The 144179-nt window shown below is 39.6% G+C and overlaps 2 long non-coding RNA genes across 3 annotated transcripts; one reads left to right on the plus strand and one right to left on the minus strand.

Annotated features, from left to right (window-relative positions):
• Positions 1-20456: 20456 nt before the first annotated feature.
• LOC136875586 (uncharacterized) lies at positions 20457-76973 on the plus strand. Of its 2 annotated transcripts, none has more exons than XR_010860480.2 (4): positions 20457-20537; positions 28260-28384; positions 54495-54622; positions 76753-76969. It is a non-coding gene; the product is annotated as an uncharacterized lncRNA (long non-coding RNA). The 2 variants fall into 2 exon arrangements; XR_010860481.2 differs by lacking the exon at positions 20457-20537 and adding an exon at positions 20568-20741 and having other exon boundaries at positions 76753-76973.
• A 177-nt stretch (positions 76974-77150) lies between these two features.
• LOC136875587 (uncharacterized) lies at positions 77151-116307 on the minus strand. The gene is made up of 3 exons (XR_011018411.1): positions 116242-116307; positions 82542-82649; positions 77151-77967 (listed from the first exon to the last, which is right to left on the minus strand). It is a non-coding gene; the product is annotated as an uncharacterized lncRNA (long non-coding RNA).
• Positions 116308-144179: the final 27872 nt, after the last annotated feature.

Below are 144179 nucleotides of genomic sequence, written 5' to 3' on the forward strand. Positions count from 1 at the left end.
ATTGATGAGGAGTTTTGCTATTACTGCCCTTTTGGCAGCAGCAGCTTGTCGTCAGACCTGAAAGAAATCTGGAGGTGTCAAAACATCAAAAACTTACTAAAATGCTCTCAAATACATGTTTTTACAGTTTATTTTACAAAATAAGAACTATCGGCTGAAAAACAGAGCCCACATAATTGTGCGTGTCAGAACTTCATTCACTGCTTGCAAAAAATAAAAAAAATAAAAAATTTCAACTCAGTGCATGTGAATATGCACATGTACATGATCAAATGTTCTATTTTACAGTGTGGAATGATTTTAAACAGTTAAAATCTTATACATTACATTTCTCATGTAGAGTACGAGATTTCTTTCTCGGTCCTTTTTGCAACAGCACCCAGCACTCCTTCATGTAAGGAAACCTAGCCCGCACATATGTGCGTATCAATATTCAAAACCTCATGGTATTACGTACGATGTTGAAAGTACACAATTTACGTTTGCTACACAATCTACACACTTCATAGATTATATTCTGATATTCAGTAACGCTTCTAGATTAATATGAATGCAATAAATAAATACTTACTTTAGGCATTACTGCTTCCTGCCATATTGCTAATGAACTGTATTTTTAAACTCTTCTTCCTTCCCCCTGCTGGTCAAATACTAAACAAAAACAGCTGAAGTACATGGTATGTGTTCCGCACAAGCACTGCAGTCTGGTCTATCACCAAGAAAACGTCAAATAAGCTCAGACATAAATAAAATATGAACCCGCACAATTGTGCATACACGGTCTGAAAGGGATATGGATCCTGAAACTGCTGCACTGTAAGGTTACACCTAGGTATCTGAAACTGTTAACTCTGCAAAGGCAGATGTTATTACACCATATGTGCTCTGTTCCCTTTAGTTTGTCTCCTTTCCTGAATATGACTAATTCAGTCTTCTCCTCATTTATTTTCATTTCATTCCTGTTTGCCCAGTCCACTAGCAAGTTCATCGCACGTTCTAGTTCTGTTATGTCTTCAGCCGCAATTGCCATGTCATCAGCATACAGGTACATTTCTGTGTCTGTCTTTCCCTTTATCTCTGACACTACATCAGAGGTAAAAGCGTTAAATAATATAGAGCTAAGTGGATCACCTTGAAGAACTCCTATAGTCTGTGGCATCCAATTTGATGACCCAATGCCATCGTCCACCTGTATATAATTCTCAGCCAACAGGTTTGATATGAGTGTTGTGACATTAGATGTTCCGATTAACTTCTCCAGCTTATCTATGAGTAACCTTCTGTTTACCCAATCAAATGCCTTGGAGTAGTCAATGAATGCCACAAATAATATGCCTCGTGGCATTTCTAGCGTAAGACTAATGTGGTTCAGTGAATTCTCCAGTGCCATCATTGTAGATCTTTTCCGTCTGAACCCAAATTGCTCCTCTGGTAACAGTGGATCCAGTTTATTCATCACTCTCTTTGTTAAGATCCTCGTCAGAAGTTTCAAACCTGTTTGTTCCATAGTGATCCCTCTGTAGGAATTTGGGTCTTCTGCGTCTCCTTTCCCCTTATATAGCATTTGGATTGTTGCCTTCCTCCAGTCTGTTGGGACCCTTCCAGTTTCGAGGCATTTGTTCAATAAGGCACTCCGTACTGGTAACATTTCCCTTACTGTCTCTTTTAGATGCTCATTTCTGACTCCATCTGATCCTGGTGTTCTATTGCTTCTTCCTTCGTTGATGGCCTGAACGATTTCATCTTCCGTTATGACATCTGATTGTTCGCTGTGTTCTGGACACCTGAGTGTTTGTCTCGTGTCTCTCAAAGCAATTGTTTTGTTGAGGTGTGATTTCCAAGTTTCCATATCGATATTAGAATGTATTTTGCTCGTTTTTGGTCGTAGAGCCTTGTATGGGTCCAATTTAGCTTTTTCTATGATCCTTTTCTGTTGTTCTTCTATGTACTGAATCTTTTTCCTCTTCAGGAGCTCTTTGTACTGAGCTCTCTGTTGCCGGTACTCTTCCAGGTTTTCCATGTTCCTTCTTTCTCTTGCTCTGTTCAATTTTTCTAAGGCTCTTCTCCTTGCCTCATAACATTGTTTGTCGAACCAAGGTTTTGACTTTCTTGTCCCCAGGCTTAGAGGAGCCTCTTCTTCATAGCAACTTGCTATCCACCATGCTGCAGAATCTATTTCACCTTCATCTATCATTTTCTTCACTTGGTCAATCTAGCTTGTCTTTGCTTTCACTTTGTTTATGTCTATATTCTTTCTGATTTTGACTCCTTTTCTTGGGTCAGCCGCCTCTTCTTTCTTCGTGATGATGTCTATGCTCACTGGTAAGTGCTTTCTTACAATGGAGCCTCCTTTGAGGACCAGCTTTGTTGTTCCCGATGTTATGAGACCCCTTGAAAGCATTAAATTTATTGTGCTGCCACCATTTGTTGCTACATATGTCCATTCCTGTTTCTTGTTTAACAGCACGAATCCACTGTGTCTCAGGTAGTCCATAACTTGTTCAGTTTTCCAGCTGTGTTTATGTACTGGACAGTTCAAGTCACCGGCAATTCACACCTTTTCTTCATCATTTATCATATTCAATGCATTTCCAAGCATATCAACTATGTCTGCTGCAGTGCATTCAGGGCTGAAGTATACTGCCATGATCACTAAAATTTTCATTCGTAAAATCAATATGTTTTCATCTCTCAACAGTTGTTTACATGGGGTTAGATGAGGTTTAACGAGTACTGATCCCCCTCCTGATGGCCATCCCCTTTCCTTGAGTTGTTTGGTGTACACATGATAGTTGTAGAAACCTGGTACATTTGTTACTTATGTTAGTACACATATGTCAAATTCCTCTAGTATGTTACTTTGCACCTCTCAGTCCTTCTACATTCCAAGTCATGGCTCTAACCCTGTCATTGCTATGTACTACAAAATTTACAAGGTTTCCGAAAATGCCGGCATACTACACGGGCGGGCCAGAATGAACTATCATGCACTCGTTCTAGGTCTTTGTACGGAATTCCAATTTTAAATGCTGTGCTGGTTGGCCTCTCACTAACTGTATCACAGGACACCTTGCCATCTATACCGTTTTCCTTGAGATATTCGCATATGTCTTCCGTGGTTGTATTTGGTTCCAGTCTTCCTACATATAACCATGCGTTTGACTCTGCTGCCCTTATCTTGGTATCGCCTTCTCTCGCTCCTGTTATTGGTCTGCTTCATTGGGTGGTTGCATCATGAATATTTTCAAGATCGCTCCCAGTTTTCCTCTCTCCTCTTTTATCTCTCCTTTTCCTCTTGTATATATTCCAGTTACTCTCATTTTCTATTCGGTAGTCTCCGGATTCTTGTTCCCTTCCTTCTTTGTTCATGATAAAATATCTTGATTCTTTAACCGCTAATTTCTGGTTGTCATTTGGAAATTCTTCTTTGCCATGCATCGCCTCCTTCAATGGTGTAAGCTCATTGGTTATCATTGTGGGACGTTCCTGGTTGTGTGTTATTCCTCTTCCTTGCTCTGAGGCGGGGGGGCTGAGGAGCTTTCTGTTTGATTGTCATTTGTCTAGATGATGTCCTTTTATTTTCCATATGCCTTTTTATCTCCGTTGGTATCATGGTTTTAATTTCCTCCAATTTATTTTCCATGGTTTTTTCCATGTTATGTAGCATGTCCTGCAACCTTGCAGTTCTCTTTTCTAGTTTGTCTTTGTTGCGTGTTTTTCTCAAGACAGCTGGCTTGCATTCTGTGCACAACCATATTAGTTTGCAGTGTCTTCGTTTGATAATATCCCATTCACCTTTAGATATGCCGCAGCAATCCACGTGTTGCCATTTGTCACAAGTTTCGCATTGCACTGTGTTCTCAATACCTCCAACTTCCTTGCTACAGATGTTGCACTGATAGTGGTCATCATGCTCTCTGTTTCCAGTCATTTTATAGATGCCTAGATGAGTAACTGATGTTTACCCGATATTATTGTAAACTTTCCTATTCACTTACTCTTTACTTTCAGTTACAGCACTATAAATCTGTCTGACAATAGTATCTTAATAGTTACAGATGATACAAACCCAGACCGACTACAATATCTCAGACCTTAATCGGTAAATTGAAATAAGACTACGGGCACTTAGGGCTAGATTGTAAACAAATAAATCAAGTACCTTTCTTTTTAGTATTATCTATGGACAATTATAGTCAAAACAAGATGGTTCCCACTTAGGGCACAAAATTTATAACAAAATATGATCCCAATATTGATTAAGGATCCATAGATTCACCAGACAATACTAACATGCAATTATAATCCAAAACAATGTCAGAATCACTTCCCTGAAAGAATAAATGAAGCATAATTATTCCAAAAAGATATATGTTTTGCGCGCCAAATCAACAGTTTACCAATACCAAGGAACTTAACTATTAGCCAGTAATTATACCAGTGAAATAAAATTAGTATTACCGTACTAGCCTATACCACAACTGACATGTTTGTTGGGTATTCAGCCCGAAGGATGGTTGGATCCTCATCAGGACCACCATTAGCTGTCATAGATGGCCTAGGTGTCACTGAAGAAGCATACTAGGGAAATGAGGAATGCATATCAGTCTGCCAAGCCCACTGAAATGCGTGCACCAACCGACCCTATGAGCGATATTTTCACACCATTCATAACAGGGACTGGCTGCATAAGCAATGGCATTACTAGCATCACTCACACCTCAGCCACTTTCATATTGTCAAAGCCAAGGATAAGACTGAGGCAGGTCAATGAAAGTAACAAATTTATTCTAGCCCATACCAGAAGACATAGTGCACTGTAAACACTACATCTTGCCAGCAAAGGCAAACAACTGACATAGTTGTAATTAATGAATTCATATTCTCTTACAGCCTTGTATTAACAATTCCTCTTTTTAGCTGGAAATAGCATTGTGGTTATATTTTGTCTAAATTTGATTATACAGGGAACCATACTGTACCGATCAGAACCAAATCAATTCTAGTCCTCCCTGCCAATATATACATAAAAACCTCTCATATAGGGAAAATATGTGGGTTTTTTTGGTCTGTATTCGATGTACTGTTGGACACTACTTGGATTCTAAAACTATTGACTCGGTAAAACTCTCGGAAGGTGGGTGCCAATTCAGAGTCGTGATGAATGCTGTCTTTAATACCGATCAAAACCATGACGGTTAATTTATGCGAAATGCTCAATTATTGTCTCCTTTTCAGTATATATTCTGAGTGAAGTGAAGCATAAGATGTTAGAGTACCTTTAGGTGTCTGTTTATAGCACCAGGGTAGACTTCAATCAGATGGTGAATAATTTTTCACCATTCCTTCGTCAAAAGAGGTTAGACATGCCGTTTGAGAGTTTTACTTTTGCCCAGCCATCAAAGCCCGTTAGACTACTATTAGATGTTATTTATTTTGTGTTGCCTCTTACTGGTCTTCAGCAGTTGTTATAGAAGTAGAATAACTAGTAACAAATACAGTAGAGACAATACACGACACTTACGGATTTCGCCGTGCTAAAATGGGAGACAATTCGACGGTGGCGCTCCTAGTGACTTGACCTGAACAAATCGCGCTAAATTCAAATATCAATGGAAATGTATATACGGAAATGGATAAATCAATTACGTCTAGAAAGAAAGTGGTATTGAGATATTAACTTCGAAGTTGCTAAAGCAATTCTGGATAAATGAATGAAGAATTATTTAAAAGGTTATTATTCAAAGACTGAAATTAGACATATAAACAAGGTGTGAAATGGACTGCTGTGAAATGGCTTGATCTTTCATTTATGCATTACTTTTTTAGCTTTAACATACCTGCCTGAAATCTTACGGTTGGATTTGTCTTTTATCCTCATTTAAAAATAATGTATCATCACATTAAGACATTTGTCAATAAAAATATCGGCACATTTCTTACACATATGATGCAATGAATTAACATTTAATAGCTGGACAATTTTCCTCTTAACATGAAGCCTACTAACAGAAAGAAAATCTATAAAATCCCGGCTTTAATCTGAGAAGAGGGATAAAAGAAAGAAAAGTTTGAAAATGTTGTCGATAGTGATGCTTTGAGGAATATTTACGTACAATTAGAGTAAAAATGTAACATACCCTTGGCTGTATAGTCGAGGATTTTTAAAGTCGCTGGCCTGGAAATGATCTGAACAGATCTTATAATTCTTATACAAGCGTAACGTCCCTTCTTTCTTGTACACTTTATCCAAATCGCTTCTGTGACATTTCAAAACCCACAGATCACACCTACAACAACACATCGGTATTGAAGGTTAACTGCTGCACTATACAATAGAATATGCGTATTATATTTTAAGCCCGTTAAAACATGGGTCGAGCAGGTCAGAAGATTATGAAGTAGGCCCTACTATAAAAATCTCTGTCACTGGAAGAATATATATGCAAACACAATATTACTTACGGTACATGTTCTTGTCACGAGGGAACCTGAAGAACGAGCGCGCATTTTTCTCTACTTCGTAATTACTGCAGCCAAACACAGCACATATCTTTCCCCTCATGTTGAGAGGAGATATCAAGGAATGACACACGCTACTATTTAATTATGTCAACTCACTGAAAACGCATAAATAACACCAAAAACTTCACACAAAAATACACGTGCTCTTATGACAGAATCAGTACCGTTCAGGTCTATCCGCTAGAGTGAGCTCCAATAGCTGTCCCTCGATATCTCGCTCAGTGTCGTGTATTGTCTCTACTGTATTTGCTAGTAATTATAATTCATGAATGTAGGTTTCTTGTGGCTCATTGTATCAAAATAAATAAAAATGCTAACTGGGTTAAAGCCACTTAAACAAAGCTGAGCTTTCCGCCAACTTACATTGGCCTTCATCGGAGCATGTGAAGGCCTGCCTCGGACAGTGAGCCAAGAAATTCTTCAAAGGAACATGGAGGTCACAACGATACTATCAAAGGTCCCCCCCACTAGCTGGACTCAGGGATCGTCGCACTGTGCTGTGGTGGTTGGGAGGGAAGTTACTGATTCACTACCCTCTGTCAACTGATGTAGAGATAGAGCTGCACCCAAATAACATCAACTGGGCAGACGGCTTCAAATTTTCAAATACATGGAGACCTGTACTCCAGAAATACATGCATAACACCACCATCGCCTGTTTTTAATAGTATTTTACAGAATCCTTTTTGCTGACCAGTCTGACTGGCAGGTTGTTGTAGTGTGGTACCTTTTTTGGCTAATCTGTCTGCCTCTTTATTACCTGTTATTCCAACATGAGAAGAAATCCACTAAAATGAGATCTGTTTGTGGAGTCTTTGGAGGGTTTTTATCATACATAGAATTTCTTTCAGTTCTTTATTTTGAGACTTATTATTTGATGAGACTGCTTGGATGGCTGCTTTTGAATCTGTAAGGATAACAAATTTTTGGTAAAAAATTTCTGCCTAATAACTGTTGTAGTGCATGGGAAATTACGTTTATCTCGACATCAAAATTTGTTTTATTTGGAGTGAGAAGAGAGATGAAGGTACTCCTGCCCCAGTTCTGTTTTCCTTGTCCTGTGAGCCATATGTATATATTTTTAGCCATTGATTAGACAGATATCTTTCTTCTATTGTACAGAGGGCCAGTTGTTTTAGATCATATGGTGAACAGTCTTTCTTGCAGGCCTCTTCTAGCAAGGAAAGTCACTTGCATATATTCAATGGGGTTGACTGGCATACAGAGTGGTTCAAGTTTTATTTGTAGATTGCTCTTATTAATATATTCTTTGGCAAGACTCAAAGGATCTTTTTGGGGTTTTAAGATTGGGGCTACTAACTGGTTTTTTGGCCCAGGTCATTCGGGGTAGTCTTTGTAAGCTGCGATGTGTGTCGGCTGTTTCTTGTTTCATCTCTTCTTCTGTTGGTAAGTTGTGGATATACAACTATAAGGCGGTTACAGGCGTGGTTTTTATTGCACCTGTTATGATTCATAGGGCATGATTCTGACACCTCTCAAGGCGATCAATGTTTGATTGGGGTGCTGTAGTAAGTACTTCACTGCCATATTTTATAATAGGTTTGATGTAAGTGTTCTAAGTTCTGATGAGTGTTTCTTGAGTGCTCCCCCATGTAGCTCCTGTTAGTCTCTTCAGCAATTTCATCCATTTGTTTACTTTCTCCTCCATATGTTGTATGTGTTTGGTCCAGTTCAGCTTCTTGTCCATGATGATACGTAAGTACTTGGTGTTTTCACTTTTTTAGGTAGTACTTGATCACTGAATTTTAGACTGAAAGTGGGATTATGATTGTCTCAGGGAGAAAAACTGATATACCGTTTTAGTAGTATTGATTTCTATATTGTTATTTTCAGTCTACTGTAGTTTTTAAGTTATATAAGTGCCTGGTTCATGCTGTGTTCAAGAAGCATTTACTGATTTGGGCCGTTACGAGTTGTTGTCCAAATGATAACATCATCTGCAAACATGCTGATATTCAATGTAATTTGGCTTGGCTTTGTTAAATATATATAAGTGGCTTTAATCCAGTTCACATATTTATTTATTTTTATAATTATAATTCTCTACTGTTGCACCATTATTTACCCTTCCTCAATATTTTTCATTTGAAGGGGATGGCAATTCCTTCCACTGCTGGTAGTGATTTAACGTAGTACTAACACATAGCCTATATATTTTTGGTGACATTGAGATGGGGAAATGTTAGGACTTACACAGCTGTAGCCCAGGCATAGAAGGGAAACCATCTGCCAATGGTGTGGTCAAACAATTGAACTAGAGGTTTAATACCAGAATGTAAGTGCGACTAACTGTACAGCATAGAGGCATGACTGACGTACAGTACATGTTCATACGACAAGATACAAGTAATTTAGCTAATTTTAAACAGTTGAGCAAAAGATCTCTTGCAAACTTCACGTGATTTGTGGTGAAATATACATTTCAGAAATTTAATACCAATTTGAAACTGAAAATTGCATAGGGATATTGGACAAAATTAAAATGCAATATTTTTAGGCCTGATTCTTCTTCAACATTTTTTCTTTAGGAGATCAGAGAGTAAATGGGTATACCATCCTAGATAAGCAATAAAATACACGCCATACAAACAACAAGTGTACATGCTTCGAGAAAAACACATATTATGCATAAAAAGTAATAAGTAGGTTAGTGATCTTAGACGGGAAATATCTGGGTATGATGGTCAATTGAAAATACATTGTAATCAGTCTTTGAACTATATTTATTATCAGGTCAAGGGCAGTGTATATATACAATATGTATCAATACACACACAGTACACAACTTCACAATCAAATATACATTTTACAACATTCAACATTCTTCGACTCATAATGGGGTGGGGGTGGTGGGGGAGGGAGGAGGAGAATGGTTCGTAATGTGTAGCACAGCGCAGGAATTTCAGGGTAAAGTTAGGCCCTGCTGATTGACGCAAACAATTCATACTACTGCATTAAATAAGGATACTGGCACCGAGTTACTCATTGAGTTTTAGAACCTCTGGGATACTCTATACATCATGCATGCTGTACAGGTGGTGAACAAAAAAGTGATGCCATTCAGCCCATATTTACACATGGCTAAAACTGATGTGTTTGTTCAGTTTTTCTCGTAACACTAGAAGAGTTTCCATGCGCTATACAAGGATTGCTTTTTGTCATAACTCACTAGCCTAAATGCCATTGGGTGTGAGACATCTAAAGGCAAGTTACCTCCAGTACTGAACATCATTACCACTGACTGGACAATAATTTTGTCCAGATTGCAGGTATTTATCTGCTCACCTAACACAACTCGCCGACGATTCAAAGCGTAACGGATAACGCGTTACATGTACCAGAGCAACTCAGACGGAAAATGAAAGCAACAAAGCGATGGTTGTTGCCGCCATTGTCTTCCTCCCTGCGAATGTAAGTTATTTATTACAACGGAGGATGTTAAGTAGTCATTTTAATAACTCACGTTCACAAAAATGCCTCCTCCTCTTTCTTTCTTTCATATACAAAATAAATTACATTATAATAGTCCTTAATCGCAAGGAATTATGAGTATCTAAGGAAGGGGGCGTATGTTCGACTTATTGTAGGTCCATAAGAATATTACTGTTTTCTTAACATGGAATGATCTATATATAGGTCATTTATGATAGCTATTATGCTATTTAGATGTTTCCCAAGGAATAACTTTCCCCTGTGGTTGGGGCTGGTGGAAAAAAATCCACCGTATCTCCTTTTAGAATAGATGAACAAAAAGGATAACCCCTCAGGGTATTTCTACTTTAAGGCGAGAGTTGGTGACCTCAGGACCCATTGTTTCCATTTATTTGTGATAGCTCCACCCATTTAATTTTTCCTATCCGATCTCTCTTGGCCAACTGTTGCTTTCTTACGACCTAGACGGTGTTAGGCTTGTGGGACTTGCGGAGTGTTTTTATTTCATAACCTTTACTAGTACCTTCATTGGTAGAAGTATAGGACATCTATTTTTTATTAATAAAAATAATAATAATTTTCTTTGTTGTACATCCCACTGAATATTTTTACTGTTTTTGGAGACACTGAGGTACTGTGGTTTTGTCCTACAAGAGTTAGTTTATGTATCAGTAAATCTACGGACACGAGGCTGATGTACGAGGGCTGTATATAAAGTAGTGGCAACGTAGTCGAGACACGTGCAGGAGATTGGACATGCACAAATAGGATATGGGAGCGGTCAGGTGACACTCTTGTCGATGTGTAGTGTGGATTTAAAGAGTAACCAGTTGGCAGTGTCGTTGCTGTGTGGCGTTGAAGTGAAGAGTGTCGATTACACCGCTCTAAAGCGTGTTTTCAAAATGTGATCAGTGTTCGTAGATTAAAATCGAGGTTGTCCGTGGCAAAAATGCATCAGAATGTTATCAAGAATTACGTGAAGCTTGTGGCGAGAGTGCTTTACCGTATAGGATGGTTGCACAATGGGTCAAGAGGTTTCGTGTGGGTCATAATGGGTCTTGGAACACCCTCCGTACTCACCAGACATGAGTCCTTGTGACTTCGATCTGTTTCTGAAGTTGAAGGAACCCCTCCGAGGCCGCCAATTTCCTGACATGGCATCTGTATTGTTTGCAGTAGGGTGCTCCGTCACCGTCATCAACAGAGAACGCCTTGCCAACGGTCCCCAACAACTTCCCGATATTTGGCAACACAGTTGTGCGCATTCGGGCACACACTCATTGCTCATCACTCTTTCTGCAAACACTTCCGAGATTGTAAGAAAGGAATCTTCTGCTGTATGAGCAGGGGCTGAATCTTGTTGAAACCACCCACGTGCTTCTTCCGTTAACTGATAAAAGAACGGCGTAAAAATACCATCTTGGTAACTCTCTGCATTTTCTGTCATCTCGAAAAAGTAGCCCCAATTATTCGCCTTGCACTAACAGCACACCAAATCAGTAGCGCAGGCAGGATTTCAGTTTGGAGTGGGTGTAAGGGGGGGGATGGGGGATCATTAAGATAGTTCTTCATCCAGAATTTTATTTTGATAGGTTTTTCAGACTTCCAAAGTTTAGGTGGTATAGAATACCTAAAAAGGAAATGAGTGTCCTTGGATCCAAGTAAGAGCGGTGGATTCGTGTGGATTCCAGAAGCTAATAATAATATACATTATATATAAATGGCTTAATAAAAGTACGTTAGTTAAAACTCCTGGGATGTCTTGATTCCTTGGACAACAGCCATCCACCCCCCCCACCCCTCTTCCGCCAGCCTCTGTTATTCCAATCCCAACATAACGCAGAATTTTTATTCCGAGTATAGGTGGAATGAATGCAAGAATAAGTAGTTTGAGTAAAGATGCAATATTATGGTTGAGAATAAATATGGTAATAATCATTTCGTGTGGCTGTTTATAGCCGAGTACAACCCTTGTAAGGCATACCCTTCGATGAGGGTGGGCGGCATCGGCCATGTGTAGGTAACTGCGTGTTATTGTGGTGGAGGATAGTGTTATGTGTGGTGTGTGAGTTGTAGGAATATTGGGGACAGCACAAACACCCAGCCCCCGGGCTATTGGTATTAACCAATGAAGGTTAAAATTTCCGACCCGGTCGGGAATCGAACCCGGGACCCTCTGAACCGAAGGCCAGCACGCTGACCATTCAATAAATACGGTCATTTTATTACAATAATGGTCATGTGATAAGCTATAAAGAAGTGACTTTTTATACACTGACTGACAGAGCAAATGCAACACCAAGAAGGAGTGGTCAGAACTTTATGCCAATTGCAGGGTAGACTGACGTCACTGAGGTATGCTCATGATGTGAAATGCGCCGCTGTGCTGCGCACGTAGCGAACGATAAATGGGACACGGCGTTGGCGAATGCCCCACTTCGTACCGTGATTTCTCAGCCGACAGTCATTGTAGAACGTGTTGTCGTGTGCCACAGGACACGTGTATAGCTAAGAATGCCAGGCCGCCGTCAACGGAGGCATTTCCAGCAGACAGACGACTTTACGAGGGGTATGGTGATCGGGCTGAGAAGGGCAGGTTGGTCGCTTCGTCAAATCGCAGCCGATACCCATAGGGATGTGTCCACGGTGCAGCGCCTGTGGCGAAGATGGTTGGCGCAGGGACATGTGGCACGTGCGAGGGTTCCAGGCGCAGCCCGAGTGACGTCAGCACGCGAGGATCGGCGCATCCGCCGCCAAGCGGTGGCAGCCCCGCACGCCACGTCAACCGCCATTCTTCAGCATGTGCAAGACACCCTGGCTGTTCCAATATCGACCAGAACAATTTCCCGTCGATTGGTTGGAGGAGGCCTGCACTCCCGGCGTCCGCTCAGAAGACTACCATTGACTCCACAGCATAGACGTGCACGCCTGGCATGGTGCCGGGCTAGAGCGACTTGGATGAGGGAATGGCGGAACGTCGTGTTCTCCGATGAGTCACGCTTCTGTTCTGTCAGTGATAGTCACCGCAGACGAGTGTGGCGTCGGCGTGGAGAAAGGTCAAATCCGGCAGTAACTGTGGAGCGCCCTACCGCTAGACAACGCGGCATCATGGTTTGGGGCGCTATTGCATATGATTCCACGTCACCTCTAGTGCGTATTCAAGGCACGTTAAATGCCCACCGCTACGTGCAGCATGTGCTGTGGCCGGTGGCACTCCCGTACCTTCAGGGGCTGCCCAATGCTCTGTTTCAGCAGGATAATGCCCGCCCACACACTGCTTGCATCTCCCAACAGGCTCTACGAGGTGTACAGATGCTTCCGTGGCCAGCGTACTCTCCGGATCTCTCACCAATCGAACACGTGTGGGATCTCATTGGACGCCGTTCGCAAACTCTGCCCCAGCCTCGTACGGACGACCAACTGTGGCAAATGGTTGACAGAGAATGGAGAACCATCCCTCAGGACACCATCCGCACTCTTGTTGACTCTGTACCTCGACGTGTTTCTGCGAGCATCGCCGCTCGCGGTGGTCCTACATCCTACTGAGTCGATGCCGTGCGCATTGTGTAACCTGCATATCGGTTTGAAATAATTATCAATTATTCGTCCGTGCCGTCTCTGTTTTTTTCCCCAACTTTCATCTCTTTCGAACCACTCCTTCTTGGTGTTGCATTTGCTCTGTCAGTCAGTGTACAAATAAACACCGTTTTAAGGACCACCGACCCAAGCCTGGATTTGAACCTGAGAACTCGGACTCAGAAGGACAGCGACTCAACCAACTGAACCACATGAAAAGGAGGCGTTTGTGATTATCGTTATAAATAGATGCAGTTAGTATTTTTGCAAAGGTTTTATGAGGAGCATTTATTAAGACGTACGTTTTCCAACTGCCCTAAATGCACGAGACCGGACGGAAGAACTAGGGATGTCGCTTCCTTCTCTGTTTACTTTTATAACCAAACTCCATGTTGTAACAGCCCGAGGGCCTGCAGATTACGAGTTGTCGTGTGGTCAGCGCGACGAATCCTCTCCGCCGTTATTCTTGGCTTTCTAGACCGGGGCCGCCATCTCACCGTCAGATAGCTCCTCAGTTATAAGCACGTGGGCTGGGTGTACTTCGAACCAGCCCTCAGATCCAGGTAAAAATCCCTGACCTGGCCGGGGATCGAACCCGGGGCCTCCGTTAAGAGGCAGGCACGCTACCCCTTCACCGCGGGGCCGGCTGTTTATTTTTAGGTCTCCTTATTTTAGAATTGGACTGAAGGCATCCTGCATTCGATTCCCGACACTAACTTGTGTACGGAATTTTTTATTGCAGAATTTTTCAAGTAGTAGGGATTTTTAAGTCCAAAATTTTAGAACGTAAAAATTACACAATATTTAGTACGATATATCTTCTTATATAAATTATGTACAGAAAAATCGATATGTAGTGCTTTTAAAAGAAGTATTATCTAACTAATTACGAATTTACATTAACATTTTAATTAAATTTCATGAAGAAAATGGAATTAAATATTTCTAAAGAAAAAATATTTTGGAAAAAATTTAATTGTACATGAAAAAACGTTCGTGATAACACCAGTACACATTCAACCAGAATTGTATTTTCTCTTTACTTATGCTATTTTATGCTCAGTTTCTAATAAGATGGGGGTGTTATTGCGTTACTTATAGGTCTAGCTATTGCTATTCTTCTACTTTTATGTAGGTGACAATCCCACAAAGTTTCGTGAAAATCCATGCTTTAGGTAAAAATATATTTTTATCTCCGTAGTGTCGCCTTAAGACCACGACCGCTTCCTTCCTCCTCATAGTCCTTTCCTTTCCCATCGTCAAACCCCTTCCAAAGAAAAATTGTATTATTATTTTGTTGTAATGCCACTGCATCCACTCACCATTTAAGGTACAAGGTAAGCCCGAAGAATGGTCGGATACTCAAAATACATCACCATAAATGATGCGGTTATGGCTCAAAAGTACTAAAGAAAGGTAAGGCACGGGATCTAGTGTTTTAAGTAGAATCCGAATCAATAGAACGTGACTTTCCATTTTAAAAATGTTCCATGCATCGACTGCGATTCAAGCCTGAGCCGTCCTGATGAGAAGATAGTACCATTGGAACAGAGTTTTCACGCCTGCCAAATACAGAATAGTTACCCGCACTTTTGATGGTGTCATTTGAGGTTCCAATTAGTCCCCGGGCATTTGACAAAATATATAGGCCTAGCTATCGCACTTAGGCACGCATCCGCGATTGTCTTGCTACTGTGAGAATAAAAAAAACTTTTTCATAACTTACCGAGGATGTACATAGTTTTGGCTTCTCAGTGACAAAACGGTCCCTCTTCAAAAAAACTTACTTATATGGCACAAAATGAGGAACTAACTTGCAGCTCACAATCCTGTCACAGTCTTCCCAACGCTGCAACTTAAACACAGAACATCTTTTAACCACGGTACAACTCCAGGATTCCTAGGATATTGTTATTTCCTGGAACCTATGTGAAAAAGCTGATACGATGTAGTAAGCTTGCAACTGTTTATGGCCGTGGCCCCCGTTATCTCGGTGGTCACGTTCCGGCCCCCTATTGAGTAATCCCTTGCTAATTGCCCTTTTCCTCATCTCTTGACATTTGTCAACACACGGGTATATTCCCAATACTGAGGCCTCTACAGAGAAATATCTCCGCGCATCACATCCTAAGTGGTTTTCCTTTCATTCAAGCAGTACAAAAATTGAGTATTATGTATGGCCCTACTGAGCCTTGCTAGTAGATTCTTCGTCGCTACGTTAATTTAACATTTCGGCGTAAGTTTTTAAGTTGTTTCTATCGTACGTTAAACAACGGCTGATCCTCGCTCTAGTTTCTGGAAACATTTTGGGGTGGGCCGCCCCCCCTCCCCCAGGGTCTCCTCTTGGCTACGCCATTGCCCACCAGGGTTGGTTTTTCCCTCGGACTCAGCGAGGTATAGTTGGGGACAAATCATGACGACCTCGCCTCACACCACTACTTTCCAGCGGCAGCTCGGTGTCTATTAGCGACTTATAGGATTTACTACCTCTACTGCAGCCAGAGTTGCCAAATCGGCTACTGCACTCTACACGAAGAAAGGGTAAATACTACAGAGAGTGAGGAAGAAAGTGGTTTGACAGCCTCTCCAAAACAAACAAGGTCACTTAAAACTCGTTAACTCAGCAGGGTGCATGGTCTGATTGACTACTGGCTTCCAGCTGGCTTCTAGGAACGGAGGCCGTCATGTTTTGTCCCCAACTATATCCCACCTCTACCGCTTCAAGGGCAGTGTCCTGGAGCGTGAGACTTTGGGTCGGGGTATGAACTGGGGAGGAGGACCAGTACCTCGCTCAGGCGGTCTCACCTGCTATGCGATGGGGGATTGGAAGACTGGAAGAGATAGACAAGGAAGAGAGTGGTGGTGATGATTGTTTTAAGATGAAGTAAAACTAGGTAACCATCCTCTATAACAACAGAGAAGGAAGCGGCCGTGGCCTTAAGTAGGGTTAGAATTAGAAAACCACTGAAAACCACTTCGAGGATGGCTGAGGTGGGAATCGAATCCCCCTCTACTCAGTTGACCTCCCGAGACTGAATGGACCTCGTACTACTTGTCAAATTTCGTGGCAGAGCTGGGAATCGAATCCGGCCCTTCGGGGGTGGCAGCTAATCACAGTAACCCACAGAGGCGGAATAATTAATTTTTGACACATTCATAGTTTCCTATGCTACAAATGTCATTATCTTAGGGATACTTTGCACCATTTTTGGATGTTTTACGCATGTTAGTTCTAGTTAGGCACCACAATGTGGTGTAAACAGAGTATACAATCTGTTTCAGCTTTGTAGAAATGACCCAGAAATATAGTGGAATTGCAGGAAGTTTGGGATGCTGTGATTATAGCCTGGAGTCTTTGGCCTAGCAGCCATTAGGAACAAAGGGATGTCTTAGCGAAAAGCAACAGAAGAATTTAATATTCCTAGGAGGACATTAATTAATTAACAGAAGTCTATATTACCTAATGATATAATTAAAAAAAAAAAAACTATGATGTTACTTAAACCATGTTCCACGCTCCTTAAAAAAAGTATTTTTAAAAGGTACGATATTTTATATCTAAAAACAGAACACAAGCACTAAACATACGTAGCGTGACCGGTTGAAAGGGAAGTTTGTAGTCACCGAAGTTCACGTGTTTCAAGATAATTTTCAACTAGCGAGTGAGTGGCTGTAAGGTTTGGGTAACGTAGTTGTCGGCTTGCATTCGGGAGATGGTGGGTTCGAATCCTACTGTCAGCAGCCCTGAAGACGGCTTTCTGTGGTTTCCCATTTTCACACTAGTAAATGCTGGTGCTGTGCCTTAATTAAGGCCGCGGTCGCTTTCTTATTCCTCCTAGCCCTCTCCTAATACATCATCGCCATCGTTGATCGTTGAATTAAACGTGACCCTTCAGCCCCAGTTACACACATCACTCCATTTCGGACATGATGGTCGCGTAGACTCAAAGATTCTACAATAAGCGTACAGAAAGCACAGTACATGAGGTGGTTGTTCACGAAATCCCAACATACATTCTACCATGCATTAGCACGTTGGAATTGTTGTTGAAATTTCAAATGACGGGTACCGTACCTACCCTGAACTTTATTAATCATAATTGGCCTGTATCCAATACGTTTCTCCCTACGAAGCAATTATGTTCATTCACGCCCGTTTTGTATAAGTCCCTCTGTCTGGATGTAAGAAATTCCTCGAAAATATTTTTGACAGCTGCGTTGTTGTTGTTGTTGTTGAACTGTTACTCCGTCAGCGAAGATCTAAATGTTTTAGAAAGTGGTAGTTTGTTAGACAAGAGGTCTAGTTGGTATGATGGATAAGGAAGAGTCTCATAATGTAAGATTGATGGACATGGTGAATTGGTGATGGTGATTACTGTTTTAAGAGGTCGTAGTGTAAGAAGCTTATTTGCATGGATTCTTGTGACACATGACTTCACGCTTTGTCATGTTTGAAGGACGATTCTACACCGCTTAACTTATATTTTCAACTGCATTTCATGTAAATGGATGGAGTACTTATCATCTTTGATGACTTTACCACATTTCTAGAAGAAATAGAGAATAATACATACTCCACATCACCAGTCACCATCATTTTCCTTAGCTGACGATTCCTTTTCGAGATATATTTTAGAGCCTCAACAATATCTAGCTACTGTGCAGATTGACGACAATTATGAAAAAAATACCCCATTCTCATCACAAGCAACTTTTCTGTTCAGAGACAGTCATGGCAGAGAAGTACAAACTTCCAAACCACATTGCAAACTATAATTGAAGACTTGACACGAAAAAGGGTGCAAGTGCCAAAAATTAAATTTTCAGGAGAAAGGAAAAACGTAGTTGGGATCTCAAAAATGCTTTATTTGTGTATTTTGCATGCGCGAATCAGTGTTGTTTTGTGTTTAGAACTAGTAATAATAATAGTATCAATAATTTGTATTAAACGTAATAAGGATAATTATTATCCTCAACATTACAAAATTAGGAAGAATAGATTTCCTTGTAGAAGACATGATATTGTGCATCCGTGTAATCCGGCATCGCCAATAAGTCTTTTTTCTTGCAGTCGCTTATGAATATTATCTGTGTGTCGTTTCTGAAGGCCTCTATGCTCCTGAATTCTGCCATTTTCCCTTCTTGAAGGTAGCATGATCCTCTCATTCTTCCATTTCACTGAAGGATTTCTTCGTTTTAATTTTTGGTAAATCTCACTGTTGCTTTGATCCACGATTTGTTAGTGATCTGCAGTGTGTTTATAAATTCATCAGCTGCTACGAAGAATTCAGAATGTATTTTCCATTGTCGCCAGCCAAAATGGATGTTGAAGTCGTGTTGTTCTCACTACGTTCTGAATTTCTTCAGGTAATATGCCCTTGCAAACCCATCTTCGTTTCTCAGTAACGTCAAAGTCGCGATCAGAAGGTGTATATGAATGTCCGGAGACCAGAAATTTCAGTTCAATGGAATAGAAGTATCCTCTAACCACCAGATACATTTTTATCAGCAGTACCATTCCGTTATTATTTTATCCAATAAAGTTGTCACACCATATTTCCAGTTGGCGTTTAGGTGTTAATTGAGTGGACAAAACCTTTAACATAGGCCTACATGGCATTTGCATCCTTCTCCATGTCAATGACCGTGGAGTTCCATCCGATGTCCCACCGGCTCCTTCTTATATTGGGTATGATGCGCAAAGGTATCACCGAGATATCACTATAAAATTTGTCACAAATGGAACATAACAATTGCTTTTACACATATCAAGTGAAAAATTCCTGGCACATTAAGAAATACCGTCGTTATTTGAGAAATATGAAAACATACTTAAGGCTTGTAGACAGGACTGGTTTATGTCGTATTCCGCTGCTGATGCCGTCTTTTGTTCTTTTCTTGAGGTCCAGGGCTAGCACCGAGGAATGCGAGTGCTATGTCTGTGGATTCTCATTATCTTTGTCCATTATGAGTAGAGCGGCTAGTTCAAAAAGCAAAATGGAGGTGAACAGTATTCATTTTTCGATGAGGCAAATGAACAGGTTATTGTCAAATTACAAGACCTTAAGCTATTGCCGAAGTAGCATGATCCCTGGACCAATAAATAACTTAATGAATCAGTTAGGGCACAAGTCCACAACTCGTCGTGATCAAAGAACTTCAGCGAACAAAGACATTACACACGAAAATGTTCAACGTGTGAGACAAAAGACATACGTGTGTCACTGTGAGCGTAACACCAAATGTACTTGTAAAGTGGTAAAGTACGCATACATAATATACTCCAAAAATGAAATATTTCCTAATGTGCCAGGAATTTTTCACTTGATATGTGTAAAAGCAATTGCTAGGTTCCATTTGTGACAAATTTTATAGTGATATCTCGGTGATACCTTTGCGCATCGTACCCCTTATATTTATTAAGTGCGCAAACATTTTGCATTACAAACTCGAATTTTCACAGATACTTTTTGATCGTAATTTACAACTTAGAATATGGTAGCGTTCACAGCGTTCATTACAATGTTCACACACACAATCACTGCTAGGGATGTTATACTTTTTATTTATGCACAATTTGGTATGAAACCCGTGCAGCACCGTCCTGGTCACCACACGTCGTAATTTCTGGTTTGCATGTCTCCCCGGCACCTTTTTGCGGTATTGTTTTAGTACGGTACGTACCGGTATATGAGAATAACTGTATCTCGAAATCTGGACTAATCTCACTACTTTAAGTCCTTGAAAAGAATAGTTTCCAATAAACTGGGAAACGGTAAGAAGCCTGTATTTTCACGTTCTACCTAGGGAATTTCGGTCATTTCGGTAGGGATTTAACTTCGAATGTTGGCTTACTGTTGGCTGTACTGAACATTCCTGATGCCGTTATGTTTTCTGTTCCAGTGTAAACAGTGGAGTGTGTCAATGTTTATGTTTATATTATGGGGATGAGATAAATAGTGGAACATACCAAAATATTTCGAGTTAGTAGTTTCTGTCTTTAATTGTTAATGGCTGTGTATAATATAGATATTGTATCTCATTTACAGAAACAAAGCAGAGTTTGTTTATTCAGTTTTCTAATGTTTGCCTGTTTTGGTTAATTTATCTACGAACATTTTAGCAGCTTTGCAAGAGAATGAAGCTTCATAAATTCGGAAATATGATGAGAATCGTAATTCTTTTCTGTGAGTGTTGAAAATAATAAGTTATAAAAACTCTAATTTCATATAGACCTAACTAAAAATGTAATAAGGTTATGTTTAATTAGGGAAATATTTTATTTAGGCCCCTACCATTGAATCATTATGTGTAGTTAGGATGAAACTTGACAGTATTTTCCTTTTAAGCCTTTATCAGAGCGTTCCACTTCTTGATTATTGTTTTTCATGAATTCTATATTTTCATATTTTTCATTTCATAAATAATAACGTTATTGGCTTTATGTCCCACTAACTACTTTTTTATGGTTTTCGGAGACACCGAGGCGCAGGAATTTAGTCCCGCAGGAGTTCTTTTACGTGCCTGTAAATCTACCAACATGAGGCTGACGTATTTGAGCACCTTCAAATACCACCGAACTAAGCCAGGATCGAACTTGCCAAGTTGGGGCCAGAAAGTTAGTGTCTCAACTGTCCAAGCCACTCAGCTTGGCTTTTTTGTTTCATATTAGGCTATAGGTTTAATGGTTCACTTGTCAGAGGAAAATGTTTATGTTATCTAACTTATAAGCTTATAATTCATAATGTAAGCCTAAGTTTAGTGGCTTGAAAATACTATTATAGGATGTCAGAATCCAAGAAGACTATCTTGCAGGAGTACTTGTACATCACATAAATACAGTAGGCAAATTTTAAATTTGAAAATAATTTATGAATCTGTTCTCCCAGTCCATTTTCTGTATTTTTAGGTGCTCTATTTTAATGGTTTGTTAGTTCCCTACTATAACATTATCATTTTTGTACACGTTGACCTACAGTACATTGGATGAACAGTTCAAGAAATTGCCCGTATGTTTTGTTGTAGGTAAGTTTTACTGGTGCAGGATTTGGAACGGTAGAGGAGACTGTTGTACCATAGAACACTTTTATATTTTAAAATTTTATAAGATTGGGTTGTAATTTTTTAAATGAGACATAGGGACTCCATGTCTCATCACCCAATGAGCATTCACTGCAATCAGCCTCCCGCATATTGGCAGGTTAATCATAGATCTAACGGAGATGAGGAAATACTTGTCAGGTACTGACCATCTAGTGAAACACCAAACACTTATGCGATGACCCACGATAGACTGAGCATGCCAGTGGTTAGCATCTTGTATTGCTTTCAGATGCAAAATGAGCTTCTGATCTCAGTTATTACGTAATGTGACACAGCCTTTAAGCAGATCTATCAGGTATGATGGCCAACATGGTTCTGATGATAGATTTGCAAGAAGAGAAAACTACGAATTGGGACCATGAATATATTGTTATGAAAGAAACCCTGTCTGTTCTATTACTCTAATTTATTTCAGGATGACCTAATAAATGCACACACACATACACAGTAAATACACACACATGTCTATGCAGCTATGAATGCCCATGGTTACTAATTAATGTCTATTTACAAGTCTCTCTTCCTGATGGCACAGTAGGTGGTCCAGGTTGTTGCTATTTATGGGACGACTAATCCTTACTTTCACTTCCATGAGTCCAGTCACCTCAAAGAGCAGCTGTGTGTAAACCGCTGGATCTGAACACAGGGCTATGGGCCACTTATCACACAGTGACTGTCCATTGGTTCGACTCCAGAGACAGTCCAGTAATTCACACAGTCACATGCAGTGAACAACCAAACAGGAATAGCTCAACAGCAGGATGATCCTCACAACTGTGAATATTAACACAGGTCCATTTACCCTCACACACACGATAGTGGCATCTCTCGCTGACTCACGGTGATTCTCAGTTCACAGAAATACACAAACACACAGCACTCTCAGGTAGTACACAGTCTTTTGTTCTGCACGTCGTCCTCAGTCCAGCTACTCACTGCACCACTACAACACCCTCCTTGTTCAGACCTTAGTTGGACACTAGCGACAGCCAACACCTCTATCGCCCTCAGCCCAGCCACTGAACCCCAACACACTGAATCTCATACTGACTCCACCACAAAGTCCAACATTCAGTCTGAGTCCGGCACTAACGCTGGCCCCACCACGGAGGCCAACACTGACTGTCCGCGGCTAGCTTCCCTTTTTATAGTTTGGGTGATGCGAACCAGAAAATCCATGAGGTGGCTAGAGGTGGAACATTCCCGTTGAATCTCCAAGAAACTCCCAGGTAAGCCAACCGATGAGAACAATACACGGAAATACCAGCCATGCTCTCCAGGCCGACTGGGAGCTCCCCGGTTGGCTGATTCACTATGTACTGTAGACCCTTCCAGGAAGCCTGACACATAACAATATTGACCCTGTCTGGTAAGACAGAACTCATAGATATGATGAAAAGAAGAAACGGAAGTTATTTATATTGGGTCTGAGCAAAATGGAAATGGAGAAAGACAGGTAGCAAGTTTCTCAGAGGTGGCTACAAATTATATTGGTGTGGACTAGAAAAGAAGCCAGAAATGGTGTAGAAATTTTACTGATAAAAGATATGGATGCTATGTCAGATGTTTCCTACAAGAATGACAGGATCATAAAATTATCTATACCCTACCTACATTTAGAGTCAACAGATTACACGATTGTATTCCCCGCAGACTGGATGAAGTGCTGACAAAAGAACAATTTCTTGAAGGCTTAAATAATGTAATCGATGAAGAAAGTGTTATCATTATTGGAGACCTAAATGCACAAGGTGGAGTAGACAGGCAAGGCTGTGAGGATATTGTTGGGCCATGTGGGTTTGGAAACAGGAATACAGAAGGTGAACAACTGATTCATCTATGCAGAACAAATGGCATGATCATCAAGAACACCTTCTTCAAAAAAGAGGGAGGGAACCATGAAATAACAAGCTATAGCTGGGATTGCAAACATAAAACTTTGATTGATTACGGTATGTTATCACAAACAAAGGTGGTGGGAAATGGTTGACTGATGTCAAGTTCATTTAACAAAAGTATGGACAGTGACCATAGATTGCTGATCATGGATTTGAACCATATGAGAAATGTAAGACAGGAGAAAAGAAGGAAGAAATGAAAAGTAAAGATATGGAAATGAGAAAACACACAGTTTCAGGAAGAATATTGGAGTAGAATACAACAAAACCTACTAATGGGAGAAACAACAACTGTAGAGGAAGAGTGGAAACATTTTAAGGATAGATTTATGGGAGAAGCTAAAAAACTGGGTGAAAGTGGTGGTGATTATTGTTTAAAGAGGAAGTACTATTAGGCAACCATCTATATAACACTAATCAGAGAGAAAAAATTGAAGGGATTCGATACTTCAAAAAAACGAAGGTATCGGTCAGAAAAAGACAAGCTCCATGAAGGGTATGAAAATTAAAGACTCCCTAGGCCTTGAGTGCTGTAATACCATCGGAGTTGGAAAAGAACAAGCGTTGACCAGGGGAGGTTGTATAGGATAGATGAAAGCGGGGAGCCTGACCCAAGTAAGTGGAAACAATGCCAGGACTCAGCTGAGGGCCCTGTGGTCGCCAACCCACACTCCCAAGTTAAGAGCCCTTGGGGTCCCTTTTGGTCACTTCTTACAACAGGCAGGGGATACCATGGGTGTTATTCTACGGACCCCACCCATGGGAGAAACTGGGTGGGATTACAGGATCAACCGTCATCATCATCAGTTAACCGTCTCCAGTTTCCCAGGTGTGGTAAACAGTATCAACCAAAAAGAAAAAATGAAATGGCATATGTCTTTTAGTGTCGGGAGATCCCAGGAGGGGTTCGGCTTGCCAGGGCAGGTCTTTTGATTTGACACCCTTAGGCGACATGTGCATCATGATGAGGATGAAATGATGATGAAGACAACACATACACCCAGTCCCCATGCCAGAGATATTAACTAATGATAGTTAAAATTCCCAACCATGCCAGGAATCGAATCCAGGACCCCTGTGACCAAAGGCCAGCATGCTAACCATTTAGCCATGAAGCCAGACAGGAAAAAAAAAAACCTTATCCAAAACAAAGTAAGCCAAGAACAAACGGTGTGAGCAAGAGGATATATAAGGCAATAGAAAGGGACAATGAAACCTCCATAAAAAATAAAAAAAGTAAATCAGGAGTGAATTTAAGACCATTTTTGATAAGCACCTACATGGAGGAGCAAGCACCACATCAGACAGTGAGCAACCCTATATTTGCAACGAGGAAAGTAGAAGCATAGAACCACTAGTTACATGGCTGGAGATAAGTCTCTGAAAAGAATGAGGAAAGGGAAAGCAGTTAGAGTGGTTGAGTTAAGTGTAGACATGTTGTGAGCAGCAGGAACTCCTGCAGTCCAGTGGTTATATAGACTCTGTAACACAGTATCTCAGGAAAACATTATCCCAGAATACTGGAAAAAGGGTATAATTTTACCTCTTTTCAAGAAGGGGAGTAGATTCAAATGCGTCATCTACCATGGAATTATGCTGCTGTCTCTGTCTAAAACTTGTGGAAAAAATCATGGAGAGTAAATTAAGAGAAACTGTAGAAATTTTTTCGGAAGAGGAACAATATGGTTCTAGGCCCAGAAGAACAACTGCAGACCTTATCTCTGCTGTCAGGATGTTAATGGAAAAGCACTGGGAAAAAGAGAAACCACTTTTTCTACTATTCCTGGACATCGAAAAGGCTTATGATCATAAGTTATGAATTTCCTTATGGTATAGCATACCAAGCGAGGATTTGTGGGAATGCCTAAAAGTGCTGGGGGTTCGTGACAGTCTAATTGCAGAAGTGAAGATGCTGTATGATAAAACGAGAAGTTGTGTGCAAGGGGGTTACAGGCTGTCCAAATGGTTTGAAACAAAGAGACAAATACAGTAAGGCAGTGCTTTGTCACCCTTCCTGTTCATCACCATCAAGGCTGCCATAATAAAGGCACTAAAAAGGAAGGACCAGACATTTAGTGATTTAGGGCAAACCCGAAAAGGATGTGGAGGAAAGGCTACAGAAATGGAGTCAAGAGTTTGAGACGTGATTTAAATATGAGCAAGGCTAAGACGGTGGTGAAAATACAGATTGGAGATGACGAACCACAAATCAGACTAAATGACACCAAACTGGACAGTGTCCCAAAGTTTAATTACTTGGGTAGAATAATATCAAAAGACAACCTTGCAGAATATGAGGTGGACAATCGAATTAGCTAGCCAACTCAATTTTACCTCCAAGTAAGACAACTGTTGTGGGATAAACAAGTACAATTGAAAGCTAAGGTGACATATAAATCCTATTATACACCTATCCTCATGTACAGTCTGGAGACTGGAAACGTTAACGAGACAAGTCAACTCCAAGCTACAGAAATGAAGTCTTATGCAGCATGATACAGATGATCAGGAACAAAAAATTGTCCGAGAGGTGGTGGGAATAGGGGACTCCCTACAACAAAGGATCCAGAAGGCAAGACTGAAGTGGTTTGGCCATATAAAAAAGGATGACTGCAAGTAGGGAATATGAAAGAGAAGTAAAAGGGAAAAGACTGGTGGGCAAACCCAGAAAAAAATGGCCGAATCTAGTAAAGAAAAATGTCAAGGAGAAAGGACAAAACTGGGAGAAGGTTATGAGAGAACAGTGCTTTATGGCTAGACAAAGATGGAGTGGGCTCGTACCTCACAATCTGGCAACTGGAGATGGTCGATGATGATGATGATGATGATGACCTTTCTAAATCCCATAAGTTCTGACAATAAGTCTTCCTCTATAGTTTCCTGATTATATTTTTCTATTTCACTGTTTTTGGGAGGGTTAAAAGAATTGTAGCAAGGTGTGATCATGTACCATGGAACGTACCCTCTTGTGTTTTGGAACACAGGAAATATAGATGGGAAGTAGATATAAATAAATATTTGAAATCAAGTTTATTTTCGGAAATCCTTTTTTTATTTTTATTCCCATAGCCAAAACTTCCCCCACTCTCCCACTCCTGAAATATGTCAGGTTCTTTGAGAATTCGCAAATCTTCTCATTGATGGTAGGAAGACTTCAGAGATGAATAAACAGTCAATTAAGAGGCTGTAGTTTATGAGAGATGGTGGGGGAAATCGACTATTATGATTCCTGAATCAAATGCTATAGCAAGAGCTTGCATACTCAGGTGATTTGTTAAGAAGGAGTTCTAAAGGTTATGTTATACTGAGATGAGTCTCGTAGTCCACCAATAACAGAATAGGTTCTCTTTACAAATTAATAGAATTCCTCAAAAATTTAAATATAAACTTATAATGTATTAGGTCATGTTCAGTACATATATTACTTATCGAAAAGATGTTGAATACTGAACAAAAATGGCCAACTAGACACCAATGGGATCCGAACAACCAAACTTCCAATCCCACTGGTGTCCAATTGGCCAATTTTGTTCTGTACTTGACGTCTTTTCAATATGTACTATATACTGTATACTGAACATTACCTGATATGTTGAAAGTTTATTTTGAATACAATTCGGTTTTGAAAATTAAATGTTCATATTGGAAGGTTTCTTCGTTTGACCACCCAGAGGAACCCCGAATCTGCCTTGTTCTTTTTGGAGCCACTGTCTTTCCTTGTTTTTGAACTTTAGACACTCCAGGCTTGCCACATTTCCATATTATTTTGTTCTGGTGGGATGGTTTCATGGTGACTATGAGTGCTTTGAACATTTGTCAAAGAACAATGCTTTATTTATTTAGTTCAAACTGGTCACCCTGGTTAAACTTGTGAATCTTGAGCTTTTATGGATAGGTCAGGATGGCATTTCATTCCTCTCCAGCTATTTCTTGTTTATTCCCTAACTGAGGGTAATTCTAATTGCTGGCAAGGACAAACTTACGAGCTAGTTCCCTAACACCCCTTCTGGTTAAAACATAATTCATTTTTGCAGTCGTTTCCATGTATTAAAGCGAACAATTTTCTTTGTTGTCAGAAAATATTGTACTTTTCTGCTATCTAATCTTGAGTTAAGTTTTATCAGAAAGTTTCAGTTTTGAAATTTTAGCAAATTTCTTATCAGAGTTTAGCTAACTTCACACTGTATACTTTGCAAGTTCTCTCATACAGATTTTGGTTTCTGGAGGAGCCATAGCTGTTTCAGCAATTTTCTTTATGACATCCAGATCATCCAGTACCCTATGGACGCCCACCTTACTTCTCGGCATACAAGAAACGATAGCATCCTGTGCCATGGAAAAAGTTCTGTGTTACATGATGTTTTTTCTCCAAGATACAATAGGATGCAGATTTCAACAAATTTGATTCTCTAAATTAGAGGTTATAATAAATAATGAAAGTCTTACTTTATTTGAGATGCTAAACAGTTTGTTTTATCTACAACATCCGCAAGTGTAAACATAAAAAATCAGAACTACTGTCTGTGCTACCTACTGGCATTTTTTACAATTTATGGTAGTTGAGTTTTATTTGCTAGATAGATCCAAATGGAACAAACATGGTCCAAGGTATATAATGCTCAAGGCACAACGCTCTCTCGTACCTATAACTTTGCTTGTAGTGAGTGCAGCTAGATGGTAATTCTGGTAATTCTCATTTTTAAGGTGAATAACTGCAAGATTTACAGCCTCTGAGTGCAACAAACCAGAATGGGTGAACCAGTCCTTCGTGATTCGAACAAATTCATTGTGGAGAGAATTCAAACCATACAACTTTCCAAGTCATCTGGGTAAGACATTACATCACTCATTTTCCCAAAATTACTACTTTTTTTTTCTACCTTACAGTGTTTAGAATAAGAGGATATTTCAAAATTAGGGCTGCTCAGCTGTGAGCTTGCATTTGGGCTATGGTGGATTGAAACCAAGGTATATAATGCTCAAGGCACAACCCTTAATATGATTTTCTGTGGTTTCCCATTTTCATGATAGATAAATGCTTAGGTTGTACTTTAATTAAGGCCATGGCTGCTACCTTTCCAATCCTAGACATTTTGGGCCGATTGCAGAAACGATGACTAGTTTTGAGCCTTAGACAATGTCTACCTAAACAATGTCTAAATCGAGCATGATCTTCCATTGTATAAACAATGCTCAGCTAGTGTTTAACTAGATATCGTTTAAAGTATCAATATTTGTTTGAAAATGGAGATAGAAGTATCTTTCATTTAACTGTTTGCTTGTCGCAAAGAATAAAATTTGTCGGTGCACGCGCCGAACACCAGTTAGCCGTTTGTCTTCCTAAACATTACTGAAAAATGGCTAAGCATGAGCATGACTTGTCCACAGATAAGACTATCGCTTTTGGTGGAAATTCAATCTCATAGTATTATAGACACTAAAGCGACACGCCACTGTATGGGGAAGTGTAGCTTTGATTATAGCTTTGTTACGGTGAGTGTAATATACTCATAAATAGCTTCGACGAAGGGAAGGCGAAACAATAGTAATGTGTAACCGAATGTGTTGTACAGGCCATATAGATGTAGCTTGCATTCTGGAGATTGTAGGTTCGAAATGCATCATCAGCAGCCCTGAAGATTGTTTTCCGTAGTTTCCCTATTTTTACACCAGGCAAATACTAGGGCTTTTATTGTGGCCATGGCTCTTCTTCCCCAGTCCTCCTTTTCCTATCTCATAGTTGCCGAAAACTTATCTGAATTAGTGCGACGATTATGTGTATATATATATATATATAAACCATATACAACGTACTTTTTAGTTTTCACTATTATGTGTGCTTACTTGGCAGTAAATATAAGTGAATCCCTCCTGGTTGATCTATGTGACAGTCCTCTGATGATTGGGACAAGTAATTCTGACATGTATTTAGTCGAAGTGACCTATAATTCCATGGAAATTACCCCATGTATAATAAAATATATTGGTTGCCGAGAATTGTATTCAAGTTGACAGTTACTGGACTGTCCCTTTGTCAGTCTCATGAAACAAGTCTCTTGAAAAGTGAAATCTTATTTTAAGCTCTACCTCCCTGTACATTTCAAATGAATTGTCTAAGTGATAAATAACGTCTCTGCAACGCGGCAGCCATATTTAGGCATTGTTTAATAACTGTAGGCATTGTCTAAACACTGTTTGTGCAATCGGCCCTTTGTATCCTTGCATTGCGGAACACTTTTTGATGTGTTAATGTGATGTTAAACTATTAGCAGAAAAACAAGTACATTTGTAGACAAACAGTATTGGGCCCGTATCTAAAACACTAGGTACTGTGTATATTAATACTGCTTTGTTATGTTGCACTGGTAGATAACTGCAAGTTCCTTTCAGATCGAAATTGAAAAAGGATGGTAATTATGATCTTGTTCTTTATGATGAACTAGGTTTAAGGATTCTCTTATTTTAAAAAAATGCCAGATGGTGCCAGTGTACTGTATATTGGTAGGTGTGTGTAGAATCGTTAAGAGATTGTAATGTGGTCTATAAGTTTGCACTTCTCTATCCTCCCGAAACAGAAACATTCCATCTATGGCTCTGTCTTTGAACAGAGAAGTGGCATTTGATGAAGGCTCTTTGATTTGTATATTTCTGCTGACCATAGTGACATAAACTGGTTTAATTGCTGGTATTCCCCCTCATACAGTTGAGGTTTGGATTCTGATGAATCCTAGGATGGAATTTACACCTGAAAAGTCACATAATGGCAAGAAGGGTAGCTGGCCTTATGGTCTAAAACCAAATAGAATGAGGGTGGCTTCTTCAACTCATAAATAACTGAGGTAAGATGAACACCGACATAACCAGTGTCCTTCTACCTAAACAGCCGAGGTTCGAATCCCAGTGGCTCACGAGTTGAAATCTTCACTTGTCGCATGGTATCAAAAAGGTCTTCTGGTCAGAATGCAAAATAAGCGAGGGTGACTTCATTGAGCCCAGAAATACCTGAGATAAGCTGAAACAAGTTTATAAGGGTAGAAGCAGAACCTGACTCCTTGTTTTTATTTCCCTTGCACGGTTATGAACAGGTACGTTACAACATAATAATCCCTTCCAAACATGAGTCAAATATCAGAATTAATGTGGATAGACAAAGAGGGGAGGGAGTTCACGTTAGAAAGCAATGTTAGACAGGGTAATCCATATAACTGAAACTCATTGTCATTTCCCTTGAAAAATTTAGAAAAATAAACTGTACGCTAACTATGACTTTAACTTAAATGAAAAGAAGCTATACAGGGTTATTCGCCTAAGATGTTGCCCAGAAATAACGTCTAAACCATTAAAGATATCGGTATTCTGTTTTTATATTCATAAATTGTACCCAGGAGCTTGTAAAATAATGTGCTACGTATTCTCATGGGGTGATTAATAACCGAGATATTGATACTAACTCCATATTTTAAAATGGAACCGCACAAATTCATACAGCTAGTGTAAAACTTCAACTGTGTACAAGTTCAAGTATATAAGTATTTTCAAAATCGGACAGTTACTTTTGAGATACCAATAAGAACAGCATGCTGCATCAGACAGTGTGCAGTCGGGCAATGACTTATTGACGTGCAAGCAGTTTTTTGGGTGTGATTCCAGCCACAGAATGGATACCAGGCATGTAAGCATATCGTACACACGTGATGGGTTTGCAAAGTGTGTATGACAGGCGAACTCATACCAGGACAGGGAGGATTGATATTTTTAAAAGGAATAAAATAATTACTTTGACTTCAAAGGAACATAATGAAAGCTATAATTGTCATTGGTTTGAGTGTACAGTACATACTACTGTATGAATTGAGAAATAAACATAACGCAGGCCACCTGAAGAGCTCCTTTTAGAAAAGCAAATGAATAATGTCCGAGGTAGACTTCATTGGAAATGATCCTAAGGGTGTGGGCATGGGAACAAAACATCTCCAATGCTGGATTATTTGGATTGGGATAGGTTAGACATTAGGAGATAGGCCACGGCTTCCAAATCCTTCCCATCCGTTGGGAAAGACGCCAAAATGAGCGCAACCTATTACAAATGGATTTCAAAATGAAACAAAAAAAATCCTTTAATCTCCCTTCCCCGTTGTGTGTTCGCCAGTCATACAATAACGTTGCACGTCCAGGGTATGTTATGGTACATCACATTATGTATATGATAGTTTACAGTATGTGCCTGGTATCTGTTCTGTGGCTGGAATCAATGCCAGGAAACAGCTTGCGTGCCAATACGTCCTTGGCTGACTGAACGCTGTCTGATGCGGCACGCAAAAGTCCAAATGCGGTTTTTATTGATATCTCAAAAAGTAACTGTTCGATTTTGAAAATACATATTTGAACTTGTACGCAGTTGAACTTTTGGGCCAGCTGTATGTATTCGTGCCATTCCATTTAAAAATATGAAGTTAGTATCAATATCTCAGTTATTAATCACCCCATTAGAATAAGTAGCACATTATTTTACTACCCCCTGAGTATTATTTACGAATATGAAAATGGAATACCGATATCTTTAATGATTTAGACATTATTTCCGTGTAACGTCTTAGGTGAATAACTCTGTATAATCTATTTATGGACAGCCTTGTTCTCTTAGCAAAATTATGAATGTAGATGGAAAGCAGCTATATATAATAGTTTGTTGGCAGCATTGTCCTCTTTGCTAAACCTGAGGATGAATTAACGCCACTGATGGTAGAAATTAAGGAATTAAGTTCATAGACTGGTTCGATGTAGCTCTCTCCATGCCACTCTATGTGGCCTATCCTTCTGTCTCTTGTGGTCAAATTTTGTCAAATCATTCTCCTCTCTAATTCGATTCAGTATCACTTCATTCGTAATTCAATCTACCCATATCACCCTCAGCATTTTTCTGTAAACACTACATTTTAAAAACTTGTATTCGCTTTCTTCTGAGCTAGTTATCATCTATGTTTCACTTCGATACAATGCCAAACTCCAGATGAAACTATTCAAAAACATCTTTAATTCTCATATCATTGTTTGAAGAGAGAATTTTTTCATAAGACATGCATTGTTTACTTGTGCCAGTCTGCATTTTACATCTTCCTTACTTCTGTCATTGTTACTTATTCTACTATCAAAGTAGCAGTATTCATCTACCATCTCTAAGACTTCATTACGTGATCTAATATTTCCTGCATCACCTGACTTTCCCTTACTGCACTCCATTACTTTTGTTTTGGATTTATTTTATCTTGCACTGCTCAAAAACATTGACAGTAACATTCTGCAGACTAAGATTAAATAACAATGTCATCAGCAAATTTCAGAGTTTTGATTTCCTTCACTGCCTGTTTAATACAAACATTGAAAAGGAGATGGGACAGTCTGCAGCCTTGCCTCACTGCTTTCTGGATTGCTGTTTATTTTTCATAGCCCTCGATTCTTATCCAGAGATATCATAGATGCGTGACCCACTTTGGTTCTTAGTTTTTTTTAATTATCATGTTAATTGTAGTTGCTTTCAAAATCATTTCTGGAGTTCTTTTCATTTTGGTGTCATCTATTATCAACTTTCTTGTTATGTCCATGTAATCTAGAGGGTTCACTAATTTTTTGGATTGTCATAGGTATATTTGTTTTGACATGCTTCTATAGGTGTTGTTTGAGTTTTCAGATGATTTGATGGGCATTTTCAAATCCAATCCCTTGATTTAGTTAATTTAATTTAATAATTTAGTAGTTTATTTATTCAGTCATTTTAATTATCATCATCATCCTATGATATTTATATTCAGCAGTGTTTCTATCTTGTTAATATTGAGTAGGTTCAGTTTTTATATTTAGTAGGTGTAGATCTCACATTTCACTTTGTGTAGTCACATCTCTTATTCAGTTATTATGTGTTTACAGTCTCCCATTTTTATTTATAGTCAAATCCTATCTAATATTTTATTGTGAGATGTGGTGTGATGATCACCACATCCGGGCTGAGCCCGGCATTGGTGTCACTTCCTTGTCCCAGGCTCCTCCTGTAATCCTTCCTGTGTGAACTTCCTTCACCAGCTCTTGTTATTTTCTGACCTCAATGGTAGTGCAGTATGCAAGGTCTAAGGAGGCTTTCATTTTCCTGCCTTTCACAGCTCTTCCACTTTCTTTGCCAATACCTTCATTTGTCAAAGGTTGACATTCAAAGCTTAAAGAGGCTATAATTTTTCTGCCTTTCTCATCTCTTCCCTTTTCTTTCCTGATACCTTAATTTGTCCAAAGTTTGTACCTTCTTTTTCCCTCCTTAAAGTTGTTTAATTATTAGAGTGTTGAGTGGGCATAACCTGTATATTTATGTACCCAATGTGAAGGTTGTAATCGGGCGAGCTAGCTGTGCGGTTAGGGCTGCGCAGCTGCGAGCTTGCATCCGGGAGATAGTGGGTTCGAACCCCACCGTCGGCAGCCTGAAGATGATTTTCCATGATTTCCCATTTTCACACCAGGCAAATGCTGGGGCTGTACCTTAATTAAGGCCATGGCCGCTTCCTTCCCACTTCTAGGCTGTTCCTATCCTATCGTCGCCATAAGACCTATCTCTGTTGGTGCAACATAAAGCCAATTGAAAACAACAAACGAGAAGGTTGTAAATATTGTCTTTAAGAGTGTGTTGTAAGACACGCACATACTTGCGAGCCACCTTAATTTAACCACTTTTATCCTTGCTCATAAATCTGTATGAAGAATGGATACTTTAGCTAATATGCTATATTCCTTAATTCTGTGGCTTGATTCTAAAAGGGCCAATGTTATTTTTTATCAAAATTGAGATATTAACTGATACAAATGCATTTTATCCTGGCTTGCAACATGTTCAAAGGGCCAATGTCTCTGTTAAGTACTAAATGAACAGTTAATGTTTAATTAAATAAGCCCTTACCAATAAAGATTAGAGACCTGGCAGTTTTTAAAGAATATGATAGAAAAGATTAGCGTTTAATAAGTTGACTTCCACAAAGAAAGTATAAAGTCATTTATAGTTGTTAAAAAAAAAAATAATTTGAAAACTATAAGCAAAACTTAAAATGCTCATAGCTCAAAAACAGGTTTTTTGACAGTGGCCCTTTTAGAACCAAGCCACAGAATTATTCTATTACTGTTGGACTGGAAGAGACAGGAGCAGACGTGGACTCTGACCACAAGTTGATGGTCATGAAATGCCATCTAAAGATATTGGAGAAAGGAAGGAATTCAAGAAGATGTGATCTAGATAAGTTGAAGGAAAAGAGAGTGTGGGTTTATTTCACACATCATGTTGCACAAGTACTAAATGAAGAGGATGAAGTAAATGCAACATATGAAGGGTGGGCAGTCGTGAAGAATGAGATCAGTAGGGTTGCTGAAGGAAGGTTGGGAAGAAAGATAAGATCAAGTAAGAATCAGGGGATAAATTAGGTGATGCTAAACCTGATTAATGAATTCAAGGTTATAAATTTCATCATTGGTTCCATATTGAATTAAGATTACATATAATTTACAAAGTTTACTCCACCTACTCAATACTGTACAATAATTGTAATGTCTATAAATATGAGAGCAGATCAGAAAATAAGTTGCACTTCCCAGTTATGGCCATTTATTACACCACCTATACAACAGCAACACGACTATAACGACATACACTGTAACATCACTCTTCCACATAGTTTCCAAGAGACTCCAAACATTTCTGCGAACACACAACCAACTTGTCGATGCCGGATGCATAGAAATTTCCTCCAGCGTTCTGCAACCACTCGGAGACAGCGGCCTTCACCTCCTCATCGATCTGGAAATGTCGACCACCGAGCTCCGTTTTGAGCTTACTGAACAGATGAAAGTCACATGGCGCTAGGTCGGGACTGTAGGGTGGACGTTGCCAGACCTCCCACTTGAAATGCTGCAGCAGTTCTCTCGTACGGCGGGTCTTGTGAGGTGTTGCGTTATCGTGCAACAAAATCACACCAGCGCTCAATTTCCCCCGGCGCTTCTCTTTAATCACTTTATGCAACCGGTACAACGTTTGACAATACGACGCCGCCTTGATCGTCGTTCATTTTGGCATGAATTCCACGTGCAGCAAACCCTCCATGTCAAAGAACACTGTTGCTATAACCTTACCAGCTGAAGGTTGAACCTTGGTCTTCTTTCGTTGTGGTGATGAGGGGTGCACCCATTCCATTGATGTTCGCTTTGTTTCAGGGGTGAAGTGGTGGACCTTCGTTTCGTTGCCTGTGACGATTCGCTGCAGAAACCCGTTGCTGTCTGCGGCATAGCGTTGCAAAAGTGCCAGGCAGGATTGGAAACGTCCCTTGTGCTCATTGGTGAGAAGATGTGGGACCCATCTTTGACACAGCCTACGATATCCAAGATCCTCGTGAGCAATGGCGAACACACTGCCATACAACATGTTCAGCTGCATCGTGATTTCTCTCACTTTAATGCACCGGTTCTGTCTAATGATCGCATTCACACTGTTGACCTTTGCACAGGTCCTGGACGTTGCGGGCCTGCCTTTATGATGGTTGTCCGTGATATCCGTGCGTCCGGCTTCGAATTGCTGACACCACTTTACGATACCTTGCCGGGAAATGGCCCGCTCCCCATACACAGCAGTAATTTCACGATGAATTTCCGTGCAATTCTTCCTTTTGGCCCATAGGAATCGGATTGTTGCACACACATCATATTTGAAGTGAACGTCCAGTTGACGCGCCATTGCATTTGGCCGCTACTCACACAATACTAGACGAGACACCACAGCGACCTGCCTAACAGACATGTGGGCAGTGTCTGTCCCTTTCTCCGCTGTGCCCACGTTTGCGACACACAGCGCGCTGCTGCTGTGTGTTAGTGCAACTAACCTTTTGATCCACCAACGTACATTACAATATGTTATCAAGGTACTAGTTTTGACCCTATGTCATATTGAAATGTATTTATAGACATTGCAATTGAGGAGTTGGATGCAATAACAGCGTAAGTAGACTTACGTTATTTTGACAAACAGAAGCTTGAAGTTTATAAATGTTCTGAGTTAAAAGTAATATTAAGAATCAACATGAATTTCATTTAGGGACATTTAAAAGAGCCAGGAAATGTATTTCCCAAAGAATTTTATTGATCTGTTAGCTAATAAGAAAGACAGAGTTATTTAAAGTTTCATTTTATACGCTGTTATTGCATGAAGAGCAGGAATATTATATTTTGCCATACACCGGTATTGATCAGGGAGTTAGGAAAGCATGATCGACCACTATAGAGGAACAGAAGTGGCAGTTTATCCCACCTCAGTTCTCCAAAATGTCTAAACTTACCAAAATTAAGAACAGATTCCTAAAAAAAAAAATTAACTAAGAAATGTAAAACCATTAAGTTTATTCTTTATTTAATATTCACCTTTTTCGTTCTTTTGCGTGAAGGGTCGAGAGGATTTTGTTACAGCACTCTCTCCAACTATGGTATTAGGCTACGGTAATTGCCCCCCCCCCCACCCCCAACAAATAGTTGAAATGTTATAAAATTAGTAACATTCCTTTCTGAACAACTTTTATTCCTATATTCATTTACAAAATGATTCTCTAAACCTAAAAGAAAAGAAAAGGAATAAAAAACAGATCACAAAGTATATAATTGGTATTTAGACATTGTGAGTCTTACTTGTTTGAAATACTCAAATGCATCATTGATCAAAATCAGGATGATTCATCTTCACATGCTGCATTAGCAGACTCTAGGGAATCATTACACACAGATATGACTTTCACATACCCCTCAGTATTCAGTTTTTAAGTATTTCATCAGTGAAATAACATCAACCCTTTTGTCTGCTTTTACACTACACTTTCTTACATCATGTAGCCTCAAATCATTAAAAGTGAGAAAGCTATCATTCCTCTTTAAGAAGATAAATGGCACATAGGAGTGTAGGCCTATGACTCTGATACAACACCATTTTGGTAATAAAGTCACACAAACTTCTGTATCATGAAATTGTTGCTTTTAGCAGAGGGCATTCTTAGAAACATAGGTCAAAGTGCTGATACCCAGTCTTTTATTAAATGTGACGCCACAAAACCTTCTCTTCCACTCGGTGACATCTTCTCCAGCCAGAGAACTGGCGGCAACTGAACGTGCCACTCGTGAAGCATGCATCATGCAATAACAGCGTAGCGCATGGTACCAGTTTTAGTGAGCTCCTGACCTCTAGCGGCATCCTAGCGAACTAAGACCTGGACTGGGTTGTAGTGAAGAGACCAGGAAATCTGAAAACAGTATTCATGCAATAACAGCGTAAGTAGACTTACGCTGTTATTGCATCTAGCTCCTCAATTATTGTACAGTATTGAGTAGGTGGAACAAACTTTGTAAATTATATGTGATTAATGAATGGCAAAAGTATGAAAGCTTATCAACAAAGACTGAGACTGATTTTTTTCCACAGATGTTTATTACTCCACTTCAATGTTTACTTGATCTTTTTCAAAGTAGTCCCCTCCTACTTCAATGCACTTTTTATAGCATCTCTGTCAGTCCTTGAACACATGCTGCAGACCATTCTTTGTCAGGTCCTTGAGAATCGCCTTGAGCACTGCCTTCTACTACTGTTTTCCACTTTAATTTCTTTGCCTCTGCCGTGTCTCTTTAGGCTTAAGTAATAACAGCATAAGTCATCTTCTTATTTGTTTACCTAAGAATCCCTGCGCCTAAATTTCTCCTCTGTTACCGCCTTCTTATATCCATAACTCATATCATTGCAATTTAGTACATCCACTTTGTATTTACATATTTGTCCTATCTAGCTGTCCTCAGTTATAATCCTACTTTCTATTAATCAACTTTCTTAACTGTATTACTTTCTTCCTTAATTACTCCGTATGTATGCGAGTGCTAATCTTGAAACCTGGACACTCTTTCCTTTGAGGAAAAATTCCAGGCTGTTCAAATGTTTAACTTTTTGGCCCCAAAAAATATCGAAATTTGGAGGCAATTAAGTGACTGCGCAGACCTTCGTTTTGGGGTAATTTGTGGCTGAACAGTAAGTCGTATCACAAAACAGATAGAACAATAACTGTTCAATTTAGAAAGATCTATAATTTTGTCCTATGACATTTTGTCATATCTCCTCCATCCCTTATACTGTATATTAGATAGAGCTGCGTTTCTCAATTTTAAATTAATTTTGTACTTTTTACATGTATAACTTATGTTTTGACACACTTATAGGAAAGATAGAATCATCGAATTTGATACGCACATTGAACACAACCAGTGGTCATATATATTAGCCAAATGTTATGATTCCAGCTGCCGCATAAGTATCTGAAAAATAAGGTAATGTGTGAAAACTGTACCCGAATGTTACCTTATTCAATGTTTCTAACTCAATCTAACCCATAAATATAGGAGATAGGAGAAAATGTCATAGAACCAACTATGTAGAACACTAAAAAAGGCGCCTCATGGCAGAATCCATATGTTGATATGGTGCACTGTTTAAGAGCAGTAAATCTCAAAATGAATGTCTGCACTTATAAACGTGCCCATGCTTATGTATATACAGTAAATAAAGTTGTAGAGAGTCTGCTGTCTGTAATTTAATTTGTTTTGTCAATTTTTCGGATATTTATCTTTTAGGTTTCATGTCTGTTTTTCCATCTGTTCCATCATCACTGCGAAACAGCTGGATCGATCTCGACCAAACTTCACATTTAAAATATACTCATCCAGGGGAAGGTTTAGATGAAAAATGAAAATGATTTAACAATCACTGAATAGACTGGAGGGGTTGTAGGAAAACCACAACAGTTTTCTTCCATTTTCTCTTATACCCCTTAACTATGGGCGTACATTTTCTGTGACATTAACATGGACGTGAGGTCACAGAGACCACATCAAAATTGATGTGACTACAGAATTGACGGTTAATGAGAGAAATTTCCAGCTGTTTTCATTTGATTAACTACACTTTATTCAACCCAAAACCACAAGAACATTTTCCATTTGTTGCAGCTGGCCCTAACTTTGCTAGGATAAATAAATGATCTATTTATCTATCTACCTTCAGATTACAGTCACAGCAATTTACATTACTCAGAATGCACTGTTCCATTTAAACACACATATCCTTTACACTATCAAACAAAAAAAATGGACTGGACGAGTTGGCCGTGCGGTCAGGGGCACGTGGGTGAGCTTGCATTCGGGAGATAGTGGGTTCAAATCCCACTGTCGGCAGCCCTGAAGATGGTTTTGCATGGTTTCCCATTTTCATACCAGGCAAATGCTGGGGCTGTACCTTAATTAAGGCACGGTTGCTTCCTTCCAACTTCTAGGCCTTTCCTATCCCATAATCTCCATAAGACCTATCTGTGTCAGTGCGACGTATAGCCAAAAAAAGGACCCTAACTTGGGTATTACACCTAAAGATGTTTTGATAACCACTTCACTGAAAATTAACCACACATGGGACTAATCTCTTGTTGGGATGGAAATTGCAAGCACTGAACTTGGGCCCTCAATGTTACTCTCACTCATCACATTCAAAGCAGATCTTTCTTGTACACTCCAAGCACACTGGTTTTTCACTTCTGTAGCACTTGTAATAAGGACTACTAGCTGATGTACCCGTGCTTCATTATGGAATTCTACATTGTATACGGAATTCTAGGTTAGGTAGTGTACACAGTTGTGAGCAAGATTGTACTAAATAGCATAGCTCTTAACGTTACCGTAGAAACGCGACGGGGAAGTCACCAAATGTCTTTTCTCATATGAAGACATCATACCATCAGACACAATCAGGTTGGGGAGTTTTCACTTTAATGGCAGACACTCACTCTCCACCTGCCTTTTTACATCCTCAGAAAGACTGTCTTAGTAGTTTTCCCAACTGAAATGAACACAGGTCATTATAATGACATCAGTAGAAATGGCGCGATTAAAAGCAATGCTTTCATATGAATCAAATGAAAAACCACACATTTTCTCAATTTTAACGAACAGTACTATGCTGCCGATCTAACAGTTCAAAGTTCCAGAGCTGGAATGACCAATTCGCAGACAGCCGTGGTCTGTGAACACTCTTCATCTTTTTTCAGTGGGGGTGGGGGAGAGTCCCAGGGCAAAAACTATGCCCTTTTACTAATCTGTTTCCTAGGAGTATCCGATGAGTCAGAAAATCTTAGTTCACTACACTGGTGGCGGAAAAAGCTATCTGACTTGGAGGCAAATTTTTCCTCCAAGCCAGAGGAGATACCCCCTCTTCACTGCTAATTTGGAATAAAACGATTGTAGAATTTAATAAAAGTGAAGAGGTAGAAGCTTTCCTTAAGAAACGGCTCTTTTTAGGGTTGAGTTTTGAGATACTTAGTGAATTGTGGTGCTATAATTTGGAATTGGCCTAAATTGTAATTCTAGACCAGGTCATACTATTACTACTAAGTGAGCCTCTGCTCATTCAAAACGTCAGAGTAGAGATCAAATAGCTGAAATACTATGATGAACCAGTGTGTTATGTACCAGCAGTATCAGGAAATGTATGAACCAGAGGAATGGCATGCTAAAGAAGAAAGTTTTCTAACTCCCCAGCTATTTCCTGCTGATATTCAGTCAGGCTGTTATACTCGGTACGCAGCAGTAATCCCATCTTAAGGAGTTGAGTGGCAGCATAAGAGACAAAGATCATCACAACAAACAGTGGTCAATGTAATGTTATTGTTGATAAATGTTATGCGCTTTCGATATTGTAGGCCTTCACATTTAGTTTTCTTCTGACTCTGAAATAACATTCTTATCATAGTCGGTACGGTAAAACTGAATAAAAAGATGATCGAAAATTGTATTCTCTATAACTTTTGTTATGTACAGTAGTACTTTTCGATAGGACCAATAACATAGGTATTTAAAAATTAAATTTTAGGTGCCTTCCCCTAAACTGCAATTTCATCCAGGGTGAATAAAATTGTTTAGAGATTAGACTGTTGTTTCTTATTCCCCAACTGTATGTACTGATTTTCATTAACTTCTGTTTACCCATTTTCTCGTAGCTCGGCGTTGATATGGACTTAGCAACAAAAATACAAATTCATGAATATCTTTGTAATCATAGTGGTATAAGACATAATGAAAATCCAGAGCCTGTTTCCAATCATTCGACCGGGTCAGGAATGGAATGAATGAAGCCCCCATCTAGCAGCGAGGATAGGAATTGGAGAGTGTTGCTGGAATGAAATATGACAGGGAAAACCGGAGTACCCGGAGAAAAACCTGCCCCGCCTCCGCTTTGTCCAGCACAAATCTCACATGGAGTGACCGGGATCTGAACCACGGAACTCAGCGGTGAGAGGCCGGCGCGCTGCCGCCTGAGCCGCGGAGGTTCCTATAAGACATAAATGATCAGAAATTTAATTCTATATAACTGTAGTTATGTAGTATTTTATCGATAGGATCACTAATAATATAAATATCTGAGAATTAAATTTCAGGTCTTCCCTTAAACTACCATTTCACTCAGTGTGAATAAAATAATTTATTGCCTAGATTTTAGGGGCTCATCCCCCGTCTTTACATACTGATTTTTATTAAATTCTCTTCAGCCGTTTTCTTGTGATGTGTGTACATACATACATACATACATACATACATACATACATACATACATACATACATACAGACGGAAATTACGGAAAAGTGAAAAGTGTATTTCCTTGTTACTGTAGACATGACTGATACAGAAAAAACATTCTTTTGAAATTCTAAAAATGCACAGACAAAGCTCAATGAATCTCATGTTAGTATTGACTAGGAGGATATCAGTAATTTTATACAGTTTTGTAAGAAACTTGTTATATGTTTTCCTCTTCTTTGCTGGTGAGCACAGATAACTAGTTACCCATTTTTCAAGCTTCTTCTCGGCAATGATGATATGCTCCTCAGGGATGCTCATAATTCTAGAGATAGCGCCTCGTATATCTCTTGGGATCCTGGGGTTTGATAATCTTCTTATCATGTGTGGCCTAGTGAGTTGAGCAGCAAGTTCTTTCAGAAAATGTTGCCTGGTCATTTGGGTGCTCTCACGATAGGATTGATGCAAGATATTCGTATTCACAGCCGTGATATTGATGATATTGAAGAAGACTGCCATCGGTCACCTTCTAGTTCTTCTACTTGTGCAGTAGTTGGCTAACATCTGATCCAAAGTATCTGCTCCAGACTTCATAGAATTATAAAACTAAATCATCTCTTCCTTCCCCATATCCGCATCAATTCCTTTCCCGTGGTGCATAGAGGATACTAACAAAACAGCCTTGTTTCTTTTTAGAACCTGTGAGAGAAGAGACTTTCTTGAACCTATACACAGAGGAACTGACCTTTCTCTGCTTGGAAGGCAAGAAGTTAGTTGGAATTTCCTTCTTGTTCTTCCTTACTGTCCCAATATAAGTGAGTCCCCTTTTCCTGAGCTCCTGAACAAGCTGTATTGAGGTGAACCAATTGTCAGTTGTTATATTCCTATTGGTTCCGATAAACGAAGAACTGCCTGAGTTGGCTTTGAAAATTTCCTATCTTCCTTTGAAAAACCTATTCCATCACTGTCCTTCCCTGCATAAATATATGCATTCTGCAGATAACCGTGTCTCGCATCAGTTAGGCACATCAGTTTCACTCCATATTTCACAGGCTTGTTCAGCATATATTCTGAACTTACACCAACATATTCAGAAGCTCAGATATGGGTGCAGTAGGATCTGTCTCTCTCTCTGCTGCATTCCGTCTTCAGGGTTGTCAAACGCAGGCTACACAGAAGAATGGAAAACCTCGTATCTGACATCACAACACGAAATATTTCTCGACCCATAACGTCACCTGCAAAGACTGAAATTATGTCCTCTTTGTTACATTTGAAAAGCGCCGAATAAATAAGGAGGCTTAGAAAAGCTTTCATTTCAATCGTGTCAACATTTTGCAATTTTGGTCTGGTAGACTTTTGGTAATTACTTTTCATTGGACTGAGTTTCACTTTTGTCCATCGCACTAATAAGTTCACCATTTCTTCCCTAAATATTAGTGTCCATGTCCTAACAGGATCCGCACTGTTTCCAACTTGAGCTGAAGGTCACAAACCGGAAAGGTTAATCTCGATATTGTGACGAGGGGTACGCACAGTCTGTCGAGGTTCCAAAGATGACCATTTGTGTCTATTTCTACCATAAAAACACTTAGAATGTGAATCATTAGGCAGTAGCGCAGACCTTTCATCTTCTTCTACCTCTCTGTTTGTCTCAGTATCGGTATTGTGATCACTCTCTGTTTCGTTATCACCATCATCCACATCACTCATGTCTTCTTCAAACCACTCAGTAATTGTTTCTTCGTAATTTACATCACATGTTCGGACACTTGCCAAAGTACCTCCATGCTGAATCATTGCTGCACACAGCACTGTCAACTGATGACTGTTTCAAACCATGGACATGCAGTCACCCAGGCCGTTACAAAACTCATCAGCTTGTTATCGCGGCTGCATGGTTACGTATGAGAGTCAAGAGAAATACAGTGGAAAGGTCTTCTTAAAATAGAAAGGTACTGTAAGCAAATATACTGGGAGGAGGATAAGCGAGGTGTGGCATGTGTTTATTTTTCCATTGTGGTCATATTGACTGCATGTCCATCATTAAGGGATACTACTAATTTTGTGTAAAATCCATGGACTGTATGTGAAACGTCCCTTCGTATTAAACAACTTTTGTTATGTACATAATTTTGCTTTGTCACTGGACACTCTTTCCTTTGAGGGAAAATTCTAGGCTGTTCAAATGCATAACTTTTAAGCCCTGGAAAATATTGAAATATGGAGGCAGTTTCAATGACGGTGTAGACCTTTGTTTCAGGTTAACTGCTTTCTAAATGGTGTCATTTCACAAAGCACATTACACAATCAATGCTCAATTTGGAGAGATCTTCAACTTTGGTCCTATCTCTCTTCTTTATATGTTAGATTGCGCTGCATTTCTCAATTATAATCAAATCTCTCCAACTCGTTTGTGACTTATTAGGAAAAGGGACCTGTCATCATAATGAAAACTCTCCATTGCTGTTATGAATGGCAGTTGGCAAGTGAGCCTGCCATTAAAGTAGAAACTCCGAAACTCGATTGTGAATGGCAGTAGGAAATGTGGCCTGCCGTTATCATCAAAACTTCCCCAACGTGCGACTTTCATCAGAAACAATATATGGGCGTTCTCCCCATTTTGTTTCTCAGATAGTGCTAAGAGGCATGCAATTTAATATAATTTTATTCACTGTGTGTAGAGTAACTTACGTAGAAATCCGTATACAAGGTAGAATGCCATGGCGAAGCACGGGTACGTTTGCTAGTCATTCATACATCCTGATCAGCCTTCTGTAATACTGAAGAGAATAGAAAGTGTATTTGCTGTAAGCTTCTACAATGTAGGTAGGATATGTAGCAGTCCAGCAAAACTCTGGCAGTATGGTCTACCTGCTTGGCATCCCTCAACAGCAGAGAACATGAATAAGCTGCAGAAAGTACAACGCTGCATCGAAAGGTTAATTAATCGTTACTCCTCCTCCTATCCAGTAAGGTTACCTTCCACTAAGACAATATCCAAACAAATTGACCTTATTTTTCTCCAGAAATCCCTCTCTGCCTCTAAGAAATTGATCCCTTCCAATGGCTATGGCTTAATTTTTGCTCAGTTCAGAGAGGCAAAGGAGTTAACCTTCATCCGCCTTCTGCAAAGCTATGGAACTTGCAGTTAGAGGATGTCAAGAACTTGCCTCTTCCAACATTCAAATGTATATAAAGAAAAATATAATTTAATGGAACTGCTTCACGTGTCTGTGAGTGTGTGGGTGAATGATTGAATGATTGGTAGAGTGAAAGGAAGTATGGGAGCACACCTGAGTTAAAATTTGCTTTCTGTTTTCAAGTATTTTTTCACAGTAGCCTTTCCTTTAATATCATGATTTTATCACATTTCACTAAATTTGTCACCCCTTAAAAACTAAAAAAAAAAAAAAAAATAATTAATAGGCGACAGTAAATGACTTGTTAGGAAATTAAACTTTTTTAAAGCATGTCTGAAAGTTCTTGTATGACTACCTATTGCGTGTATTCTTTCCACCTTACTAATTAAAGTGACTTTTATTATCAGTCCTCCGTAAAGTAACTCACTGACTAATGTTTCAATCATTTGAGAAGTTTTCTTTTATTTGTTCATTATACTTTTAGTTTAGTTACTTAATTATGAGCCTGCCTCCTTGACCGAATTATCAGCATAGTGACCTTCGCTTAAGATGACTTTGGTTTGATTCCCAACCAGATCGAGGATTTTAGTCTCATTTGGTTGATTCCTCTAGCCCAGGGCTGTGTGGTTGCATTTGTCTTAATGCACACTTTCATACAGCACATTACAGTATCAACCTCCACAGAAACACACAGTAGTGAATACATATCTCCACGTTCGGTTCATGACATGAGCACAATCCATATGTGTCGATCCCAGGTGATTGAAAAATCATCAGAAATGAGAAGGATAATTTTAATAGTGTATGCAATCATTTAAAATTATTACCTCATTTAGCAGCTCAAGTACATTCATGTGTTGTTTATATAGCAAATGGGCTGATGACCTTAGATGTTAGGCACCTTTAAACAACAAGCATCTATATAAATAAAATTGTTTCTGTTTGTCTGTTTGTCTGTCTGTTTGTCTGTTCCACCATCACGTCGAAACTGCTGGATAGATCTCAACCAAACTTCATATTTAGAGTATACTGACCCCGGGGAAGGTTTCGATATGCATATCATTTTAAAATCTTTGAAAAGACGGGGGTTTTATAGGAAAAACGGTTTTCCTCCATTTTCTCTTATACTATTATAGGCAAAATATCGAATTTGTCGTATAAGGACGAGACAAAGCTCAATTTAATCCTCTTGACGCAAAGAACAAAACTCGGTAAGCCCTACGGGCCCGAAAACCATGTTTTAAGGCCCTAAAACCAACCGTTACGGAGATATTGGCACCACACTACCCCTGCTCTAGGAATCGGATAAAGAAATGAACTGCCGTAACCATGGCAACGTCAGCTCCAGGATTCTAGAGCAGTGAGATTATGCATGTACGTTTGGGCATAGCTGTCAACCAAAATAGGTACAAATAAGACTTAATATCTGGGAAAAAAATATACTGTTGTGTAAGGCACTCATAGGACTCCTTTGGGCGGGGATGGAAAGGGGGTGAAGAACGAGTGTAAAAATCTTACTATATATAGAAATGGAAGTGTGTGTGTAAATGACACATCTCCAACTAAACCACCGGAGCAATTTCAACCAAACTTGGTACACGTATCACTTACTATCGGGAGACGAGCACTGTGGGGGTTAAGCCATCCATAGCGCCCTTAAGGGAGAGGGTCAGGGGGGGTAGTTACAATAATAATCGAGAATAGTGTCGAATTCATAGTTTTCGGGGTCGCTGAGTTGAAAAGTAATACTCTAGAATTTTTTAAAGTCCAGCCCCCCTTTTTTTTTTGCTAGGGGCTTTACGTCGCACCGACACAGATAGGTCTTATGGCGACGATGGGATAGGAAAGGCCTAGGAGTTGGAAGGAAGCGGCCGTGGCCTAATTAATGTACAGCCCCAGCATTTGCCTGGTGTGAAAATGGGAAACCACGGAAAACCATCTTCAGTGCTGCCGATAGTGGGATTCGAACCTACTATCTCCAGGATGCAAGCTCACAGCCGCGCCTCTACGCCTCTACGCGCACGGCCAACTCGCCCGGTAGAGCCCCCTTTTAGGTGGGGAGCAAAGGGTGGGGGTGAGATATAGAAATAATAAAAAATAAAAAATAAACAGTTTCGAATCCATAGATAGTAGGTTCGAACCCCACTGTCGGCAGCTCTGAAAATGGTTTTCCGTGGTTTCCCATTTTCACACCAGGCAAATGCTGGGGCTGTACCTTAATTAAGGCCACGGCCGATTCCTTCCAACTCCTATCCCTTCCCTGTCCCATCGTCGCCATAAGACCTATCTGTGTCGGTGCGACGTAAAGCAACTAGCAAAATAAAAAGAATAAAAATGTTTGTTTGTTCCACCATCACGTCGAAAGGGCTGGATAGATCTCAACCAAACTTCATATTTAGAGTATACTCACCCCGGGGAAGGTTTCGATATGCATATCATTTTAAAATCTTTGAAAAGACGGGGGTCTATAGGAAAACCACAACGGTCTTCCTCCATTTTCTCTTATACTATTGATTTTCTGCAAACTCTGTGGACCGTATGTGAAAGGTCTCTTCATCACAAACAACTTTCGTTGTGTTCATAATTTACCTTACTCTTCAAATGACGGAGAAATTTACTATTTTCTGCCGATACCATGCTCGGCATTGAGGGACCGACAGAGCGATAACGAATATATGGGTTACCATGGCAACGTCTCTGACTGCTTGCCAGCAGGGAAGTAACGTATTGTCATTTTCCTCATCATTCCTTTAAATTCGTGGTTGTTCCTTGGGTAGAAAGCAAGAGAGTCGTCAATCGGCCATTCTGCGGGATATTGGCGGAATATCATTGGAGGTTATAACCGTCCTCGAATAGCATAAGTAATAACACAAATATTCATCTTCTTATCTGATTACCTAAGAATCCCTGCGCCTAAATTTCTCTCCGATTACCGCTTTCTTATATCCATAACTCACTCCGGCATAATTTATTGAGGAGCATTTGATTTTCCAATACATTCACTTGGTATTTATATATTTGTCGTCATCCGGATGTCCTCTGTTATAATCTATTTTCTATTAATTTCAACTTACTAAACTGTATTACTTTCTTCCTTAATTACCACGTATGTATGCGAGTGCTAATCCCGAATGCTGTACACTCTTTCCTTTGAGGAAATATTCTAAGCTATGCAAATGTATAACTTCTGGCCCAGGAAAATTCCGAAATATGGATGCAATTTTAACGGCGGTGCAGACCTTCGTTTCGGGGTAATTGGTGGCTAATCAGTAAGTCGTATCAAAAGTCACAAAGCAAATTGCGTTTCATTTTGGAGAGATCTACAACTTTTGTCCTGTGACTTTTCGTCGTATTTCTATCCCTAATACATTAAACACAAGTTGATTTTGTACTTTTACACGTATATGTTATCATTTGGCACACTTATAGGAAAGGTAGAATCATGACATTCGGCACGCACATTGACATGACCATTGGCAATGTTATAGCCAAATTTTATGATTCTAGCTGTCACATGAGAATCAAAAATATAAAGTAGCATTCAAAAACTGTACAAGATTTCACCCCATTCAATGACTCTAACTCAATCTAACCCATAAATAAAGGAGATAGGAGAAGATGTCATAGGACCAACCATGTAGAGCACTGAAAGGGGCGTCTGATGGTGAAGTCCGTTTGTAGATACGTCGTACAGTTGCAAAGCAGTAACTATCGAAATAAAGGTCTACACTTCTAGAGTATGTCTGTACATTGACAATTTTGGCGAAATTTCCGTACAGTTATCCGTTTCAGGTGTAATAATGACCATCTGCATATATTCTCTTTTTGTGTCTGTATGTTTGTTTGTTTGTCTGTTTGTCTAAAACTTGGAAACTACTGGATATATTTCCACCAAACTTGATATTTAGAATCCATCTGTCCTTTGGTAGGTTTTAGGGCAAGTATTGTTTCTGAATCCCTGAATTGACTGGGGGATTATACGAAACCGAAACCGTCATTTTGCAACCAAACTTAATGTAAATTTAGCTGCCGTAATGGAAATTCATTTCTAGGCCTTTTTCCTCATGTGCATCATTTCAATACGAGGATTAATAAGGGAGATATCATTAACGGACCGTTTTCCGGTACAAGTCCCACCGGACTTAACTCAAGAGCGGGTGCGTGTAAAGCGTATGTTTTACAACTTGAAAACTACTGAAGATATTTGAGTCAAACTTTATATTAACATCCACCTGTCCAACGGTAGGTGTTAATCGTCAATAACATTTCATGTTCCCGGAATGGACTGGCGGTTTATAGGGAACCGAAATGGTGATTTTACTCTTCCAGAATATATACAGTACAAGACCAACCTGACTGGAAATCGACCAAACATGATGGAATTCCATCTCTAAAACTTTTTTTCATGTGCATTTTTTCGACAGGAGGATTAATAAGGGAGATATCATAAACGGTCCGTTTTTCCGGTTAAGTCCATCGGATATAGCCCAAAAGGTGTTGTACGTGGAGCAGGTTCCTTATTTATCTATGTAAATAAAATCGTAACTACTGTGTGCCTGTACATAGACTATTTTGTCGAAATTTTCGTACAGCTACACGCTTAAGGGGTAATAATGATCATCTGCATATTTTTTGGTTTAGTATCTTGAAAGTTCTACTTTTTACACTTCTCACTGAAAACCCAGATTGCGGCATAATCTGCCAGTCGAGAAAGAAAACTGAAATTTGGCAAAATTTTACGACTTAGCCTGTAACGGGCGGAAAACTTCCAAGAGCTTTAAATTTTTCCCTTTCTATCCCGAAGAATATCGAAATATGGAGGCAATTTTAATGATGGTGCAGACCTTGGGGAAGTATCATCACATAACGGATGGCACAATCCCCGTTCAATTTGGAGTGATCTACAACCTTGGTCGTACGACTTTTTGTCGTATTTATATCCATTTTACGTTTGACTTTTCTCTATTTCTCGATCTTAAGTAAAGTAGTACTTTTCACATACATAATTCATACCTTCCATCACTTAGAGGAAAGATAGAATCATCATACTCTACACGAAAATTGGTCCACCCCGTAGCCATATGTGAGCCAAATGCTATGTATGTAGCTGTCACTTAATTATCCGAAAAGCAATGCAATGTGAGATAATCTTACACAAATTTTACCCAAGTTTCTAACTCAATCTGACCCATGAATAGATGAGATATCATATGACCAGCAATTTAGGCCGCTAAATCCGGCGTCTTATGGTACAATCTTTTCTCGATATGATGTACCGTTTAGAAGCAGTTAATCTGTAAATGAAGGTCTGCAATATTGTAAACAAGCACATACTTTCGTATGTCGAACTATATATATTCACTGATGTCGATTTTGTAGCGATCGAGAAAGGGTGTGTCTGCTATTGTAATCAGTACTCCGCACACCGACTATGACTGGCAGTAGGAATGGAGTCCTTCTCCAATTCCTGTGTAACTGGCATTAATGAGGCAGGCCTACCATTGGAATGAATAATTCACTTCTCGATTTGACTTTCAGAAGGCAAGGGAGCATGCAGCATACAGTCTTTGGCTGTAGGCAAGCGTTCCCGCAGTTATAAACAGATGTACCCATCTAAAATGTGACTGGCATTAGGCATACTGGCCTGCTATTTTGATGGAAACTCATCAACTTGGTGTGACTGGCAGGAAGCTGGCTGGCAGTTGGAAAAGGGGCCTATCATTATAATGATAACTGCACAACTCAATTTTGCCTGGTTGTAGGGAAGTTTCCTGCCATTATAATAAAAACTCTTCAATTTGTAATATGTCTGGAGGTAGGAAAGGGGGCCTGCAATTGTAACGGAAACTCCCCAAATAGATTGTGACCGCGCAGTAGGCAATGGGGCCTGCAATTATAATGTAAACTTCCCAACTCGATTGTGAATCGCAGTAGGGAAGTGAGCCTGTCGTTATCATCACAAATCCGTAACAAGCACTTTACACTGGAAACAACGTATGGGGACCTCTGCATATTGTTTCTCGGATAACGCTAAGAGACATGCTATTTTAAAACAATCTTATTTACTGCATGTACAGTATTTACTTCAATATTCGTATACAATGCAGAATACCGTAGCGAAGCACGGGTACATTTGCTAGTCATCTATATAGCTAATAATTCACTATTTCTTCATTTAGCAGTCTATCCTTTTCATTATGAAATAATTATGTATGCCTAGTCAGTTGTTGAATGCTTTGGAAACTTTAAGTGCATTACAAAATAACAAATAGAAAAAAGCAAACCTACACAGAAAATATTTTTGCAAAACAAAACGTCTGCTTCACGGGCATGCGTTTAAAATTCTCAGAGGGCTGGGTGATTTGACAATGCAAGACCAACACAGTGAAGGGAAATTTCCAAAGCATTCAGTAAATCCAGCACAATATAACATTGAGCTTGTATTTTATTTTCACCTAGGGGTGCTAAGGGCGTCTTATCTGCGTAGTATATGCTTCAAATATCCACATATTTTTCAGTGACAAGGAAAATATACACTGACTGACAGAGCAAATGCAACACCAAGAAGGAGTGGTCAGAACTTTATGCCAATTGCAGGGTAGACTGACGTCACTGAGGTATGCTCATGATGTGAAATGCGCCGCTGTGCTGCGCACGTAGCGAACGATAAATGGGACACGGCGTTGGCGAATGGCCCACTTCGTACCGTGATTTCTCAGCCGACAGTCATTGTAGAACGTGTTGTCGTGTGCCACAGGACACGTGTATAGCTAAGAATGCCAGGCCGCCGTCAACGGAGGCATTTCCAGCAGACAGACGACTTTACGAGGGGTATGGTGATCGGGCTGAGAAGGGCAGGTTGGTCGCTTCGTCAAATCGCAGCCGATACCCATAGGGATGTGTCCACGGTGCAGCGCCTGTGGCGAAGATGGTTGGCGCAGGGACATGTGGCACGTGCGAGGGGTCCAGGCGCAGCCCGAGTGACATCAGCACACGAGGATCAGCGCATCCGCCGCCAAGCTGTGGCAGCCCCGCACGCCACGTCAACCGCCATTCTTCAGCATGTGCAAGACACCCTGGCTGTTCCAATATCGACCAGAACAATTTCCTGTCGATTGGTTGAAGGAGGCCTGCACTCCCGGCGTCCGCTCAGAAGACTACCATTGACTCCACAGCATAGACGTGCACGCCTGGCATGGTGCCGGGCTAGAGCGACTTGGATGAGGGAATGGCGGAACGTCGTGTTCTCCAATGACTCACGCTTCTGTTCTGTCAGTGATAGTCACCGCAGACGAGTGTGGCGTCGGCGTGGAGAAAGGTCAAATCCGGCAGTAACTGTGGAGCGCCCTACCGCTAGACAACGCGGCATCATGGTTTGGGGCGCTATTGCGTATGATTCCACGTCACCTCTAGTGCGTATTCAAGGCACGTTAAATGCCCACCGCTACGTGCAGCATGTGCTGCGGCCGGTGGCACTCCCGTACCTTCAGTGGCTGCCCAATGCTCTGTTTCAGCAGGATAATGCCCGCCCACACACTGCTCGCATCTCCCAACAGGCTCTACGAGGTGTACAGATGCTTCCGTGGCCAGCGTACTCTTCTGGATCTCTTACCAATCGAACACGTGTGGAATCTCATTGGACGCCGTTTGCAAACTCTGCCCCAGCCTCGTACGGACGACCAACTGTGGCAAATGGTTGACAGAGAATGGAGAACCATCCCTCAGGACACCATCCGCACTCTTATTGACTCTGTACCTTGACGTGTTTCTGCGTGCATCGCCGCTCGCGGTGGTCCTACATCCTACTGAGTCGATGCCGTGTGCATTGTGTAACCTGCATATCGGTTTGAAATAAACATCAATTATTCGTCCGTGCCGTCTCTGTTTTTTCCCCAACTTTCATCCCTTTCGAACCACTCCTTCTTGGTGTTGCATTTGCTCTGTCAGTCAGTGTATTTTTAAAAAGAGAACTTAAATACTGTATCTACATGAGTAATAATATTCAAGGGCTCATTCTTTGGAGTTACTTCCAAATCTCAGTTATAAACAAAGATTGTCAGTTGGAACACATTTACGTGTGCAATGAGTTCATAAGTACACTGGTCAACCCTTGTACTTGCTTTCCTCTTCACGCTGTTCATGACTCGTTTTACCCACTTGATGAGCACACGACTACAATGCCAGCACAAACCATTTGACATAAGGCAAGTATATAAGCACAGAACGAACACGGAGACAGGCAAGTTGAATCTGTGCGGGTAGGGGTTTGAACAGGTTTGGAGAAATGAGTATCGCTCTGCCTGGCGAGTTTTCAGCAGGTACAGGGAGCTGGTTTCTTATCTCTATTGGACAGTTATCCAACATATGCTGCACAGCACAGAATTCTCACTTTCAGTGGTATCCTGTTCCAAATACATTTCGTTGATTACTGTTTAACCAGGGACCTTTATTGTGTATGACATGTCACACTAATATGCACATACTGTATGTCTTTCCAGCTGTTAATCCATTGCCTCAATTCTGTTTTACAATTCTTTCATAACTGAACTGTACTTGGAAAACAGTCATGGTGTACCAATCAAATTTCAATACTGATATACAGTACAAGTTTCACTCTGGATCGTATGAAAGAAAGACATATATATGCCTTACACTTGTAAAAAGTCACAATTGTTTGCATATATTCCAAGCAGTCGTCTGTATAAGGGCATACTGAAGCTGAAGTGCAATGCGGTTTGATCTCAAAATAAGCCACTAGTGGTGCATTATTAGTCAGCTGACAAACTGTACAAGTAAGACAATATAAGACTGGAAGTAGTAGTGCATTGCCAGTGTCTTTGTAATATGAAAAATGGAAATCCTCAATTCCAATTCATTCTGTGTCAGACTGCTGAATTTTTGCACCATAAAGGAATTATTTGATATACCAGAAAATCTATGCTCAAACATCGCCAGACTGAGTAGGTACTATTAGATGGCTAATCTCAAGTGTGTTGATATATTAATTTTTTTTTTTACATTATGTTTATATGCATAACAAAATTCTAATAATTCCATCATTAAAATTACATGTGTCTTGAACAGTTGCTCTTCATAGATTGATGTGTATCTGATAGAAATATATTCTTTACATAGCTTTTCTGACTACTTCTGGAATCAATGAAGTATGCTGCCAGGAATGTTTTATTGCCAGTTGCTCACTTCTCGTGAAGTCAACATCCAAGAACATGCTCACACAACTGCTGTGTATATTGTCTGTTAAGGTAAGTGTTCTATATATATGCCAGGAATTGCTTTTAACGTATGATGATGATGATGATGATGATGATGATGATGATGATGATGATACATATTTAGACATTTTTGACATCTTGATGAGTGAACAAGTATTTATGATTTCTTTTCTTTCTTTTTTCTTTCTTTCTTTCTTTCTTTTTTTATTTTTATTTTTACAATTTGCTTTACGTTGCACTGACACAGATAGGTCTTATGGTGACGATGGGATAGGAAAGGCCTAGGAGTGGGAAGGAAGCGGCTGTGGCTTAAATTAAGGTACAGCCCCAATATTTGCCTGGTGTGAAATAGAAAACCTTCTTCAGGGCTGCCAACAGTGAGGTTCAAACTCACTATCTCTCGGGTGTAGGCTCACAGCTGCGTGCCCCTAACTGCATGGACAACTCGCATGGTGAATAAGGAATTAGCATGCTAGAGTTATACATGACTATTGCTATTGTTGTCCTAATCTCAAGACCCCCATATTTATATGGTATCTGAAACATGGAGACATGACTTCATTAATTAAGTCTGGCATACTTTCACTCAGTTGTCATGCCCCCTTCCCCCTCTCTCTCTCTCTCTCTCTCTCTCTCTCAAAGTCTTTCTTAGACTATGACATACCATACCTTTGTGATATTCTGTGGTGTGCATTTAATTAATACTGCTGTGACATTTCACACCACCGAGCGAGTTGGCCGTGCGGATAGGGGCGCGCAGCTGTGAGCTTGCATTCGGGAGATAGTGGATTTGAACTCCACTGTCAGCAGCCCTAGAGATGGTTTTCTGTGGTTTCCCATTTTCAAACCAGCCATGGCTGTTTTCTCCCCACTTCTAGACCTTTCCTATCCCGCCGTTGCCGTAAGACTTATCTGTGTCAATTGTAAAAGAACAACAACCATTTCACACCATCTTTGATTGGAGTGTTTATTTAATAATTGAAGGTTAATGTTAAATGAAAAACTGACATGCTTAGTTTGGATTCAGTTGTGCTTCATTCCAACTCTGAAGAGTTACATTTATAATATAATGTACTTATCACATGATAGTTTTTGGAATACCATAAGGTGCATTTCCATAATGAAGGAGGTATGGGTAATCTCTTTGAATTGCAGGCAGAAGACAGATCTTTTGATCCATGGACCACACTGGTCAAGGAACTCGTTGGCTGAATGATCAGTGTACTGGTCTTCGGTTCAGAGGGTCCCGGGTTCGATTCCCGGCTGGGTTGGGGATTTTAACCTTCATTGGTTAATTCCAGTGACTCGAGGGCTGGGTGTTTGTGCTGTCCCCAACATCCCTGCAACTCGCACACCACATATAACACTATCCTCCACTACAATATGTCGTAGGACAGGTATCCTAATTATGATAAAACCTTCAATACTCGTATTTTGAAGTTTTATGATGAGCCGAAAGTTTTATGTTATTATATTTATGTTTCGTGTCCATGGACGTATAACGTGCGGACGTACGGACACACAGACTTCCAATATGGCATCAGGGAACAGCACCATTAGATCTCTGATGTAAAACATGTATAAATTCTCTATGTAGATTGTTTTAGAGAGCGATTGTTCGTTTTGTATTCTGAGAGAGGCACTGAATGTTTTCTTCTTCTGACAGGATAAGTTCGTAGCGATAATAAAGTTGTTTTTTTAGAATACGTAAAAGTGTTCTCGTGTGATATTTTTATTGCGTAAAATAGAAAATCGTATATAGAGAACGACAAATTGGCGACCGTGACAGGACTTTCGAAGTTTAATGATGAAGATTGATCAAATGACCATCGTGATTTTACGAAAGGCGCTGATATCCCGAGGGTTACCGACGGCTGGGAGCAAGTCGGAACTACAAGAGAGACTACGCCAGGATCTGATAGAAAATGAAGAAGACCCAGGTAGCTTCGATTTTGAAGTCATTTCGGAGAAGGAAGCCAACGACCGGATGCTTACACAACTAACTACTTTGATCGGGACACAATCTGAAAAACTCGAAGGGAAAATCGAGACTCAGGCTCAAGAGATAAAAGGCCGAATCGATTCCTTGGTAAGAGATCTGAAAGAAGATATTACAAAAATTAATGTTAAAATCAACAACGTAGAATTAGATGTAAACAAAGTAGTAAATGAAATGCATACCTTGGAAAACAAAGTCGAAGAAAAGATTGGCGAAATCGAGCGGGAATCCAACCAGTTTAAAACCGAAGTAGGCCAGAAACTTACGAAGTTTGAATCTGAGGTTAAGAGAAAAATTTCAACCCTGGAAGAAAACATTTCCGTAGGCAATGGTCAACCTAACAGAGGTAAGGACCTTTCCCTTAGGATACCGGTCGATCCCAGGGTAATCAGAGATAGCCTACCAGAATTTCATGGGAGATTGGAAGAGTGTCCTAAAGTATTCTTAAAGACATCAGAATCTCTACTGGGTAGGACGAATATACCTACGGAGATATACTTACAGCTTGTCAGTCAACAACTAAAAGCATCAGCAGGGACTTGGTGGCAGAATATAAAAGGGCTCAGCCTCGACTGGGAGGAATTTAAGAAGGAATTCGTCCAGAGATTTGACTCAGAGTTTGTTCAAGCGTCGGTCCAAAAGAAGTTCCTTACTGAAACACAACCCAGTGGGATGAGAGCAGGAGCTTTCATAATTCAAAAACTCCAACTGTTTAAACGAGTCCATGAAAAAGAAAATATTGACACGAGCGTTCCTTATATAATCGAGCTGCTACATGATAAGGTACGATCACTTGTTAAAGTGGCACAACCAAGAACTTTTGAAGAGCTCCGTCACATCGTAGCAAAACTGGACGAGGAAACCAGTTACCATTCCTCGAGAACGAAAATCTCAACAGCGGAGACACCCAAGAAATGTTACCGTTGCGGGCAGATCGGACATTTTAAGGGACAATGTCCGGAAAACCGTCCGAGCTGGGGGAAGGAGGGTTCCGGAATGAAGCAGCCCCAGATACATGACACCTGGCTGGAAGGTAAATATATTGGTCAAATTTGTAGTGATGAGCCTAGTTCACCCCACCCGGCTATTAATTTGACGATTGATGATAAGCCGGTAATCGCTATCCTTGACACTCAAGCTTCACACTCGTTTGTGAGCATGAATGTGGCTAAATTTTTAGAACCTATGCGTCCTGATAAGGTGGAAACAGTCAGAGGGGCAGTTCGTCACACACATTATCAGATTGATGGTTGTACTTTCCTTCGAGCCAAATGCTCCCCTGAAGTCATAGACATACCAGTAAAGGTTATCAAGGATTTGATACCTGACATAATCTTAGGACATGACTTCTTAACTAAATATGGGGTAGTGATAGATTACACAGCTAATGAAATATTCCTTGGTAATAGGAAAAGATGTAGACTGGCATGGGTTGAAAATAAAGCTCTCGAGTCACAAACAGTAGAACCCAAGGTATGGGCGGAACTGAAAACAGGACCGTTGAAGGTGGAGGAGAAGGAATATCTTGAGAAATTACTGAATAAGTTCCCGGAGGTCATCACTGATAAAATCGGGTTTACTACAACGGTAAAACATAAAATAACATGCAAGGATAATACACCAGTCAAACAAAGGCCCTACCCACTGAACCCAGATAAGCGAAAATTTGTAATAAGGAAGGTCAAGGAAATGGAGAACCAAGGTTTAATTGAGCCTTCGGTATCAAGATGGGCTTCTCCGATAGTATTACCTAAGAAAAAAGTGGGGATTACCGACTGTGTGTAGATTTACGTCAAGTTAATAACAAGACTATATCAGATGCTTACCCCATGCCGGATCTACGCCACCTGATAAAGCAAGTTAGTGGGGCAAAAGTCTTCAGTACCCTCGATTTGAACTCTGGCTACTGGCAAGTCGAAGTCGAAGAAGAATCTCGACCGATGACTGCTTTTTCTACCCCAAGAGGACTTTATCAATTCAGAGTCATGCCATTTGGTCTTAAGAATGTCCGGCCACCTTTATGTGTCTGATGGACGAAGTCTTATCAGGATACACAGGGGAATTCTGTCAGGTCTATTTGGATGACATCCTCGTATATAGCAAGACATTTTCGGACCATTTGGAACACCTAGCTAGAATATTAGAAAGACTGAAGATCCACGGACTTACTTGTCAAGTCAAGAAGTGTCAATTCGCATCAAACTCGGTTGAGTACTTAGGTCATGTAGTGACGGACAGGGGATCAGAGAGACAAATTGAGAAGAATAGGGCCATTCAAGAACAAGAAAGACCTCGAACGAAACGCCAAGTACGTCAATTTTTAGGCCTCTGCGGGTGGTACAGTAGTTTTGTACCGCACTTTGAGACGAAAGCTGCTCCGTTAACTGACCTCCTCAACAAGAACATACTATTTAAATGGACTCAGAGGGAAGAAACAGCCTTCCAGGAGATAAAAAGAGCTATTTGTGATGCTCCAAATCTAGCCTATCTGGATACAAACCGGGAAGTCTGCTTACAGACGGATGCGAGTGACGTCGGTCTTGGGGCTGTACTGTTTCATGAGAAAGAAGGAGGAAGCAAGGATATAATTGAGTATGCCAGTAGGAAACTTTCTGCTTCCGAAAGAAACTATTGTACAGCCGAGAAGGAAGCATTAGCAGTGGTGTGGGCTGTCGGGAAGTTTAGAGGTTACCTAGAGGGAAGGAAGTTCAGGCTATTTACGGATAACTCTTCACTTCAGTGGTTGAACCAAGTATCTGGATCGAAGTCCAAACTCATGCGATGGGCCTTGATCCTTGCCGACTTTGACTTCGAGATTTGTCACGTGCCTGGGGTGACCAATCAAGCGGCGGATAGCCTATCAAGAAATCCTGAGGACGGGCAGGTATCAGCGACGAATTTATTAGAGAGAGAGATCCCTCTGCCAACTAAGAGGCCTCAAACCGATCATGTGCTTCTTGCTATCCATCGAAGGAATAATGAGATCGATTTGGAATTAATAAGGAAATGGCAAACTGAGGACATGTCCTGTAACCGAATGAAATCCTGGATCAGCAAACGCAGCACTAATCGTCAATCTGTCCCAGTCCAGTTTAAGATGTGCTATAAGAACTTCCGACTCGAAGACGGCATACTCAAATACATTTCACATCTGCCTGGATCTTCCCCGGTCATCGTCATCCCGAAGTCGCAAACCACGAGGATTCTGAATAAATATCATGATGATCCAGAAGCAGGGCTTCCTGGTCAAGAGGAAACATATTCTTCGATTCGGCGACGTTTCTTCTGGATACACATGCGTCAAGAAATTAAGAGCTACGTCCAAGCATGTGTTATCTGTGCTCGCACTAAGGCGAACAATCAGAAGGCGAGTACCAGCATGAGAGGACGACGACCCCATCAACCTTGGGAGGTACTCGCTATTGACCTTATGGGACCCTACCCTAGGACATCTCGGGGAAAAACGGGAATAGTCATGGTGACTGACCTATTCACCAGATGGGTGGAAGCATTCGCCATCCCCGAAGCTACATCGGGACGAATCATACACCTCTTAAGGACAGAAGTCTTCAGTCATTATGGATATCCTCGGTGTATACTCACAGACAATGGTAGTCAATTCACTTCGAGACAGTGGTTGCAAACTTTGTTAAAATGGGGAATCGAACACTGGACGACACCAGTCTACCACCCACAAGCGAATCCAACCGAACGGAGAAATCAGGAGCTGAAGAAGATGTTCCGAATTCACTTGGTTGACAAAGAACATACCAAGTGGGACCAACAGCTACATGAGTCCCTTTTGGCCATCAGACAGTGGATTAATCGCGTCACAGGTTTCTCGCCCGCAGAACTTTTTCTTGGACGTCCAATTAAGAGAACCGGTGACTGGGACTTCATACATAGACGAGAGGAGGAACCGGAGGGTCTTGATACATGGTATGTACATAACCAGCAGCGAATACAACAGGCACATAGCCAAGCCGAACAGCGTTCCAGGAGAGAAGCCGAGAACAACGATACACCGGAAGAAACGGAGCTCAGACCGGGAACACTAGTTCTTCGTCGAAACCATCCCCTCAGCAACAAGCCTCAAAAGTTCCACGCTGGGATGGCCCCAAAATGGCTCGGACCTTTTGAGGTGGAGAAAAAGTTGGGAAATGGTGTGTATCTTCTGAAAACTATGCCGCCGACGAAGGTGCATACGTCAGAATTAAAGGTATTGCCTCAAACCCTAACAGAAGGCGGAGGGACCGGCGAGCGGGAACTCTCTAAAGGACCCCAGAAGGACACGAACTCCAGAGAGGATCAACATGTGTCGGTACCGACCTTGGAGGATGAGAGAACTGAAGACATGGAGATCGGAATCTCTAGGTATAATTTAAGACCTAGAAACAGAAAGGTCCGGAATCAGTATTGAAGATTTTAGGGGGGGATAATTGTCGTAGGACAGGTATCCTAATTATGATAAAACCTTCAATACTCGTATTTTGAAGTTTTATGATGAACCGAAAGTATTATGTTATTATATTTATGTTTCGTGTCCATGGACGTATAACGTGCGGACGTATGGACACACAGACTTCCAATATGGCGTCAGGGAACAGCACCATTAGATCTCTGATGTAAAACATGTATAAATTCTCTATGTAGATTGTTTTAGAGAGCGATTGTTCGTTTTGTATTCTGAGAGAGGCACTGAATGTTTTCTTCTTCTGACAGGATAAGTTCGTAGCGATAATAAAGTTGTTTTTTTAGAATACGTAAAAGTGTTCTCGTGTGATATTTTTATTGCGTAAAATAGAAAATCGTATATAGAGAAGGACAAATAACACGCAGTTACCTGTACGTGGCAGATGCCGCCCACCCTCATCGGAGGGTCTGCCTTACAAGGGCTGCACTTGGTTAGAAACAGCCACACAAAATTAAAAAACTGGTCTAGGAAAGTAGTGTTATTCAATAGCTCCCCAACTAATAGTAATCATAACGAGTGGGGGAATGATGGCCAGGAGTCGTGCATGAAAACTGAAAAGCAGTCTATGTTGGTGTTAGACAGCTTCTGTGGTCACTTTCCTGCTGCTGTGAAACAATGAGTGAGTTTGTTAGAATATTTCTCCAGTCATCGACAGAGCACCAGTAGCATTTACTACCACGCTGTCTGGCATGTCTTAGAGAATTCCAGTATAATTAGGAGTGATATAAAATAGGAAGGATAGTCCTTTTCTGTGAAAAACGTAGTCAGTTCTCTACATATGAAACATACTGCCCAACTTTAACTTGCTTCAGATTCCTTCTCCCTTTGTCTGGGCTGGGTGTCTCAGACAGTAGAGCACTAACCTTCTGAACTCAAGATAGCTGGTTGAAGATGCTCAAATATGCCAGCCTTATGTTAGTAGATATACCAGCACATAAGAGAACGTTTGCAGGACAAAATTCTGACACCTTAGCATCTCCAAAAACTTTAAGAATAGTTAGTTTGTTAGTTAATGGGGCATAAAACCAATACATAAGTTTGTTAGTTAATGGGGCATAAAACCAATACATAATTCCATACCAGCAAATGTATCTGTGCTTCGCTACAGTATTCTACCATGTATACGGATTTCTACATAAATTACTGTACGCGCAGTGAGTAAGATATGTTAAATTTCATGGCTATCTGAGAAAAGAAACAGGGAGGACGCCATACTTTGTTTCTGATGTAAGGTGGGCATTCTGGAAGTTTGATGATAATGGCAGGCCACATTTCCTTCTGCCATTCACAATTGAGTTTGTGAGTTTCTACAAAAATGGCAGGCCCACTTGCCAACTGTCATTCACAGTAGAGATGGAGAGTTTTCATTACAAATAAAGGCCCCTTTTCCTACAGACAATCACAGTTGAGTTGGAGAGTTTTGATTATAATTGAGAAATGCAGCGCTATCTAAATGATAAAGAATCGAGGTATGACAGAAAGTCATAGGCCCAAAGTTGGAGATCTCTAAAAATTGGGCAGTGATTGTGTAATCTGTTTTGTGATTTTACTTACTGTTTAGCCACCAATTAATCTGAAATGAAGGTCAGCACCGTCATTAAATTGCATCCGTATTTTGATATTTTCTGGGGCCAAAAAGTTGTAGCCTACATTTGAACAGCTTGGAATTTTTCCTCATAAGAAAGAGTGTCCAGGTTTTGGGATTAGCACTTACATACATATGGATGGCAAGAAGTTAATACATCATACATATCTTTATTACCCACACTAGAATACACCATCGGCTTTACAGGTAATAAAGACAGACAGAGCGAAACCCAAAAACAAAAAGAACAAACAAACAAACACTAGGCACTACATCTCTCCTAAAACTACTTAGCTAAATTATTTACCTCTAAATCTACTCAGTGTCCTCCCACACGCACACGGATAGCCGGCAAACATGCAGGAAGCACTGCACTACAAATTACCCTATTTCCCTATTCCCCTATTCCTACCAACCACCTAGAAAAAAAAAAAGAATAGTAGACTGGTCTCTGCGTCAGCCCTGGTATGGAATACATGCCCACCAACCCGTTGATCGCAGGGACCAGCCTCGCCACGTGAGAACTGATCTTATTTCTCACCTACACCTGCTGACAATGTATTCCTTACCTACCATGTGTGACAAGCCAGCTTGGCGGAAACCAGACCCATCACATGGCTTGTCACACACTTCCGCTATATACGTCACACCTTCTCTGTTCATTGTCAGCTCACTACCTTCCCTCTTCTTTTTCTTTTCTTGCCGTGCAGACATGCTAAAGCCTAGCTTCTTTGGGTTGGGTCAAGCCCCAACCCCTCCCTCTTCCCTTGATACGCCACCTTCTCCTCTCTCGCACTATTCCCGCCCACTACATCTCACCTTCTTGAACTTAAGACTTAAACATCAACAATTCTTTTTTTTTCACTTACACAGAAACAGACAGTTTCTATTCCAAGTCCATCAGTTCACTCAGTCTTCACAATCTACAACACCACACTTGCCTCAAACTGTTAGACTTAATGTTTATACTTCCAACATTTTCTCCTTAACTACAGTCCCCCTTAATCTATCTAAATTACTATTACACACACCATCTTAATCCTCCCTCCTCACACAAATACTTTTTTTTTTTTTTTTTTTTTTTTTTACACCTCATATACACACAAACAAATAGTACTCCATTCCAAGTTCATTAGTTCGCTCAGCCATCTCACTACTTTTTTAAAAAAAAATTTTATACCTAAGCTTCATTACAACCATCCACGGTAAACTTAAACTATATAACAGCTTCTTAAATTTACACTACCCTCAAGCCAACTCAACCTCCCCTATTCTCAACTCTTACCTAATTTTCTCAGTCTTTCCCTTGTTACCAACTCTTCTCTTAAACACCTCTGCTGTCATATTCCTCAAGTCATTAATCTATCACCTCCTCCCATCCTACTACTTCCCTATCTACTTCCCAACACCCTGCCCCAGGCGGATCACCTTTTCCACAGGGCAAGGTGCTCACCCCATTTCCCCTAACACTACAGCCCCGTTTTCTGATATCATCCCCTTCCCGCATCTGCTCAGGGCGGATATCCATTCCTCTGAGCAGAATGCCCTCCCCCTTCCTCCCTCAGCAAGAACCACATTATCTGCACATCCCCTGTTACTCCCTCAATTTCTTTATAAATCTAGCTCTGGCCACATTTAAGAATTTCGCTATATTCGTTCCTTTCTCCCACTCTCTACATAACCAAGATGTCATCTTATAACTTTCCCCTATCAAATCCAGCTCCTTCTTACTTAGTAGTTTAATCTTTATCTCCTCCAAAGCTTGGCATTGATTAAAAATATGCAGATCCTCCCACATCCCTCCACATAACACACATCTATCACTATTCTCACTGCCTATCCATCCCCTGTTCCTCGGAACCCCCAATATCCACCAATACAAACCTCTCTTATCCCTTCTACCCTCAAACTCTGTTTTCGGATTTATTACTTCCACCAATTTATTTAATACTGATAAAGAGACTCTCTCTCTACATTCCCTTATTAAGCTCTGTCTTTCAATATCTAGTAGTCTTCCCTTTATCCTTTCCCATACCCATTTATTCCTCCCCCCCCCCCCCCCAGGCCTCTCCATATTCCCCCAAACCAACCTGTTGTAACCATTTTTTGCACTTATTCACCCAGTAACCTTCATTCGTCATACCTTTCTGAAAATTAAAGGTTCTTGTACTAATGCCCCGCCCTTCCCTTCCTCCAATCTAATCCAATACTTAAACACCCTCTTAGCTATTTCAACCTCTATCGATTCTTTACAGACTAATCTGGCACCGGCATTGGCTGTACAGTTCGGTAGGTCCATCATAATCTTACTAAATTTCGCCACCACCTGGTTTAGTTCACCCCTGCCCTCCTCCATTCCCCATACTTCGACCCCAAATAGCACTTTGCCCATTACCAGTGATTTGAACACCGTTTTCTGAATTTCGTATTTAACATCTGGGATTTCTTCTCTAAAACCCCCACTACCGCAAGTGCTCCTCTACCTTTGAATTTTGCGTTCCTACACTGATTTTTCCAAGAACCATTCTTACTAATTATTACACCTAGATACTCCATTTTTCCTCCTGGTCTAATATTTTCCTGGTCTAGCCTCCAAACTTCCTTATTCTTTCTCCCACCCCTTTTCCTACATACCATTATCTGAGTCTTCCTTGCATTTACTTTGAGAGACCACTTCCTAGTATACTCAACTACCTTGTCCAACCCTTTTTGCAATCCACTTTCTGTCAACACCAAAATCAATAGGTCATCCGCAAATAACAACCCCGGAACCTCCATTTTTCCTATCCAAGGGCACTGCCAAGCCTCTCCACCATGACCCTCTAAAATATTATTTATAAATAATATAAATAATATCGGAGATAGTTTACACCCCTGTCTCACCCCACTCTTCGATTCAAAATACTTACTCAACTTTCCATCCTGGAATTTAATCATCACAAACACTTCCTCATAAATTGTCTGTATTGCCACCCTCATTTTTTTTGACATTCCAACCTCCCTTAGTCTCAAAAATAGCGCCTCCTTACTGACCGTATCGAAGGCTTTTTCTAAATCAATCGCTGCTACATATAATTTACGCCCTGCTATCCTCACATACTTTGTAATCAAAGTGTCCAGAATCCAAACATTATCGACTGTGTACCTTCCTTTCCTAAATCCATTTTGGAACTCAGATATCCTACCGCACTGTTCCGCCCAACTTGTTATCCTATTCGCCAAAACCCCTGTGTACACCTTCGACAACGAGTCTAGGAGTGTAATTCCTCTATAGTTGTTAGGATCGCTCCTAGCTCCTTTATTTTTATAAATAGGGCATAATACCCCCTTTCTCCATTCTCTAGGAAATTTCCCCTTTTCCAGCAACCTATTAAAGAACTTCACGATCCCCCTCAACATCGATTCATTTGCCCTAACCTCCTTCCAAATAATATTGGGAATATCGTTCACACCTCCTGCAGTCTTGGGTCTAGCATTTTTTAATACTCTAATTACCTCCTGGCTTGTTATCTCCCCATCCAAAATTGTAATGCCTACCTCCAATTCACTTCCTATATATGACTTGTCTAATTCTCTACCCAATTTCCCCTCCCCTTCTAAAAGCCTTTTAAAATGCCTAAGCCACTCGTTTTCTTCTATTTTATCCCCCTTCCCCACCGGTTTCGTTCTTCTGATCTTGTTTATTACCTCCCATATCCTCTCAAATTTCTTCTCTCTACAATATCTATTTATTTTATTAGCTTCCGCCTCCTTCCATCCTCTTTTCTTCTCATTCAATACCTCCTTATATTCCCTTCTCAATTTACAATATTCCTTCCTCTTTTCTTGCTCACCCTCCTTCCTAAACTCCGCTAGGGCTCTCATTACAACCTCACGTTTTCTCCTGCATTCTTCATCAAACCATCCATTCATTTTATTCTTTTTTCCCTCTACTCTCCTCCTTACTTTCTTTCCCACCCTCCATACAGGGAGTTCTATTAATTTTACCACGCTATCCATGTCGTTCTCTTCTGCCGCCCTTTCAATTCCTACCCTTAATATATCTCCCTCCTCTTTCAAATGCCGTCCCAATTTCTCTTTAGTATTGTCATCCTATAGATACTTCCATCCTCCATTCCTATATCTCTCCCTACTTTCCTCCATCTTTCCCTTCTCATCCGCAACCAAAGTTCTCAATTTTATTTTGATAGGCATATGTTCCGTTAACCCACATTCTAACACCTCAAAACTTATTATTCTCCTTAACGCTATCTCTGAGCTTATTCCTATATCCACTACACTTCCTCCATTTGTTGTAATATACGTCAACTCTCCCACACTATCCCCCTTCATCCACCCATTTAAAATAAATAAATGTTCTATAGCACACAGCTCTAATAACCTTTCTCCATAACTATTTACAACATTATCCTTACCCTTCCTTTGCAGTTCCCCTTCTACTTTTACTTCTTTCCCGTACACCGGTACCCTATTGCTCACTCTCGCATTCCAATCCCCCAATAAGATCATCCCATCTTCTACATATATCCCTTTAATTGTATTTATTTCTTCAATCAATTCGTCAAAAAAATATTTATTAGCATAAACTGAATCGCTCGGATGGTTATACAGCAGTGCCAGACAAATTGCTTCCGTTGCCCCCTTCCCCATTTTTACTCTCAGCCACACTACCCCTTCTACTCCAGTCTGTAACGTCTCCACCCATTCCGCTACCTCATTTCTTATTAAAACTACTATGCCCCCTGGGTTTCGGCCTCTCTTCCCTATTTTTTTTCTTAATACGTTAACTACTCTATAACCGTCTCATGTAATTTCAACCCCTTTCCCTAACTACGTCTCTACTAGCGCAATTATCTAAAAATCTTTCACTAGATCCACAATTTCCCTATTCCCTAACTTCCCCATCAACCCCTCAATATTCAGCACCCCTATCGCCATCTCTAGTTATTTATTTCCTCCCCCTCCCTCTCTATCCTTCTGCGTTTCACCACTTCCCCCCTTACTTCTCGTAATTCTTCCTTTTGGCTCCACCACGTCACTCTCCCCTTCCCTCCCTTTCTTCTCCCCCCCAATCTTCCCCTTTTCCGTGCCAGAGCCTTTTTTCCCACCCCATAGATCTTTTAAACTTAACGATCTCGCCTTATTCAACGCCTGTTTTCTCTCCAGGTTTCTTTCTGCATTTCTCTTATTCGGGGAGGTTGAGTCACTACCCTGACTGCTTTCCCTTCCCGTCACCTCTTCACTACCTGTATCCACTTCACTTCGGTCTAGTGTCCTACTTGTTGATTCACTCCTTCCTGGGTTGTTCCGACTCACCAAGGACTCTGCTGTCTCCGCCACCTGACCGCTGACACCGCAGTCCCGTCTTCTCTCTTCCTTCTCCATACTGATGTCGCCCTGCTCTCGATTTCTGCAACTCATTTCCTCCTCACATTTCTCCATCCTCAGCAGTTCCTCCTGAGTCCACGATCGCGACCAATTTCTGCCTGAAATTACCAGACACCTCCCCACAATCTTGGTTCGCAATCCCTGAGCTCTAGCCCGCCAAATATGCCGCTTATAGACATCCAACCGCATCCTGTCTTCTTTCTCTGTCTCAGCTTTCAAATAAATGTTCGATCCTTTTAGATTTCCAGCATTCCTAAGAATTATATCTGATATCAGGGTTGAAATTAGCCTTAACTTCACCAGCCTATGACCCTTGTTTCTTCCTACTCTATATATATCATCTATATCAACTTCAGAAAAGTTTATCTTCATTTTGTTCGAAACTATGTCCACCACTTTCAATACTAATTCCACTTTTGATTCTGTTCCTTCCTCAGGTACACCATACACAAACACATTTTTTCTTGCTGATTCGCTCCTCGCTAACCTCACTTCTCTCTTCATTGCTGTCAATTCCTCTTCCAGTACCACCACCTTCTTTTTCAAGCTCCCCAACTCATCTTCTATCTCCACTACCTTACCATTTAGCCCACCAATTTCTTCTTTTATAAAATTTTTTAAGCCCTTCATCTCCTGCGTTTGGTTTGCCTGGTGTTCCTGCATCATTTCCTTTATTTCATCTCCTTTACTCGCTTCCTTCACCACTCTCTTGATCTCTTCAAGTTCCTCCCATCCGAACGGTCCCTGGTTTGGCCCCGGGTTCATTTCTATACCTCCTACCACCAGCATTGTCGCAATCACCGCCGCACACAACATAATCTCCAACCGTCCTTTATAACCACTAATTTCTCTCCCTCTCTCAGGTCCACCTTCCTTCCAACTCCCTCTTGCACCATGCCATCTTCCAATTCTCATCCTGTATTGCTGTAGCGTTATTCCCATATTGCGCACCTCGTCTTACTCACACGTCTGCACTTCCCGATGTCTCGCTCGTGACTGAGAAGTTAATACAGTTAAGAAAGTTGAAAATAATTGAAAATAGGATTATAAGTGAGGACAGTTAGATAGGAAAAATATGTAAATATGAAGTGGATGTATTGGAAAATGAAATGTCCGTTATTAAATTGTGAAGATATGCGTTACGGATATAAGAACACGGTAACAGAGGAGAAATTTAGGCACAGGGATTTTAGGTAAACAGATGAAAAGATGACTTGTGGTGTTATTACTTAAGCCTAAAGAGGCAAGGCAGAACCAAGAAATTAAAGTGGAAAACAGAAGTAGAAGAGAAATACAGTAAAAATGATAGCAAATGCCAGAAAACGCTTTACGGTGTGAAATAATGGGCTACACTCTGCAGTACTGTTCAAATATTAACAGCTCCCCTTATTGCTATTCGAGGATGATTGTAACCTCCAATGGTATACTACAAATATCCCGCAGAATAGCAGCGTGACCAGGATTTACAGGAATTATGATGAAAATGGCATTCTTTACTTCCCTGCTGACTGATAGTGGGGAATACATTGTACCAAAAGAAAAAGAGCAGGAAAATTACGAGATATGGGTGGGGCAGTAGGAGAACAAAATCAGTAATTGACTACTTTTTGGTGGAAAGGACAAATCGCAGGAATTTAATGGATGTGACAACTTTACCAGGAGAAGCATTTGATGGGTACCATAGAGTTGAGGTGGCAAAATTACGGTTGGGAAAAAATGGAGATAAAAGAGATAAGAGAAAGTAAAATAAAAGTATGGAAATTGAAAGACAAAAATGTACAGGGAGATTTTCAGGAGAGATTGAAGCAACAAATCCCAGTTACTGTATTGTAAAATATAGAAGAGGCATGGGCCAATTTTAGAAAGGCATTTGTTAGTGCAGCAGAGAGTGTTTGTGGCAGGGCATCTACAAGAGTGAAAGAAAAGGAGAGACTGTGGTGGAATGAGGAAGTGAGGAAAGTGGTGAAAGAAAGAAAGACAGCCTGGCAAGAATGAAACCGAGATCAAACAGAAGAAAGCAAAAGGAAGTATCTCAACAGCAAACGGAGATGTAAGAAGGTGGTAGGAGAAGAAGAAAAGATGTGGGAAGAATTTAAAAAATGAAAATAAAAAATAAAAATGGAAGTGGATGTAAGTGGCAGTAAAAGGATGCTGTATGGACTTATAAGAAGTAAGAGGACAGAAAGAGTTATCACAAAGCTGGTGAAAAAGAAAATGGGAAATTGTTAACACATGCAGCAGAGATAAATAGAAGATGGAAGGAGTATTTTGATAAGCTATTGAATGTGAACAACTGTACAGGGGAGATAGAAGCAATACAGTGCGAGGACTCAACAACAGAGGTGATATAACAATGCTAGAGGTGGAGTTAGTTGTACAAAAGACGAAGATTGGAAAAGCAACAGGGATGGGTGAAATCAGTGTGGAAATGCTAAAGGCTGGTGGACCTGTTGGTGTGCAATGGTTGTACCGACTATTAAAGTGTATGTGGAAACACAAATGTGTACCAGAAGACTGGAAAAAAGGGCTAATAATACCAGTGTTTTAGAAAGGGGACAAGAAAGTTTGTGGTAACTATAGAGGAATCACACTTATATTGCAGGTAGTTAAAATACTGGAAAGGATATTAGAAAGAAGAATGAGAAGAAAGATTGAAGGCGAGTTACAAGAGGAACAGTATGGCTTCAGGGGTGGAAGATATACAGTGGACCCAATCTTTAGCATGAGACAGCTGATGGAAAAGAACTGGGAATATGGAAAGGATCTGGTCATGACTTGCATAGACATAGAAAAGACATGTGATAGTGTCCCCAGAGAGAAGGTTTAGGAAACCATGGTTAAAAAGTGACTTGAAAGAAAATGTTAGAAATGGTGCAAACAATGTACAACAACTATGTTAGCAGGGTACTGACCCCAGTTGGAAAGACAGTTTGACTATAAAGTTATACTTTTACATTTTCCATTTTCACCAGATCCCTGGTATTGGAATAGTGCCTTTGCCTCTTAGAGGCCTCAGATTCTAATCCTAGCTCATCCACAGATTTCAATTTTGGTCTGAGGGTTGGAATAGCTTTTCAATTGAGGTAGTAGAGGAACTGTCTGATAAAAGAGGTGAGGAAGGCCAAATAATGTGGCTGAGGAAGTTATTACACAAAACTCCAAATCTAGTGGCTATTTGACTGAACAGCAGTAATTTTAGTAGGCCAAAGCTCATGATAAGCTATATTGACTTCTTCTTTCCCCTGAAGAACAATGGCCTAAGTAACATTGCGACTGAACTGTACTATCTTCGGCATGGTGTTTTGTCTTTCATTATTGAGGCACAGTTTTGCAAGCACTGTGGATCGATGGTGGAGTGTCTTCTTCTGGACCCCATGATTACAGGAGAACCGGCAGAGGTAGTCAAATGTTTGAAGGGCAGTAAAAGGTACATTTGACCCTCCATGCCATTTGATGTCAGCATCTAAAATATCCTTGTTTACTAAACAAAATTAATTAAAATTAAGTCATAAATTACCCAGTGGAGATCTGTTTTTCTACCGTCTCGTTGAGTAAACCAAACATCAAAATTGATACACAGGCAATGTCGATGGCATCAAATCAAAATACCTGTACATAGTACTTGAGGCCATACAGTTATATTAATGATAATGGCCTGTGGCCTCCGGAGAGGCCTGGTGCAGGTCTTTTGAGTTGACACTGTGAGGATGGGGCCGTAACTATGATGAATTCTAATGCTAAAGATGGTACAAAAGTAAAAATCCCCAACCCAGTCAGAAATTGAACCCAGGACCCCTTGGAACAAAGACCAGCAGGCTAACCATATAGAAATGGAGCAGGACATTAATAATAATAATAATAATAATAATAATAATAATAATAATAATAATAATAATAATAATAATCACGGGGGAGTATTTTCATACTTCAGCTGAATACTCAGATATGCACCGAATAATAATAATAATTTCGTGTGGCTATTTCTAGCCGAGTGCAGCCCTTGTAAGGCAGACCCGCTAATGAGTGTGGGCGGCATCTGCCATGTGTAGGTAACTGCGTTATGTGTGGTGTGTAAGTTGCAGAGATGTTGGGGACTGTACAAACACCCAGCCCCCAGGCCATTGAAATTAACCAATTAAGGTTAAAATCCCCGACCCGGCCGGGAATCAAACCCGGGACCCTCTGAACCGAAGGGCAGTACGCTGACCATTCAGCCAACGAGTATGCACCGAATGATATGTGAAGTGGATGATATAACTCCATTACTGCTTAACCACCAAGACTTAGAGCGAGAAGTAAGAACTGATTTGCAGAAGTTGGAAGCATGGCTAGCAAAACCACTACATGGGAAGCATCCCTTCTTAGTTAGACAAAATAGTGTTGATTTAGAAGCATCAAACTTTTGGCTAAATGCAGGGCAATAAGTACAGCCCTTAAACTTTACTAAAAAATGACATGATCATAATGTACTGGGACCGAACAATTATCACAGATGAGATCACTACCCACAACAGAACGGATATAGTGGTGTTAGAGAAGAAAACAAAACATGTCTCTCTGATTGACATAGCAGTTTCGAACATTGGGAACCTCCATGAAAAGTATACCAAGAAAATCAACAAGTATACACCACTGGTGGAGCATACTCAAAGACCGTGGCACTCTGAAGAGGTGATATCGTCGCCATAAGACCTATCTGTGTCGGTGCGACGTAAAGCAAAAAAAAAAGTGATAATTGTACCAATCATCCTTTCATGTACAGCTGTTATACCTAACACTCTGGTGGAAGGACTGAAGAAGTTCTACAATACAGTGCAGAAGGCGGTGGTCATTGCCATGACTGGAATTGTTCGGAAATGTATGGATTCATCTTCTGCATAAAAATGTAGTGTAAATTAAGGTTTATTGTGCTTTGATTTTCTAAAACTCTACAATTGCTTGAATATCATTACCACGAAAGTGTGCAAAATAAATAATAATAAGAATAATAATAAAAGTCAGTAAGCATTTTACAGTTATAATGCTAATAGTTGTAAAGGTCTGGAAACATCTGACTGTCATTAAGGCCTGGTGAGGATATACTACCAATAATCTCAAAATATTATTATTTTATCTGCCAGACAGGTGAAATTATTTTCATTATTTTTGTGTTGTCAGTATGGATTGGAAAATGGAAATAACGGCTTTTGTACAAACATATGAGAAATCATATAGACCTTTAAATCTCTTAAAAGGTATACCTTTCACTGTGATTTGGTTTGGGTAGATAATCCATCATCTGTATCCGATACCATACAGATAGGAGCATGAAGTATTAGAACTTGACATTTAGAACAGATTTGACTCTAAGAACATTCCACTTTGAAGTATTGTATTCTATATACTGTATTTCTGTAACATAGCTATATCTCAAGAGACTATAGATCTCTGCATATGGTAAAGACTTGTGAAGCAATTAGTCTTACATGACTTGAAAGACATTCTATTTGACAAAAGAAAATCCACCCTATATATGAGAATTGTTTCAGCTTGAAAATGAAAATCCACAGCCTGTTTCTAGTCATTCGACCAGGTCAGGAATGGAATGAGGAAGGAAATTGTGCCAGCTGCCGAAGCCTGTCACAATCCTCTGGGGCATTGATTAATGAATGATAGATGAAATGAAATGATATTGGAGAGTGTTGCTGGAATGAATTATGACAGGGAAAACCGGAGTACCTGGAGGAAAACCTGTCCCGCCTCCACTTTGTCCAGCACAAATCTCACATGGAGTGACCAGGATTTGAACCACGGAACCAGCGGTGAGAGGCCGGTGCGTTACTGCCTGAGCCACGGAGGCTAGTTTCAGCTTATTTGATGTTAATTTGCTAGTTATGACTTATAATTTTTTGGAATATGCTCTGTACAGCACAATACTATATAGTAGACTACTGTCAAAATTTAAATATAATGATGCTGTAAACTGTAAACAATGTGATGGTCTTGCTTTGTCATGTGAAGTGGCTTCCATGGAATCAGCATCGCTAACACACAGGGAAAAATGTTAATTAGAAGTACAAGCTTCATTAATATAGAACATTAAGTCTGGAGCATTGGCCAGTAAGGAAGTGCTTTCAATCCCTTTCACGTCAGAAATTTTCTGAAATTAGTTCTTTAGAATGGAGCTTACTTCCTTTCTCTCAACTCCAATACCTGTAGGACTTTATTCCTTTGGAAAGAATGTTTCATTGTGAGGTTTAGTACATAGTTGTCAGCATTTCCATGCATGTCTCATGCAGGATCAACTGCATAGGTTAATGTTGTGAAAGTAATTCTTTCTTGTTGCCATTGATGCTTTCACGGCCCGTACTTATAGACATGATACTGTATAGGCTTTGGGCTTATGCCGTGTTGAGAAAATAAGGTGAAATTCTTTACGTTTCGCAGAGAACTGTGCTCTGCGTCCTCAAAAGAAATTTCGACTTAAACAATGACTCTTTAAAATTTAGACGTTATAATAGAAGTGGAAATGGTACATTCATTTGCCACCAGATGGCTCCCAGGACGTGGCACAACGCTAGCATTCGAAGTGGAAGCTGACCGAACCATAGAATCAGTCGAAGCAGTTCACATAAACGTGTGTATGTAACATGTGACATTGACAGGTGTATGATGTAGACACAAGCCTTTCTCGTGGACAGTCGAGATTTCTTCTGACGACGCAGAGCACAGTTCTCTGCAAAACGTAAAGAATTTCACCTTATTTTCTCAACACGGCATAAGCCCAAAGCCTATACAGTATCACGTCTATAATTCTGTCTTTATAGGTTGGTATTTAAAAGTGGATAAATACCATACAGTAGATTTAGTGGCATGTCAAGCAGCTGCCTTTCCACACAAAATTATAATACATTAATATTTCTTCAATTGGTACAGATTTTAATTGTCCATGTGAATTCTGTTGAAAGAAAACTTTTTTTTTTTTTACATGACTTAATATCATGATCATAGCACCTCTTGCTCTATGTGGATTCTGAACCATAAAAATGTAAATTTCTTACATGTTTTAAAATTCCACATACATTGGCCAGGATTTGAACTATGGTTACTTGAATGAGAAACTAATGACAATGTTGCTTTGTGTGTTACCATGGTGTCTGTTTTAATGTACATACTTCAGACTTATTAGGGATGGGATGAGAAATGAAACAGGTGAACATTTTAAGCAAAATACAATTCCAGTAGTTCCAGTCATTCTTGATATTTTCCATATAACTTGGAATTCAAACTCGCTTTCCTTGTAACACTGGCAAGTAGGGATGGGAATTCTTTTTACTTGAGAGTCTCGAGGCTGGCAGTCAAAATATTGAGTAAAATTGAATAGTGCTGTGCTCTCTGTGCGAGTGCGCAAATCACAGCATGATCAAACACTTTATGACAATCATTTGACAATCATTCATTGTACTACTTACTTGCAAACCGAAATAAAATATAACAAAGCCCGATTTAGGAAATCTTCAAAAAACAGACAAAATATTATCTGCAATTAAATAAAAATTGAGTGTTGGCATTCTCTTGAATTAGTTTGCTCTTGTTTTGTTATAACAACTCATAATTTTCCAGTTTGTTTCCAAACAAAGGAATGAAGCCAGGCCGAGTGGCTCAGACGTTTGAGGTGCTGGCCTTCTGACCCCAACTTAGCAGGTTCGATCCTGGCTCAGTCCGGTGGTATTTGAAGGTGCTCAAATAGGTCAGCCTCGTGCCGATAGATTTACTGGCACGTAAAGGAACTCGTGCGGGACAGAATTCCGACACTTCGGAAAACCGCCAAAAGTAGTTAGTGGGACGTAAAAACAATAACATGATTATTAGAATAATGAAGTAGAACAGAATATTGTTTAAAATACAAATCCAGTGTCCAAAGCACAAAGGCTGCTAACTGAAGCATGATTGCCTTAAAATGTTTCATAGCTTATGATACTAATACACTGGAAAAAACTACTACAATACACTTTTATTTTTAGGTAAATTTTTAAAATATTCCTAGGCTCATGATTTTCTTTTGGAAGCCATCAGTGTGCACTAAAAATATTATGGTCTTTCTCATCCACCATAAATCAAATGTTAAAGCAAAAACAGAGTGACTGGTTCTGTGAGCTGCCTCAAGGGCTGACTGAGGTTAATCAGTCCTCCTACTGCTTTTCTTCTCCCATGCATATGTGTATGAGGTTTACTAATTTGCTTTGAATGAAAGACCATTCCACCCAATTAATTTTGTTGGCAGAGACATCAGTGTATGCTTTTGTTATCAGTATATCTTGTAATGGCAGAAGCGTACTTACCTGTTCTCGAGAGTTTCGGAAGATGCACTCTCACTTCCCATCCCTACGTACAAGTTATTAATGTGCAGGCATATATTCAGTAATGTAAAATGGTTTTCTTTTTTCAACACCATCTAAATTTATTTTATATTGTGTGGCAGTAGTGATGTTTCATGATTGATGTAGGGAAGAGAACATGGAGCTTATATAATGCAATTTTAAGCAGTGGGTGAAGATGGGCTTGATAGCCAAAATAAACTAAGTCCAAATTGTAAACAAGGTTTTTTGCACTTTTGGCTGATCAGCAATGTTATATTTTATCTATTGCATTATAGTTGCTTCTTGTTCCCTTTCCTACATTAGAAGTGGGTACTTACATAATCGCTTTTGTAATATTTTTTTCTTTTTGAACAGGAAAGTCTGTGATTCATAGGAGTTTCAACGCTGGGGCTGGACACATGAAATGAGGTGTTGGACTTAGGTGATATTTTTAAAGCAATTTTTCCACCAAAATCAAGGAAAAATCATAATTTGGCCATTACTTTCCAGAAAATTGTGGAATTTTTGCAGGTTTTATGTATTTTTTAATTGATCTTTTATAATTGTGGTATTTTTGTTTGATTAATTGAACTGTATAAAAAAAACAAAAAAAAACTAAGTCCAAAATGTGAATAAAGTTTTGATACAAGGCTTAAGAATTTTTACTTAAATAAAAATTATTTAAGAGGATTGAATATTCAGGATTATTGGAAGGTGCAATTATTACATAAACGGCAGTGTGTTGTGAAGGAGTTCAATTTATTTTAATCAGGTTTTTACACTATACAGATATATTTTGTACAATAATTCTATGTTTTTGACAGCAGTTTTAGATCAATGAGACATAAGAAAATTAGCACAAAGCTTCAAAACATTTAACTAATTAATCACACAAATCATTAACAAACTAATTAACCTACATTTGACATAATTAACCACCAAGATATGTAACCATGTTTATTTCCTATCCAATATAATCTTTCAGTTTTAATTACAATATTCAGAAAATAAAAGGTATTTAAATCAAAGGTCTCAAACAAGAGCTGAGGCAGAATATGACACAAAAATGAGACCACAATGACTCAGGCTAGCAAAAAAGTAGTGCTACAGTTAAGTTACTAGCTGGACAAATTGAAACTAACACCCTTCAGAAAGACCAAGACAAAGTCCATGCAAGAAATGCTACAACTTCCCAGCTGAACTATCTCTTGACAGATACACACTTGCAAATGTAATATTCAATTATATACCAAGATTGAAACTGCAGTAAGAAAAAATAAAAGCACAACTTCATGTTAAATCAAGATACAAAAACATTTTTAGAATTTCCTACAAATATCTTCAATAAGAACACTTCAGCAAAAGGAACTTTTAGAACCAGTTCATAATCTTGCCCAAGAACAGTCAGGGCAATTACTGAAGCACTCAACACAAAGATATTGGCTGAAAATCTGTTAAAAGCCTGAAGACAAGCAAAAAGAACAAACATTTCTTGGCTATTTAATACACTGCAGTAAAGAGTCTTCCAGTTAAGCACTTCTGTTCAATAGTGGTGATTTGATGCAGAAAGAAAACCCATGTCAGTTTTTCCTACAAAGAGAAAAAAAACAATTTTAATTGTATGTTACAGCATAGGCATTATAAATATAAAGAATATTTATACAAAACACACACACACACACACTCTCTCTCTCTCTCTCTCTCTCTCTCTCTCTCTAACACAAAGGCAAGCAAATGAGAGGTCAGTATGGGAAGGAGCAACAGAAATAAGACAAGGACAAGCAAAAAGAATCTCAATTTCATGCACTGCTATCTTCATATAGATAGGCTCTCCTCATCAATCCCAGTTCTTCTCAGCCCTTGACAAGCTAGTTTCTGCTTTTCAGCTTCATCAGGAGGGTAGGTATCAACACTCGAGGGGCCATCGACAGATCTTTTAGTCTTCATGTGGAACTAAGTACAGAAAAAAGAGAAGAAACATTAGAAAGAAATACAGGTATTAAAAGAATATGAACACAGGACAAACACGAGGAGAAAGGGGTCCCAGTGAGATAATATGCAGGGGAATATGAATGTGTATACCAGTGTACAAAAAATTGACCAGCTGCAGAATAATTTTACACATTGTCAAAAAAGGATATCCATAAAGAGTGGGCAGCCACTGGCCAAAGAGATGATACTTTAAATCATGCCACCTGCAGAATATGTTCATTCTGTTTCAAAAAATGAGGATTTTGAAGGAAAGCAATATTCTGCACTTACCAATTTTTGTGCACTCTACCAAACAACCTCTGTAGTTGTAAAAGTGAAAGTTGTACACAGCCTGTTATTAGAGGCATTATAGCAGTCAGTTCATGCTACCCAACATTTCAAGGTTAATATTGGACTGGGCTGGGCACTTAAGAGGAATACATATAACTGTATCCAATGTGCCTCAGCAGCTCAGGTGTCAGAAGTGCCTTTTACATTGTATATAGGTTCTAACCAAACTCCCAGTTTAGTACTGTTACAGGCAATGTGGTTGCAGTCATGGCTGTCCTTATAGCAATGTAGCAAGGGCAAGTATTTGTACTTAACAACCCATGGGCTAATGTTAGACTAATCTGGACTAAGGGAGGCAGGAAAGCAACACAAGAAAAGAATATTTAGAAAAGACCCATTTTCCTTCCACAAAATGAAGAGGAAACTAACAAGGCATAACAAACAGGCATGCAATTCTAATACTTTATCCACATGCTCCAGGGCTTCCAGAATTCTTGATTCTTTACAGCATGGAGTCCAATTTGCAGAAACAGTCAATTGAGAGAGATCTTCCTAGACTTCAAGAACTTTATCCCACAACTATCCTTCATTTTGTCACCCATACATTGAGATTTTCAGATTCAGTGACTAGACCACTCTAGAACTGATCTCAGACTGCCTCTGAAACCACACCTGAAAGATTTTAATGATTTACTTTATGGGACACTGACAGGTCTTATGGTGAAGATGAGATACGAAACAGGAGCCTGCTTGGAAGTGTTATCAGTTTGTTTTATGCTATGTTTCTTTTTTCATATTGACTACATTTTATTTTTCTAATTGTCACCTTCATTACTTTTCTGCTACACAATATTCTGATACAATTGATATTTCTATAAGACTTCAAAAATAAGTATTTTATATATTTGATTTTTGTCATGTTTTATTTCTTACAATCAAGATTCTTTTTAATAGACTAAATGTGATATTTTCTCTAAATCCTTTTCTACAAACTTTATATACTTTTCAAGACTGAAGTAGGCCCAAAAGTGCCAAAACATTTTTCGTAATTAACATTTATGTATTGACTAAGTTGGATTTTAAATTTACATATTTCTGTACTGTAAAATCAATATTGTGAGATTCTTAAATTGCAATCAAGGTCATTGAAAATACGTGCTGTCCGTATAGCTTTTGGATGTACTACACGTCAGGTCTTCCTGAATAAAGATCTAAGAGAATATGTACAAAATTGATTGTGTATCCAGCAGTTGTCATCTCCACTCTACTCTATGGATGTCCATCTTCATAACTGAAATGGAGAACTTTAACCAATCAGCCACCCCACCACAGTCGCTCGCTTGATGGTACCGGGTATGCTAAACCTCTTGTAACTTTTTTCGACATTTTCAAAAGAGTTTTTAAAATTTTTAAGAGTTGCGCGCTACTACTATGCCAGTGTGTTTTTGTGATTACTACTACCAACCTATGAAGTTTGAACAAAATCAGTGATTCAGACGTCATGACCTCCCCTTGTCAGATAAATTTTAAACATCAAAAGGTATAATTACCAGTGGCATATGCTGGGATCAAGTCGTGGGTTACCCCGTTCTGATAGTTTAGTGAACATCAAGTCTTATGAGTTAGAAGTCACTGGAGTAGCCTGGTGTTGTCAAGGCTGTTTCACAAGCTACTGCCCTGGACTCTGCTTCTGCTCAACACCTGATCAGTGGAAATGGTAGTCCAAGGTTTAGCAAATTAAAACCCAGCTTTGTGGCTAAATAGATATAATGCTTGCCTTTGGTCCAATGACCACAGTTCAATTCTTGGAACTATCTACCTTGTACTCTTAATTCCCCTGGCTTGGGGACTGGATATGTATGACATCTTCACAATTCATTTCATCCTCATTAAGTCTCCAAACCTTTCCAGAAGCTAAGCACTATATTATTATTATAATATCATCATCATCATTAATATTATTATTACTACATTAAAATGTAGAATTTTGCAGCATTACCAGCAGTCGTACCCATCATTCACACGTTTATTAGCTTTCTCGGTAGATTTATGGTGGTGTCTGACCAATGATCATGGGTTTGATTCTAAACAACCTGAAAGATTGCATTTCATTGTAGCAGATTTACCTATGAAAAAGTTATTACACCTATAACAGCAGCCCTGCAGTGTCTCACTAGAAGGATGCAGAAGTAGACAGGAGTGAAATACCAGCACTTGTCTATAACTCAGAAGTATGAGGTCAGAAAGTCTATACGATGGAGAATGCATGGTTGTCAATAGTGTCCATTCCGAGGCTTTCAGAGAACTGAGTCTTTGAGCTATCTCTGTTATGGTGAACCGACAGAACGAAGCCTTTCACATCTATCCCCTTGGTCCCCATATTTATCAGACATTCAGCAACAAGCTGAGCAGGGCAAGTCTAGGGGCGACTTGACAGCGTGCTTGGGCTGCAATATCAGTCTCCGATGCCTTGCACTCGGAAAGGCGAGAGATTTTCTCACTGCTTTAAATTTTGTAAATTGAACAATGTGTCGGATTCTTACATTATAATGTGCTTCAGATTCCCATCATTCTCATTTGAGGTTTGGGCTTCCCCGATAGCCTTGGTAGCCCTCAGTATACACCACTGGTAACTACATTCCTAACAACAGTTCTACAAAGGGCAAAGATAAACAGTGTAGAAGCCACCATCATGGGTCACAACTCTTATACTGGGCATATACAGCACAAAAAAAAGGACACTCAAAAAATTCTGTATAGTAAAATCAGTACAAGCAGGAAACCCCATATTTCCCCTCTGAAGCACTATGAAGATCAGATTAAGAAGACCTTCAGGAGCACTGACAATCTAAATACTTGGTGTATCATTGTATAAGGCCACCCAACTATTGCAGCTACTGTTGCACAATTTGAGCATGTACAGAGAGGAAGTAAACAAAATGTCAAAAGGCATAACACCAGGCTCCAGTACAATGCCATCAAAGGCATCTGCAACCCTGAATTTAAATGTTGCAGGAATCTCAGGAGAGATTTGAATACTCTGATACAAGTCTCAGCCAACCATAATTTGTGTTTAATTTAAGAAATTAAAATTGAATATTCTTGAAGCAAAGAGTGATAATTTATTGCAGAGCTGACCTTTGCAGTGGCCTCATGTTTGCTTCAAAAGTTGCGCTGTGATGTTCCAGTCCGAGCAGCGTGAAGTCACTCAGAGTGAAATACCATCCAAAGACAGGTTTGTTAAGCTCAATCTATATATATTGAAATGTTTTGGTTCTTTCCATTTGTCTAATATTCTCCACAATTACAATGTGTATTGTATATTAGATCTTGAATTTAGAACTCCTTTAAGATTAACCAACATTATAGGAAATTCCAGCAAACAAATTAAAACAAATTTTAATCAGTTATCATAATCTTGCTTTTACAGCAGGACAAACCTAATTCCCTTTTTTTAAGGAAGCCATTCTTTTTCAGAGCCAACTCTGCTAAAATAAATTCCAAGATTTTCCAGTCTGAACATATACTACACCTATCATCCTGTTACTAATGTATTATTTTACTGGTATGTCATGTTCTCAGTTATATTTTGTTTTTCAGCAGACCAGAAAAACTAGAAAGTCATAAAAATCTAATTCTACTCTAATTAAAGATACATCCCATTACAATGATGCAGACCGACTTTCATTAAATAAAGAATTTGGTCACAGACAAGTCCTAAACAGAACATGGTTATGTTTATGATCTTTTGCTTGTGGTTTAATGATGCACTAAGTCTTGTAGGTTTTCGGTAATGAAAACAAGGAAGCAGCTGTGGCCTTAAGGTAGAGCACTTGTCCCTGTAAGAAAATGGGAAATCACAGGAAACCATCTTCAGAGCTGTCAGAGAGGTTCAAACCCACCACTTTCCAAATGCAGGTTCAGTTTTGTGGCCAGTACAAAGCAGCCAACTCGTTATTTATGTGGACTGAAGGGTATGCATGAACACCAACTGCGAGATTTAACAGCATCTGTAGACAAAAAATACAAATACTTGTCACCAATACTATTCAAACTAATCATTCTTTTATTATTTTTGCTAGTGGCTTTACGTCGCACCTACACAGATAGGTCTTATGGCAACAATGGGATAGGAAAGGCCTAGGAGTTCGATGGAAGCAGCTGTGGCCTTAAGATACAGCCCCAGCATTTGCCTAGTGTGAAAATGGAAAACCATGGAAAACCATCTTCAGGGCTGCCGACAGTGGGATTTGAACCCCCTATCTCCCGGATGCAATCTCATAGCCGCACACCGCTGTCCGCACGGCCAACTCGCCCAGTACAAATCATTCTAGCAATCTCACAAATAACGTGAGGCCTTTTAATTAGACAGAGTAAAAAACAAATGTTTTGATAAACATACTATAAAGCAAAAGCAAAGCAAAGTCACCTCCGTACAGGCCATGAAGGCCCTTGGAGGAGTGGAAGGTAAAGGCTGAGTGAAGCTCAGAGCCATATGCACCTCCGGAAGTGGAAATCTCGTTTCTTAAATTTTACGACTTCCTGACGGGGATTCAAACCCACGTCCTTCCGGGCGAACAGAGCACGCCTTTACTGCCTCGGCCAGGCAGCCCCTAAACATACTATAGATCTTGCAAAATTTCAAATGTCTTTAAAAGAACAATCGTGGCAGGTTACATCCTCTGTCCATTTTTTAGCTGGACATCTGGTATGCACTTCCTCTGGGCTGGTATCTTATGATTTACTGATTCTCACCCTTCCCATTCTGTTGACGTGATTCTTCCAATTTGTTGAAACTCATCCCTGCAGGTTTGAGTAACTCCAGATCAGCTTGTCTTGTGGTGCTTTATTTTAGTCAACATTGCTAAATTAAAATGGTTAAAATGTGGGAAATACCTGTGTAAAGGGAACAGTGGTATCCCATACCCTGCAGATAGCAAAATTTTAAGGCTGTGGAAAAACCGAACTTAATAATTCAAACAGGAAACAATTTGTTGATTACAGTGAAAGAGGGCGAGACATTTTCACCACTTTGGTTTCTGCAGTAGAAGTATTTGCTGGATCTACGGATATAATTAATTTTTTCTTTACAATCTTAAAATTGCATGCATGATAATGTTTAAAAGTAAGTTTTAAGTACTACACTTTAAATCTATATCTGGCCCAGTAGTTTAAGCATAAAAAAAAAAGCAGTGGTGTATGTTTCTGGAGAACAACCATACCTTACAACAAAACATTGTCAAAACAAATCTATAAATTAAGAAAATTATCCACTGCTTTAAAATAAATTTGTGACTTCTCTGAACGTTCTTAACTGCATCGTACAAATACATAGTGGGATGGGGATTGTACTATCATGGCAATAACATATCCTGTTGATATAACAGAAGGCTATACTGGATTTGAATGTTCAGTCTGTTACAATTACCTGCACTGGCAACTTAAACACTGGGGTCTTGTGCTATTCTTGGATGAATCCGGTATTCATTTTATTGTTCAGATTGTCATCTGAATCTGGAGAAGACTTGGGAGAGATCATCCACCGGCTGTACAATTTACCATTGCTTATAGTACAGTGGATACATTGCTAAAAGAGCCAAAATGCTGCACTGTTTGATTGGAATGTGCCATTTTCTTCGGTTGATGCCTTAAGGCAACTTTCGAGATAGGGAGCCACTTGAAAATCCACATAGAACACCAAAATGGTGGCCATTAAAGATGGCACACTAAATTTTTTGTATCTCTGCTCCTAATCAGACTTAAATTTTCTTTTTCATTTAAAAGCTCTTGTGTAGAGAAAACTTCTTGTCCCTATACATTTATCTCTACACCTTAATGGTTCTTTACAATTTTCAAAAAGCTGAAAATTTCACTTTCCTCACAAATTTCACACGTAAGCTTTTAATTGTGCTCAGTACCCCTTTCTTTCCCCACAAAAAAGGCTTATGTATATGGGGGTGCCATATATGTTACACAATACTTACTTTCATAAACAGCAATGTTAATTATTTTGAAAACATTACTTACGGAAACATTTACAATAAAAAAAAAATTTAATACTAAGAAATATTCATGTACCGGTAAATTAAACAATTCTATACAGCTCTTAAGACTGTAGATCACACAATCATTCAGTTCATTCCTGGAATAAAATTACTGTATTATGGCATTGAATCAATAAAATATGATCTTGAAATTGTGAAACAAATTTAAGAATCAAATAAACACATCTTGTATTTATTGCTGCATTTTTGACCCACAGTGTAGTTCATACAAAGTAGCATGCATGGAACCTTGGACTTTGAACAGGAGCATTTTGTACAGCATCCATAGCTACTACGCTCAACCAATTCTCTACAGGCTGCCATAATAGAAAGAAAAGACTAGACCAGTGTCCAGTCCCCAGCAACCATGGTCCATCCCCACCCTTCTGGTTCTGAAATGTTGTCCATCATTGAACACCCACAACACAAAATTGTATGCCTGGTGTGCTGAACAAGGATAATGCTGCCTTACTGCCTCTTGTTAGGGAGGGGGAGAAGACTTGATAGACAGTTTTTGAAGTGAAAATAAGCTTTCTTACATCTTTTCTGTCAGTACAGATGTGGTCTAGCCATTCTTGCTCCATTTTCCACTCAGATCCAAATTTTGAAAGACATTTCAAAAGATGTGGTTTTGTTTGCTTTTGGCACAGGTTGCTCATTTGAGGGCAATGTTACAGGCTTGACAACAGTAGCTATCAGGAAGCTCTGGCACTTTATTACCGTGATCAATAATTATGGCCTCAGCTACTATGTGCAGACATTTCAATTTGATGCCATCTGGCTGTCTGCTCATCAATTTTGATGTTCCGTTTTACTCTAGGCCTACTCTGTAGCAGAGTAAACCGAGACTCTTGAGCGTCTAAGGCTGAGACCGAATGAATTTTGTTGGGTTGACACCAAATGTGTCACCAGAGATCTGTTACATGCAAATATCGTACGACATGGAGGGTCGAATGGACTTATCCACCCTTCAAAAATCTGACTACCTCTGTCGGGATTGAAGCCGCTATCTACCACAAATGCTTGTGACAATTTTACGAGGTTCACTGACCTCTCTTTATACAGGAATTTGGAAGACAAATTTCTGCTCCAAAGAAAGATTATTCTGAAGTTGTGTTGCTGTAATTATCAGTATTGTTGTATGCACCGTTCACGAAATGACCATTAAGCAAGTTTGAGGGGCAAATGACACCTCAAGCTCAGAATCTCCAAGTAAGCAAGAGTTGCTGTTATCTCCTTAATTCTGTTTGGTGATGAGATGGCCTCTTTCATGCATGCCTTCAATTATTGTCTTATTTTGTGTTCTTCCAAATACAGACAGACCCAGGTATAATGGAACAGGTGGTTCATGACTTTTGTGATGAACAATGTTGCCTTTCAGAATGCTTTCACTATGGTTTAAAATTATTAATTCACTGATAGTCAAAGCAGGCTGAGTTGCTCTGGCTGTAGTCTCCGCTGAAGTGAAACCACGAAGTAAATAACACTAGTGCCAGAAGTAGTTCTGAAGGAATGCTTGCAGTTTGTTGATCATTCAGGTGACCATGAAAGTGGTTTTTTCTGCAATATTACCTTTCTAATTTGTTTAATGAAACTTTTGCATGCAACAGCAAAGTTTTCAGAATGAACATTTTGAAAAATATTACCATTATTTCAGCACAGGAAGAAAGCTCTGCCTGAAGGTTGAGCTCTGAGTTGTGGGAAGTGATTACAAATTCTCTCACCTAGATGGGTAGTGAGTGTATTTGGAAGTTTTCACCCATGCCTAGATGATTTGCTAGACTGTATAGTTTTAAGATGAGGCATTTGGAACACATTCTCAGCGTTTCCAGATTCAGAGGCTTAGATTTTCTCTCGTGAAGCAACGGAAGCAAAGCCCATACTTTTGCAGATAGAGCAGACATCTTCCTCTTTTACTCCGTTCAATGCTCTCAATTTGTCAGATCTCTATGGCACCGAGTGGTATTTTGCTTCTTGGGCAACTAAATTGCCACCCTCAAGGAGTGCTTCATCAGTAATTTTGGCATCTCTTTAGACTTAAGTCTTTCAGAGAAGTAACCTTACAATAAAGGTTTTTGAGCAGTTGCTTTTCTTATTGCATATAAAACTTATTTCATCTTTCATTTGAATATATTATGTTGTACATTCCCCAGACCATTTTTTCATTTGGTTCTGTTGAAGTCTAGACCGCCTTCAGATGACATTGCGCAAGGATGATGAATGTTTCGAGTTTCTTTGCCCTGTCAAGTTTTGTTTCATTTAACTTAAGGGTGAACTTTTTGTGCCACTTGGCTTTCTTTTTTTCTGAAATGTTTCTTCTATTCCCTCTCTCATTTAATTTTTTAAAATCCAAACCATAGGGCACTCCACCTAGATTCTGAAATTCCATTAGATGTTCTAAAAGCATTCTGTAGCCAACACCAACAAGTAATTCAGCAGTGTGTGTGGCAGGGCAAATCAAGTCTTCATCACTAGAATTTTGACATAACATTATCCAGTCTGTGGCACTAGGAGAATTAATGTGTCATTTGCAGACACCTTGAAGCCATTTTTATTAAGTTCAGGAATGTTCAATTTGAAATGAAGAAGGTTCATTGTTTAAAATGAGCAAACCTTCATAATGGAATGAAAAATTTAGGAGAAGGGCAAAAATCATCAAATTACAAAAAAGAAAACCTGAATTTAAAAAAAAATGTTTCCTTTTCACAAGAGCTTTAAAAAAACCTAAATTCTGACCCTTAGGAGCCAAGATACAAAATTCAATGTGCCAATACTGCAGCTAATGATGCCATCTTTAATGTTTGCCATTTTGTGTTCTACACGGATTTTCAAGTGGCTCCCTATCTGGAAAGATGCCTTTTGGCATCAACTATATCCACAGAAAGTGGCATATACCAATCAAAAAGTGCAGCTTTATTTGGTGTACTTGCTGTACTATCATGGAGGTGGATCTTATGGTGTGGGCGGGCAAAAGTCTTAACATTAAAACCACTGCTAATTTACAATGGATCCTTAACTGCTCAACAGTACACAGACAAGATCTTAGAGCCAAATTTGATTAGGCATGCAAGGACATTTTGAGAAAACTATTTCATGATAATCCTAACACACATGACAACATCAGCGATTCCTAAAAGCATCCTTACGTCCCAACTCTGACAAATTAGAGCAATGCAATCAAGCAAGGAATCCACCACCCAAAAACACAAGATTGATGTCTATTCAGAAACAGTGTCTATAGGCACATTTATAATTGACAATTGGAACTGTCTTTGCCCTCACTTTCTGGATAAACGTGCCTGTTAATTGTTGTGCCTTTATTAATCTCTTCTGAAGTGTTCTTGAAGTAAAAAGGACTAATTACAATACTCACGGTCACGTAATGTTATCGTGTATGTTCTTGGTATAGCCAAAGTTGCTCTGGAAGAAGACATCTTTATCACAAAACATTCCCTGAAAAACATTTGAACAAAATGCATCAAATTGTGTTGATCAGTTACCAGACTTACATTTTTACCCCATAAACGATTGGAATGGAGAATTGAATGCTGGGGCTAAGGAACAGCATTTTTTTTCTGTTACCAGACAAAACAATAGTCAGGGCTGAGAAAGAAATCAATTGACTCAACATTAGCCTGCCAATGTTTTCTGGACTATCGAGTGTTGATAGAGCATTCTATTTTGTGTGCATTTTAGTTGTTGGAAGTTATTCATCTTTTTCAGTATAGGAGGCAGGAGAAAGTTTCTATTTGTCAGTGGCCAAATCTATCCTGTATAGCCGAAGTTACCCCATTTTACAGTACGAAATAGGTCTTTATAACACCTCTTTGCTCATGGAGTTTTTTAATTTCATACTATACCTCTTATGCTGTGGTAAAATCTTCCTGCCATTTGCACCCTGCTACTGATATCTTTTGTTATAGCCCACCTTGAGATACTACATATCCCAAGGACTCAAGGGTGAGAGCTACTTTCAGAGGCTCCTTTAACTTTATTAAGACTCTTCCAGTCCTCTGTCTCCTTGTCACCACTATTGTTTACTGTTGTCTTATTTTCATGACCTGGTCTTCTATTAACCCTGCACCATTAACAATTTGTCTGTGGGACCTTCCCTGCATCTTAACCTTTTATGTCTAACTAGCATATGTACCAGTGCTTCGCTACAATATTCCACATTGTATACAGATTTCTATGTAAATTGCTGTACATGCAGTGAGTAAGATTATATTAAATTGCATCTCTCTTAGTGTTATCCATGAAACACCACTGGGAAGACCGCATATGTTGCTTGCGATGTAAGGTGCTCTTTGGGAAGTTGATGAAAATGACAGGCAATGTTTCCTACTGTAATTCACAATCTAGTATGGGAGTTTATACCATAATGGCAGATTCACTTGCCTACTGCCATTTGTAATGAAAACTCATCGCCATCGACAGGCCCCTTTTCCTAATGCCAGTGAGGATCAAGTTGGTGTTTTGATCAGGGGTTCTGATTATAATTGAGAAATGCAGCTCTAAAGATAAAAATGAAGTGGATGTATTGTAAAAATGAAATGTTCCTCAAATTAAGATTATGTGTTACAGATTTAAGAAAGTGGTAACAGGAGAAATTTACGTGCAATTCTTGCACAAGATGACTTATGGTGTTATTACTTAAGCCTGAAAAGGCAAGGCAGAGGCAAGAAATTGAAGCAGAAAAGAAGTAGAAGAGAAGTACAGTGAAAATTATAGTAAATTCAAGAAAAAACCTTATGGTGTGAAATAATGGGCTACACTACGTACTGTTGAAATATTAACAACCACCCTTAGAGATATTCAAATAAGATTATAACCTCCAACGGTATTCCACAAATATCTCGCAGAATGGCAGCTTGACATCTTGTCTTCTATCCAAGAAACAGCCATGAGTTTACAGCCATGACAAAAATGGCATTATGTTACTTCCCTGCTGGCAGGAAGTATCAAGAAATATAAATAAATTATTGTCTGTTACTCAATGCAGAGTATGAAACACACAGAAAATAGAAATTTTCTCCATCATTTGAAGATTAAGCAAAATTATGTACATAAGTTGTTTAAAATAAGGGAAGTTTCACATACTGTCTTCAGATTTTAGAGAATAAATAGTATGAGACAAAACTGAAAAAACCTGTTCTGGTTTTTGGATAAAACCCAAGTCTATTCAGTGGTTTTTTAAAATTATTTGCATATCTAAACCTGCTCCTGGATGAGTATACTCTAAATATGAAGTTTGGTCAAGAGCTATCCAGCCATTTTGCTGTGATGGGACAGTGATGGGGATGGACATGCAAACAGACAAAAGCTAAAACTGATACGGTCTTGAATCAACTTAAAACTGATAAATGTCTGAAAAATTGACAAAATAGAGTAAATTACAGATGGTGGACCCCTACAACTTTATATAGATTTAATTTTCGTGTTACGGAGCTGCTGTCGTCTGAGGAACGAATGGTTAGTAATAACATTACAGTATGGACTGTAAAAGGAAGACCCAACACTTCCTTCTATGCATTTCTTTCTATATCAGCTTGTCCCTTGTCATTGGTTACATAATATACTGCCACAATATTCTGAGGAAAGGAGAAAAACCAGTCTCACAAGTGACCTATGCATAGCAGACGAGTGATTTGATTTCACTTCACCTTCAGTGTCAGTTTATGCAGACAACTTTATTACAGCCATGACGAGCAATGCTAGGTAAAATACTCCAAATAAATGCAAAAATATGCAAGTCTGAACAAGAGCAACCTCATGGGAAGAAAATATGTCTTTTCTCCTTCAAAGTTGCATGTTCAGATCTTTTGCACTGCTCGCAGTGTCACCACGATCAAATACCTGAGTAGTGTTTAAGAAATTTAGGTACCGAACTTAAAAGCAAAGACACACTTAAAAGTAGGATACAAATGCACTTGTCAACCGAGCTGATAAAACATCACTGAGTTTGATGCTGATTGACTTTTTGGAGAAAATGCAGTGATAGACTGAACCCAGAACAGAGTGAACGTATTGAAATTGATGTTTTCTTAGTGTATTGGTTACAATGGAGGAATGTGGTGACCAACAATCTAACAAATGCTTTCCATGTAGTATAATGACTTAGGACTTCAAGAATGGAAAAGTGTGCTTGTACATGTGTATTTCTAAGTTATGGTTTACCTTTATTACGTGCATAAAGTCCCATACACGAATGATTAAGTGATAATATTGGTCATGGGAGGAGAGGTTAGTGATTAAGGGTAAATTCACTAGCCATTTAACTGAACTTGTACTGTATGATCACTCACCCCATATCAATCAGTAACACACAAGCTCTAGTATTAGAGCAAGAGAATACTTCACTTCAAAACCAATCTGTCATCCAAATCCTCCTCTGCTTTTGCATTTCCTGTACAATGCCTGGATCATTTATACTATCATCTCTGCAACTTGTTTATTTCTCAATGCTCTTTCTTTGGGGTCCCTTTGTATACCTTCTGGATACCTAAAGCAAATACAGTGGAGACAATACGCGACACTTACGGATTTAGCCTTGCTAAAATGGGAGACAATTCGACGGTGGCGCTTCTAGTGATTTGACCTGAAAAAAATTGCGTTAAATTCAAATATCAATGGAAATTATACGGAAATGGATAAGTAAATTACGTCTAGAAAGAAAGTGTTATTGAGATATTAACTTCGAAGTTGCTAAAGCAATTCTGGATAAATGAATGAAGAATTATTTAAAAGGTTATTATTCAAAGACTGAAATTAGACATAAACAAGGTGTGAAATGGACTGCTGTGAAATGGCTTGACCTTTCATTTATGCATTACTTTTTTTAGCTTTAGCATTCCTGCCTGAACTCTTACGGTTGGATTTGTCTTTCTCATTTAAAAACATTGTATAATCACATTAAGATACTTGTCAAAAATATCGGCACATTCCTTACACACATGATGCAATGAATTAACATTTAATAGCTGGACAATCTATAAAATCCCGGCTTTAATCTGAGAAGAGGGATAAAAGAAAGAAAAGTATGAAAATGTTGTCGATAGTGATGCTTTGAGGAATGTTTACGTACAATTAGAGTAAAAATGTAACATACCCTTGGCTGTATAGTCTAGGATTTTTAAAGTCGCTGGCCTGGAAATGTTCTGAACAGATCTTATAATTCTTATATAAGCGTAACGTCCCTTCTTTCTTGTACACCTTATCCAAATCACTTTTGTGACATTTCAAAACCCTAGGTGTACAACAACACATCGGTATTGAAGGTTAACTGCTGCACTATACAATAAAATATGTGCATTATATTTTAAGCCAGTTAAAATATGGGTCGAGCGGGTCAGAAGATTATGAAGTACTATAAAAATCTCGTCACTGGAAGAATATATATGCAAACACAATATTACTTACATTTTATTGTCATGAGGGAACGTGAAGAATGACCGCGCATTCTTCTCTACTTCATAGTTACTGCAGCCAAACACTGCACATACCTTTCCCCTCATGTTGAGGAGATATCAAGGAATGACACACGCTACTATTTAATTATGTCAACTCACTGAAAATGCATAAATAACACCAAAAACTTCACATAAAAAACACGTGCTCTTATGACAAGTTTTCAGGTCTACTCGCTAGAGAGAGCTCCAATAGCTGTCCCTCGATATCTCTCTCAGTATCGCGTATTGTCTCTACTGTATTTGCCTAAAGTTGTCGCTACATCCTTGCACTCAACTTTCCACCAACTCTCTTCTTGTCAACATCAAACCTATTGTCAATATAGCCCTTCAGAAACTAAGCTACTATTCCAGTTCTATTAATTTCATCAACCCATCTTCCAAGACCTGCTCATGTATTTTGGCAAGTTTTGAGGCCGAACTTCTCAAATCACTAAAAATCAAAATCATGAACATTGACAAATCAACTGAATTTCATAAATCTAGAATTGAAGTTAATTTCAAAGCACACACCCATAAAAACTAAACCCACATCAGCTCAATGTCTCAATCACAGCTGTTATAGTTAAGAAACAATCAACAAATTTCAGACATCTGTTTAAGCTTATGCAGCTTTTGGCACCCCCACTCAATGGATATCCAACACTTTTTGCACTATTCCATTAAAACAAGCTGTAAAAAGCAACATATCATTGACAAAATCTGTAACCTAGGCAAAAAACAAACTAAACCAGAAGAACCACTATTACAACAAACTAACTTCCACCCTAGAATAATTAATAGATCAAACAACCTTTTCTAACAAGGAAACTTGCTAGAAAAAAGGTTTCACGTTCAACTGCTATGGACGTCTCACTCAAAAAACAAATCACCGATGTAGAAATTGTTTGCGGAAACATCTGTACCAAAAAAGGAAACAATAGAAAACTGGTCATCAGTGAAGCCCTAAAAATAATTATACATTCAAATTCTGTTAAACAATCAAATTGCACAACTCAGTATTCTGCATTATAAACTTAATAACATAAGAAACTACAACCTGATAGTCTCAAAAAGCAGATAAATGGAATACAACAGCCATATTGGAAAAAGACTTTAGTATGGAGAGAAAAATTCAGCAAAAATGGAATTCAGGAGTTACAATGTGACCAAAAATTTTTTTAGAGAAAGCAAGCCATCAAGAAAACAGACATTCTCACAAGACAGAAAGCACTGCCCCACCAGAATAACCAAAACGCACATCACAAGAAAATGGCTTAAGAGAATTTAATGAAAATCAGTATATGTAAATTTGGGAAATGAGCCACTATGATCTAGGCTGTAAATAATTTTATTCAAGCCGATTGAAGTGGTAGTATAGGGGAAGGCCTAAAATTTAACATTGTTCCCCTAGAAGGTGTCATTGGACCCACATCTTAATGTTACAATGATAGCGTAAATTGTAGAAGATCCATTTTTGTTTTAAACATTCTACACTCCACACAAGTTAGGATTGATCATGTTCTAAATTTTTTAAGAAGTGTTTATCAATAATTTCCTCCCTTAACCATAACGTATTCTGTCCATATATTTTAGATGTTTTCTAGAGTGTGAATTTTAAGAAGTCATGTTAAAAAGGTTGTGAATTGTAAACAAAATCTTACAAGGATTGTTAAGGTCCAAGGCCAATGACTAAGGTTGAGTTAAGGCTGATGATGCCCCTATTGGAGGGTGGAACATGTACCTAGTAAGACAATATTATGTGAAAGTTTAAAAATAAGAATCTTGGTGTGTATTGAATAGGTGGTCTTATTAAATATTCTTGTAATATTCTTGATATTCAGTTTTACCATACTGACCATGATAAGAGTGATGATTATGATTTTTTAAAGAGGAAGTACAACTACGCAACCATCGTCTATATAACACTAATCAGCAAGAACAATGGAAGAGGTCCGACACTTCAAAAAATGAAGGTATCAGCCCAAGAAAGACAAGGGCCACAAAGGGTGTGAAAATTAAATACTCCCTAGACCTCCATACATAATACTGTTTGGGATCAGAAAAGAACAAGAGTTGACCAAGGGAGGTTGGATATGATAGAATAGGATTGATGAAAGTGAGGAGCCTGGCACAAGTGGAAGCAATGCCACAACTCTCTTAAGGGCCCCGTGGTCGCCAACCCACTCTCCCAAGTTCAGAGCTCGCTGGGGCCCATTTTAGTTGCCTCTTATAACAGGCAGGGGATACTGTGGATATTATTCTACAACCCCCACCTACAGAGGGACAACTATAAAGGAATTCATTAATTTAGACGTTTGTTGCTTAGTCCTTATCAACACTGACTTGGAAATATTGTTCAATAGTGTTAACTAGTGATTGTCATGATTGTCTTAAGGTGCAAAAACGCATGGTCGTTGGTCCATATTGACAAGGAAAATTAGAAACTTATCGAAAGGGAAGATTTTTTAAAAGGTTTTATTCTTAAAACAAAGGACTCCCTTTATATTAGATGCCTTAATATCATAACGTGACGAAAATGTGAAGGCCTACAGTATCGAAAGCTCAAAACTGATCAATAATATTACACTGACCATTATTTTTGTGTGATGTTTCTCCTCTCTTCTGCTGCCACTCATCTCCGATTGAATTACTGCTGTGTACCGAGTATAACAGCCTGCCTGAACATCAGAGGGAAGTTGGTGGGGAATTATGTAACCTTTAGCATGCCATTGTTCTGGTTTAAAAATTCTAATACTACTGATACATAGCGTTCATTCGATACCAGCTCTGAGGTGTTGATCGGAATGAGCAGTGTGCACACTTAATGGAATAATGGCAGCGGAATGTTCACAGCTGTCCGCAGCCTGGTCATTCCAGTTCTGGAACTTTGGACTGTTAGATCTGCGGCGTAGTACTGTTCGTTAAAAGTGGAAAAATGTGTGGAATTTTATTTACTTGAGTATTTCATTTGGTAATATTAATTTTAATCCCAGCATTCCTACTGATGTAATTGTAATGACCTATGCTGATTTCAGGTGGGAGGATGTAGAAAGTCAGGTGGAGTGTGCCTGCCATTACAGTAAAAACTGCCGAACTTGATTGTGACTGAGGCATGAGGGCCTGCCACTACAATGAAAATTCCCCAACCCAGTCTTCACATGAGAAAAGACAGTGACTTCCCTGTCGTGTTTCTGGAGTAATGTTAAGAGCTAAGCAATTTAATACAATTTTACCCACAATGTGTGCACTACTTAACCTAGAAATCTGTAGGCCATTTACAATGTAGAATTTCATAGCAAAGCATGGGTACCGGTACATCAGCTAGTCACTAAATAAGCTAAAATAACCAAGCACAAGAATGTTATCCTTTGACAATATCAAGATGCACAATGTAACAATACAAGAGTCAGAATTACAGAAAAATCTCAAATGCAACAATTTATTGAACAAAATAAACCACCTTAAACCAACACATGTTTGCATTCAGTGACAGTGTCAAAAGGGTTGATCATGGCTCAACTTATCAGTGTTCTATAGAGTGAAAAACTTGCAAGTTATATGGGGAATTAAGGAGGCTCCTTAATGTTTGCTGCATACTTCTCACCTGTTCTTAAATACTGGTACTTTCCCATTCATCACACACTTTATCTCTCAAAGCTACTCTGATTGCCTGTTCAGCTTCTTTCAAAGATCTCTTACCTCAGTCCGTCAAATCATGTATGTTTTATCACATCCTTTGCCTCTTCCATCCATTCAGAAGCATTTCTAAATTCATTATCTCTCTCTCTCTCTCTCTCTCTCTCTCTCTCTCTCTCTCTCTCTCTCTCTCTCCCCCCCCCCCCCACCCCCTTCCTCAATGAAGTTCCTTTTTATTTCTCACATTTTCCATTTCTCCCTCAGTTCTCCAAACATTTGTTTCTCTTCCGTCACTACCCATTGACCAAATGATAGAGTAATGAGATTTTATCACTTCCAGCTGACACATTGAATGCAATGATCATTTCCACAAAAGTGGTTAGTTAAAGGCCTGGGCCTTTTTCGCACAAGGTAGGAAACAGCTTTACAACAGGTCAATAGCTGTAACATCCCCCACAAAGCTGGCAAAAAGAACATTACAGCAACGAGAAACCTCTACGTCTGATCTACACATTGCGCATCCATGCTTAACATTCAATGTCTCGCCAAAAATGCTGCTAAGTTACAGACAAGTGACTTGCCAGTAGGACAACATGAAACTTAGATTTCTCAGAGATGAGAAATATAAAAATTGTGCCTATTAAACCAGAAAGGCAAAGTCATATATCAAGGGTTTCCAACTTGTGGATAAGAAATCAGGACAGGCTCACAACCGAGTGGAAAGATTCTCTCAGAATGACAGCACCATACCAGGCAGATCCAGAAACTAACCACTGCAGATTATGCAGTGCAATTGAAGCTTTGTCACACAAGTACGAAACACCTGACACCACCACCACCACATCCAGTCGTCCTTGGCCGATACACTTCGTGGAAAACAGTATCCAGTATATGAAGAGGTCCGTGGCTTCGTAGTTGACAATGGAACAAGACTAATCGACACAATCACCTTCAAACCTGGAAGCAAAAAAGGTTTCTTGATCCAACAATCAGATTTGAATCGCATGCACAACAGCCCACTGAAGTAGACGAGAAGGAAAAAAGAGGATATTCACCAATCAATCGCTATTACCTCAATGAGTACAATCTTTAGGACATAGGGTTCATGGATGTAAACGGTACTATTCCTAAACTCTGATCACCTACTTATGACTAGTGTGCTGAACGACACCATTGTGAGCTGGGGCATATATAGCTTGAAAGCCTCAGTATTGATTTTATATTTTATCTGCTTCTTTGCCACTAAGGATTATTTTCTCTACATTATTAGAATAACTTTTTATTCTATACTGTTTAGATTATGGTACTAAATTTATATTGTATGATATTCTTTGTCGGTATGGAAACCCCAGTCATTTGAGGAAGAATAATCTGCTCACGTTTTCCATGCTGTCTTGTTTCACTGCCTCTAACTTTGTTTCTTGTCAAATGTGCTCACTGTTACACTGCATTGGGCATCAAACACTTAACTCAAAAAATGCAATAATTTCAATATAGACTAAAGATGTATGGAGATAAAATATTTTGCCCATATGAACAAGTTGCAAAGTTGAACATGAGAATAACACCCTACAAAAATTATATTATGAAAACAAGTTGTTTGTTCATCCAACCCTTGTCCCATTTCTCTACAGGGTTGGAAATGAGGTGAAATGAATCTGTCATGGCTAGTTTTTATGACTGGATGCCCATCCTGATGTAAACCTCAGAGGAAACGATGTGATATGATAGTAGGGAGAGGGTGAAACCTGGTGCTGGCACAGACTACTACTGCTGAATAGCACCAGTGGGTCTGCAACCAAATATAGCATAACCAGAACTGCTTTAATAAGTTGCTCGTTTTTGGCAAATATGTAATTTTACACAGAAAAGAACCTTCAACCAGTTTCAGCAACCCTATTTGAGCTATTCTATCAATTGTCATGCAATTTTGAGCTTTTAACCAAATACTGTCCTTATTTTTACATGGCTTGATCAGGTAACTACTTCAGCATTCAAACCATGAGAAGAACTTCATTTCAAACATCTCCCATTCAATTCAGGGTGTAAAAAATATTGCAATCTATGATGTTATAAACAGATTTGATTTAAATGACATTTTCTTCAATTTTACATTTCTACTAATCATTTGATATTTTCAGATTTGTGTATGCTTCATTAACCCAGGAGTGGTAGCGCTGGGTATTTTGTGACCTTGCGCGCAAATTTAGTTTGTTTGATGGCATTTATTTTTAAGAGACTTTGGCTGCCACATACCTCTCCCCACATTCCTTGCCTTTTGTCTGAGGTCAGAGGCATTGTAGTGAAGGGTGTTCAGTCTTAGAAAAAGGGATTTCTAGCAGTGCAATAAAGTGTCTTGTTAGACCCTGCGCCACCAGTCCCGTTGGTCGGAAGTGTTGAGTGAACCTATTGACTTCTGTAATCATGTTAGAAATTTAGTCAATCCCTTGTTCCTGAAATGATTTGTGAAGAGTATGATGCAAGGGTATATGTCTTTTAGAGCCTGTGGAAGAGGAAGTTTTAGCGAGTGAAAATGAATTAGAAGTAATAGACTAACAGTGATGCTCGACAGAGCACTAACAAAGAATTAAATATTAGTGATGATGGTTTACTTATTTCTGAATGGTTTTGGACCACAGAAGGAAGGGATGTTACAAAATGGACAAACATTCCTCCTCCTAAAACTCGCATACTCGAACCCACAACAATGTCCCTCATTTGCTGCAAGTGAAACTCATAGCAAGAAGTGCATCATTGACTGAAGCAGCATTGAGCTCTTTTTTTCACGAATGATAACTATTTTGCCACAAGGGCAAATGTGTCATTTACAAAATTTTTCAGTATCAACAAAAAACTGATTTTTACTTATGTCAGTAAAGTAGAATTAATGTTCTATACAAATTTATGAAGCCTTATTTATTATTCATTTTCTAATAAAGATTTACCACTGAACCCTTTCATTTGTCACCTAAATGTAAAAAATGAATTTTTGGCATATTTGCCCTTTTGGTAAAGTAAAGTTTCCATACTTATCCTATTCGCCACTACGGTTGCCTTTTTGGCGGCATCTGAAAGTTATATGCAACTTTCCACTTGTACTGCTTTAGCTAGATCTGTGTTTATTTTGATACATTTGTACCGGTTTCAAGAATACGAGTATATCAAATGAAGGAATGATAAATGGGTATGATTTATTGAATCCCAAATCAATAATCAACTTTAATTTATTCCATTACTTAAATGTGTACAAGTGCTCTAATGGCTGCATGATAATGGGAAGGAGAACATTGAAATTGATTTCAAGTTCCTTTGGGTATTCATCTTATCAGTTTCCTCCAACTTGTCTTGAACATTTCCAGAATTCACCAGCTGTAGGTATTCCTGATGGTAAATTGGAAGGATAATGTTCATTAAGCATATCTTCTCTAGATCCTTGAATTTTTTCATAGGCAGAGGAAGTCTTGTAGGCCTTTGGAGCATCTGCTGCTTTTTCTTGTATCTTCCTTCTCACTGGCAGCATTTCTGCAATTGTCTTACCGTTTTCAAAAAATGTATGGGTGATATAAAGCCACTCTTCTCCCTTCAAAATTCTGACTGAACAGATGTCCTTAAAGGAAATTCGCTCCTTATTAACCGTCATTTCAGTATCAGCAGATTTGCTCTTCCAGTCTTCAAACTCATTATGGTTCAACACGTGACATACATATGTTCAAGGATTAGTTCTGGAATTCCTCATTATTGTTGACTATTCACTCTGAGCCCATATTGATATTTTATGGCAAGCTGCTTCAATAGAGGCATGCATTCAATCCACTGGCATGTATGTGTGGCTTGGAACAAGATACGTCAGTTTGATCACCTGTAATGTTGTGCATTTCTGCAACACTTGGCTGAGGATGTATATCACCTGCTTATTCTGTCCCAGACAAGAATCACAATATAAATTTAAGATACTTATTTCATTTCTCTCAACATCATGAATGTATTCCTTATGAATGGTGCAAACTTCCTTAACACCTCGTTTTCCATGGCATTCTCCCCAGAGATACGAAAAGCCACTTCTAGTTGAACTTTCATAAAAACAAATTGTGTACAGTGTACCTCCTACTGTAATACAACATGCTTTCTCCAATCAGTGTACTGAGTACCTTCTGTAGGTCAAATGAAGTAGTGAGAATACTGGAGTCTTCTGTATGTACCTTATGATCCTTTAGGAACCTCTCTTCTACATGTTGCTTTTCTTTAAGGTGGATATCCAAATCTGATCTTTGTTCTGCAGTTACACTTTTTCCTGGCACATTTGTTTTTCTTTCGACTGATAGCAGATATTGAAGGAAGTATTGAATATCATCTTAAACACTTTGATATTCACAGGATCAGTTGCCTGTTGCTTGAACTGTGTACACATTTGAAATATTTTTCATTGCCAGCTGGAAGGTACTTTCATACTGTACTGTTTCTGCAATAATATGAAGGTACTGCTGGCAACTCCATATTGAATTCCTTTACTCCTTTTACACTGTTATTCTTGCTTTTGTTATGTGGCTCATGGGGACCATGCATATCTGGCTTAGCAACAATTAAATCTGTTGAATTTTCGACAGTGTATTTATTCCAGTTTCCCACTCATCAACATTGCAGATAATGTGTGTGTCCAAGAAAACAGATGCAGTAAGAACTAAAACAATAACTTTAAACTCCTATTTCTATAGAATTCTGTGGACATTCACCCTTCTGGTGGCAAGCACTTCTCACATTCACCTTTCTAGATGCGAGATTTGCCTTTTTGATGAAAAACATTTATCACATTCACCCTTATAACTTCTAAGGGTCCTTTCCCACCGTTATTTCCAATACTAGACGTTCTCCCTTGTGCTAGTAGATGCATTTCAACCTACCAATATTAGAAATTGCATAAAGTGAAAAATCGCAAAAATTTGTCTCTTTGGCCTTGTGGCAAAGTACGGTCAATATGCTTCAACTCCTTGTGAACTGTATGAACCTGTAAACTGAAAAAGTGTGAAGAAATAGTTGTAAACAAGTAACTTATGATATGGATTGTCATGAAGAGGATAATTATTTTGCACCACCCAGGGTTGTACTGTAGAAATAGCATTACATAGTTAGCAGAATCTAAGCCTGTCAGCTAAATTATGCAAGATAATGTGTTTAATAAAGGTTACTCCCATGCATGACAAGTTTTTATTTCTATATGCTGAGAAGCTAATTAGTATTGGATATATACATTTATTTTTGATAAAATATGCTATTGAATTAATAAATCCAATACATCAATATATGATGAATAAAAATTAGTAATTTTGTTATTAGAGCTAGTTCAATCTTAGTGGTCAGAAAGTACCTCATGCCACCTCATGTTGCACCTGTCCAGAGTTAAGAAGTCACAGACTTACCAGTAACATCTGAGAAAGACTATCATACTTGTCAGCGAGTGATAGCCTATCATATCATGCTTCATTGTTTAGTAAGTAGGCCTACCTAAGATGCTTATTAAGGATCAATCTAAAGTCTGATTTAAAAATATTTTTGAATTGGGCTATTATATTGCAATTACTTTTGTGTTCCATTTTCAGTTGAAAATCACCCCATGAAATTTGTCAGTGGACTTAAAATTCACCGTTTATATTTCTCAGAAATGTCCAACTGGAGTTGCAGATGACCAAATGGATCTTTAAGATGAAACAAATACTAATTTTCATGGAATAAAAAGTTATGAAACAATAAGATCCCAAACCTGAATTTAAACATTACAAACTATTAAAAATAAAAGTTTAAATACAACTAACAAGAATATTAATGTGCAGACAAAATGTAGAGAGAATCCTACAGAACCATAAAGGATAGATGTTCTAGACCAGAGGTGCTCATGCTGGGCATTCTGTCCCATGGGCTTCCAGGGCTGTAAGTGGGCGCGCGTATGCTGTTCCACCGCAATGACATAGCTATGTCACAGGCCGTGAAGGTTGGGTGAAGTTCTCCCAGTCACTATCACTGCAGCGATATCCAAGTTTGAAATGGAGGCAGAAAATAATGAAAGGAACAGGGCAAAAATCCAAGTCGTTTTCAATTTACATTGTAAGAAATAAGTTATTTCTATTCATTGTAGTTTACGTATTTTGACCGGATATAATAAAGAGATAGACCTACAACCCAATCATTTTTATAGTGTAATAAATTACAATTTTCACTGTTATATTTTAAGGGGTGCTTTAGAAACTGTTTTAATATAATACAGAGTTAAGATGGGGCTTGTGGTTGTTTGGGATTAAATTATCTGTTAAAATCACCAACAATCCAATCATGCTTACTGGGAATAAAATCAATGAGGTCATTTGAAGACATTCTGTACCTCTTGTTGATGTACTTTGATAGTAAATATCAATGTCCTCACTCATGATGGAACTCCCTCTCGCCATTTAGAGGCTAGCCATTATCACCAGACGCCTGTTCAATCTTAAATACAATTTTTAGAAATTCAATGAACAGGGAAAGTTACACAACACTACAACACTGTGCAAAATCACTGTTGCACTGCATAATTATATTACTTTTTGCTTAATGAACAACAGGAATTTTACTTTTTTTAAAAGGAAAATTCTCTCATTTCCATCCAAGGAATTTTAAATCATAGCTTGTATGCTTAAACCCTGTCCTTTTGTAGATTATAACAATCATAACATGTCAGTTTTCTTTGAATAAATAAATATGAGAAAATAAAACTGACTTTATATCAAGCACAGTATAAATCAAACCAGAATATCTTGAAAAGGTAGGTTTTTTGTTGCAATTATAGTTTTATTAATGTAACCCACTCAGCTTTGTAATCACAATCGAATGTCAATGCTCCCTTGCTCTCCTGCAAAGTGTTTGCTCTCGCTTCACTGTAACGTATGCTTGTTACGTAAGCTGCCCACATTTACGTCAGGCCAGCCCGGCCGCACTGGACTAGCCTAAATGGGTGCCCAGCTGAGCACCTCTGTTTTTGACAGTTGAATGTTAATCCCAGCTTCTTGAGGAAGGAGTTTGTACCCTTACAGGAGGTGCAAGAGTACTATTATTATACTCTTAGTATTGCTGCCAACCGATTGATTTTAAAATAGGTTTTCAGTTCTGTCTAGAATCGTATATACTTACATCAGTAGTAATACCATAGGAAAAATTTGTACCCCTTCCGTCCTATTTGAGTATCAATGGGTACACACTGCTCCAAACTAATAGAATCTGTATTAATTTCACTCATCTGAAGCTTTGTCTACTACACAACCACAGTCACTTGCTATTTCATTCAGTTTGAAATGCACCAAATTGGCTAGTAAACAATTAAAAAAACAGAAAGGGAGGGTTGAACTGTTGTCAAAGAAAGGACATACTCATTTACTGGAGTCATCTACTGGAAGAAAAGCAGACTGCTTTCATAGATGAATATTTAAAGACAGCACAATTTTCATAGGTTAAATTCTATTTTTATTTTATGAATGCTTGAATTCCTAGTAGTATTAACTCCTCCCCAAATTAAATTCTCCATACACCATTTTAATTACTACTACTAGATATCCATCCACTGAGGATCCCGTCGTAAACATGTAACCAGTAATGCCTCTGTCAATGCAGTTAATACTTGCATTTCTTTTGAAAATTTGTTATCCATTTTTATCCATGTTGAGTTCAAGTTAATATACAATTTTGGAACAGCTTTAACAATTGCTTTAAATTCTTTATGAAATACATTTCATCACTATATAACAGACCCTTAACCCTAAGAATACAGTATGACCACAGGTTGAGTGGAGGAAAGGCCTTGCAGTTAAGGTTGATTCAAATGCCCTCAAATAGAACAAGAACAATTGGACGAACAAGTAGTTCAATTCCTGGGACACTTAGTGCTGGGAATGAGCAACAGGCTGATTTACTGTAAATATCCCATTTCTTAGATCAAATGTCTTAAAACTGGCTAACTTCGGCCACTTTTTCGTATAAATTTTAAATTAAAATTTGAAATATTCCTTCTAATTTTCTGAAGAATATAAGTCCTGTCATGTTCTTCATTTCTAAATATGAACATAATTCGAATTGTTATTCATTAACGAATTATGATTATCAAAAGAGTGGCCGGAGTTACCCCATGTTTTGGGGTAACTTCGCCCCGCCATAAAAATAACTTAAGAAATTAAGTTTTCTTCGATGTAGTGCTACTTCAGCCACTGTGAATGTTTTTAAAAACCTGAAAAATGCCTAGTATCAACAATTGCAAACAAATTAAAACAATTTGTGGTGAAACAAATGTATAGTGATCAAATTCACATTTTCCATAAAGTTTTCCTGTATGTTCTTGGCATGGCCAAGTTACCCCAGAAGAAGACAACTTTTATTACAAAACTATTCCCTGAAAAACGTATTTGAATAAAATGCATCAAATTGGGTTGATCAGTTACCAGACATACTTACATTTTTACCCCCCATAAACCACTGGAATGGAGAATCGAATGCTGGAGCTAGAGAACAGTGTTTTCTGCTGTTACCAGACAAGACAATAGTCGGGGCTGCAAAAAAAAAATTGACTAAAAATGAGCCCACCAATGTTCTTTGGACTACCGAGTGTTGATAGAGCATTATTTTATACATGTATTTTAGTTGTTTCAAGTGGCTTATCTTTTTCAATATAGGAGGCAGGAGAAAATAAGTTGCTCTTCGTCAGTGGCCGAAGTTACCCTGTATGGTCGAAGTTACCCCACTTTACGGTGCCACAATTTCATTGGACAGTTTTAGGACTGGCCTGACCAGAATATTAAGAGAGCAAGTACTATCAGCTTGAACACAGGGTTGGTTAAAGAAGGAAAGTCCAGAACAAACTATTAAGATTTGCCATGTTAAACTTTGGAATATTAACTACACAAAGTGGAAGACTCTCAGATCTTCAATGTCGTGTGAACTGACTATCTCTAACACATTATTGAAAGGTCAAACCTCCACAAAGAGAAAACGATTAACATCTACCACAATATCACCAAGACCTAGGGAGGATTGTGGTGCGATCATACACCTTCGTGATAATATTGCAGTAGTACATAGATATTCCGGCTGCTTGATGTTGCTGGGCATCAACACCTAACCCGATGGCTACACACATTTTCCATCCATTCTCTAGTAGGATATGATCAGATGGGGAAGGATCGATCTAAAGCCAAACTTATAAAGACTTCATTGTGGAGTTAAACCAATAACAGAACCATTAAGGTACTTTGCCTGCCAAAATAGCTGCTGCCCAACATGATGGCTGACAAGGACTAGATCGCAATGTGGTCAACATGACAACATCCTTTGCCATAGTGCTTGGCTTCTGTGACCAGGCCACAGGTGTCTGACCACACTGGAAGGAGATAAGCATTTTTACCTGGGATGTCTGTCAGTTATAGAACCAAGAAAGTCCTCGAACTCCTAATTTAACCTGCGAGCGGTCGCTAGCCGAAATGTAACGCGAGCGGTCGCACGTGAGACTTTTCTCTTACATGAAAATAAAGATGACATTTTTCAGTTTTGTGGGGCGTAAGGCTGAAATTTACTAAAATGAAACGCAAGTTCTACCTTATATATTTTAGATAAAAATGAAATGATTAGCTGTGTATGAGAGAGAGAGAGAGAGAGAGAGAGAGAGAGAGAGAGAGAGAGAGATTGCGTATGGCTTTTAGCGCCGGGAGTGTCCGAGGACAAGTTCGGCTCGCCAGATGCAGGTCTTTTGATTTGAGTCCCGTAGACAACCTGCACATCATGAGTATGAAATGATGACGACACATATACCTAGCCCCCGTGTAAGCGAAATTAACCAATTAAGGTTAAAATTCCCGACCCCGCCAGGAATCGAACCCGGGACTTCTGTGACCAAAGGCCAGCACGCTAACCATTTAGCCATGGATCCGGATATGATTAGCTGTTTATTAAGGACACAAATTACTACCTAAAATAACATACCATGTACATAAAAATAACTTCTGTCCTGAAGTTGTAAAAAATAAAATCTCACACATGCATTATATCTAGTAATATTTACGTACAAAGCAAGGTTTCTGAACACAAGAATATTTTGAAAAACAATAAGTGCTCATAATACAAATACTAACGCGTACAACAAAAGTAAGTTTTCCGGTCCACTTCAAAATAACACCAACGTCATTAGTCGCATGATGAGAGAAACTCTCACGTAGCGCGCACGGACACATAGGAACCTTTGTTCTGACTAGGGGAGGGGGTGCTTACCCTTCAAATGTGAATCGCTCTACTCACGACAGTTATAAACTCAGCTAGAAGAGGGAACAGTCACCTCCCTTTCATTACTGTGAAGTAATAGCACAATAAAAAATAATGTGAGAAAATCTCATAGCGACCACTCACGGGTTAAAAGACATTGGTGATCTGCAACACTTTCTTCATGAAATGGGACACCTGCCACTGGGATAAAAGCCATATTGATTTCAAGCTGGTTTGGAAGCACAATTTCTACTCTGTTTTTGACACCCACTAAGGTCAAACCTGCACAGTGAATTCTGCATGCCTGTCTACCTGCTATCTTTATATTACTGAATGAACTCCTAAAATGTTCAAGTAATTAATACTTAATAACTTAAATATTTAATCAGTCTGCCTATTCAATACATATAATTTATTAAATATAGTACTGTACATGTTTCTACCCCTAAGGAAGATCAGCTAGAATAAATCACATAATATCTCAGATACAAACATTAATAGATTGGTAAGAAATTAAAACACTCAGACGCAAGGACATTTCAAATAAAATATTTGCAAACTTTGTGAAAGTTACAAAAGAGAGCTCACTTCTGCTGAGGTATGCGTATCTGAATTCAAAAATGAAATCAATGAGCAAATGAAGAGATAGCTGTCATTTTGATGAAAATGATGTGGCTAGCCAGTGAATGTAGTAGCATGATGTTGCACGTAACTACAACGTCAGACCTCTTACTAGCCATGTAACAATTTAGCACAGGGCGAGTAAGATCTCAGCACATTTCATAGCTGCTTGTGTGTGCCAGGTCTATAGGTCATTCCATCTCCTAAGTCTTTCATAAAGTGGCATTACTGGCTTTCCACATGTCACCGTGTTGAGCGTACTGTGAGCATCTGGTTTCAGAAAAAACACTGCCATCAGGGTCAACTGCGAAGGAGTACAACATTAGAGGGTTCACCATCAGCTAGCTCTGAAGGTAAGAGTGGATACATGTTCCACAGCAAATCAGATCACTTGTTAATTCAATACTGGAGAATGGTATAATGTGAGTAGCCTTACCATCTTGAACCATTCTTTCGAATCAGGTAAGGAAGCCACTATTGTATGTACGAAGAATGTTTTTAAAGTCAGTACCATTTTTACATATGGCCACTGCAGCGCTTCGATCGTAGTTCAGAGCATGCGCGCTCAGTACGTACATCTGTAGGCTAGCCACAAATGCCATTACAGAAGCATTCACCCGTATTTACATTTGTGCGTATTGAAAATGCCTCCGACAATGGTCCCGCTGAGTGATAAGTACGTGCTGTGATTCAAATTTTAAATGGAAAAGACGTGAAGGCTGTTGAAATTCATTGGCAAATTAGTGAAGTGTATGGAGAACACACTATGAGCAAAGGAATGGTAAGAAAATGGGTTAGAGCATTTAAAGAAGGTCGTACGAATGTCTAAGATGAGAAGTGTAGTGGGTGACCGTCAGTACTGAAGACTTGGAGCAAAAAGTTGATGCAAAGGTTCGACAAAACAGATGCTTTACAATTTTGTCATAATGTTATGAGTTGCCTGAAATTTCAAGGAATGTTCTTTATGTATTTGTGTCAGGACTCACAAGCCTAAACAAACTGCCACAAAGGGGATTCTTTTGCTTCATCACAATGCACAACCTCGCACATCTATGTAATCAAACCCGAGATCTCTTCGCTGCATTTGGCTGGGGACAATCTGATCATACTCCGTACAGTTACGAGCTAGTGTCTAGTGACTACCACTTATTCCTGCACCTGAAAAAGCATTTAGGAAGTAAACGCCACGATGATGACCTAAAAAGGACCGCGCGGCAGTGGCTGGAGCATCAGGCAGCAGATTACTATGCGGATGGAATTCAGAAGCTGGTTTCACCATATGACAAGTGCCTTAATATGCCTGGAATTTATGTTGAGAAGTAGTTAAATTGCATTACTGTTTTCTATATCAAAATGGTACTTAAAAACAAGTCTTGTATTTTGACACCGTTACCATATATCACAAGGCACAAAGACTGACAGGTCCCAAGGACACAGGAGCACTACTGCAATTGGACTGTTTAAACATGGAAAAATGTCATTTGGGCAAAGGAATAAGTACCAGATGGTACAGCCAATAGTAAGGTATGCATACAAACATGAGGTAATCTCTTACGAACAGGGTACGATACAGTTCAGATCAGATCAGATCAGATCAGCAACAGTTTTATCCTTGTACAGGGACTGTTCAGGTGGGATGAAATGGGACCCATAATACACATTCTTGACCAGTGAAACAGGAACCCGTTGTCTCATCTCCACACATTTATTCACCTCCAACACTCTGCGAGTGACCTGTGCACACAGCAAGAGAATTATCTGAACGTTGCTTCTGAACTGTGGCCAATTTATTCTTATATTAACACTCCATGGACATGAGAATGCTTGCCTGGACTGGTGGACCACAAGGTCAACTGAACTCAATCCTAATGACTACATCTGGGATAATGTCTAGAGGGATTGCATGTCCTGGACCTAGCTCTGACCAATCTTTGTGCATTATGGGAAGCAGTGCAATGGTTAAGGATCAACATGGTGTCTCACTCCATGTCATGCAGTCGCCACAGTCATCAGGGCAAAACATTGTGTTACACAACTAGTTTTGCATCAGTGGTGGCAATTTGAAATTAGAAGCAAGGAGCAAAAAAATAATAGACAGCAAAACTACTTTGGTGTGCTGTGTGGGGACATAGCATGCATGGGAGGAGGAGGTATACATTAAAATTGAAATAATTAGCAAGTTTTTGATTCTCTATGTAAATGACAGTCTACCAACTTAACTGCAGTAATGGTTTTTTGATATTTTGATTCAATACTATAGAATTGCACTTGTATTAGAATTGAATAGAAGGATGGCAGGATTATACAATTAAGTCATTTAGTATGGTATTTAACACATTAACAATGTAACACGAGATAGCACTGCACTGACACATTAAGTGAAGACTGCCAGACTGACAAAAGCACACAACAAGCAGGTTGATCATACTTGTGTCCATGATCTTGGCAGAAAAATATTCTCCTGCAACCGTCCCTCACAGTGCATGCTACAGGTTGCTGTGAGAGTCTCCACCACTTGCTGTGGCACTGTAGAAATTGGTTAGCCACGACGAATTACATTTTCTATTTCTGTTAAGTACTTTTTAATAATTAAAGAAATGAAAGGAAAGAATTAGGTGATAAAGAAACAGCGATTATATAATTTTTTTTTATAATTTCTAGTATCAGGCAGCTACACTTGAATAAATTTTTTTCTCCACAAAGTGGTGGCGAGGGCTACTGCTCCCTCTATCGCTGAAACTGGTAGGCATCTCTAATTCAATTGTACATCAGTATGTTACAGATACAGATAGCCGTCACACTGCAATCTCGAGTTAAACTAATTTTACCACATGCTCAGATTTCACCTCAAAATCAGCACATCAGCTCACTATGCCACCTGACCTTTAAAGCTATTTAGGTAGATTCTTTGAAATTAATTTATTAATGTACCCGTGCTTTGCTACGGTATTGTACATTGTATATGGATATCTAAGTAAATTACTGTACGTGCAGTAATAAGGTTTTTTTTTTAAATTGCACGTCTCTTAGCGTTATCCAGAAACAGCAGGGGGAGGTTCCCATAAGTTGTTTCCAGTGTTAAGCGAGAGTTGTGGAATTGGGATGATAATGGCAGGCTCGCTTGCCTACTGCCATTCACAATTGGGTAGGGAAGTTTTCATTATAATACCAGGCCCATTACCTACTGCATGGTCAGTCGATTTGGGGAGTTTTCATTACAATGGCAGGCCCCATTCCTACTTCCAGACAGATTACAGTTGAGTTTATTATAACGGCAGTCACCTTCCCTACTGCCAGTCAAAATTGAGTTGTCAAAGAGAGGCCCCTTTTCTTAATTTCAGTCACACCGAGTTGTTGAGTTTCCATTGTCATAGCAGGCAACTATACCTAATGGCAGTCACATTTTAGATGGGTAAATTTGTTTATGATGACAGGCACACTTTCCTACTCCCAAACAATTGGTTAGGGGAGTTTTGAACAAAATTGCATGCTCCCTTGACTTCTGACAGTCAGATCAAGAAGGGAATTATTCATTACAATGGTAGTGATTCCTTACTAATATTGCAAACCTTCATTTACAGATCTACTGCTGATAAACGATATGCCCTATCGACAAACTTGTACCATAAGATGTCTCATTTAGAGATCTAAATGGCTGGTCTTATGACACTTTCTCCTATCTCATCTATTTATATACAAGATTGAGTTAGTAACGTTGAATAGGGTGAAATTTGGGTAAGGTTTTCTCACACTGCATTACATTTTGATATTTATGTGACAGCCACAAACATAGAATTTGGGTCACATATGGATACTGGGTTGACCAATATTCGTGCAGAATTAGATGATTCTATCTTTCATATAAGCGATTCAAATTATGAATTATACATGAACAAAGCACAAAATGAACGTACAATCGAAAAATAGACGAATCTAACATATGATTAAATGATGATACTTACACCCAGCCCCCGTGCCAGTGAAATTAACCAATGACGGTTAAAATTCCCGGCCCTGCTGGGAATCGAATCCGGGACCCCTATGACCAAAGGCCAGCACGCTAACCATTTAGCCATGCAGCCGGACAACGTATAAGGAATAAAGATACGACAAAACGTCACAGGACCGAAGTTGTGGATCACTACAAATTGAACGGAGATTGTGCCATTCGTTTTGTGATAAGACTTGCCGTTTATCCAAGAAATACTTCGAAACAAAGGTCTGTACCGAATTTAAAATTGCCTCAATATTTCGATGTTTTTCGGGGGTAAAAAGTTAAATATTTAAAGATCTTGGAAGCTTTCCGTCGTTTACAGGCGAACTTGTCTGGCAGATTGTGCCGCAATCTTGCTTTGAGCGGAGGAGGCGCTAAACTGATTACTTTCAGTAAACTGAAGCTAACAAATATGCAGCTGGTCATTTCACCTAGAACGGAAAACAAAAATTTCGCCATAATAGTCAATGTACAGACACTGTTACAATTTTATTTATCTAGATAAGGAATCTGTTCCGCGTACAACACCTTTTGGGCTATGTCCACTGGCCATAGCCTACAAAACCGACCGTGCATGACACCTCCCTTGTTAATCCTATCGAAAAAATGCACATGAGAAATATGTTTTAGAAACGGATTTTCTTTAACGTTGGTCGATTTTCAGTCCGGTAGGTCTGGTATGTATTGTGGAAGAGTAAAATCACTTTCGGTTCCGTATAAACCCCCAGCCTACTCCGGGAATTCGACATGGTATGAACCTGAAAACGCATCTTTGGACAGGTGGATGCTAAATATTAAGTTTGGTTGAAATATCTCCGGTAGTTTTTAAGTTATAAGAACTCAGACACCAAAGCTAAAAAAATATGCAGATGGTCGTTATTACACCTGAACCAGATTAACTGAAAATTTCGCCAAAATCAATGTACAGACACGGTCGTTACGATTTTATTTGTATAGATTTGCTAGCTCCTATAGTTTTGAAAATATTGAAGGTTGTCTGGAACGAAACTATGGACGTAGCCTTCCGCATTTTTTCTACATCAAAATGTGCAGTAGGTCTATATACACTTGCTACAAAAAGCATTGGCACACCCTATGTTTCCCCAAAATATGTGTATCGATATACAGCAAGCTTGGAAGAAAACATGTGTAGCCCTTAATATAACGTACAACCAAACTACAATACACTGCCATCACAATAACAATAGTATGTAGTTACACATGGACATCCACTTTAACACTGCAAAACAAGTATTGGCACAGTATGCAGTACTAAACACTGTAGGTGTTCGTGCGTACGTTTCAGCTATGAATGCACCAATTTCCTCGTCGTTTCGGGTGCAATTGCCGACCATCCATCTTGTAGGACCCTCTTCAATTCTTTACCAGACGGGCGGCGCTTGACCTTTCCTCTTCCGAGATGATTCCACAAATACTCTATGGGATTCAGATCGGGGCTCTGTGGTGAAGTAAGAAGTCGTCGCCTGGGGGCATTATACATTAACTACTGTCGAGTTTTTAAAGCAGTGTATTTGGGGTCGATTTTCATGTTGGAAATGGAAGACCCTATCAAGGCCGAGCACGTGTATACTGTTGGATAAATTAACCCGCAACACACCAATGTATTTGTACTGATCCGTATGTCCTTCAATAAAAGGCCAACTTTCAAATTCCCGAGGATGCCATGCACCCCCCCAAAACCCTAACATGTCCAGCACGATGCTTTACTGTTGGCACTGTGTTGGTTTAATTCGGTGTTAGGTTTTCGCCACATTTTCTTTCGTCCGTCAGAACAAAACAGGTTGAACTTCGACTCGTCTCAGAATACGACTGTCCCAGAATTCCAGCGGTTTCCCACAATATTCCTTGGCAAACGCAAGACGTTTCTTCCCATTTACCTCTGAGACATGTGGTTTCTTTCGTGGGGATGTGTCATGTATATCGGCGCTATGCAAGATATCCCATACTGTCTGAACTTACCGTCTTGTTAGATGTTGCGGCGACGTCCGCAGCTAACGAGGCAGCATTTCTTGTCGAATCTTTTTGGACTAAACGTACGATGTGCCGTCTCGTGCGAGTATTTGTGGGCGACCTGATCTGACTTTGCTTTTTGTAGAGCCATGCTCCTTATATTATGTATAATAGATCGCACAGTGGAGGAGCTGATAGTAGGCATTCTACCGATATCTCTAACTTCTGCCTTGTTAGTGCAGTAACAATGTTCTCTCCAACGCAGTTGAATGTTTTTTTTTTTTTTTTTTTTTTTTTTTTGGTCCCATGTTGACAGTACTGAGCACTACCCATCTACCGTCAGACTGACTGGTAAACAAGCCTTAGTGACGGAGATACATACCAGAGGCGTACGAGGGCTCCATTGCGCCAATAATTTGGCGGTTCTAATACTGTATTTTCCTTTCGAAATCGCTCGTTGCTCGTATCCCTGCATAGTGTCAAACGTAATATTGTGGATCTACCGTATCTGTCTACGTGTATATCTTTCATATTACATTGTTGTTCATTGCTCCCAATAGTAGAACATGGGGTATGCGAATATTTTTTGTAACAAGTGTAGCTGTATCAATTCCAGTCCAGGCTCGCGCCTGGTCCCTGCCAAGCATGGACCCTATTCGTCTGTGCGGGATGGGAATAGGCCTACTTGGCTTAATTTCCTTTTACAAATACAGTGGAACCTCCATATCTCGAACCACCTCGGGAGCTAAATTTTATTTCGAGTTATAGATATTTCGAGATACAGAGAACACCGTTCTTGAGCATGTATAGCAACATAATTGAATCAGATGCGTCTCCGAGTTTATACTGAATACATTATTTTGAACAGTATTTAAAAATATACTGAATATTTTACGGCATTAATCTATAACCTTTATTATAGTAACCTTTTAGAAGACAGGATACAGTACTACCAATTGTGAAAGAAGAAACAGAAGAAACATACCTCCGTTAACACCTTTGGAAAAAAAATCCTTTAGTCTCTTGTTACTGTTAACCTTTCCTTCCTTAACGTCGAAACTTCACGTGAATACTACGCAGACGATATTCGTAAATGGAGCTTATCCGTGACTTCGGGGGTTGCTTTCGTACGTGACCAGTAACCCGCGAAACAGTGAGGCTTTGCCGATTTTCCGATCACTAGAAGTTTGTTTTTCGGTTCCAGTCATATTAGCTCCCAGCATCACTGTAACCCCTTTTTTACTGGTTAACTGTTCCTCACAAACCACAATTGCCGTATTGCACAGTTAATGTTTAATAAAATTCGAGTTAGAGTATATTTTGCTTCAAGGGAGGAAATGTTTGCTTCGAGAAATCAAATTCGTGTAACTGAATTTAGAGTAATAGAGAAATACACGTGAAGAATAGGATAAACGGCCGGGATCCAAGAGTCCGGAACGCCCGATGGTCCGGCACCATTCCAGGATTTTTTAAAATGTTATTATCTCTTAATAATGATCTCTCGTGATCAATTTGATGCATTATTTGTCGAAACCAATCCAAGTGTATTTTTTATTATTTCAAAGTTAATAGTGCAAATGTATCTGATACAATCCATTATGCATTGACTTAAATATCTCTACAGTATATCTGGAAATATTTAGCCTAGAAGGCTGTGTTATACCGAGTACTGGAAAGCCAACCATATGATAAAACAGATTTCAAAAATTGAATGTATGGGCCACGTTCAAAAACGCTTGGGAACATGCCTTGAAAAATTGAGGCGGACAGAAGGAAAAGAGAAGTTGTACTGTAGATGGAAAGACTAAATGTTGAAGGAAGAGTTACAGATAAAAACATCGATGAACTGCGGCATTATTATAGAATGGCAATAAGAAACAACACGTTTGAAAAGAGTACGTTATTAAACTAATGATTCTGCTGATCAACATTTTACTGCAAAACGCCGTGTTACAGTTGTTTTCGCTGTACGCCTTATCCTATATCTTAGTAAGAGGTACCGTCCGATAGTCCGGCATTTTCGGTAATCCGGCACCGGGCCGGTCCCGAGCGTGCCGGACTATCGGACTTCTACTGTATTTGTTAAAACCTCCACACTGAGGAAACTGTCTTTAAATCTGCGTTATTAGGGGTACTCGAGGCATAGTTTTAAAACCCCAAGCCTATTAGAAATTGAGTACCTTACTTCCAGCTAAACCTCGTGTAACAGCCAACAGATTTAAAAGTTCTTTCAATGGGCAGCCTCAATTGCGTACTCAACACCCCCGCCTCCCAAATAACTCTACCGACACGTCTATCGTATTTGAGCACATTCAAATACGAACCCCGCTAAATTGTCACAGGAAACATGTCTAAGCAAGGCCAACATTATCCTTCACATGTATTCAAAAGAAACATTGTCCACAGAAGTTTGCCAACTGAATGGTTGGTAAAACTATTCGTACTCACAACAGAGTTATGTTTTTTATTAGATCATTGCATCCTCAGTCCCAATAAATTCGTTCAATATGGATGCCAAGTAACCAGTGGTGGCTGCTCGCTATCAGACGGGGAGGCCTGCGAGTCTGGGTAATAATGATACTAAATAATTCGACTGGATTTTCCTCGAGGTATGTATTGCTAAGAGAATGCCAATGTGAGTCTTCAATGTTGTAGAAATGTAGATACCTGCCACGAGCCCTCCGTGCCCCATTTGGACCGGCCGTCGTTGCATGCAACCCATTTCTGTTCAGTATTAATTAGCCTGTTTACCTAGAACATTAAATGCAATAAGTTGCATAAATTACAGTAACGTACCACCATCTCAGCACGTTGCCTTTTCTTGATTGATGTAATATTTTTGTATCTGACTTTTGGCACAGGCCAGAGCAAAGTGTAGCTTCCACCGAAGTCCCAGTCTCATCAATGGTTGTGACAATATGGAAACTGCCGAGACACGAGTGGTGCTGAGTAATGACATTCGGGGCACGACTATTTATATAGTGCGACTAAGTTATGAAAAGTTTAATCTTCGTGAAATTGAATGTTACCCATTGCCTTACTTGGACGTCTAAACATTTCACTCGATGCTACAAGCAGACCGAACGTTTTCTACAGCAGACGTTGAAGGTAAAATGCGGATTAGAGATTTGAGTCAGTCGTCCACATCAGAGATGGCCAACACGATTGCGTAAAGCGATGAAAATCGCTAATAGGACAGGAAGTAAGTCACTTAAGGGATAAAAAGAATAAATTAGGGCTACATCTAGAGTACCGGTAATACACAATACGAAGTAACGAGAACTGCAAAGTCGTCTGACTAAATTAGTGCCCAGGCACATTCTAAAGTTTAGATGCCAGTAAAAGTGATGAGTTGATAGGAAAGCGAATACGTACCGGTAGCTTAAATTAACTGAAATCCACACACAAACGGTCGAATGTAGCTACTAGTTCAGGGAAAAGATGTCCACGAGATAGGTTCATTGTTATCACGCAATGAATACCCTGGACTGAAAATAAGGGAATAGAAGAAAACGAGTACACAAGCCGTTTACATGTGCAAGACATCACATCAAGACGAAGACGAAAACCGTGATGACAGACACTCTTGAATTTTATTTAACTCTACTACATTAAACTATCTTACCTCGAACACATGCGTTAGTGAAAGCGGCTCTGGCTCTGATGAAGTGTGCCTGTTTCTGCCGTCCAGTACTGACCGAAACTGAACCAAATCACCTGACCTGTTGATCATCCCCCACCTCACATCATGACGTAACGACGAATAGTAGTTCAGAACGAAGCCAACCAACCAGCGGATTCAACGTATGATTCTAGAACCGCTTACGATAGTAGCATGGGCTATATAGGGCTTATGTGTTGCAAAAGTCGAACACCCACTTCTCACATTCATTCCCTCACAAATTGATAACCAACGTTTTTCAAAATTAGAAAGAAATAGTTACTGATAACTCAGTATTTCGAAATATCCTCTGAATTGTAAGTACCGTATGTACAGGTAACACAAGTAAAAATTATGACTTTTTATCCGCCCACTAAAATAAATGTTCTAGATATAGGTACCATATTAATGTTTAAAAACATATCTTGTAGGGAATATTTTAATTTATTCAAACCTCAATAATACTGAAAGCCCGCTTTACCCGATCAGAGGGAAGAATGGAAAAAAACACACACAACATAAATATCATACAAGGACGAACTGAGAGGAGTTTTTTAATACTACAGAATATTCTTAAATACCGACCGACTGTGCTAGTATTCAATTCCAAAATCTTGCGTAAAGATGAGCGTTACCGGTACGCAGACGGCCAGTAGTAAAAATGAGTTTGTTAACATACCTTAATGCAGTGGCTGTTCGTGAAGCTTCGTATAGGTGGGTCATATTACAGGCACGGATAAATATAGTCTTCTTTACTTCGCACCGACACAGACAGATCTTATCGCGACGATGGGATAGGAAAGGGCTGGGAGTGGGAAAGAAGCGACCTGACCTTAATTAAGGTGCAACTCCCATATTTGCATGGTGTGAAAATAGGAAAGCACGGAAAATCATCTTCAGGGCTACCGACATTAGTTTCCGAGCCCACTATCTCCCGAATGCAAGCTGATAGCTACGTGACCTAAACCGCACAGCCACTTGCTCCGTGCATGGATAATATAAACCTAAAAAAAGAAATATATATATACGCATACACATTTACACATGCCAGTATAAACATTTAAAGACAATGTGTCAAAACACACCTAGATTTTCCATTATTGTTAAACCTTATGTCCGGCTCCATGGCTAAATGATTAGCGTGCTGGGCTTTAGTTCGATTTTCGGCAGGGTCGGGAATTTTAACCATAATTGGTTAATCTCACACCGGGCGAGTTGGCCGCGCGGTTAGGGGCGCGCGGCTGTGAACTTGCATCCGGGAGATAGTGGGTTCGAATCCCACTGTCGGCAGCCCTGAAGATGGTTTTCCGTGGTTTCCCATTTTCACACCAGGCAAATGCTAGGATTGTACCTTAATTAAGGCCACGGTCGCTTCTTTACAACGCCTAGCCCTTTCCTATCTCATCGTCGCCATAAGACCTATCTGTGTCGGTGCGACGTAAAGCCGCTAGCAAAAAGGTTAATTTCACTGGCATCGGGGTTGGGTGTATGTGTCGTCTTCATCATCATTTCATCCTCATCACGACGCGCAGGTCGCCTACGGGTGTCAAATAAAAAAGACCTGCGTCTGGCGAGCCGAACTTGTCCTCGGACACTCCCGGCACTGAAAGCCATGCGCCATTTCATTTTCATGAATTCTTATGTCAGATCCTCCCCACCCTTCTTTCTTTGTCTTCATCAAATCTCTCGTTAATAGCCTACGCATTTTTACCACTCAGTTGCCTTTGTACTTTTCAGGAATGTCTTTATTTTATCTAACGTAATAGCATTATTTTCAGTAATAGCAAATTTGGAAATACAAGTCAGTGAACTGTGTAGTTCTCCCTTTTTTTTTTTTTTTTTTCCAGAGAACTATCTGGTCACAGTTTGCTTGTGACCAAGGCTCTCTCAATACTGTTGGCCACTTCCCCAAGAAAGACAGCCAGCGGCAACGTTTGGAAACCGTGCACAATACTTTAAACGCCTGTTCTACGGTCACATGGGGGTTGTCACCGGGAGCAGATATATACGATTTTACGCTCTAACCTCAAACCAAATTTCGCAGTTTTGGAGTAGCTTAAAACCTGTATCCTCCTGTGAATAATAGTCCTGTTTATTGGGAGAGCACGTGGTCGCGTGACCTTATTTGCTCCGATTATGTGTATATATCACTACCCTCTCGCCCCCACCCCAAAGGGGGCTGAACTTGGACTTTAAAAAAACTGGACTGTCACTATTCATCTCAGCGACCCCGAAAAGTATGGATTCGACACTATTTTCGTTTATTTTTATATATGACCCCCCTCGCCCCCCGCCCCTAAGGGTTCCTGGAGTGTCTTACCCCCACGTGGTTTGTCTCCTGATAATAAAAATCCGGAGTGTCGCTATTCACTTTGGCGACCCCGAAAAGTATGTATTCAACATTATTTTCGATTATTTGTATATATCACTCCCCCTCGCCCCCATCCCAAAGGGGGCTGAACTTGGACTTTTAAAAAAATCGGAGTGTCGCTATTCATCTCAGCGATCCCGAAAAGTATGGATTCGACACTATTTTCGTTTATTTTTATATATGACCCCCCTCGCCCCCCGCCCCTAAGGGTTCCTGGAGTGTCTTACCCCCACGTGGTTTGTCTCCTGATACTAAAAATCCGGAGTGTCGCTATTCACTTTGGCGACCCCGAAAAGTATGTATTCAACTTTATTTTCGATTATTTATATATATATCACTCCCCCCTCGCCCTCACCACAAAGGGGCCTGAACTTGGACTTTAAAAATTTGGAGTGTCACTATTCATCTCAGCGACCCCGAAAAGTATGGATTCGACACTATTTTCGTTTATTTTTATATATGACCCCCCAGCCCCCCACCCCTAAGGGTTCCTGCGGTGTCTTACCCCCACGTGGTTTGTCTCCTGATACCAAAAAGCCGGAGTGTCGCTATTCACTTTGGCGACCCCGAAAACTATGTATTTGACACTATTTTCGATTATTTGTGTAAATCACTCCCCCCTCGCCCCCACCCAGAAGGGGGCTGAACTTGGACTTTTAAAAAAATCGGAGTGTCACTATTCATCTCAGCGACCCCGAAAAGTGTGGATTCGACACTATTTTCATTTATTTTTATTTTTTTCTGGGATGTCTTACCCCAACGTGGTTTGTCTCCTGATACTGAAAGTCCGGAGTGTCGCTATTCACTTTGGCGACCCTGAAAACTATGTATTCGACATTATTTTCGGTTATTTTTATATATCACTCCCCCCTCGCCCCCACCCCAAATGGGGCTGAATTTGGACTTTAAAAAAATTGGAGTGTCACTATTCATCTCAGCAACCCCGAAAAGTATGGATTCGACACTATTTTCATTTATTTTTATATGTGACCCCCCTCGCCCCCCACCCCCAGAGGTGTTTGGGATGTCTTACCCCCACGCAGTTTGTCTCCTGATACCAAGTCATAAGTGTATCAAATTTGGTTGAAATCGCTCCAATGGTTTGGGAGGAGATGTGGTACAAACCCACCCACTCACCCACATACATACAATGACATTTATATATACACTGACTGACAGAGCAAATGCAACATCAAGAAGGAGTGGTCAGAACTTTATGCCAATTGCAGGGTAGACTGACGTCACTGAGGTATGCTCATGATGTGAAATGCGCCGCTGTGCTGCGCACGTAGCGAACGATAAATGGGACACGGCGTTGGCAAATGGCCCACTTCGTCCTGTGATTTCTCAGCCGACAGTCATTGTAGAACGTGTTGTCGTGTGCCACAGGACACGTGTATAGCTAAGAATGCCAGGCCGCCGTCAACGGAGGCATTTCCAGCAGACAGACGACTTTACGAGGGGTATGGTGATCGGGCTGAGAAGGGCAGGTTGGTCGCTTCGTCAAATCGCAGCCGTTACCCATAGGGATGTGTCCACGGTGCAGCGCCTGTGGCGAAGATGGTTGGCGCAGGGACATGTGGCACGTGCGAGGGGTCCAGGCGCAGCCCGAGTGACGTCAGCACGCGAGGATCGGCGCATCCGCCGCCAAGCGGTGGCAGCCCCGCACGCCACGTCAACCGCCATTCTTCAGCATGTGCAAGACACCCTGGCTGTTCCAATATCGACCAGAACAATTTCCCTTCGATTGGTTGAAGGAGGCCTGCACTCCCGGCGTCCGCTCAGAAGACTACCATTGACTCCACAGCATAAACGTGCACGCCTGGCATGGTGCCGGGCTAGAGCGACTTGGATGAGGGAATGGCGGAACGTCGTGTTCTCCGATGAGTCACGCTTCTGTTCTGTCAGTGATAGTCACCGCAGACGAGTGTGGCGTCGGCGTGGAGAAAGGTCAAATCCGGCAGTAACTGTGGAGTGCCCTACCGCTAGACAACGCGGCGGCATGGTTTGGGGCACTATTGCGTATGATTCCACGTCACCTCTAGTGCGTATTCAAGGCACGTTAAATGCCCATTGCTACGTGCAGCATGTGCTGCGGCCGGTGGCACTCCCGTACCTTCAGGGGCTGCCCAATGCTCTGTTTCAGCAGGATAATGCCCGCCCACACACTGCTCGCATCTCCCAACAGGCTCTACGAGGTGTACAGATGCTTCCATGGCCAGCGTACTCTCCAGATCTCTCACCAATCGAACACGTGTGGGATCTCATTGGACGCCGTTTGCAAACTCTGCCCCAGCCTCGTACGGTCGACCAACTGTGGCAAATGGTTGACAGAGAATGGAGAACCATCCCTCAGGACACCATCCGCACTCTTATTGACTCTGTACCTTGACGTGTTTCTGCCTGCATCGCCGCTCACGGTGGTCCTACATCCTACTGAGTCGATGCCGTGCGCATTGTGTAACCTGCATATCGGTTTGAAATAAACATCAATTATTCGTCCGTGCCGTCTCTGTTTTTTCCCCAACTTTCATCCCTTTCGAACCACTCCTTCTTGGTGTTGCATTTGCTCTGTCAGTCAGTGTATATAGATTACTGCACAGTGATGAAAGGGAGGTGGCTGTTCCCTCTTCTAGCTGAGTTTATAACTGTTGTGAGTAAAGCGATTCACATTTGAAGGGTAAGCACCCCCTCCCCTAGTCAGAACAAAGGTTCCTATGTGTCCACGCGCGCTGTTTGTGAGAGTTTCTCTCATCGCACGACCAATGACGTTGGTGTTATTTTGAAGTGGAGCGGGAAACTTACTCCTGTTGTACGCGTTAGTATTTGTATTATGAGCACTTCTTCTTTTTGAAAATGTTATTGTGTTCAGAAACCTTGCTTTGTATGTAAATATTACTAGATATAATGCATGTGTGAGATTTTATTTTTTACAACTTCAAGACAGAAGTTATTTTTATGTACATTGCATATGTTATTTTAAGTACTAATTTGTGTCTTTAATAAACAGCTAATCATGTCCAGCTCCATGGCTGAATGGTTAGCGTGCTGGCCTTTGGTCACAGAAGTCGTGGGTTCGATTCCTGGCGGGGTCGGGAATTTAAACCTTAATTGGTTAATTTCGCTGACACAGGGGCTGGGTTTATGTGTCGTCTTCATCCTCATCGTGACACGCAGGTTGCCTACGGGTGTCAAATAAAAAGCCCTACATCTGGCGAGCCGAACTTTTCCTCGGACACTCCCGGCGCTAAAAGTCATACGCCATCTCTCTCTCTCTCACAGCTAATAATTTCGTTTTTATCTAAAATATATAAGGTAGAACTTATGTTTCATTTCAGCAGTAAATTTCAACCATATACCCCACAAAACTGTGAAAAATGTCATATTTATTTTAAAGCGAGAGAAAGTGTCACGTGCGACCACTCACGTTACATTTCGGCTAGCGACCACTCGCGGGTTAAATGAATGCGTTTTACCCTTACCTTTACTGCCAAAGACTTGAGTGAGAGGAAGTGTACCTATGGAGAAGGGGTACAGTTAACCCATAAGTTGAATGACCAACAACACAGGGTTTTGTGAACAATGGGTGACATGAACAAGTAAAATATTTGTGATGTGACGAATTCAGAACTTCAGACGGAGAGGGTGGGACACAAGGCAGTATGCCTTTTGAAGTGAACTAGTGATGTCGGTTTCTGCGGAAAGATGTATTTGTTGCTGACGTGATGGGTGAGTGCATGTGGTTATAGTGACGTATTTATTTTTTCACAATATAATGAAGAAATTAGACAATTACTTTTTTCCGAAGAAATAGAATCAAAATAAAGACGATGCATGTGAAGCATCTTCTAGAGATGTGTTATCTTGACCTGATAAGACTTGTACTTCTATTTCTGAAGAGGATCCCCCAAAACTTGTTTGTACTTCTCGCTATGATATATGTCTCTATTCATCTGCATGTTCTTCTGACGAGAAAAAATATAAATAGTTGAAGGAAACGTGGTCCTCTGCTGAGGACTTTAATTTTCCAACAAGAGGAAAGAGCTTGATTGCATACAATATTTCCTCTTTTGTTATGTTAGGACTTGAGGTGGTTTGTCTAGCATAACACCCTACCACTGTCCGACTCATTAGCTGAACAGTCAGCGTACTGGCCTTCGGTTCTGAGGGTCATGGGTTCGATTCCCGGCTGGGTCGGGGATTTTAACCTTAATTGGTTAATTCCAATGGCTCAGGGGCTGGGTGTATGTGTTGTCTTCATCATCATTTCATCCTCATCATGACACGCAGGTCGCCTACGGGAGTCAAATAGAAAGACCTGCACCTGGCGAGCCGAACCCATCCTGGGATATCCCGGCACTAAAAGCCATACGCCATTTCACCCTACCACTCACTAATTTCAATACACCTAATAATTTACATTTAATTCCCTGTAGATATGGTATAATACCATGCTTACACTTGAGTAAGCAAAGGAATAGTACAACACTTGTAAACATGTCAGGTTTATGTGTTTGTTTTCATCCAGATGCAATATTACCCCAAAAGAATGCAGTGTACATAAACAATAGATACCTGAACTGGTATGTTTGTGTACTAGTAAATAAAAATGTAAACAGACTCTGGGATGGGTTTAAAGCAATTGTTGAGGAATGTGAAAATAGGTTTGTACCATTAAAGGTGGTAAGGAATGGTAAAGATCCACTATATTATAACAGAGAAGAAAAGAGACTAAGTAGGAGGTGCAGGTTGGAAAGAAATAGAGTTAGAAATGGCTGTGGAAGTAAGGAGAAATTGAAGGAACTTCCCAGGAAATTGAATCTAGCAAAGAAGTCAGCTGAGGATAACATGATGGCAAGCATAACTGGTGGTCATACAAATTTTATGGAAAAATGGAAGGGTATGTACAGGTACTTTAAGGTAGAAACAGGTTCCAAGAAGGACATTACAGGAATCATTAATTAATAAGGGGAGTGTGTATGCAAGGATCTTCAAAAGGCAGAAGTATTCAGTCAGCAGTATGTAAAGATTGTTTGTTACAAGGATAATGTCCAGATAGAGGAGGTGACTAATACTAAAGAAGTATTAAAATTTACCTATGATAAAAATGACATTTACAGTAAGATACAAAAGTTGAAAACTAGAAAACAGGCTGGAATTGATAAGGTTTCGGGGGATATACTAAAGGCAAATGGCTTGGGATATAGTACCGTAACTGAAGTACTTATTTGATTATTGTTTGCATGAATGAGCTATACCAAATGAATGGAGAGTTGCTATAGTAGCACCTGTGTATAAAGGAAAGGGTGATAGACATAAAGCTGAAAATTACAGGTCAGTCAGTTTGACATGCATTGCATGTAAGCTTTGGGAAAGCATTCTTTCTGATTATATTAGACAAGTTTGCAAAATTAAGAACTGGTTTGACAGAAGGCACTTTGGGTTTAGGAAAGTTTATTCGACTAAAGCTCAACTTGTAGGATTCCAGAAAGATATAGCAGATATCCTGGATTCAGGAGGTCAAATGGACTGTATTGCGATTGACCTATCTAAGGCATTTGATAGGGTAGACCATGGGAGACTACTAGCAAAAATGAGTGCTATTGGACTAGAAAAAAGAGTGACTGAATGGGTGGCTATATTTCTAGAAAATAGAACCAAGAGAATTAGAGTAGGCAAAGCTTTATCTGACCCTGTAATAATTAAGAAGGGAATTCCTCAAGGCAGTATTATTGGACCTTTATGTTTTCTTATATATATCAATGATATGTGTAAAGAAGTGGAATCAGAGATAAGGCTGTTTGCTGATGATGTTATACTGTAAAGAGTAATAAATAAGTTGCAAGATTGCGAGCAACTGCAAAATGACCTCGATAATGTTGTGAGATGCACAGGAAGCAATGATATGATGATGAATGGGGTTAAAAGTCAGGTTGTGAGTTTCACAAATAGGAAAAGACCTCTCAATTTTAATTACTGCATTGATGGGGTGAAAGTTCCTTTTTGGGATCATTGTAATTACCCATGTGACCTTGCCTCGATGGGGAGGCTTGCGTGTCCCAATGATGCAGATAGCCGAGCCGCAGGTGCAACCATATCGGATGGGTATCTGTTGAGAGACCAGACTAACGAATGGTTCATCAAAAGGGGGGTAGCAGCCTTTCGGTAGGTGCAAGGGTGGCAGTCTAGATGATTGACTGATACGGCCTTGTAATAATATTCAACATGGCTTAGCTGTGTTGATACTGCTACACGGCTGAAAGCAACGGGAAACTACAGCCGTACCTACCTCCCGAGGACATGCAGCTCTCTCTGTATGAATGATGTACTGATGATGGCTTCCTTCCGGGTAAAATATTCCGGAGGTAAACTATTCCCCCATTCGGATCTCCGGCTGGGTACTACATGAGAGGGGGAGATCATCAGGAAGATGGATACTGATATTCTGCGAGTCAGAGCGTGGAATGTTAGAAGTTTGAATCATTGTGGTAGGTTAGAGAATCTGAAAAGGGAGATGGATTGGCTAAAGTTAGATGTAGTTGGTATAAGTGAAGTACGTTGGCAGGAAGAACAAGATTTTTGGTCAGGCGACTACCGAATTATCAACACAAAATCAAACAGGGGAAATGCAGGAGATGGTTTAATAATGAATAAGTAAATAGGGCAGCGGGTAATGCCTGTTGCTCACGGTAAAATGTTTCGTAAAATTTGTTGTACAATTAATTTTATAAAAATTTGGTGAAAGCAAGTTGTGTTGCTCAAGGTAAAATTATTTTATAACATCCGTGGAAGCGGTGGAAGCATCAGGATGGCCATCTATGAACTCACTTCTAAATTGAGACGTGTATGTGTTGCCATCTATCGATAAACTTTCAAACCAAGAATCAGCTGTTCAACTTACAGTGTGTTTGAGAGTATGGCTCCAACAAACAAAGCAAAACTTGCTGCTTTACCTGCAATTATATGTTGTAGGCCTACAGTGGTAGAAAGGAAGAAAAGAAATGCCAGGAAACGCTGGACTCGGGATTGAATCAAAAGAAGAGAAGAAGGTAGAGGATTGCTGTCCTTGGTTGAAAATTAGTTGAGGTTAGATGACCAGCATTCATATAAGAATTAGGCGATTGTTTTTCTTCCTCTCTTCTTCCATTTCTGTTGTGGTAAAGTGGCGTTTTTACTTCGTACAAACAAGGATATTTGTGGTATTCGTCCAGTGAAACACTAACAGCTTCCTTAGTCCACCCGGATCCTGCCATTTTGTTTGTTTACAATCGAGCTTCGCAATCTTCTCACGACGTAGCGCCAGCATCATCGTGATGTCAGCTTCGCTGATTGGTTCGTTTCGTAAAATTAATTTTACGGAATAGAACATGTCCTATTTTATAAAAAATTGATCAAAGGTTTTATAAAACTTGAATTTGACCGTGAGCAACAGGAATTTTATAAAATTAAATTATTGTACAATAAATTTGACAGAAAATTTTACCGTGAGCAACAGGCATAAGCTACTACGATCAGCGTAGTGAAAGAATTATTGTCGTCAAGATAGACACGAAACCAATGCCCACCACAATAGTGCAGATCTATATGCCTACTAGTTCAGAGGATGATGAAGAAATCGAAAGAATATATGAGGAGATAGAAGATTTAATACAATATGTAAGAGGTGACGAGAATCTAATTGTGATGGGAGACTGGAATGCAGTGGTAGGCCAAGGGAGAGAAGGTAGTACAGTAGGAGAATTCGGATTGGGACAAAGGAATGAAAGAGGAAGTCGGCTGGTTGAATTCTGCACTGATCATAATTTAGTCCTTGCCAATACTTGGTTCAAACACCACAAACAACGGCTGTATACGTGGACGAGACCTGGAGACACTGGAAGGTATCAAATAGACTTCATTATGATTAGGCAGAGATTCGGAAACCAGGTGTTTGTATTGCAAAACTTTCCCAGGAGCAGACATGGACTCTGACCACAACTTGTTGGTCATGAAATGCCATCTGAAGTTGAAGAAATTGAAGAAAGGAAAGAATGCAAAAAATGGGATCTAGACAAGTTGAAAGAAAAGAGTGTGAGGGATTGTTTTAAGGAACATGTTGCACAAGGACTAAATGAAAAGGCTGAAGGAAACACTATAGAAGAAGAGTGGGGAGTCATGAAAAATGAAGTCAGTAGGGCTGCTGAAGAAATGTTAGGAAGGAAGAAAAGATCAACTATGAATCAGTGGATAACACAGGAAATACTAGACCTGATTGATGAATGACGAAAATACAAGAATGCTAGAAATGAAGAGGGCAGAAAAGAATACAGGCGATTAAAGAATCAAGTGGATAGAAAGTGCAATATAGCTAAGGAAGAATGGCTGAAGGAGAAGTGCAAGGATGTCGGAGGCTGTATGGTCCTGGGAAAGGTTGATGCTGCATACAGGAAAATCAAGGAAACCTTTGGAGAAAGGAAATCTAGGTGTATGAATATTAAGAGCTCAGATGGAAATCCACTTCTAGGGAAAGAAGACAAAGCAGAAAGATGGCAGAAACATATCCAACAGTTGTATCAAGGTAAAGATGTAGATAATTTGGTTCTGGAACAAGAAGAGGCTGTTGATGCTGATGAAATGGGAGACCCAATTTTGAGGTCAGAGTTTGACAGAGCTGTGAGTGACCTAAATAGGAACAAGGCACCTGGAATTGATGACATTCCCTCTGAATTACTGACTGCCTTAGGAAAAACCAGCATGGCAAGGTTATTTCATTTAGTGTGCAAGATGTATGAGAAAGGAGAAGTCCCATCCGATTTTTGGCAGAATGTTTTTATACCTATTCCCAAGAAAGCCGGTGCTGACAGGTGTGAAACCTACCGCACCATTAGTTTAGTATCTCATGCCTGCAAAATTTCAGAATGTATTATTTACAGAAGAATGGAAAAACAAGTTGAAGCTGAGTTGGGAGAAGATTAATTTGGCTTCAGAAGAAATGTAGGAACACGGGAAGCAATCCTGACTTTACGTCTGATCTTAGAGGATCGAATCAAGAAGGACAAGCCCACGTACATGGCATTCGTAGGTCTAGAAAGGGTATTCGATAATGTTGATTGGACCAAGCTATTTATGATTCTGAAGATGATAGGGATCAGATACCGAGAACGAAGAATTATCTACAATCTGTATAAAAATCAGTCTGCAGTGATAAGAATCGAAGGCTTTGATAAAGAAGCAGCAATCCAGAAAGGAGTGAGGCAAGGCTGCAGTTTGTCCCCCCCTCCTTTTCAATGTTTACATAGAACAGGCAGTAAAGGAAATCAAAGAGAAATTTGGAAAGGGAATCACAGTCCAAGGAGAGGAAATCAATACCTTGAGATAAGCCGATGATATTGTTATTTTATCTGAGACTGCAGAAGATCTCGAGAAGCTGCTGAGTGGTATGGACGAAGTCTCGGGTAAGGAGTACAAGATGAAAATAAATAAGTCCAAAACAAAAGTAATGGAGTGCAGTCGAACAAAGGCAGGTGATGTAGGAAATATTAGATTAGGAAATGAAGTCTTAAAGGAAGTAGATGAATATTGTTACTTGGGTAGTAAAATAACTAATGATGGCAGAAGTAAGGAGGACATAAAATGCAGACTAGCACTAGCCAGGAAGAGCTTTCTTAAGAAAAGAAATTTGCTCACTTGAAACATTCATATCAGAATTAGAAAGACGTTTTTGAAGACTTTCATGTGGAGCGTGGCATTGTATGGAAGTGAAACATGGACGATAACTAGCTCAGAAAGAAAGAGAATAGAAGCTTTTGAAATGTAGTGTTACAGAAGAATGCTGAAGGTGAGATGGATAGATCGAATCACAAATGAAGAGATACTGAATCGAATTGGTGAGAGGAGATCGATTTGGCTAAATTTGACGAGAAGAAGAGATAGAATGATTGGACACATCTTGAGACACCCAGGACTTGTTCAGTTGGTTTTTGAAGGAAGTGTAGGTGGTAGGAACGGTAGGGATAGACTAAGGTATGAATATGACAAGCAGATTAGAGCAGATGTAGGATGCAATAGTTACGTAGAAATGAAAAGTTTAGCACAGGATAGGGTGGCATGGAGAGCTGCATCAAACCAGTCCATACAGGTGTTAATATAAGGAAAGATCTTCATTGGGGTGATCACATAAATATTATTGTTAATAAAGGGTATAGATCTCTGCACATGGTTAAGAGGGTATTTAGAGGTTTTAGTAAGGATGTAAAGGTGAGGGCATATAAGTCTCTGGTAAGACCCCAACTAGATTATTGTTCTAGTGTATAGGACCCTCACCAGGATTACTTGATTCAAGAACTGGAAAAAATCCAAAGAAAAGCAGCTCGATTTGTTGTGGGTGATTTCCGGCAAAAGAGTAGCGTTACAAAAAAGTTGCAAAGTTTGGGCTGGGAAGACTTGGGAGAAAGGAGACAAGCTGCTCGACTGAATGGTATGTTCTAGGCTGTCAGTGGAGAGATGGCATGGAATGACATCAGTAGACGAATGTGTTTGAGTGATGTCTTTAAAAGTAGGAAAGATCACAATATGAAGATAAAGCTAGAATTCAAGAGGACAAATTGGGGCAAATATTCATTTATAGGTAGAGGAGTTAGGGATTGGAATAACTTACCAAGGGAGATGTCCAATAAATTTCCAATTTCTTTGTGATCATTTAAGAAATGGCAAAGAAAACAACAGATAGGGAATCTGCCACCTGGGCGACTGCCCTAAATGCAGATCGGTCATGATTGATTGTATTGATAACTGAAGGCCCATTCGATACACCTCTGTTGTTCCCTGTAGTGTTGTGATGCCTGCAGTGAACTTCCAGCATTGCTGAGATACATACTATTTGGTTCCTGCATTTCAGTTCCTTAATGACAGTTGACAGTGTGTACATAGTTATTATGGCTTCAAGAGTGGAGATATCCATGGAAATATGTGCTGCAATTGTAGCACTCAGACAAGCAGATTTTCAATTCACCAAATTGCAAGACAATGTAGCGTGTCTATAAGGGGAGTGCAATAGACCCTTCACTGCTAGATGACAACAGGTTGCAATAAGGACAGACCATGTCTAGGAGAACATCATAGAAGAATTAAAAGTGATGATAGATTCCTCACTATTACTAGTAGGAGAAATAGGCTCAAAACAGCACCACAAATTTGTGCAGAATTGGTAGAAATGAACAAGAAACAAATATTTGTTGCAACAGTAAAAAAGAGACTGGAAGCTGGCTTGAAAGGATATGTGGCTGCAAGGAAATCCCCTTCTGAAGCCCATAAATAAAAAGAAGATACTCGAATTGGCTAGAAAAAAATAGTAATTAGATACATGAAGAGTGAAAGAAAGTGTTATTCACAGATAAATCAAAGTTTGAGATTTTTGGAACAAGAAGGAGGATATTTGTTCGCTGATGTGAAGGAGAAAAGGTGGGTCAGCATTCTATCTACAGTTAAACATGGGAGTTCTATTATGGTTTAGGGATATTTTGCAGGAGATATAGTTGGAGATACTGTGAAAATAGAAGGATGTATGGATCAGAAGCACTACAACCACATACTTCAATATCATACAATACTATGTGGATTGCAATTAATAGGGTAAAGTTTCACCTTACAACATGTTAATAACCCAAAACATCGATCAGCATTCTGTAAAAATTATACACTGAGTGGCCAAAAGTCACGGGAAGAGGTGTCCCATTAGAGAATGTGCCGCGTATGACCCCTGACCATTGCGGCTAGCTGCAGTGTAGCTGTGCAGTCTGTCACAGTCATCAGCGTCATGAAGATGGCAATATGTCGCGAGTTAACTGACTTTGAATGTGGGATGATCATCGGTGCACGGCACATGGGTCATAGCATTGCAGAGATTACATGCGAATTTGGGTTTCTGAGGTCAACAGTGTTGAGGGTGGATTTTCAATATCGCAGAGAGAATGTTACCACCTGCGTAAATTGACGCATGGGAAGACCACAGGTGTTTAACAAATGGACATCACGTGACCTGTGCAGAACCATACTGTGCGCTCAGCAGGCTTCTGTGAGTCAGATTACCATCCATTTGAATGTTGGGAGTCAAGAATCCATTTCTACCAGGACTGTAAGGAGGCAACTGCACCGCATAGGCTTCACCAGCCGACATCCAACTCGTGTCCCTTTGCTGACACCTCGACATAGAGCTGAACGACGGGTATAGGTCTGCGAATATTGGCAATGGACCATGGAACAGTGGTGGCATGTGGTATGGTCTGATGAATCCCAGTTCCAGTTGTATCAAGCTGATGGGCGCGTGAGAGTGTGGCGTATGCCCCATGAAGCTATGGATCCTGCGTGTCAACAAGGTTGTGTCCAGGCTCAGGTAGCTCAGGGAAGGTAGCTCAGTTCTGGTCTGGGCGGCATTCTTATGGTCGCAATTATGCCGCATTGTCCAGCTGCGGGGAGTGCTGACAAGTGCATGTTATATGGACATTCTTTCAGACCATTTGCATCCCTTTCGGGCCCTAGACCCTGATGGAGATGCCAAGTTTCAACAGGACACTGCACCATGTCACCGCTCTGTTGTAGCACACAGGTGGTTGGAGGAGCACTCCAGTGAAGTTACAACCATGGATTGGCCCTCCAGATCCCCCAGTCACAATCCAATCGATCATTTATGGGATGCTGTCGATGCTGGTGTATGCTCCACGAGTCCCGCACCTACTACACAAGACCAATTGTGGGTAGCAGTGCAAGATGCATGGGTCCAGATCCCTCCAGAATGATTCCAACACTTTGTAGAATTGATGCCTCACTGTATTGCTGCCATTTTGAGGGCTTGCGGAGGAGCAACTCGTTATTAACATCACATTCAGTGCTTTTCGATGACTTTTGTCCACTCAGTGTATTGCATCAAAGGAAAAACAGAAAGTGATGAAAGATATGGTCTGGCCGTCCCAAAGAATGGGATGAAGTGAACAGACATGTCAGTGAGGTTCATATATACAGCAAGGAACATCTCTGGAATGTTGCTAAGGATGTGTGGAATCAATAGACTCAAAATACCTATAAAAACTGATTGACCGCATCTTAAGTTTGTGAGGCAGTCATTAAATCCAAGGAAGGATTCTTCGATAAAAGTAAAATATACTTATCCTGTTTGTATTATATGTTTGTATGTATGTTCAGTCTGTCAGCGCTAATGCTGGTGGGATCCTCAACAGCTCTGCCATCAGCTGTCATAGATGACCTAGGCATCACTGAACAGGCATCCTAGGGAAATGAGGAGTGAGGTAGTTTCCCGTTGCTTTCCTCACCAAGCCAGAGTTGGTATTACATATCAGTCTGCCAAGCCCACTGAAATGCATACACCAACCGACCCTATGAGCAACATTTTCAGACCTTTCATACCAGGGACTGGCTGTATAAGGATTGGCATTACTGGCATTGCTCATACCTCAGTCACTTTCATATTGTCAAAGCCAAGGATAAGACAGAGACAGATCTATGAAAGTAAAAAATTGCTCTAGCCTATACCAGAAGACATAGTGTACTATAAACACTAGGTCCTGCCAACAAAGGCATATATATGTTTATGTTTGTATAATTATATTTTTGGAGAAATACATATTGATGCCTGAAATATCAGAAATACCAGATAAGTCATGGTGTACTGAAATTAATGAGCAGTAGTGCATAAGCATGATAAAAGTGTTATTCATTCTAATTGTGTGCACCAGGATGAAAGGCTTAAACAACATATCCCACAATTACCTTCTTTACTTGAAGGAATACTCCATTCTGCATTCTTTTTTGGCAGACGTCTCAGTGTCATCGCTGTGGAACATTGGTGATTTTGGATTTCTTTTAACTTCTTCTCAATCGACATCAGTGCAAGACTGCTCAATCTTAGCTGTCCCTGTGTTGACCTTTGGAATGATTTGATCCGTTTAAGTGCAGAAAATGTCCATTCAGCCGATGCAGATGTGCTTAATATGGTCAAAGGAAGTAATGTCAATTCATATAATTCAGCAAATATTGTGTGGAGTTGTCTTGATTTCAAATGTTGTAACCTGTACATGCATAAGGTTAACAGAATTAAAATTTAAAAACTTGAGACAAATTTAAAATAGTTACAGCACTTGTAAAATCAATTTTAAATCCATATTTGATAAGGTAGAAGATACATGACAACTAAGGGCAGGGATGTGCAAGAGGAATGGACCCTTATGAGGTGAGGAAATGTAGAATTTTGTGGCCAAAACTTCAAATAAGATAATTTAGTTAACACACAAAGAAAAGGAAATATAGAACACTAGCATAAACACTAAAGCAGAAAAGTGAACCAAGATGAGGGGCGAGCCAAGGGAATGCATCTGACTACTCATTCCGTTTGAGAGTATTTGTATGTGATAATTGTGATAAAACTTGTGAGAAAAAGGTTTAATTGCAGTCTTGCAATGATCTTACAGCTACTAGTCTCCAAGAGAAGTAATTTGAATTACTATAGACATAAAATAAAACTGAAGTTAAGATATCAAAGTGAACTGGTCCACTGCCCAGAGTGGGTTGATATTCAAAGAAAAGATAATCAATTACAATTGCAAGTTGAACATTTATACAAAGACTTCTATTCATAGAATACACTATTTATTTCTGTTGACATATTTCACATTTCTTTGAAGAGAAAAAAAAATGGCTAAGAGAGGCATGTTTAAGGATTGTGGTGTGAGTGGGAACTGAGGAAGATGAGGGAAGAGAGTTTGAGGGATAAAATTAGACTTGTAATGGAGGACAGGAATGAAGGTAGGTCTTTCTCAATCAATGTACAGGATACGGTAGGTAGGCAACAGGAAAGGTAAGAAAGGAAGGGGAGAAGTTGTAGATGAGAGCTAAGGGTTTCCCTCAGGCAGTGGCTCCAGGAGAGGTATCAGTGAGGAATCGGTATGAGCCACTGGAGGTAGATCAGCAGAGGGAAGTTGGAGTTCAGGGAAGTGTTACAGGGGTAGGAGGGCAAGAGGAAAGGGACCACTAGGAATGGGAAATGTAGAGTAGAGGATAGGAAGAAGGAGGTGGAACAGGGTAGTGAGAGGGAGAAAGGGGAGAAGGGAGTGGGTTTTGCAGGCATCAGAGAAGTTAAGGAAGATCAGGAGAAGAGGGGATCAAATGAGGAGGGTGGGGTTGTAACTCTGGTCATGAGTAACTCAATTGTTAGGCATGTCGAAAAAGTGTGTGGAGAAAAGGGAACCTGAGTTGAGTGATATCCAGGAATCAGGTTAAGGCAGATGTTGAGAAAAATAGAAGGGAGGGAGGGATGAGGTTAAGGAGAAGATGGTAATCTTCCATGTTGGCACCAATAATATAAGGCAAGCAGGAATAGGTACTAACATAGTTGAGGATATGTGAGATCTGGTTACAGCAGCATGGAAGAAGTTTAAGGAAGCAGAGATTGTTATCGGTGGGATACTGTGTAGGAGGGATACTGAATGAACGGTGATTGGAGATTTAAGTGAGACTATGGAATGGGTACGTGGAAAATTGGGAGTGAGATTTGTAAATCGTAATGGGTGGGTAGGCGATAGGGATCTATGCTCAGATGGCCTTCACTTGAACTACAGTGGTACATGTAAGTTAGGAAGTTTGTTTACAAGGGTTATAGTAGGGGCGGTTATTCCATGGAATGAAGGGAATGAGTCATTCCCTTAAAAAATTATTACACAAAGAAAAAATATATTTAAGCATGTTATTGCAGCCAGTACTTATTTTAAGTTTTGTGTCATTTTATATAATATATAATTAACTTTATTTTAACGTGACAGTGATGCATGGACAGTTGAGAGTTGCAAACATACGTCTGTCTCCATGAGCTCACATGATACTCACATCACGGCTGCTCGTCAGCAAGTGGCTTCACTCTGGTCACCTTCGTAATTATTCGTTTGGGTTCAGCAAGCTTTGAGGGGTGAGCCAAGGGAATGCATCTGACTACTCATTCCGTTTGAGAGTATTTGTATGTGATAATTGTGATAAAACTTGTGAGAAAAAGGTTTAATTGTGCTTGTGTTTCCAACTGAAGTGAAATATCCTACTGTGAGTTGTACCATTTAATTTACTCTGTGTTAATTGTGAAAATTACACTAAGTTTACGTGCACAGATATAAATGAAAGGAACTACTGTGATATTCTGCCGGCTTAGAAGGGAATGCATTGACTGTGCTCATTTCCTGCGTTGAGTCTCTGAAGCATGGCAACTGTCGACGCAAGTGAGGAGAGCGGAGAGGAATGTGGATGCGTATTAGAATCTCTCTTAATCCAGGGCATGAGTTGGAGGGCTTTTCAAGAGAAGAGTAATATAATTTCTGGTGGCAGACCAATGCCTGATTTACCGGGAGTAAAAACTAAAACAAAACGCTGTGTTCGACACTTTAATACAGAGCAGTATGGTAAAATAGGCTGGTTATGTGGTTGTCAAAAAACATCAAAACTCTACTGTTGGCCTTGCATTCTATTTTCAAATAAAAATGGGGTGTGGAACAGTGTAGGCTTCGATGATATGAATAACTTGCTTAAAGCATCCCAGCGTCATCAGCAATCACAAACAAATATCCGAGCTGAAATTCTGTTAACAACTTTTGGAACGACCAGAATAGATTTGCAACTCAATCAGCAGCGTAAACTGGAGACAATAAAACATAACGAGTTGGTAAAACGGAATAGAAAGGTGATCCAACGACTGATTGACATTGTAATGTATCTTGCAAGACAAGAACTTCCTTTCAGAGCGCATGCGGAAGATAAAAGTTCCTTAAATCATGGAAATTGTATAGAACTCATAACGCTGCTGAGCAAGTATGACGACACACTGGCAAATCATCTGCAGAAAGCAACGGTGTTCACAGGTCTTTCACATCAAATACAAAACGATTTAATTGATAGAGTAGCCAGTGTGTTATTGACCGAAATAAAGAAAGAAATATCACAGTCAATATTCGCGGCGATTATTATTGATGAAACTACTGATATTTCTGCCCATTCCCAACTTTCAACTTTTGTTAGGTTCACATCTGCTGATGGAGAAGTACAGGAGCGATTTCTTGGATTTACCGACGTAAGCGCCGATCGCAGTGCTCCTGCTCTTGCAGATCACGTGTTCCATATAATGGACGAGTTCAACTGTGGTTCTAAACTAGTCGCTCAATGTTACGATGGAGCCGCAGTGATGTCAGGAGACCTCAGTGGTTTACAGAAAAGAGTGAAGACAAATATTCCAACGCTATATTCATTTGCTAGAATACATCATAAACATGTGTAAATATTAGTACATAAATAGTTCCACACAGGAGTTGTTGTTATTTGAGCCATCAGTCCATAGACTGGTTTGATGCAGCCCTCCATGCCACCCTATCCTGTGCTAACCTTTTCATTTCTACGTAACTATTGCATCCTACATCTGCTCTAATCTGCTTGTCGTATTCATACCTTGGTCTACCCCTACCGTTCTTACCATCTACACTTCTTTCAAAAACCTACTGAACAAGTCCTGGGTGTCTTAAGATGTGTCCTATCATTCTATCTCTTCTTCTCATCAAATTTAGCCAAATCGATCTCCTCTCACCAATTCGATTCAGTATCTCTTCATTCGTGATTCGATCTATCCATCTCACCTTCAACATTCTTCTGTAACACCACATTTCAAAAGCTCCTATTCTCTTTCTTTCTGAGCTAGTTATCATCCATGTTTCACTTCCATACAATGCCACGCTCCACACAAAAGTCTTCAAAAACATCTTTCTAATTCCGATATCAATGTTTGAAGTGAGCAGATTTCTTTTCTTAAGAAAGCTCTTCCTGGCTTGTGCTAGTCTGCATTTTATGTCCTCCTTACTTCTGCCATCATTAGTTATTTTACTACCCAAGTAACAATATTCATCTACTTCCTTTAAGAATTCATTTCCTAATCTAATATTTCCTACATCACCTGCCTTCGTTTGACTGCACTCCATTACTTTTGTTTTGGACTTATTTATTTTCATCTTGTACTCCTTACCCAAGACTTCATCCATACCATTCAGCAACTTCTCAAGATCTTCTGCAGTCTCAGATAAAATAACAATATCATCGGCAAATCTCAAGGTTTTGATTTCTTCTCCTTGGATTGTGATTCCCTTTCCAAATTTTTCTTTGATTTCCTTTACTGCCTGTTTTATGTAAACATTGAAAAGGAGAGGGGACAAACTTCAGCCTTGCCTCACTCCTTTCTGGATTGCTGCTTCTTTTTCAAAGCCCTCGATTCTTATCACTGCAGACTGATTTTTATACAGATTGCAGATAATTCTTCGTTCTCGGTATCTGATCCCTATCATCTTCAGAATCATAAATAGCTTGGTCCAATCAACATTATCGAATGCCTTTTCTAGATCTACAAATTCCATGTACGTGGGCTTGTCCTTCTTGATTCGATCTTTTAAGATCAGACATAAAGTCAGGATTGCTTCACATGTGCCTACATTTCTTTTGAAGCCAAATTGATCTTCTCCCAACTCAGATTCCACTTGTTTTTCCATTCTTCTGTAAATAATACATTCTGAAATTTTGCAGGTATGAGATACTAAACTAATAGTGCGGTAGTTTTCACACCTGTCAGCACCGGCTTTCTTGGGAATAGGTATAACAACATTCTTCCGAAAATCGGATGGGACTTCTCCTGTCTCATACATCTTGCACACTAAATGAAATAACCTTGCCATGCTGGTTTCTCCTAAGGCAGTCAGTAATTCAGAGGGAATGTCATCAATTCCAGGTGCCTTGATCCTATTGAGGTCACTCACAGCTCTGTCAAACTCTGACCTCAAAATTGGGTCTCCCATTTCATCAACATCAACAGGCTCTTCATGTTCCAGAACCAAATTATCTACATCTTTACCTTGATACAACTGTTGGATATGCTCCTGCCATCTTTCTGCTTTGTCTTCTTTCCCTAGAAGTGGCTTTTCATCTGAGCTCTTAATATTCATACACCTAGATTTCCTTTCTCCAAAAGTTTCCTTGATTTTCCTGTATGCAGCATCTACCTTTCCCAGGACCATACAGCCTTCGACATCCTTGCACTTCTCCTTCAGCCATTCTTCCTTAGCTACCTTGCACTTTCTATCCACTTGATTCTTTAATCGCCTGTATTCTTTTCTGTCCTCTTCATTTCTAGCATTCTTGTATTTTCGTCGTTCATCAATCAGGTCTAGTATCTCCTGAGTTATCCACTGATTCTTAATTGATCTTTTCTTCCTTCCTAACATTTCTTTAGCAGCCCTACTGACTTCATTTCTCATGACTCTCCACTCTTCCTCTATAGTGTTTCCTTCAGCCTTTTCATTTAGTCCTTGTGCAACATGTTCCTTGAAACAATCCCTTACACTCTTTTCTTTTAACTTGTCTAGATCCCATCTTTTTGCATTCTTTCCTTTCTTCAATTTCTTCAACTTCAGATGGCATTTCATGACCAACAAGTTGTGGTCAGAGTCCACGTCTGCTCCTGGGAAAGTTTTGCAATCCAACACCTGGTTTCTGAATCTCTGCCTAATCATAATGAAGTCTATTTGATACCTTCCAGTGTCTCCAGGTCTCGTCCACGTATACAGCCGTTGTTTGTGGTGTTTGAACCAAGTATTGGCAAGGACAAAATTATGATCAGTGCAGAATTCAACCAGCCAACTTCCTCTTTCGTTCCTTTGTCCCAATCCAAATTCTCCTACTGTACTACCTTCTCTTCCTTGGCCTACCACTGCATTCCAGTCTCCCATCACAATTAGATTCTCGTCACCTCTTACATATTGTATTAAATCTTCTATCTCCTCATATATTCTTTCGATTTCTTCATCATCCGCTGAAGTAGTAGGCATATAGATCTGCACTATTGTGGTGGGCATTGGTTTGGTGTCTATCTTGACGACAATAATTCTTTCACTACGCTGGTCATAGTAGCCTACCCGCTGCCCTATTTTCTTATTCATTATTAAACCAACTCCTGCATTTCCCATTTGATTTTGTGTTGATAATTCGGTAGTCGCCTGACCAAAAATCTTGTTCTTCCTGCCAACGTACTTCACTTATACCAACTACATCTAACTTTAGCCTATCCATCTCCCTTTTCAGATTCTCTAACCTACTACAACGATTCAAACTTCTAGCATTCCACGCTCTGACTCGCAGAATGTCAGTATCCATCTTCCTGATGATCGCCCCCTCTCGTGTAGTCCCCACCCGGAGATCCGAACGGGGGACTAGTTTACCTCCGGAATATTTTACCCGGGAGGAAGCCATCATCAGTACATCATTCATACAGAGTGAGCTGCATGTCCTCGGGAGTAAGTTACAGCTGTAGTTTCCCATTGCTTTCAGCCGTGTAGCAGTATCAACACAGCTAAGCCTTGTTGAGTATTATTACAAGGCCATATCAGTCAATCATCTAGACTGCCGCCCTTGCAACTTCCGAAAGGCTGCTACCCCCCTTTCGATGAACCATTCGTTAGTCTGGTCTCTCAACAGATACCCATCCAATATGGTTGCACTTGTGGCTCGGCTATCTGCATTATTGGGACACGCAAGCCTCCCCACCGCGGCAAGGTCACATGGTTCACAGAGGAGGACACAGGAGTTAACTTTCGATTTTATTTAAGCCAATGAAATTTAAATGTTTAATTTGATGCTGCTTATCTTGTCCTTGGACATTTATCAAAGCTTGTGTCTTGTGCAAGTCACAGAAAAATTGACATGTACAGTGTGCTTCACAAATTTCGATGATAAAATTTAGATATTAAAAAAAAAAAAAAAAGATCCACATTTTACTTGAAGTAGGTCAAATATAGAAACACTTGCAGCACATGTCACATCCTGCCCCACTTAAAATTGAGCGAGGGCTCAATAAAAAAACTTTACATTTTGGGGAGGAATGAGTAAACAACACAACACTGACATCTTGATGCTGTTCTCAACTCCAACGTCCATTGTGCATCGAAGTATTCCTTGTTGATATAGATGTTGATTCCCATAGGGAAGTTAAAATATTTGTCCTGAATGAGTAAATTTATAATACCTTGTTGACTTCTGGTTTTGCTGGTACAGATGTAGGGCCTTTGATACCGTCCACTGCCAACACCACCTAACACCGCCTTACAGTCTAACCATGGCAATCTGGTAACTCTAAGTCCAGCTCACCCACCTAGTGAACTGACTGGAAACAGACAGTGAGGCATCATGCGCGGGTGATGGATGAACTGCAGTAAGCTGGAACATAACACACAACCAGCAGAAGAAAGTCTCCACACAAGGCTACACCAGCGCTCAAAATGGTTTGGATGAAGAAGCGATGTTATGAATAATATGACTTGAAGAGAGGTCACTTGATACTTCCTACTAAAATATAATTTAAAAACTTAAAATATATAGAACTTGAAGTAACTAGTTATGTACATGTCCAAGGAGACTTAAACTTTACTGATATCTCTAGCTCCTCTGAGGTAATACATCCTTTTCTCACTGAGGAGTCCAGCAACCCCTGGGGTAATCCAAATTCCTACAATGGTGGGAGAAGGGGGTGAACTTTTTTAAACAGATAATGAGAAAGCAAATCTATTTAGTAGGGAATTCATAGATTCAGTAGAAGATTGTCAGGAGCTGGAAACCGAAACAGAAGATAGAGAAGGAGAGACACATATGGAAACAAGAAGCTTCACATTCACAAATGAGGATATTTTCAGAGAAATCCAACTGCTTAAGGAAGGAAAAGCAGCAGAGAGTGATCAAATTACTGGGGCTGTATTAAAGACAATGGGATGGTACCTAGTGCCGTATTTTTATTTAAAATTTCTCTTTGACTATATTATAAATAATAATACCAAAGGAATGGGGTTAATCTATAATAACACTAATTTATAAAGGAAAGGGTGATAAAAGGAAACCTGAGAACTACAGAGCAGTCAACCTGACTGGTATAGTTTGTAAAATACTGGAGAATTTAATAGCAAATCAGGGGTACAGTATGTGAAGATAAAAATTGGTTCATGAGGAGCCAGTATGGATTTAGGAAGAAATTATCTTGTGAGGCACAACTGGTGGGATTTCAGCAGGACATATCAGATCAGTTGTATTCAAGAGGCCAGTTGGATTGTGTAGTCATAGACCTTTCCAAAGCTTTCGACAGAGTGGAATATGGAATTTTATTAAAGAAACTGGAGGGAATAGGATTGGACATAAGGGTTATAGATTGGATAAGAACATTTCTAAATTCAAGGGTTCAAAAAGTCAAAGTAGAAAATCATGTATCACAGGAAGAGAAGGTTTGGAATGGAATTCCACAGGGTAGTATAATCGGCCCATTACTATTCTTAATATATGCAAATGATTTAGAGAACAATATAACATCAAAAATAGATTATATTCAGATGATATAATTGTTTATAAGAAAATACATAACATAGAGGATTGTAAAGAATTATAAAGGGAACTTGACAGTGTCCAACAATGGGTTGAGGAGAGTTTTATGAAGACTAATGGAGGGAAATCAACTGTTACCAGTACAACATTTACAAACAGGAGCTTAAAAACTGAATTTAAATATACTTTGGATGAGGTAATTGTCCCAAAAGATGGCAAGTTCAAATACTTAGGTGTGAGATGAAGGCAATTTGCACTAGAAGGGTCATGTTGATGACTTTGTTGGGAAAGCATACATATCATTACATGTCATAATAAGGCTACAACAAAGAATTAAAAGAGAAAAGTTACTTAAGTATGGTTCATCTATTATTGAAATATGCAAACAAGAACACCTAATAAAAGAATAGATGATGTGCAGAGGAAAGCAGCAAGATTTGTGATAGGGGATTTTAGGAGAAAAAGTAGTGTATCAGATATTTTAGAGAAACTCGGGTGGGAAGCTTTAAGTAAGAGAAGGGAGAAAACTAGACTTCTAGGATTATATAGAGCCTATATAGCAGAGGAAGCATAGGGGGAAATCTGTGAGAGGCTTCAGTTGGAAAATAATTATATTGGCAGGGCTGAACACAAGTATAAAATTAGATGGGATTTTAACAGAAACGATTAGGGTAAATTTTCATTGATTGGGAAGGGTGTGAAGGAGTGGAACAGTTTACCTGGGAAAGTGTTTGACCTTTTTCCAAAATCTGTACAGATATTGAAGAAAAGAATAAACAGTAACAGATAAAAGAAATGTTAGAGGGCATTCGACCTGTGTAGGTTATTGTAAATAAAGTATTCTTGTGAATAAATTAATTCCATCCTCTTGTCTATGGAGACTGGACAGCTGAAGTAGGGGACTGCCTGTAGGGGTGAAGTACAGTGGGGTCTTCGAGGGCCCTGGGACCACTATGGTAGCTGTGAAGGCCCTTCAGGAGCTTTTAAAAGCAATGACAGAAGGAGCTCGCTTTAAGACGCAGCAGGTCGTTTTGCATGTTAGGTACCAAAATGCTAAAAAAAAAAAAGGCAATATACATTTATATCTTATAGCAATTATGTAGTATTTTTTGAAGTGATTCCACATACTGTATATGAGTTGATTATGTGTGTAAGTACAGGAGATATGACTAGAATTTTGTAAATGATATAAATTTATTAAGAATGAGCTGTGTTTTTAAAAGAAAAATTATTAATGTGAATAACATAATACTGTATTTTAGGAAAAATGTCTTCTTTAATTTAAAATTTAGTTGTTGAGAACATTGTATATTTGTGTATCATTTGCCACTGAGGTAGATACCTCATTTGCAAATAAAGTATTCTTGTAAGCAAACATTTATGAAGAAAAAGGGATCATAAGAAAAGAAATTCAAGAGTTTACCCTTTGACCCATATCACAATTTTACAATATCCATCTTTTAAAAAAAAAACTACAGCAAAATTAATTTAAAGAAAGAAATGAATTTACCTTAACATATATTTACCCATGGAGATACTTTTACACACAGTTTACTTCCAAACCATTTGAGCACAGCAAGTATGACAGGTCAACACACAAGAGAAAACATCCTCTGGGTAAATCAAATTACATAAATAAGCATGAATACCGTGTGTTAATGCCCTTGCAATTGTATGGGGCTTTGTAAGCTACATTCCTAAACTTTAGTTGGCACATGATCAAAACGGCTCTCAGCAGCAACAAAAACCTCCTGTATGTCATACAAAGTCAAAAAAATTCAGGTACAATCCCATCTGTAGCTCATAAATCTTCTACATTCTGATGAGAAGATTTGAGTACAGTGGTGAGGTACAACAAGCCTGTAACAGCTCTTATTTTAACAGCATTTGTGTCTGCAATGTCACTACCGGTACCTATCTTGGGAGTCGTGTGCTTTCAAGTTTTATAGATGTACATTTTGTGAAACTTGTTATTTTTTTCAATAAAAGGATCAGGAAAATATAGTCAAAGGATTATAGATAGTAGAAGCATTTTTTAACATGGACTTTACTCCTAATGGATGAATCACACTGTTTCTTCTCCTCCTTCTCGTGCACTGTGATAGTGAATTAATATACCTACATACTGAGGATTGGGAATACTTACAATAATGGAAACATCAGGGACAACCGGTATAGTAAGAGGAAGGCCGTCACCCAAAATTTCACTGTTACTGTCATGATCCCTATTACAGTACATGGCTTATTAATATCAGAATCTTCATATACTTCTAATTCTGTGTCGAACTCAATGTTTACTACATTGTCACTCTCTTCCATTCACTCCCTGATAACACTGTCTCTATCCACGGTTGAAATGTACTTTTCACATCAAAATGTAAAATCCATCAGGAAATAAAATACCAATGTCAAGGAAAATTTATTCACACTGCTGGTCAATATGTGAGCGTAGGACTCACTCTCACACCGCTGTAGTAACAATGATGTCACAGCTCCAACTTAAGGCCATGCTGCGCATTATTACTGTATCCATCCTACTCCTAACATTATTTTAGGAAGCTAAAGGGACGCTGAACGTGCACACTTAATTCATACATGAAGGAGGAGGAAATGAAATTGGGAGTGATCATTGCGCTCACATGTTGACCGATGGTGGGTTAATCAATACAAAACTAAACCTGAATTTCTTTATGCAGCGGAAACTGAAAGAAGCAAAACTGTTACAGAAACTACTTGTCTAGGAAAAAAACATTCCCAGGCCCAAGCATTATAAAAGAATACTGCAGGCCCAACAAGGGGCTATACCTTTAAACAAGCCACCATTATAGCTAAAACTGCACAGTGATTGCCTTCTGAAATTAAGTTGTTGCGTTCAATCCCGGTTTAGTACAGTGGTATTTGAAGGGGTTCAAGTACATCAGCCTTGTGTTGGTACATTTACTGCCACATAAATGACTCCTCCTGAGGCTGTCAACTCAAAAGCTGGTTGGCAGTTCTCCAAGAGTCACAGTCTTGTGACAGTCTCTTTAGCTCCATGTAGAACTGGCAGCCCAGCTTCTCCATGTAGTTCAGTCTAGGCTTGCCTCTATAATTCTTCCCTCAACAGAGTGCTCCA

The sequence above is a fragment of the Anabrus simplex genome, chromosome 6, assembly GCF_040414725.1.
Source record: "Anabrus simplex isolate iqAnaSimp1 chromosome 6, ASM4041472v1, whole genome shotgun sequence".
Taxonomy (NCBI): domain Eukaryota; kingdom Metazoa; phylum Arthropoda; class Insecta; order Orthoptera; family Tettigoniidae; genus Anabrus; species Anabrus simplex.